Source organism: Pseudophryne corroboree, chromosome 1, assembly GCF_028390025.1.
Source record: "Pseudophryne corroboree isolate aPseCor3 chromosome 1, aPseCor3.hap2, whole genome shotgun sequence".
Taxonomy (NCBI): domain Eukaryota; kingdom Metazoa; phylum Chordata; class Amphibia; order Anura; family Myobatrachidae; genus Pseudophryne; species Pseudophryne corroboree.
Window position 1 is genome coordinate 373580032 of NC_086444.1, and position 144179 is coordinate 373724210.

At 47.1% G+C, this 144179-nt stretch overlaps 2 protein-coding genes and 1 non-coding gene across 3 annotated transcripts; 1 reads left to right on the top strand and 2 right to left on the bottom strand.

The window, feature by feature from the left end:
- The first annotated feature begins 4396 nt into the window (after positions 1-4396).
- PIK3IP1 (phosphoinositide-3-kinase interacting protein 1) lies at positions 4397-10234 on the top strand. The gene is made up of 4 exons (XM_063913093.1): positions 4397-4604; positions 7234-7425; positions 9181-9259; positions 9371-10234. The coding sequence occupies exons 1-4, from the start codon at positions 4427-4429 to the stop codon at positions 9573-9575; spliced, it is 654 nt and encodes a 217-aa protein (XP_063769163.1). The 5' UTR covers positions 4397-4426; the 3' UTR covers positions 9576-10234.
- On the bottom strand, positions 10163-110482 carry LIMK2 (LIM domain kinase 2). Its single transcript, XM_063913092.1, has 16 exons — positions 109971-110482; positions 89701-89770; positions 86839-86935; positions 85891-86000; positions 77034-77198; positions 76641-76731; positions 76334-76497; positions 64512-64686; positions 64346-64432; positions 52081-52209; positions 51893-51949; positions 51735-51800; positions 51403-51577; positions 34996-35051; positions 12137-12294; positions 10163-11718 (listed from the first exon to the last, which is right to left on the bottom strand). Exons 1-16 carry the CDS (start codon positions 110026-110028, stop codon positions 11556-11558), a joined length of 1821 nt encoding a protein of 606 aa, XP_063769162.1. The 5' UTR covers positions 110029-110482; the 3' UTR covers positions 10163-11555.
- LOC134961687 (U5 spliceosomal RNA) lies at positions 74398-74510 on the bottom strand. The gene has a single exon (XR_010187950.1). It is a non-coding gene; the product is annotated as a U5 spliceosomal RNA (small nuclear RNA).
- Positions 110483-144179: the final 33697 nt, after the last annotated feature.

A 144179-nucleotide genomic window follows, 5' to 3' on the forward strand; every position in this document is an offset into this window, starting at 1 on the left:
TATGACCCAGTGTCAAAAGCACGCTATCCCTGTCCAGGGAATCTATCTCAGATGACACGTTATCTGCCCACTTTTCAATAGCGCTACTCACCCATGCCGATGCAACGGCAGGTCTGAGTAGCGTACCTGTAGTGACATAAATGGATTTTACTGTATTTTCCTGCTTACGATCCGCAGGATCCTTTAGGGCTGCCGTTGTCAGGAGACGGAAGCGCCACCTTTTTGGACAGCCGTGACAGAGCTTTGTCCACCGTGGGGGTTGACTGCCACCTTTCCCTGTCCCCAGAGGGGAACGGATATGCCACTGGAATTCTCTTGGGAACCTGTACCTTCTTGTCAGGATTTTCCCAAGTTTTTCAAAAAGCGCATTCAGTTCATGAGAGGGAGGAAACGTTACCTCAGGTTTCTTTCCCTTAAACATGCAGACCCTAGTATCAGGAACAGCAGGGTCTTCCGTAATATGTAATACGTCTTTTATCGCCACAATCATGTACTGAATGCTCTTAGCCAGTTTAGGATTCAATCTGGCATCACTATAGTCGACACTGGAATCAGAGTCCGTGTCGGTATCTGTATCCGCTATCTGGGTAAATGAACGCTTCTGTGACCCCAAGAGGGTCTGTACTTGTGACAATGCATCCTCCATGGATTTTCTCCATGTTTGGTTCTGAGACTCAGATTTATTTAATCTCTTATTCAACCGAGTCACATTTGCATTCAAAACACTCAACATATTTACCCAATCAGCCATCGGCGGTACCGACACGGTCACTCCCACAGTCTTTTCTGTCCCCCCTCCAGCTTCCTCCTGGGAAGAGCACTCAGCCTCAGACATGTCGACACACGCGTACCGACACCCACAACCACACTGGGGCTATAGGGGACAGACCCACAGCAAAGCCTGTTAGAGAAACACAGAGGGAGTTTTGCCAGCTCACAACCCAGCGCCTATCCCGGTACTGAAACTATTAAACAATGCCTGACCTGTTAGCGCTTTTATATTAATAAACCAGCACCAAAATACTGTGCCCCACCACCCAGTTTTGCACCCTGTTACTTGTACAGCAGTGTAGGAGGTCAGGACCAGCATCTCTGCAGCTCTGTGAAGAGAAAATGGCGCTGATTAGAGCTGTGAGGGCTAAGCCACGCCCCCTCGATGGCGCGCTTCAGCCCTGCTATTTTTCAAATTTTTCATAGTGGCGGGGGTCCGGTTTTTAGTGCCCAGGCACTGTAAGCCTCTTTTGCCAGATTATTTACTGAGGATTCATGCTGCCCAGGGCGCCCCCCCCTGCGCCCTGTAGTGCCGCTGTGTGTGTGGGAGCATGGCGCGCAACGCAGCCGCTGTGCGGTACCTCAAAACCGTCACTGAAGTCTTCTGATCTTCTTCTACTCACCCGTCTTCTGACTTCTGGCTCTGCAAGGGGGGTGGCGGCGCGGCTCCGGGAACGAGCATCTAGGCGTACCTAGCGATCAGACCCTCTGGAGCTAATGGTGTCCAGTAGCCTAAGAAGCAGAGCCTTGAAACTCACAGAAGTAGGTCTGCTTCTCTCCCCTCAGTCCCACAATGCAGGGAGCCTGTTGCCAGCAGGTCTCCCTGAAAATACTAAACCTAACATAAGTCTTTTTCTGAGAAACTCTGGAGAGCCTCTCAGTGTGCATCCAGTATCACTGGGCACAGAATCTAACTGGAGTCTGGGGGAGGGGCAAGTCTTAAAGTGTGCCCATGTCTCCTGCGGATCCCGTCTATACCCCCCATGGTTCTTGAAGCATCCCTAGCATCCTCTAGGACATATGAGAAACATACATACATGCATGGGTCATAGGTGTGCGCAGGGGGGGGTGCCTGGTGCGCACAGGCACCCCCTAATGTCTGGCACCCCAATCTCACATGCCTGATACAACAATCGCCGTGCAGGCTGATTACTTTCCCCTCTGCGTTGCACCCTGTCAGGACTGCATTACTGACCGGACGCCTGGGTTAATCAAGGGTGCCACTGTCACCGGCTTTCAAACTCCCGGCTCCACCTCCATGTACAAAAACAGCGTGATGTGATGTGATTACATCATGCTGCTCGCACGCCCACCCGTCACCTCTCTCCTTCTATGCTATGCCAACGCCAGCCACTGATGAGGACGCCAGCATTCCTCTTAGGAAGACAAATTCAATACTGGCAGGTGGTCGGCAGCAGCATTGACATGTCACTCATTTTTCCACCAGCAGCAGCAGTACTAGTCTGCGACTGTCAGTGTCAGTGAGTGAGTGACTGACTTGTAAGTAAGCTGCTGCAGCTTACAGGGGAAAGAGGGGGGAGCCAGACCAGGCTGAGGAGGAGCAGTGTAATTGCAGTGAGTGCCATCAGGGGTGTTTGTTTGGTGCACACCACAACATCTGACAATGTATCTGCTTTATTAGCATTGGTACAAGAATGGATATTTTATATTGCGTTGACTGTCAATAGATGATGCTAGACACACCCCTCCGACGGTGCACCCCCTAATAAAATGTGCTGCGCACGCCTATGGCGTGGGTGTGATTCCCGGGTGTGGTTCATCAAATCGACAGTATCTAGGTCGACAATGTTTAGGTCGACCACTATAGGTCGACAGTCCCTAGGTCGACATGGATGGAAGGTCGACAGGGTTTCTAGGTCGACATGTGCTAGGTCGACAGGTCTAAAGGTCGACATGAGGATTATTTTTTTTTGGGTGTCGTTTTCTTCGTAGAGTGACCGGGATCCCAAATTAGTGCACCGCGTCCCCTCGCATGGCTTGCTTCGCTCGCCATGCTTCGGGCATGGTGCCTTCGCTCCACTACCGCTTCGCTCGGCACAGATTACCGTTCCAATCGTAGTCCACGTGGATCGTTAAGTATGAAAAAATTCAAAAAAAAAGATTTAAAAAACAAAACAAAACTCATGTCGACCTTTAGACCTGTCGACCTAGCACATGTCGACCTAGAAACCCTGTCGACCTTCCATCCATGTCGACCTAGTGACTGTCGACCTATAGTGGTCGACCTAAACATTGTCGACCTAGATACTGTCGATCTTCAGACCAGATCCCGTGATTCCCACCATGGCCCTAACTGTATTTGTATATTGTATATTCTCCCCGTGCTTGCGTGTGTTTCCTCCAGATACTCTGGTTTCCTCCCACACTCCAAAAATATACTGGTAGATTGTCTCCCAACGAAAAAATTAACCTTAGAGTGAATGTGTGTGCGTTTACATGTGATAGATTGTAAGCATTGTAAGCTTCACTGGAGCAGAGACTGATGTGAATGGGCGAATATTCTCTGTAACGTGCACAAATTATGTGTGCGCTATATAAATAACAATAAATATGCAGCAGAAACACATCTATGGGGCAGTACACACTTACATTTGTTTATCAGCAGTAATCTGTATGCATTTTATTTGTTTTAAGTAGAATGTAAATGCTAAGCAAACACCAGCAATAACTAAACATCTGGCAGACCCAAACTTCGTATCATGTTTAATAAGCAGAATCAGCTACTGAACGGAGAGCTGTATGTGTAGGTATGAGGGCAGGATGCTATACAGCCCCGCAGAGTAATAGCGGATGTGGATGATGAGTCTGAGCTGCTGGAGGAACATGCACTGACTACACAGCACACAGATCCTGTCCAAACCGGCTCCTGCCGCCTGTTCCTGAGCTAGCTGTGCCAGAGAGCTGCCCCCTCCCTCACTCCGGCTCCCACTGCCTGAGCTGTGCCAGAGAGCTGCCCCCTCCCTCACTCCGGCTCCCACTGCCTGAGCTGTGCCAGAGAGCTGCCCCCTCCCTCACCCCGGCTCCCACTGCCTGAGCTGTGCCAGAGAGCTGCCCCCTCCCTCACTCCGGCTCCCACTGCCTGAGCTGTGCCAGAGAGCTGCCCCCTCACCCCGGTTCCCAGAACAGCAGCACTGGTTGTGCTCACCAACAAGGTCACCACCGACAGGCGCCCAGTATAGGCGGTAACAGGGGAACTGTTACCACACTCATTATCTAACACTGATGGGCACAACAATATACCTGCAATGGCAATATGTAGAGCGTTATATATACGTGCCATGGCAATATGTAGTGCGTTATATATACGTGCCATGGCAATATGTAGAGCGTTATATATACGTGCAATCAATGGCAATATGTAGAGCGTTATATATACGTGCAATGGCAATATGTAGTGCGTTATACATACGTGCAATGGTATTGGCAATATCAATATGTATAGCATTATTGCACTCAGCTGTGTCTGCACATAGAAGACAGCCAGCACAGTCTGATGTGTGTTCTAAGATAGCTTACATACATGACGGTGCCTATATACCCACACACGTGTGAAGAACCTTCCCCCATCCCCAATGCAATCCCTGCAGTGCAGACGTTTCCGGCTGTCAGAGCGCTGAGGCTCCTGTCCTGTGTGATGTCAGCAGCAGCAGGAGGAGGAGCAGCTGAAGTGAAAAACAACCCTGTGCATACATACAGCAGCAGCACTGATACAAGCAGGGTACACAGAGCAGCGAGACACTGCGCAGCAAAGATGATGGCCCTGCAGCTCCTAACCCTGCTCCTGGGGTACCAGCTGGTCTGCGGGACACCAGGTACCTACACATTGGGGGTATCTGTGCAGAGGGATGATCACTGTCTGCAGTTAGTTATTAGAGATTACAGACTACCGTGCTGCAGGGCGCTGGGATATGTTCAGTGCAGTACCGTGATTCTGCATGTGCAATGTTGCATAGAGCTAGAATTTCCCCAGTCATATAACTACTATAATGCACTAGGATGCAACTGTTGCTGGTGACTGTGTCCATGTGATCTGAGTGCATGCTCATGTAGACCTGGCCATAGCGAGCCTGTTTGTTCCATTACTTGCACATACGTCCGAGTTATTTGCACACCGCACCTGTAGCAGCCCTATCTATGTTCTCTTCAGCATGGTACCTTGGTCACATGACCTTGTTTTTCTCCAAGAGTCTGAGGGTGGAGAAGAAATTTAGTCCTCCACCCATAAGTAGGCTTGAGAAGTGATTGGCAGCGCCTGTCGCTGAGCTCCCTTTTCACTTTCTATTGGATAGGAAGTTGAACGTTCGTCTCTACCTCTTTAAACAAAGGGGATTTAAATGACATATGACACCTCCGAACAAACACATATTTCCTGTACCTATGTAAGCACTTAAGTGTTAATGTAAACCGGTTTACAGGCGTATGTCCTCCCAATGTGTTCCATTAGTTAAAAGTATTATTACATGGAGTGTGTAAATGCCGATTCGCCAAAAATGTTTACAGTGTAATTAGTAAATGAACATATGCTTGTTAATAAACTTCTGTTTCCTACTGTAAAACGTATACATGATTAGGGGGGTATTTATCAAAGTCTGGAGAGAGCTAAAATACCAACCAGTCAGCATCTGTCATTTTTCAAACACAACCTGTAAAATGAGATTGAAGCTGAATTGTTAGTACGTTATCTCTCTCCATGCTTTGATAAATACACCCCTAATAAGTCTCTACATTAAAGAGTTAACCAGATGTGGAGACCCTAAAACAGCAGCACAGATAACAACACCATCATAGCAGGAATACCTAACTCCCTATCACAATAACAAACTGTAATTGTGCGAGACCCTTCAGGTGGGGGGAGGGGGGGAATCTACATAGGAATAGGAAAAACAGACTAAAAGGTCTTTACTATTCTTTTTGCACACAAAAAAACACCTGTTATGTAAAGCTAGAGCAGCAGCGAGCTGAGGGAGTGTTCTGTTTTTCTCTTTTCTAGTTTAGCTAACCACTCCCTTTTTACCACCTGATGTGACCTTATAAATTGATTGCAGTGCCAAAAAAAAATGTAACTTGCTCAATGTGAGTTGAGGAGTGTGTGGTTTTATTTGCTGGCTTCCCAGCAGTTATATGGGAGTAAGATTATTGTAAGCTTGCTGTTCTAGCTTTTGGATAATATGTACCTGAGAAACATATCCAAAATACAATCATATCTTACACAAGACACAGCAAAATCTTTAATCCATGCAGTCATTATCTGCCGCATTGATTATTGCAGTAAGGCCTGTACACACTATGCAATATGCTCACTGATACCCTTTTCAGACAGAAAAGTCTGAAAGTCCTGGCAAATACCCGGCATTTCAGTGCCGAGTCGTTTTGGCGGGACCTGCCTGACCCCCCCTTCACACAGACATGCAAGTTACTGGGTCGAAAATTTCGACCCGGTAATTTGCAGATCAACACAGGTATTTTGTCTGTGTGAAAAGGTCAACCCGTGTCTCCGACCTGGGTAAATTCCTGGGTCGAAGTCCCTGGAATTATAACACGGGTTGACTCTTTCACACAGAAAAAGGACCCGCGTGTTTCATAAAATTACCGGGTGGAACTGCTTCACCCGATAATTTTATTTTCTGTCGGAAAGGGGTATTAGTGATATCGCATAGTGTTTTTCTCTTCCCTCCCATCGACAGTGTGCGTACGCACTGTACAATATCGCAGGCGATATCTAAGGGGCCCTACACACTCGGCGATGCGCCGCCGAGGTGCCCGACGGCCGACGAGCAACCCGGCTGCGGGGGGGCAGTGACGGGGGGAGTGAAGTTTCTTCACTCCCCCCGTCACCCGGCTGCATTGAAGTGCAGGCAAATATGGACGAGATCGTCCATATTGGCCTGCATGCACAGCCGACGGGAGATCAGCGATGAACGAGCGCGGGGCCGCGCATCGTTCATCGCTGGAGTCTCCACACTGAAAGATATGAACGAGATCGTTCATATCTTTCAGAATATCGGCCAGTGTGTAGGGCCTATTACACTGACCTCATGCTGTTGCCGGCCCGTGCATGCGGTATCTGACAACGTCAGATTGAGCTTTGTGTACAGCCAACAGAGGAGGGGCGATGGATCGCGCATCGTCCAGAACATACACACTGCACGATATCACTCAGAAGGATGGTTTTGCCCATTAGCTAACAAATTTGCTTCTGCAATCAGGTCTGAATTAGGCCCTTTATCCAGACTGCACCCACTCTGTGGAATGCCCTCCCACGAACAATAAGACTCACCTCTAGTCTCCAAACGATGATGTAGCAGATTACTTGAAAGTTTTGGAATGTAGAAGCGACTTATGTGACCTCACTTACCGTTCTACAGGTTGACAAATCTTAAATTTGTGCCTTTTGAAAGGACACAATTAGTTAGCTCTAAACACTCTCCATTCTGCTTCCAGTTCCTACAAATGATCATTCTACACCAGAGCAAATTACAACTACACAGCCTTCCCAGATCCCAGAGGAATCAACAACACTGAACAAAGTGCCGGTTCTGCTTCCAGAGAAGATCAATGTGGCACAGCCTGTGATCAGCATCAGCGAGAGGGTGCAAGCCAACCCCCGTGACAAGAAGGATTTGGGAACACTAGGTAAGATGTCAACACTGTACCCTGTTTATTATAATTACTTTCCATCTTACAGACCTGATAATGACATCCTTACTCTAAACAAAAGCAACTGCATAGGGAACATTGACTAGGTGCAGTGTAACAGGATCCGATAAGGGTTTGGGAATTTTACAAGGTTTTTTTCTGGTCTAGTTTTGCCAAACTTTCAAAACCTAATGCACTGTGAGCAATGCTCTTTGAAGACTGGGCCACAATTAAGGATTATTCACAACAGGGATATGTAAATTTTCATTATTTAGGTCAAAAAGTCAAGTTATATTTAATGTTGGTTAATTAAAAAAAAAAAAAATTTTTTTTTTTTTTTTTTTTTTTAGACAGGCTCATTTCCTACTGATTAAATATGGAAATGCATTTAAATTATTCTATAATAGTCAATTGTTACTGTAGTGTTAATACAGGTTGAGTATCCCATATCCAAATATTCCGAAATACAGACTTTTTTGAGTGAGATAGTGAAATCTTTGTTTTTTGATGGCTCAATGTACACAAACTTTGTTTAATGCACAAAGTTATAAAAAATATTGGCTAAAATGACCTTCAGGCTGTGTGTATAAGGTGTATATGAAACATAAATGCTTTCTGTGCTTAGACTTAGGTCCCATCGCCATGATATCTCATTATGGTATGCAAATATTCCAAAATACGGAAAAATCCCATATCCAAAATACCTCTGGTCCCAAGCATTTTGGATAAGGGATACTCAACCTGTACCATGCCCCCTTTTTGCTTGTTTTATTTTCCCACCAACTCCTATAAAAATATGAAGTGTATTGGCACATTCCTGTTGAGGCATCAATTCAATTCCTCCATTAATAGGATATTACTAACTGGCTCTTTGTACTGGATTATTAATTGTGTGGAGGGGAGTTAATTGAATTTGAAGTCAATACACTGCTGCCTGTATCTTACTTGTTTTTTATTAACTTTTACATTACAACCTAATTGGTAGCACTGAAAGATTAGAAAAAGAGGTCACTTGTGCCCCTTAAGGTGCATACACACAATGCGATTTAACCTTACGATTTTGACTATATAGTCAAAATCGTAAAGGAAAGTTAGTGCAAATCGCTGTGTGTGTACACAGCTTGCGATACCGATGCATGCTACCATCGGGTCGGTATTGCAAAAAAGGAGACTGTGCAGGCAAGTCAATCTTGACTATATTGTGTGCAATCTAGTACATAGTATAGTCAAAATTGCCAGTTAGTCAAAATCTCAAGTAAAGACAGTCCGTATCGATGGTTCAGGGGAAATCGCTAAGTCAAAATTGGAGATGGTCAATATCTCACCGTGTGTATGCACCTTTACACAGATGAACTCACTGAATTGCCCAGGTTTATCAAGCCTTGGAGAGTGATACATAGCACGGTGATAAAGTACCAACCAATCAGCTCCTAACTCATTTTTTCAAACACATCCTGTAACATGGTAGTTAGCAGCTGATTGGCTGGTAGTTTATTACAGTGCTATTTATCACTCTCCAAGGCTTGATAAATGGGGGCCTTAATGACTAAGCTGTCATCGGGAACCATGGCCCGGGTGTAATTCCACCCTCAAATCCCTACTGTTTGCTAGAAGCTGCTATGACAGTCAGTTATGAAGTTAGGCCTTGGCAAGGTATAGCATCCCTGGAGGACCATTACATGTACTATAGCTGTAGTTGGTTCTGTGCCTATGTTGTTGAATTACAATAATTGTTCTCAATTAATGCCACAGGTTATGTCCTGGGAATTCTAATGGTGGTGGTAATCATAGCCATTGGAAGTGGCATAGTGGTTGGATACATATACAAAAGGTCAGTATTTTGTTCTAACTTTTGACCCAATTAATGTATTGGTCTTGTGTCCAGTTTTTTGGAAACCATGGTGCTAACTTTCATGGGTATTTTGTTTTTTCCCCCATTTAGGGGCAGAGATTTAAAGCAACAGCATGAGCAGGAAGTAGAGGACAGGCGGCTTCAGAGGATAAATTTACCGCTGTCTGCCTTCTCAAACCCTACATGTGATGTTATAGATGAGAATACAATTGAAGTATCCTCTAATCACACCCCAAACACTATGCAGGAGGGTGTTGTTCCTCTAATAAGCAGTGCAGGCACTCCAGGAGCATGAAGAGGCGTACGTTCCCATGTGGACATATGACATACCTTTTGGAAATTATGGCAACGTCATACATTTCATCGTGCTGTGGCAGTGGCCGAGTGAACTGTGGCAGGAGGGTCTCTACTCCTAAACCAGACTTTTCTCTTTTGGGAGGAAAAGGGACATGGATTTTTACAAATCTCGTAAAGATTTAAATCGGGTGTAAGATTATATGGTCGGTGTTTGTTTCCAAGACCTAGAATTGCTAATGCTGATCAAGCCCTCAACATCTTTTTCATGAGTTTGTGGAGGTTGTTATTAACTTTTACAGCGTGCCTGGCTGTGGCAGCTTCTGTTTTGTGTTTTATTTTCATGTGTCATGGACTCTAGCAACAGGAAAACAAATCTGTTCCGTTCAATGAAAGCAGGTGAGAAATCTGCATGTGGAAAGAACTGAGGTTCTCGCTGTGACTAGCCAAGCTCGGGGTGGTAACTCTCACAACACAATTTTCTTCCAATAGAGTTACCAGTTAATGCATAAATGTTGTCTGAGACAGGTATCCTTCTGACTTAAGCGTGCTGCTGAGATTTTTAATGAGCAAAGACTGACGCACAAATTGTAAGAAAACGGTTTATTGACCTTTTTGTTTTGTACATAAAACATTATCAGGCGGTGCCTGGCAATCAAACCAGACTTCTGTAGTTCCAGTGGTGTGTGTCTCAGAAAATCAGCAAGGTAGAGTACAGTACTGCCACTCTGCAGCTGGATCATAAAAAAATATACATATAGCTCAGCTGTTGACTTAATGATGGGTTGAATAAAAAAAAAAAAAAAAAGTATTTCTTCCCAAAACTAGCAGAATGGCAATGGCAAAGGTCTGATGACAGATTCCCCTTCCGTATATCATCATCTCCATCAGTAGCAAAAGAATGGAGTGTTAAGGGGGAAGAAGACTTCAAATATACCATGTTACTAGTTGGTGATGCGAAGGGTTACTTTAAAAATATTAAAGTGAATGGAGCTCTTGCCCAAGGAAACCGGGATTGAGCAGGGACTACTGTTGAACTACAACTCCCAGCATTAAATAGCAGCCTAATGTAGTTGCAGCTCAGGAACAGGCGGACAAGCTGAGTTTAAGGTACAGGCTCAAGGAGAAAGTTGCATCTGTAACACTGCGTCTTCAGTAACAAATACACATTTTTCTAGTTCAAGATGGCAGCATATTCCATCTTTTAGTGTTTAAGCCAATATTTTAAGTGAATCTGACCCTACTGTAGAAAAATTCTCTCCATGCCCAGCTGCCAGCAGAACCTGGTAATAGGTTGGAGCGAAGCCAAACAAATATTGGCACAAATCAAGCAAATTCCTATGGCTCTGGAGGAAGCACCATACATTACCTAGCCACAAAAGTAAACATATTTGAAGGAAAAGTGCAATCTAAAATACACAAAAGGAGACTTTAAATTCCAGTTTTTATGTAAAAATGTAGAAATTACTCCAAGTGGAAGACACGTGTTAAACATAAAAGTGGTCATTAATTACCCCGGTTCCCACGAAATGTTTTAAAAGCTTTTGACTGAATAAATATGTAACTCACTTTTCCCTTCTGCTGCCTTACACGCTGGAAGGAGGAGAGTGATTCAAGTTTTATACCCCCGGTAACTGTGTAGTAAGAAACTAGGAAAGTTAGTATATAAGTGTAAATGCCACTAAATTCCAAGATAGTTTTAAATACAGTTGGTCGCATCATGGAAAACACCCTGAGGTATCCTTTTCCCTTTTCAGGATTGTAGAAATGTATGCAGCTAGTTTCTAAACAGTTTTGGTCCCTTTTTCACTTTTGACCAAGCTTCAGTCATGAAACATTAATAGTCTACTATCACAAGAGCAAAGGCAGAAGATGTAACATGTTCACATGTGAGCATAACGTGTGCTTTGCAGAGATGAATGTGTTTTCAGTAAGTGGACATGTGGTCATCTTGCCACACCTAATTTTCCCTGATAAGGGATCAAAGGTTTGTTCCATGTTCTGAATGGTTTTCTCGTGTCAGACCATATTGTAACTTCAGGTTATGTTCCATTAACTCTAGTTCAGAAGGCAGAGGGATCGACAGCTCCCCCAGAAACAGAGACAAGGCTGTAAGGGTATCCTGTAGATATAGGAAATGTGGCCTACGGATTCAAGAAGAAACAATGTTTTAGAAAAAGTATTACAGTAGCTTCAATGTCTAAAGGTGGGTACACACTAGAAAGATATCTGCAGATATATCTCTGGACGGATCGGGCAGTGTGCTGTGCATACACACTGCCCGATCCGTCGGGGACCACCGCCGGCCGCCGCAGCATGGGTACGGGCGGTCAGCCGACCGCCCCGTACACACACAGCGACGTGCCAATATATCGGTAGATATATTGTCCGTCGGCTGTGCTGCGGGGCCGACACGATCGTCTGTGAATGACGGAGTTCACAGACGTATCTGCCGTACACACTGGCCGATGGACCCGCGATATATCGGCCAGTGTGTACGGGCCTTTAGGAACAAAAGAGGATTACACTATTATGACTTGAGAGGTTAATACATGAGATTACCTCTCGTCAGGTTCCAGTTGGCAGCAGGATGTTGCAAGGGGGAAAAATCCTGAAGGACAATCTTTTGGAACAAACTTCTCCCAAAACAGACGAACATTCAGGCCATAGTCGAAAGTGCGTGGCAGGCAATCTGGATCAGCATACACTTGCCCAATAATCTGCAAAGGATACAGACTTCTCACACACATGATAAAAATAGTCTTGGCTTTAGTAGACCTTAATTACAAACTGCACTAACAATACTAAACACCATAGGGGTCCTATTTACTAAGCCTTGAACGGAGATAAAGTACCAGCCAATCAGCTCCTAACTGCCATGTTACAGGCTGTGTTTGAAAAATAACAGGAACTGGTTGGTTGGGACTTTGGGCCTAGTTCAGAACTGATTGCTGTGCTGCAAATTTGCAGAGGTCTGCGATCAGATAGTTGCCACCCAGGGAGAGTGAAAACCAGCACCGTGCAAGTGTGCGAATGCATATGTACGCCGTGCAAAAATTCCGCCAGATAGTGGACATCTGCAAATCCGTTAGTAACTTACCATCGAATGATGTTTCCAGTCTGTGCGTAGACCAAGACTTTGACGTTACACACCCGCCCTAAAACGCTTGGGAAAGTGTGCGTTTTCCCTGACACTCCCTGAAAATGGGCAGTTACCACCCACAAACGTCCTCTTCCTGTCAATCATCTTGCGAACGCCCGTGCGATCGAAATTTTCGCACCATCCTGTCTCTGTTTAGCAACGCGCCTGCGCATTGCAGTGCATACACAGTCAGTCGATAATCGGCCAATGTGCAAATTCACACAATAGCGATCAGGTCTGACTCAGACCCTTTATTATTTTTTCATCCACTAGGGGTCACTGGAGTACTCTTGGGGATATGGACGGCTTCCGTAGGAAACAGGGCACTGAATATTTAAATTTAGAACACTCCACCCCTCCATATCCCAGAGTACCTCAGTGTTTTTTCTGTGCTCGAAGTAGCAACAGGTCTGTGGCTTGGTCCACAATTCTTTTGAATATTTTTCTTTTTTCATACACATCCCTTTCCCCCTTCCAAAAGGCAGGGTCAGGGACAGTGCAAGCTGCTATTAGCAGCTGTGGCGTGTCGGTCCTCACTGAATGAGCACCCTCACAGCCATACAGATCTCCTGCACAGGCTGGCCGGCGCTTGCAGAGAAGCCCCGTCGGAGCCTCACTACAGCAGCAGGAGTCACGGTATGTTGAACGGGGCGGTCAGCTTCCGCCTTGCTGTGTGGGGACATTGTTTGCTTTACCGCTGACGCCGGGATCCCTCTACAGACCGCCTGCAATCAGCGGCATGAGGGGGGATAACCTGCAGCAACAGCAGTATGCTAGGCTGCAGGGTTAATTACACAGGATTTTCATATAGATGTCAGTTTAAAGGCTGGTAACCTGCACTATGATTATATGTGTAAGCATGGCAGCCATTTTAACCATGCTCCCTGTGTCTTCCTGCTGTGATTCCAGAACGTTCCAGTACTACATCTCTACTCCACCGGAGGCGCAGGGGTGTTAGTGGGAATTTGGGATCACATTTCATAGTACTGGCCAGTCGGGCAAGTGTCTGTTTTTTGTGTATTGTCTGTCGCCATAATGAGTAATGCACCAGCGAAAATTAAAAAGCATCATTGCAAAGTCTGTAGCAGTGTGTTACCGGATGGATCTACCACATGTACAGTATGTTTTGTGGATTCGGTTCCGAATACAATTTCTGCTCCGGTTTTAAAGCCAATTTCCTCCCCGGACCCTCCATGGGAAATGCTAGCCAATGTACTGGCTGGGTTGCAATCAGAATTGACCGCCGCTCGACAAGAGCGGGAAACGGCAAGATCTGAGTCTAGGGTGAGACCGCCAGAACTACCGGAGGCATCTCAGCCTTGCGAAAGGTTCAAATCCATTTTGGGTAGACGGGATAAATTTCATATGTCTTATGATTTACCAGTTTCTGCTATGTTGCATTCTGACGATTCCATGCCAGACCTCACGGCACAAGATGAGGGTGAAGTGGAGTCAGATAGTGAGGATTTTAACAGCTCAGGTATTGATAATCTCATCAGAGCAGTGCGTCAGTCTCTCAAGTTTACAGAAACTGAGGAGCCTCTCACAAATGATCAGGTCGTATTTACTAAACGACAGAGAACTCCAACGTGTTTTCCTGTTTCGGAGTCTCTTAATAAGATGTTAGTAGAAACACGACAGACTCCAGATAAACGGTTTTCTATACCTCGCAGATTTAAGTCTAGTTACCCGTTTCCAGACTCGGTGACATGTACATGGGAGAATCCACCAATAGTTGATTCGTCAGTGTCGAAGCTTACAAAGAAATTAACCATACCAGTGCCAGCGGCTACTACGCTTAAAGACCCTTCAGATCGCAAAATAGAAACTATGCTAAAGTCCATGTATTTAGCAGCAGGAGTGCTGCTGAGACCTGGCCTTGTTGGTATCTGGGTCACTAAGGCGCTCATAGTATGGATAACAGAACTCAAGTCTGCCCTACATGACGAACACCTTATACTTCTTGCTGATCAAATGTGTGAGGCTGCGGAGTATCTCTGTACAGCTTCTACTGACGTCTGTCAGCTCACTTCTCGTATTTCATCGTCGCTAGTTACGGCACGATGAGCACTCTGGCTGCGTTCTTGGCAAGCGGAGGTAGAGGTCAAACGAGGTATAGAGGCGTTACCTTACGATGGCAAGAAGTTGTTTGGTCCTGAATTGGACACATGGATTTCTGAGGCTACGGGAGGAAAGTCGTTTTCTTACCATTGCCTCCACCAGTACCAAGAAGGAGGTACTCTGGACCTTCGTTCAAATCCTTTAGACCTCAGTCCTTTCGCGGACGTGGCAGAGGAACAGCCACGCCTGGTAGACGTGGACGTGGTTTCCAACAAACCAACACAAGTCGTCAGGACGCTAAGGTTACCGACAAGCCAGTGGCATGACGGGCTACTAGCCCATCTCGGTTCTCCGATTGTGGGAGCACGCCTTCAGACGTTCCATTTGGCGTGGTTCCAGACATCTGCGGATGGGTGGATCCGCAATTTAGTGTTAAGAGGTTACAAAATAGAGTTCGACTGTCTTCCGCCACTGCGGTTTTTCAAGACAGGACTGCCTCTGTCGGACGACAAGAGGGCGGTTCTGCAAATTGCCATTCAGTCCCTACTGGATTCAGCAGTTTTGATTCCGGTCCCTGTACACCAACAGGGTCAGGGTTATTATTCCAGTCTGTTTGTGGTACCGAAGCCGGATGGCTCAGTCAGGCCAATATTGAACTTAAAGGGTCTCAATCGGTACGTAACTTAGGATCTGCTCATCAAAGCCCTGTCTCAACAGATGCTTCTCCAACATGCGCTGCTAACGTACAATGTACTAGTTCACCACGGTTGGATTGTCAACTTCAAAAAATCACATCTCATTCTGTCTCAACGCCTTCAATTCCTAGGTATGATTCTCGATACGGTAAATCAAAGAATTTACCTACCACAACAAAGTACAGATTATTCGCCATCTAGTACAACTAGTGCTCAAGCCACGCACTGTCTCGGTACATTTGTGCATTCGCCTCTTAGGAACAATGGTGGCAGCTTTCGAAGCGCTTCAGTTCGGAAGATTTCACTCACGTCCTTTCCAACTGGATGTGCTCGCACAGTGGTCGGGCTCGCATCTGCAGATTCACCACAGGGTGAGGTTGTCGCCAAGGGCAAGGGTGTCTCTACTCTGGTGGCTCAAGGAACACAATTTAACCGCAGGGAAACTATTCGGCGGCTGGAATTGGATAATTCTAACGACGGACGCGAGTCTCAGAGGTTGGGGAGCTGTAGTTCAAAATTGTCAACTCCAGGGTCTCTGGGCGGATCACGAAAGATTGCTGTCTATAAATGTCCTGGAACTCCGCGCAATTTACAATGCGCTACGACAAGCAGTACACATGCTTCGCTCTCAGACTGTCCAGGTGCAGTCAGACAACGCGACGGCAGTCGCATACATCAACAAACAAGGAGGAACAAGAAGCCGCATGGCAATGCGGGAAGTAGCTCGAATCCTCAATTGGGCAGAATATCACCAGGTGAAATTGTCGGCAGTGTTCATTTCGGGAGTGGACAACTGGGAGGCGGATTATCTCAGCCGTCGGGATTTTCATCCAGGAGAATGGGCATTAAATCCAGAGGTGTTTCACATGTTGGTTCACAGGTGGGGTTACCCTCAGGTGGAGCTGATGGCGTCTCGCCACAATCACCAAACACTCCAGTATGTGTCCAGAACGAGAGATCCAAAGGCAGTGGCGGTGGATGCTCTCACAATCGCGTGGCCATGCAGCCTAGTGTATCTGTTTCCACCGTTTCCGCTGCTCCCTCTAGTGCTAAAACGGATCAAAAGAGAGTCCGTCACAGTCATTCTAGTGGCGCCTCATTGGCCTCGAAGAACTTGGTTCTCGGATCTCCAAGGACTACTCGCAGACAATCCTTGGCCGCTCCCTCTACGTCCGGACTTGTTACAACAGGGTCCGTTCCTTTACCCCGATTTAGCGCGGCTGCGTTTGACGGGGTGGCTGTTGAGACCGCCCTCTTGAGAAGAGAGGGCATTCCGGAACCTGTTATACCAACCATGTTACGTGCTAGGAAGCCAGTTACGGCAGCTCATTATTACAGAATTTGGCATGCCTATATAGGTTGGTGTGAAGCTCGGAAGTTTCCGACATCAGCTTTCAAGTTATCCCGTCTTTTGTTATTTCTCCAGACGGGGTTAGATGGAGGACTGCGTTTATCTACACTAAAGGTGCAGGTATCTGCGTTGTCAATTTATTTTCAAAGAAGATTGGCTCTATTGCCGTCGGTACACACTTTTCTGCAAGGTGTCCTCAGAGTACAGCCTCCATTCATTCCACCTACAGCACCATGGGACTTGAATCTGGTTTTAGATTTCTTACAGTCTTCATATTTTGAACCCTTACAGCAAGTGGATATAAAGTTTCTCACTTGGAAAACAATTTTTCTTCTAGCCTTAGCTTCAGCAAGGCATGTTTCAGATTTAGGTGCCTTGTCATGCAAGCCACCATATTTGGCGTTTCATGATGACAGAGCGGAACTTCGGACGAATCCCGCTTTCTTACCAAAGGTAGTGTCATCTTTTCACATCAATCAACCAATAGTAGTTCCTGTGTTAACAGCACATTCTGGAACTCTGGATGTGGTACGCGCTTTACGCGTTTATGTATCCCGGACGTCTACAGTTCGTAAGACAGATACGTTGTTTGTTCTCTATGATGCTGCCAAGATGGGTTGGCCAGCGTCTAAGCAGACCTTATCCAGATGGATGAAACTGACCATACGTCAGGCTTACCTTAATGCTAGGTTACAGCCGCCTACATCAGTAACAGCTTATTCCACACGTTCTGTGGGAACTTCATGGGCAGCTGGTCGTGGAGCTTCTACGACGCAGCTTTGCCGTGCGGCTACATGGTCTTCAGTGCACACGTTTGTGCGCTTTTACAAGTTTGATACGTTTGCGGCATCAGCATCTAGCTTTGGCCGCCTAGTGTTACAGGTGCCAAACAGCTCTCCCGCCCACGGGGGAAGCTTTGGTACGTCCCAAGAGTACTCCAGTGACCCCTAGTGGATGAAAAAGAAAATAGGATTTTGGTACTTACCAGGTAAATCCTTTTCTTTGAATCCATAGGGGGCACTGGACGCCCACCCAGAGCCGTTTTACCTGGTTTGTGGTAAGTTCAGGGGATCTTATGGTAACACACTCTCACCGACTGGTTCAAATTATCAAGTGCTGGTTATGGTGTCAACTGTTTAGTGGTCAGTAACGTTATGTGTCAACTTCGTTGTTGTCAGTTATGTTATATGTAATACTCCATTGTCAACCTCTCTGTAGCTCCTGTTCGGCTCAGTAAAAAACACTGAGGTACTCTGGGATATGGAGGGGTGGAGTGTTCTAAATTTAAATATTCAGTGCCCTGTTTCCTACGGAAGCCGTCCATATCCCCAAGAGTACTCCAGTGCCCCCTATGGATTCAAAGAAAAGGATTTACGTATTAGTACCAAAATCCTATTATCTATCCACTTTATCTCCATTCAAGGCTTAGTAAATAGACACCAATAGCTTTTATAGCCATAGAGCTCTACCAGGTGCCTGCCTACTCTCCCCCCAATAGAAAACACCTCTGTAAACTAGAATAGGGGTTCTCAGACTGTGTACCTAGGCACCCTGGGGTGCCCTGCGGCACTTGCAGGGGTGCTTTACGTTGGTGGTCTAGGACCAATTGAAATTATTTATGGTCAATGTAATGGGCAAAACCAGTGCTGGTGGCTGGCAAGCATAAAATATGTGTACAAACAGAAGCAAATCTTGTCCCTCACCATACAGTTAAAACTAAGTATGACGTATAAACACTTTAAAATAGGATTTTAATACCTACCGGTAAATCCTTTTCTCTTAGTCCATAGAGGATGCTGGGGACACTTCAAGAACCATGGGGTATAGATGGGATTCGCAGGAGACATGGGCACTTTAAGACTTTGAATGGGTGTGAATTGGCTCCTCCCTCTATGCCCCTCCTCCAGACTCTAGTTACAGGAACTGTGCCCAGGGAGACGGACATTTCGATGAAAGGATTTATTGTTAAACTAAGGTGGGATACATACCAGCTCACACCACAAACACGCCGTACAACATGGCATTTAACAGAAATCCAGTCAACGGCATAAACAATGTAAGCAACAGGCTGACTACAACAGAAACGCAACCTGTGTTTAACATAACCAAAACTTACCAAGTAAGAGCTGCAGATAGAGTCCGCACTAGGACGGGCGCACAGCATCCTCTACGGACTAAGAGAAAAGGATTTACCGGTAGGTATTAAAATCCTATTTTCTCATACGTCCTAGAGGATGCTGGGGACACTTCAAGAACCATGGGGTTTATACCAAAGCTCTAGAATGGGCGGGAGAGTGCGGATGACTCTGCAGCACTGATTGACCAAACATGAGGTCCTCCTCAGCCAGGGTATCAAACTTGTAAAATTTCACAAAAGTGTTTGAACCCGACCACATAGCTGCTCGACAGAGTTGTAATGCCGAGACCCCTCGGGCAGCCGCCGAGGATGAGCCCACCTTTCTGGTAGAATAGGCCTTCACTGATTTCTGTAACAGCAATCCAGCCGTAGAATGAGCATGCTGAATCGTATTACAGATCCAGAGCGCAATAGTCTGCTTAGAAGCAGGATTTCCAATCTTGTTGGAAGCATACAGGACAAACAAAGCTTCAGTTTTCCTAAGTGGAGCCGTTCTGGCAACATAAATCTTTAAAGCCCTGACCACATCGAGAGATTTTGATTCAGTAAAAACGTCAGTAGCCACTGGCACCACAATAGGCTGGTTCATGTGGAACGATGAAACCACCTTCGGCAGAAATTGTTGACGAGTTCTCAACTCTGCTCTATTTTCACGGAAGATTAAATACGGACTCTTGTGAGACAAAGCCGCCAACTCAGACACCCGTCTTGCTGATGCTAAGACCAATAACATGACCACTTCCCAAGTGAGAAATTTCAACTCTACCTTCTGTAAAGGTTCAAACCAATGAGATTGAAGGAACTGCAACACCACATTAAGATCCCATGGTGCCACTGAGCGCACAAAGGGAGGTTGGATGTGCAAAACGCCCTTCACGAAAGTCTGAACTTCTGGAAGGGAGGCAAATTATTTTTGAAAGAAAATTGATAAGGCCGAAATTTGTACTTTTATGGAGCCTAACTTCAGGCCCGCATCCACACCTGCTTTCAGAAAATGGAGAAAACGCCCCAGCTGAAATTCTTCCGTAGGAGCCCTCTTGGATTCACACCAAGACACATATTTTCTCCAAATACGGTGATAATGTTTTGCCGTTACATCTTTCCTAGCCTGAAGAAGTGTGGGAATGACTTCACTGGGAATACCCTTTCGGGCTAAGATCCGGCGTTCAACCGCCAAGCCGTCAAACGTAGCCGCGGTAAGCCGTGATATACGCATGGCCCCTGCTGTAACAGATCCTCTCGTAGAGGAAGAGGCCTGGGATCTCCTATGAGTAATTTCTGAAGATCTGGATACCAAGCCCTCCTCGTCCAGTCCGGAACAATGAGGATCGCCTGAACCCTTGTTCTTCTTATGATCTTTAGCACCCTTGGTATGAGTGGAAGCGGAGGGAACACATACACCGACTGAAACACCCATGGAGTCACTAGCGCGTCCACAGCTATTGCTTGAGGGTCCCTCGACCTGGAACAATATCTCAGAAGTTTCTTGTTGAGGCGAGACGCCATCAGGTCTATTTGAGGAATTCCCCAAAGACTTGTCACTTCTGCGAAGACCTCTTGATGAAGACCCCACTCTCCTGGATGGAGATCGTGTCTGCTGAGGAAGTCTGCTTCCCAGTTGTCCACTACTGAAGTGAAGATTGCTGACAGAGCGCTTGTATATCTTTCCGCCCAGCAGAGAACTTTTGTGGCCTCTGCCATTGCCGCTCTGCTCTTTGTTCCGCCCTGGCAGTTTAGGTGCGCTACTGCCGTTATATTGTCCGACTGGATTAGTACGGGCAGGTTTTGAAGGAGACGTTCCGCTTGAGGAAGACCGTTGTAAATGGCTCTTAACTCTAGAACGTTTATGTGTAGACCAACTTCCTGGCTTGTCCATCTTCCTGGAAGTTTTCTCCCTGTGTGACTGCTCCCCAGCCCTGGAGGCTCGCATCCGTGGTTACTAGGATCCAGTCCTGGATCCCGAACCTGCGTCCCTCTAGGAGGTGAGAGCTGTGCAGCCACCACAGGAGAGAGATTCTGGTCCTGGAGGACAGGATTATTTTGCGGTGCATGTGTAGATGGGATCCGGACCACTTGTCCAACAGGTCCCACTGAAACACTCTGGCATGGAACCTGCCAAATTGAATGGCCTCGTAGGCCGCCACCATCTTTCCCAGCAAACAAGTGCATTGATGGATCGACACTCTCGCCGGTTTCAGAATCTGACCAAAGTCTGGATTTCCAGAGTTCTTCTGGAAGAAACACTCTCTGTAATTCTGTGTCCAGAATCATTCCCAAAAACGACAGCCGTTTTGTCGGATTCAACTGTGACTTTGGCAAGTTTAGGATCCAACCATGTTGTAGAACTGTCAGGGATAGCGTAATGTCCTGGACCAGTTTGTCCTTGGATCTTGCCTTTATCAGGAGATCGTCCAAGTAAGGGATAATTGTGACTCCTTGCCTGCGAAGGAGAATCATCATTTCCGCCATTACCTTGGTGAAAATCCTTTGAGCTGTGGACAGACCAAACGGCAACGTTTGAAATTGGTAATGACAATCCTGAATAGCAAACCTTAGGTAAGCCTGATGCGGAGGATATATGGGGATGTGTAAGTAGGCATCCTTTATGTCGACCGACACCATGAAATCCCCTTCCTCCAGACTGGAGATCACTGCTCGGAGAGATTCCATCTTGAATTTGAATTTTCTTAGGTAAAGATTGAGGGACTTTAGGTTCAGAATTGGTCTGACCGAACCGTCCGGCTTCGGGACCACAAACAGGCTGGAATAAAAGCCTTCTCCCTGTTGAGACGGAGGAACCCTGATAATGACCTGATTTAGGCATAACTTTTGTATTGCATCGCATACAACCTGCCTGTCCGGAAGAGAAGCTGGTAAGGCAGATTTGAAAAATCGGTGAGGGGGAACGTCTTGAAACTCCAGTTTGTACCCCTGGGACACTATTTCTAAAACCCATGGGTCCAGGGCCGAACGAGCCCAGAATTGACTGAAGAATTTGAGACGTGCCCCCACCGGTGCGGACTCCCTCAGTGGAGCCCCAGCGTCATGCGGTGGATTTGGCAGAAGCCGGGGAGGACTTCTGCTCCTGGGAAGCTGCAACGGCTGGAGATCTTTTACCTTTTCCTCTTCCCCTATTAGCGAGGAAGGAATAACCTCAGCCTTTTTTGTATTTATTTGGCCGAAAGGACTGCATCTGAAAATGGCCTCTCTTTTGTTGTGGAGGAATATAAGGCAACACAAATGACTTACCCGCGGTAGCCGTAGATACCAATTCAGTGAGACCGTCCCCAAACAAGACACCACCTTTATACGGGAGCGACTTCATAGCTTTCTTAGAGTCAGCATCAGCATTCCATTGATGAATCCAGAATGCCCTCCTAGCTGAAATTGCCATGGCATTGGCTTTTGCTCCCAAAATGCCAATATCCCTCACCGCCTCCTTTAGGTAGGCCGCAGCGTCCCTGATATAACCCAGAGTTAACAGGATACTATCCCTATCTAGGGTATCTATATCAGATGACAAGTTATCTGCCCACTTTGCAATAGCACTACTCACCCACGCCGATGCAATGGTTGGTCTGAGCAGTGAACCTGTGGTGACGTAAATGGATTTTAACGTATTTTCCTGTCTACGATCCTCAGGATCCTTAAGGGCTGCCGTGTCAGGAGATGGTAAAGCCACCTTTTTAGACAACCGTGACAGAGCCTTGTCCACAATGGGGGAATACTCCCACTTTTCTCTATCCCTAGAGGGGAATGGATACGTCACCTGAATCCTCTTGGGATTCAGAAACTTTTTGTCAGGATTTTCCCACATTTTCTCAAAAAAGTATTCAGTTTATGAGAGGGAGGAAATGTTACCTCAGGTTTCTTTCCCTTATACATACAGACCCTAGTATCAGGAACAGCAGGGTCCTCAGTGATATGTAATACTTCTTTTATTGCCACAATCATGTACTGAATATTCTTTGCCAACTTTGGGTCTAATTTGGCATCACTATAGTCGACACTGGAGTCAGTGTCCGTGTCGGTATCTGTGTCTGCTAACTGAGCAAATGAACGTTTGTGACCCCGAGGGGGTCTGGACCTGTGATAACACATCCTCTACAGATTTCTTCCATGCCTGGTTCTGAGATTCAGATTTATCCAATCTCTTATTAATAAGAGCCACATTAGCATTCAAGGCATTCAACACATTTACCCAATCAGGAGTCGGCGGTGCCGACATGGTCACTCCCACAGCCATTTCTGTCCCTAACACAGTCTCCTCCTGGGAAGAACACTCAGCCTCAGACATGCCGACACACGTGTACCGACACCTACTGACACACTGGGCAGATAGGGGACAGACCCACAGTAAAGCCTGTCAGAGAAACACAGAGGGAGTTTGCCAGCTCACAACCCAGCGCTCAAACCCAGTACTGAAACCTTAATCTAAAGCCCAGACCTGTTTCTAGCGCTTTTATAACTTATATAAGCCAAATTAACTGTGGACCCCCCCCCCGTTTTGCACCCTGTCACGTGATACAGCAGTGTGGAGGCAAGGACCAGCGTCTCTACAGCTTTCTTGTGAAGAGAAAATGGCGCTGAGAGCTGTGAGGGTAAGCCCCGCCCCCTCAACAGCACGCTTCAGCCCGCTATTTCATAATACAAAAACGCTGGCGGGGGTCAGGATTTTGTGCCTTGGCACATCTTATCCACTTTGCCAGCTTGTATGAGGATTTTTTCATGCTGCCCAGGGCGCCCTGCACCCTGTAGTGCTGCTGTGTATGGGAGCATGGCGCGCAGCGCAATCGCTGTGCGGTACCTCAGAAGCAGTCTCTGAAGTCTTCTATCTTCTTCTACTCACCTGTCTTCTGACTTCCGTCTCTGCAAGGGGGGTGACGGCGGGCTCTGGGAGTGAACCCCTAGGCGTACCTAGTGTTACAAACCCTCAGGAGCTAATGGTGTCCTGTAGCCAAGAAGCAGAGCCTTTGAACTCATTAGAAGTAGGTCTGACTTCTCTCCCTTAAGTCCCACAATGCAGGGAGACTGTTGCCAGCAGTTCTCCCTGAAAATAAAAAACCTAACACAAAGGGGTATATGCAATTGCGGTCGAATTCCCGAAATTGTCGAATTTCGGGTCATTTTTTCGACCAAAAAAAAAATTTGCCTATGCAATTCAGTGCTTTCCGACCAAAAAACGGACTTTCAAAATTCGACTTTTTGAAATTCGAATTTTTGCAAATTCGACTTTTCTGCAATGATACAAGTGCTGCAATTCGACCAAAGCATATTCAATTCAAGTTTGGAAATTCGACAGCAGTGCTTTTAGACAGCAAATTCGTCATTTTCAATCCGCCACACTTTGGAGGGTGAAAACAAATAAAAAAATTTTAAACATGTTTTTTTTTTGTGTTTTTTTTTGGGGGAATAGCAGATCTATTTATATTAGAAGGGATTAGGTACTTTTTTTTTTTTTTTTGGAGGCACAAATATTATTTATATATTTTTTAAAATATTTTTATTTTTTATTTTTATTGCTGGAACGGTAAAATCCTAAAAAAAAATGGCGTGGGGTCCCCCCTCCAAAGCATAACCAGCCTCGGGCTCTTCGAGCTGGTCCTGGTTCTAAAAATGCGGGGAAAAAATTGACAGGGGATCCCCCGTATTTTTAAAACCAGCACCGGGCTCTGCGCCTGGTGCTGGTGCCAAAAATACGGGGGACAAAAAGCGTAGGGGTCCCCCGTATTTTTAACACCAGCATCGGGCTCCACTAGCTGGACAGATAATGCCACAGCCGGGGGTCACTTTTATGCCGTGCCCTGCGGCCGTGGCATTAAATATCCAACTAGTCACCTCTGGCCGGGGTACCCTGGGGGAGTGGGGACCCCTTCAATCAAGGGGTCCCCCCCCCCCAGCCACCCAAGGGCCAGGGGTGAAGCCCGAGGCTGTCCCCCCCCATCCAATGGGCTGCGGATGGGGGGGCTGATAGCCTTTTGTGATCCTGAAAAGAATAATAAGAATTTACTTACCGATAATTCTATTTCTCGGAGTCTGTAGTGGATGCTGGGGTTCCTGAAAGGACCATGGGGAATAGCGGCTCCGCAGGAGACAGGGCACAAAAGTAAAGCTTTCCGATCAGGTGGTGTGCACTGGCTCCTCCCCCTATGACCCTCCTCCAAGCCAGTTAGGTACTGTGCCCGGACGAGCGTACACAATAAGGGAGGAATTTTGAATCCCGGGTAAGACTCATACCAGCCACACCAATCACACCGTACAACTTGTGATCTAAACCCAGTTAACAGTATGATAACAGCGGAGCCTCTGAAAAGATGGCTCACAACAATAATAACCCGATTTTTGTAACTATGTACAAGTATTGCAGATAATCCGCACTTGGGATGGGCGCCCAGCATCCACTACGGACTCCGAGAAATAGAATTATCGGTAAGTAAATTCTTATTTTCTCTATCGTCCTAGTGGATGCTGGGGTTCCTGAAAGGACCATGGGGATTATACCAAAGCTCCCAAACGGGCGGGAGAGTGCGGATGACTCTGCAGCACCGAATGAGAGAACTCCAGGTCCTCTTTTGCCAGGGTATCAAATTTGTAGAATTTTACAAACGTGTTCTCCCCTGACCACGTAGCTGCTCGGCAGAGTTGTAATGCCGAGACCCCTCGGGCAGCCGCCCAAGATGAGCCCACCTTCCTTGTGGAATGGGCCTTAACAGATTTAGGCTGTGGCAGGCCTGCCACAGAATGTGCAAGTTGAATTGTGTTACAAATCCAACGAGCAATCGACTGCTTAGAAGCAGGCGCACCCAATTTGTTGGGTGCATACAGTATAAACAGCGAGTCAGATTTTCTGACTCCAGCCGTCCTGGAACATATTTTCAGGGCCCTGACAACCTCTAGCAACTTGGAGTCCTCCAAGTCCCTAGTAGGTGCAAGGCACCACAATAAGCTGGTTCAGGTGAAACACTGACACCACCTTAGGGAGAGAACTGGGGACGAGTCCGCAGCTCTGCCCTGTCCGAATGGACAACAGATATGGGCTTTTTTGAGAAAAAACCACCAATTTGACACTCGCCTGGTCCAGGCCAGGGCCAAGAGCATGGTCACTTTTCATGTGAGATGCTTCAAATCCACATATTTGACTGGTTTTAAACCAATGTGATTTGAGGAATCCCAGAACTACGTTGAGATCCCACAGTGCCACTGGAGGCACAAAAAGGGGGTTGTATATGCAATACTCCCTTGACAAACTTCTGGACTTCAGGAACTGAAGCCAATTCTTTCTGGAAGAAAATTGACAGGGCCGAAATTTGAACCTTAATGGACCCCAATTTGAGGCCCATAGACACTCCTGTTTGCAGGAAATGCAGGAAACGACCGAGTTGAAATTTCTTTGTGGGGCCTTCCTGGCCTCACACCACGCAACATATTTTCGCCACATGTGGTGATAATGTTGTGCGGTCACCTCCTTTCTGGCTTTGACCAGGGTAGGAATGACCTCTTCCGGAATGCCTTTTTCCCTTAGGATCCGGCTTTCCATCGCCATGCCGACAAACGCAGCTGCGGTAAGTCTTGGAACAGACATGGTACTTGCTGAAGCAAGTCCCTTCTTAGCGGCAGAGGCCATAAGACCTCTGTAAGCATCTCTTGAAGTTCCGGGTACCAAGTCCTTCTTGGCCAATCCGGAGCCATGAGTATAGTTCTTACTCCTCTACGTCTTATAATTCTCAGCACCTTAGGTATGAGAAGCAGAGGAGGGAACACATACACCGACTGGTACACCCACGGTGTTACCAGAACGTCCACATCTATTGCCTGAGGGTCTCTTGACCTGGCGCAATACCTGTCCCGTTTTTTGTTCAGACGGGACGCCATCATGTCCACCTTTGGTATTTCCCAACGGTTTACAATCATGTGGAAAAAACTTCCCGATGAAGTTTCCACTCTCCCGGGTGGAGGTCGTGCTGAGGAAGTCTGCTTCCCAGTTTCCATTCCCGGGATGAAACACTGCTGACAGTGTTATCACATGATTTTCCGCCCAGCGAAAAATCCTTGCAGTTTTTTCCTGCTTCTTGTGTCGCCCTGTCTGTTTACGTGGGCGACTGCCGTGATGTTTTTCCCACTGGATCAATATCGGCTGACCTTGAAGCAGAGGTCTTGCTAAGCTTAGAGCATTATAAATTTACCCTTAGCTCCAGTATATTTATGTGGAGAAAAGTCTCCAGACTTGATCACACTCCCTGGAAATTTTTCCCTTGTGTGACTGCTCCCCAGCCTCTCGGGCTGGGCTCCGTGGTCACCAGCATCCAATCCTGAATGCCGAATCTGCGGCCCTCTAGACGATGAGCACTCTATAACCACCACAGGAGAGACACCCTTGTCCTTGGATATAGGGTTATCCGCTGATGCATCTGAAGATGCGATCCGGACCATTTGTCCAGCAGATCCCACTGAAAAGTTCTTGCGTGAAATCTGCCGAACGGAATTGCTTCGTAGGAAGCCACCATTTTTACCAGGACCCTTGTGCAATGATGCACTGTTTTTAGGAGGTTCCTGACTAGCTCGGATAACTCCCTGGCCTTCTCTTCCGGGAGAAACACCTTTTTCTGGACTGTGTCCAGAATCATCCCTAGGCACTGCAGACGTGTCGTCGGGATCAGCTGCGATTTTGGAATTTATTTAGAATCCACCCGTGCTGATTGTAGCAGTATCCGAGATAGTGCTACTCCGACCTCCAACTGTTCCCTGGAGTATGCCCCTATCAGGAGATCGTCCAAGTAAGGGATAATTAAGACGCCTTTTCTTCGAAGAAGAATCATCATTTCGGCCATTACCTTGGTAAAGACCCGGGGTGCCGTGGACAATCCAAACGGCAGCGTCTGAAACTGATAGTGACAGTTCTGCACCACGAACCTGAGGTACCCTTAGTGAGAAGGGCAAATTTGGGACATAGAGGTAAGCATCCCTGATGTCCCGGGACACTATATAGTCCCCTTCTTCCTGGTTCGTTATCACTGCTCTGAGTGACTTCATCTTGATTTGAACCTTTGTAAGTGTTCAAAAAAAATTTTTTTTTTTTTTAGAATAAGTCTCACCTAACCTTCTGGCTTCAGTACTACAATATAGTGTGGAATAATACCCCTTTTCTTGTAGTAGGAGGGGTAATTTAATTATCACCTGCTGGGAATACAGCCTTGTGAATTTTTTCCCATACTACCTCCTTGTCGGAGGGAGACCTTGGTAAAGCAGACTTCAGGAGCCTGCGAAGGGGAAACTTCTCGACATTCCAATCTGTACCCCCGGGATACTACTTGTAGGATCCAGGGGTCCTGTACGGTCTCAGCGCCATGCTGAGAACTTGTCAGAAGCGGTGGAACGCTTCTGTTCCTGGAATGGGCTGCCTGCTGCAGTCTTCTTCCCTTTCCTCTATCCCTGGGCAGATATGATCTTATAGGGACGAGAGGACTGAGGCTGAAAAGACGGTGTCTTTTTCTGCAGAGATGTGACTTAGGGTAAAAAACGGTGGATTTTCCAGCAGTTGCCGTGGCCACCAGGTCCGATGGACCGACCCCAAATAACTCCTCTTCCTTTATACGGCCATACACCTTTGTGCCGTTTGGAATCTGCATCACCTGACCACTGTCGTGTCCATAACATCTTCTGGCAGTTATGGACATCGCATTTATTCATGATGCCAGAGTGCAAATATCCCTCTGTGCATCTCGCATATATAGAAATGCATCCTTTAAATGCTCTATAGTCAATAAAATACTGTCCCTGTCAAGGGTATCAATATTTTTAGTCAGGGAATCCGACCAAGCCACCCTAGCTCTGCACATCCAGGCTGAGGCGATCGCTGGTCGCAGTATAACACCAGTATGTGTGTATATACTTTTTATTATATTTTCCAGCCTCCTGTCAGCTGGTCCTTGAGGACGGCCCTATCTATAGACGGTACAGCCACTTGTTTTGATAAGCGTGTGAGCGCCTTATCCACCTTAAGGGGTGTTTCCCAACGCGCCCTAACTTCTGGCGGGAAAGGGTATACCGCCCATAATTTTCTATCGGGGGGAACCCACGCATCATCACACACTTCATTTAATTTATCTGATTCAGGAAAAACTATGGTAGTTTTTTCACATTCCACATAATACCCTCTTTTGTGGTACTTGTAGTATCAGAAATATGTAACACCTCCTTTATTGCCTTTAATGTGTGGCCCTAATAAGGAATACGTTTGTTTATTCACCGTCGACACTGGATTCAGTGTCCCTGTCTGTGTCTGTGTCGACCGACTAAAGTAAACGGGCGTTTTAAAACCCCTGACGGTGTTTTTGAGACGTCTGGACCGGTATTAATTGTTTGTCGGCCGTCTCATGTCGTCAACCGACCTTGCAGCGTGTTGACATTATCACGTAATTTCCTAAATAAGCCATCCATTCCGGTGTCGACTCCCTAGAGAGTGACATCACCATTACAGGCAATTGCTCCGCCTCCTCACCAACATCGTCCTCCTATCTGTCGACACACACGTACCGACACACAGCACACACACAGGGAATGCTCTGATAGAGGACAGGACCCACTAGCCCTTTGGAGAGACAGAGGGAGAGTTTGCCAGCACACACCAAAAACGCCATAATTATATAGGGACAACCTTATATAAGTGTTTTCCCTTATAGCATCTTAATATATAAGCATATCGCCAAATTAGTGCCCCCCCTCTCTGTTTTAACCCTGTTTCTGTAGTGCAGTGCAGGGGAGAGCCTGGGAGCCTTCCCTCCAGCCTTTCTGTGAGGGAAAATGGCGCTGTGTGCTGAGGAGATAGGCCCCGCCCCTTTTTCGGCGGCCTCGTCTCCCGCTCTTAACGGATTCTGGCAGGGGTTAAATATCTCCATATAGCCTCCGGAGGCTATATGTGAGGTATTTTTAGCCAAAATAGGTATTCATTTGCCTCCCAGGGCGCCCCCCTCCCAGCGCCCTGCACCCTCAGTGACTGCCGTGTGAAGTGTGCTGAGAGGAAAATGGCGCACAGCTGCAGTGCTGTGCGCTACCTTAAGAAGACTGAGGAGTCTTCTGCCGCCGATTCTGGACCTCTTCTTACTTCAGCATCTGCAAGGGGGCCGGCGGCAAGGCTCCGGTGACCATCCAGGCTGTACCTGTGATCGTCCCTCTGGAGCGGATGTCCAGTAGCCAAGAAGCCAATCCATCCTGCACGCAGGTGAGTTCACTTCTTCTCCCCTAAGTCCCTCGTTGCAGTGATCCTGTTGCCAGCAGGACTCACTGTAAAATAAAAAAACCTAAGCTAAACTTTCCTAAGCAGCTCTTTAGGAGAGCCACCTAGATTGCACCCTTCTCGGCCGGGCACAAAAATCTAACTGGCTTGGAGGAGGGTCATAGGGGGAGGAGCCAGTGCACACCACCTGATCGGAAAGCTTTACTTTTGTGCCCTGTCTCCTGCGGAGCCGCTATTCCCCATGGTCCTTTCAGGAACCCCAGCATCCACTAGGACGATAGAGAAATTGTTTTTTCCAGCAGTACTACAAGTCCCAGCAAGCCTCCCCCGCAAGCTGGTACTTGGAGAACCACAAGTACCAGCATGCGGGAGAAAAGCGGGCCCGCTGGTACCTGTAGTACTACTGGAAAAAAAATACCCAAATAAAAACAGGACACACACACCGTGAAAGTAAAACTTTATTTCATACGTCGACACACACATACTTACCTATGTTCACACGCCGACATCGGTCCTCTTCTCCATGTAGAATCCAGGGGTACCTGAAAATAAAAGATCAATATACTCACCTCAGCCATGGTCCAGAGATAAATCCACGTACTTGTAGAAAAAAACAAAACGCAAATACCCGCTCCATGCCGGACTGAAAGGGGTCCCATGCTGACACATGAGACCCCTATCCCCGAATGCAGAGAGACCTGTCAGTGACAGCTGTCACAGAAAGGTCTCTATAGCCAATCAGGAAGCGCAACTTCGTTGCGCTCACCTGATTGGCTCTGCGCGTCTGAGCAGACAGCGCATCGCACAGCCCAGTCCATTATATTCAATGGTGGGAACTTAGCGGCTAGCGGTGAGGTCACCCGCCGGTCAGCGGCTGACCGCGGGTTAACCCCACCGCTACCCGCAAAGTTCCCACCATTGAAAGTAATGGAGCGGCTTTGCGATGCGCTGTCTGACAGCTCAGACAGCGCACAGCCAATCAGGTGAGCGCCACGGAAGTAGCGCTTCCTGATTGGCTGAAGGGACTTCAGTGACAGGAGTCACGTGATGTCCCGGGATTCGGGAGAAAGGGGTCTGATGTGAAAGCATGGGACCCCTTTCCAGTCCGGTATGGATCGGTGTTCGTTTTTTTGTTTTGCCAAGTACGTGGATTATCTCTGGACCTGGATGTACCTCTGGACGCTGGAAGGTGAGTATAATTTTTTCACAGGTACCCTCGGATCGTCGGAGACCGTGGCAGTCGGCGTGTCAACATAGGTAAGTATGTGTGTGTCGGTAGTGTGTAATAAAGTTTTACTATCAAGGTGTCTGTGTACTGTTTTTATTTGGGTATTTTTTTTCCAGTAGTACTACAGGTACCAGCGGGCCCGTTTTTCTCCCGCATGCTGGTACTTGTGGTTCTCCAAGTACCAGCTTGCGGGGAGGCTTGCTGGGACTTGTAGTACTACTGGAAAAAACAATATCTTTTTATTATCACAAAAGGCTATCAGCCTCCCCATCCGCAGCCCATTGGATGGGGGGGGGGGGGGGAGACAGCCTCGGGCTTCACCCCTGGCCCTTGGGTGGCTGGGGGGGGGGGGACCCCTTGATTGAAGGGGTCCCCACTCCCCCAGGGTACCCCGGCCAGGGGTGACTAGTTGGATATTTAATGCCACGGCCGCAGGGCACGGCATAAAAGTGACCCCCGGCTGTGGCATTATCTGTCCAGCTAGTGGAGCCCGATGCTGGTGTTAAAAATACGGGGGACCCCTACTCTTTTTGTCCCCCGTATTTTTGGCACCAGCACCAGGCGCAGAGCCCGGTGCTGGTTTTAAAAATACGGGGGATCCCTGCCCAATTTTTCCCCTGCATTTTTAGAACCAGGACCAGCTTGAAGAGCCCGAGGCTGGTTATGCTTTGGAGGGGGGACCCCACGCCATTTTTTTTTTCCGGGTTTTTCCCGTTTTTCCCCGTTTTTTAAAATCGCGGCAAAATCCGCCAAATCGGCCGATTATCGCCCGCGATTCTGGCGAATCCGTTTTTTATTGAATATGGTGAATTTTGGAAGCCACCTTCCGGAATTCACCTGTCGAATTAAGTCGAATTAAAAAACGGCGAAAAATTGCCGCGATTCGCCGTGAATTGCATATACCCCATAGTCTTTTCAGAGAAACTCAGTAGAGCTCCCCTGTGTGTGACCAGTCTCCCTGGACACAATTCTAAACTGGAGTCTGGAGGAGGGGCATAGAGGGAGGAGCCAGTTCACACCCATTCCAAGTCTTAAAGTGCCCATGTCTCCTGCAGATCCCGTCTATACCCCATGGTTCTTGAAGTGTCCCCAGCATCCTCTAGGACGTATGAGAAATTAATTTAATATTTATTTTTACATTTCTCAAGAAACTTTTGGCCTAGGGGTGCCGTGAAATCAATTCTGACAGTCCAGGGCGCCGTGATTCAGAAAAGTTTGTGAACCACTGAACTAGTCGGATTGCGGGGAAGTAGAATTATCTAGAGAGCAGCATATTACTAAAGTTTAATTAGTAATACAGGTTGTGTATCCCTTATCCAAAATGCTTGGGAGCGGAAGTATTTTGGACATCGGATTTTTCCGTATTTTGGTATAATTGCATACTATAATGAGATATCATGGCGATGGAACCTAAGTCTAAGCACAGAATGCATTTATGTTTCATATACACACAGGATGAAGGTCATTTAATACAATATTTTTAATAACTTGGTGTGTTAAACAAAAGTTTGTGTACATTGAGCCATTAGAAAACAAAGGTTTCATTATCTCACTCTCACTCAAAATATTCCGCATTTCGGAATATTCCGTATTCTGGAATATTTGGATATGGGATACTCAACCTGTATAAAAAGCCCAATCATTTTTAATAAAACATTTAACTTTTCCTCCTACAATAAATGATTGGTTTAACTTCATTCATAGGAGTCATTAAAACTCTCAAAGCTGAAAGTGGACAAATCTATGGGGCCAGATGGGATACATCCAAGGATACTAAAAGAACTTAAAGAGGTGCTGGTAGCACCATTGACAGAATTATTCAACCAGTCATTAGCTACAGGAGAAATTCCAGGGGACTGGAAAAGAGCAAACGTAGTCCCACTGCACAAAAGTGGAAGCAAGGAAGAGGCAAACAACTACAGACCAGTGAGTCTTACATCAGTAGTAGGGAAATTGATGGAAACACTCTTAAAAGAAAGAGTTGTAGATCATCTCAAATCCAGCAATTTACTGGATCCCAAACAGCATGGATTCACTGGGGGAAGATCATGTCAAACAAATCTTATTGACTTTTTTGATTGTGTGACTAAAGTGATGGATAAAGGTGGAGCCATGGATATAGCTTATCTTGACTTTAGTAAGGCTTTTGACACAGTTCCACATCGCAGACTGCTAAATAAACTTGAAAGTTTGGGATTGGATATTAGGATTATTGAATGGATAAGATCTTGGTTGAAGGATAGAAAACAGAGAGTTGTGGTAAATGGAGTGCATTCACAGGAGGGAAATGTTACCAGTGGAGTACCCCAGGGATCTGTACTTGGACCAGTGCTTTTCAATATCTTTATTGGTGACATTGCAAATGGGATTAAAGGGAAAGTATGCCTTTTTGCAGATGACACAAAGGTATGCAACAGGGTAGACACACCAGGTGGGGTAAAACAAATGATTGAGGATCTAGGTAGACTAGAGGAATGGTCAAGAGTCTGGCAATTACAGTTTAATGCCAAAAAATGCAAAATCATGCACTTGGGTCTCAAAAATCCTAAAGCTAAATACAGTATTAATGGCACTATACTGGAAACTACTGAGGAGGAAAGGGATCTAGGAGTCACTATTTCAGATGACTTAAAGGCAGGTAAGCAATGTAACAAGGCAATGAGGAAGGCTAGTCAGATGCTTGGCTGCATTGGGAGAGGAATCAGCAGCAGAAAGAAAGAAGTAATAATGCCACTGTATAGGTCATTGGTACGGCCTCATCTAGAATACTGTATTCAGTTCTGGAGGCCATATCTTCAAAAGGATATTAATACATTAGAAACTGTACAAAGGAGGGCAACTAAAATGGTGCATGGCCTACATCACAAAACATACCCAGAAAGACTAAGAAATCTCAATATGTATAGTTTGGAGCAGAGAAGAGAAAGGGGGGACATGATAGAAACTTTCAAATATATGAAGGGTTTTAACAAAGTCCAGGAGGGAAACATTCTCCAAATGAAGAGAAGCAATAGGACACGAGGACATGCACTGAGACTGGAGGGGGGGAGGTTCAGGGGAAATTTGCGGAAAAATTATTTCACAGAAAGGGTAGTGGACAAGTGGAATAGCCTCCCATCAGAGGTGGTAGAGGCTAAGACAGTAGAGCAATTTAAACATGCATGGGATAGACATAAGGATATCCTTACAAAGAAATAAGGATCAAATAAGGTTAGTGATAAAAAAAAATAATATATAAAAAAAAAAAAGGGGCAGACTAGATGGGCCAAGTGGTTCTTATCTGCCGACAAATTCTATGTTTCTATGTTTCTATTAAATGTATCATTTTAACGTGTTTTTTTGTTTTTTTAATTTCTGTTCACATTGTATTCTTTCCTAAGTACAGAGGCACTTTAGCCAATCTCCCCCATAGGCCTTGTCGATTCCCTCCCCTCGCTTCCCCACTTCCTTCTGCAGGTGAGACCGTTCCAAAACACATTGCAAACTTTACTGTGTACATGTAAAATAAATGCTCATTCTGTTTGGGTTGTTACAGGCCTGAAATCGTTGCAAGCTCCATCAGTAGTGATCTTACCTCACATAGAACAATCCCAAATGAAAATACATCCACCTTCTCATCGTACTGTTTACCTGTGTAAAAAAATAGTATTTTGGTTACCTACCGGTAAATCCTTTTCTCGTACTCCGTAGAGGATGCTGGGGTCCACATTAGTACCATGGGGTATAGAGGGGTCCACCAGGAGCCATTGGCACTTTAAGAGTTTGAGAGTGTGGGCTGGCTTCTCCCTCTATGCCCCTTCTACCAGACTCAGTCTAGAAACTGTGCCCGAGGAGACGGACATCTTCGAGAGAAGGATTATACACAGATAGTGGTGAGATTCATACCAGCTCACACATACAAGGCACGTCAAGCCAACTAAGCTTGAACACTCAGCAACTGCTGAAACATTACTTACCAAGTAACAATGCAGTACTCAACTAAAACGAAGTTGTACTGAACCAAATAACATTTGCAAGAAAACGAAGCGCTGGGCGGGCGCCCAGCATCCTCTACAGACTACGAGAAAAGGATTTACCGGTAGATAACCAAAATCCTATTTTCTCTAACGTCCTAGAGGATGCTGGGACTCCGTAAGGACCATGGGGAATAGACGGGCTCCGCAGGAGACATGGGCACTTTAAGAAAGACTTTAGACTCTGGGTGTGTACTGGCTCCTCCCTCTATGCCCCTCCTCCAGACCTCAGTTTTAGACTGTGCCCAGAGGAAGATGGGTGCACTGCAGGGAGCTCTCCTGAGTTCCCTGCTAAGAAAGCATTTTGTTAGGTTTTTTTCTTATTTTCAGGGAGCTCTGCTGGCAACAGGCTCCCTGCATCGAGGGACTGAGGAGAGAGGAGCAGACCTACTTAAATGATAGGCTCTGCTTCTCGGCTACTGGACACCATTAGCTCCAGAGGGAGTGGAACACAGGTTCGTCCTGGGCGTTCATCCCAGAGCCGCGCCGCCGTTCTCCTCACAGAGCCTGAAGAAATGAAGAAAGAAGACTACTGAGGCGGCAGAAGCCCTCGGGTGCTTCACTGAGGTAACGCACAGCACTGCAGCTGTGCGTCATTGCTCCCATACACCTCACACACTCCGGTCACTGTAAGCGTGCAGGGCGCAGGTGGGGCGCCCTGGGCAGCATTAGAATACCTCTCCTATGGCAAATGACTATATACATGTACAGGTGGGCACTGTACATGTATATAAAAGAGCCCCCGCCATATTTTATTAAGTTTGAGCGGGACAGAAGCCCGCTGCCGAGGGGGCGGGGCATCTCCCTCAGCACTCACCAGCGCCATTTTCTCTCCACAGCACAGCTGAGAGGAAGCTCCCCGGACTCTCCCCTGCTTGACACATGGTGAAAGAGGGTTTTAAAGTAGAGGGGGGGGGAGGGGAGGGGGGGCAGGCACATAATTGGCGATTATACATTACAGCAGCGCTACTGGGTAAACATTCTGTGTTTTTCTCCGGGGTCATATAGCGCTGGGGTGTGTGCTGGCATACTTTCTCTCTGTCTCTCCACAGGGCCTAAAGGGGAACCTGTCTTCAGAAAAGAGTTTCCCTGTGTGTGTGGAGTGTCGGTACGCGTGTGTCGACATGTTTGACGATAAACTCGCCTAAGGAGGAGGGGGAGTGCATGACTGTCAGGTCGTCGTCGGCAACGCAGACACCGGACTGGATGGATATGTGGAATGTCTTGAATGCTAATGTAAAGGGAATCTTCGCCTAAAGTAGACAAGGCGTTGACACGCTTATCCAAGAAGGTGGCACTGCCTTCCCAGGATACTGCTACCCTCAAGGATCCTGCGGATCGTAAGCAGGAAGTTATCATGAAGTACATTTACACACATTCTGGTACTATTGTTAGGCCGGCTATGGCATCGGCCTGGGTTTGTAGTGCTGTCGCAGCATGGACAGATTCCTTGTCTACGGAGATTGAGACCCTAGATAAGGATACCATTCTAATGACCCTAGAGCAGGCATGTCCAAACTGCGGCCCTCCAGCTGTTGTGAAACTACATATCCCAGCATGCCCTAACACAGTTTTGCGGTCAGTGAATGCTAAAGCTGTGTCAGGGCATGCTGGGATGTGTAGTTTCTCAACAGCTGGAGGGCCGCAGTTTGGACATGCCTGCCCTAGAGCATATCAAGGATGCTGCGTTATATATGAGGGATGCTCAAAGAGACATTTGTTTACTAAGCTCCAACATACTAAGAAGGCACCTCATTACCAAATGCAGTCATTTCGTTCAAATAAAAGCAAAAAGGTACGGGGATCGACCTTTCTTGCCAGAGGTAAAGGCAAGGGAAAAAAGCTGCACACAGCTAGTTCCCAGGAGCGGAAGTCCCCCCCCTACGTCTGCAAAATCCACCGCATGACGCTGGGGCTTCCCTGGGGGGGCCAGATCAAGTGGGGGCACGTCTTCGATTTTTCAGCCACGTCTGGGTTCACTCACAGGTGGATCCCTGGGCAATAGAGATTGTTTCTCAGGGATACAGGCTGGAATTCGAAGAGATGCCTCCTCGCCGGTTTTTCAAATCGGCTCTGCCAGCTTCTCCGTCAGAAAGGGAGTTCGTGTTAACTGCAATTCAAAAATTGTACCTGCAACAGGTGATAGTCAAGGTTCCTCTTCTCCAGCGAGGAAAGGGGTATTACTCAACCCTGTTTGTGGTTCCGAAACCGGACGGTTCGGTCAGACCCATTTTGAATCTGAAATCCCTGAACCTGTACTTGAAAAAGTTCAAGTTCAAGATGGAATCGCTCAGAGCGGTCATCGCCAGCCTGGAGAGGGGGGGGGGGGGGGGATTGGATGGTTTCCCTGGACATAAAGGATGCTTGCCTTCATGTTCCGATTTTTCTTCCTCACCAGGCGTTCCTGAGATTTGCTGTACAGGACTGTCATTACCAATTTCAGACGTTGCCGTTTGGGCTTTCCACGGCCCCGAGAATTTTCACCAAGGTAATGGCGGAAATGATGGTGCTCCTGCGCAAGCAGGGTGTCACAATTATCCCATACTTGGACGATCTCCTCATAAAGGCGAGATCTCGGGAGAAGTTACTGGACAGCGTGTCACTGTCAGGGAGGACGTTGCAACAGCACGGCTGGATTCTCAATATTCCGAAGTCCCAGCTGGTTCCTACAATGCGTCTGACCTTTTTGGGCCTGATTCTGGACACAGAACAGAAAAAGGTTTTTCTTCCGATGGAAAAGGCTCAGGAGCTCATAGCTCTGGTCAGGAACCTATTAAAGCCAAAAAAGGTTTCAGTGCTTCACTGCACCCATGTCCTGGGGAAGATGGTGGCATCGTACGAGGCCATCCCCTTCGGCAGGTTCCATGCGGGGACTTTTCAATGGGACCTACTGGACAAATGGTCCGGGTCTCATTTACAAATGCATCAAAGGATCACCCTGTCTCCCAGAGCCAGGGTATCTCTCCTGTGGTGGCTGTACAGTGCTCACCTCCTGGAAGGCCGCAGGTTCGGCATTCAGGACTGGATCCTGGTGACCACGGACGCGAGCCTCCGAGGTTGGGGAGCAGTCACACAGGGAAGAAATTTCCAAGGACTTTGGTCAAGTCAAGAGACTTCTCTTCACATCAACATCCTGGAATTAAGGGCCATATACAACGCCCTACGTCAAGCGGAGATCTTACTTCGCAATCGACCAGTTCTGATCCAGTCAGACAACATCACCGCAGTAGCTCATGTAAACCGCCATGGCGGCACAAGGAGCAGAGTGGCAATGGCGGAAGCCCCCATAATTCTTCGCTGGGCAGAGAATCATGTAAGCGCTCTGTCAGCAGTGTTCATTCCGGGAGTGGACAACTGGGAAGCAGACTTCCTCAGCAGACAGGATCTGCATCCGGGAGAGTGGGGACTTAATCAGGAAGTCTTCGCGCAGATTGCAAGTCGGTGGGAACTACCCCAAATAGACATGATGGCATCCAGTCTCAACAAAAAGCTACAAAGGTATTGCGCCAGCTCAAGAGACCCTCAGGCGGTAGCTGTGGACGCCCTAGTGACACCGTGGGTGTTCCAGTCGGTATATGTGTTTCCTCCTCTTCCTCTTCCTCTCATACCCAAGGTGTTGAGGATAATAAGAAGAGGAGGAGTGAGAACAATTCTCATTGTTCCAGATTGGCCACGAAGGACCTGGTATCCGGATCTGCAAAAAATGCTCACAGAAGATCCGTGACCTCTTCCTCTAGTCAGGACCTGTTACAACAAGGTCCCTGTCTGTTCCAAGACTTACAGCGGCTGCGTTTGACGGCATGGCGGTTGAACGCCGGATCCTAGTGGAAAAAGGTATTCCGGATGAGGTCATTCCTACGCTAATAAAGGCTAGGAAGGACGTGACGTCTAAACATTATCACCGAAAATAAGAAAATAAGAATTTACTCACCGGTAATTCTATTTCTCGTAGTCCGTAGTGGATGCTGGGGACTCCGTAAGGACCATGGGGAATAGACGGCTCCGCAGGAGACTGGGCACATCTAAGAAAGATTTAGGACTATCTGGTGTGCACTGGCTCCTCCCCCTATGACCCTCCTCCAAGCCTCAGTTAGGAACTGTGCCCGGAAGAGCTGACACAATAAGGAAGGATTTTTGAATCCTGGGTAAGACTCATACCAGCCACACCAAATAACACGTGATAGGAACCCCGGTTAACAGTATGATAACAAAATGGAGCCTCTGAAGAGATGGCTCACAACAAAACCCGATTTTTTTAACAATAACTATGTACAGGTATTGCAGACAATCCACACTTGGGATGGGCGCCCAGCATCCACTACGGACTACGAGAAATAGAATTACCGGTGAGTAAATTCTTATTTTCTCTGACGTCCTAGTGGATGCTGGGGACTCCGTAAGGACCATGGGGATTATACCAAAGCTCCCAAACGGGCGGGAGAGTGCGGATGACTCTGCAGCACCGAATGAGAGAACTCCAGGTCCTCCTCAGCCAGGGTATCAAATTTGTAGAATTTTGCTAACGTGTTTGCCCCTGACCAAATAGCAGCTCGGCAAAGTTGTAAAGCCGAGACCCAGAATGCGCCAGCTGAATAGTGCTACAAATCCAGCGCGCAATAGACTGCTTAGAAGCAGGAGCACCCAGCTTGGTGGGTGCATACAGGATAAACAGCGAGTCAGTCTTTCTGACTCCAGCCGTCCTGGAAATATAAATTTTCAGGGCCCTGACTACGTCCAGCAACTTGGAATCCTCCAAGTCCCTAGTAGCCGCAGGCACCACAATAGGTTGGTTCAAGTGAAAAGCTGAGACCACCTTTGGGAGAAACGGAGGACGAGTCCTCAATTCTGCCCTATCCATATGGAAAATCAGATAAGGGCTTTTACAAGACAAAGCCGCCAATTCTGAAACCCGCCTGGCCGACGCGAAGGCCAACAGCATGACCACTTTCCACGTGAGATATTTTAAATCCACAGTCTTAAGTGGTTCGAACCAATGTGATTTCAAGAATGTCAGAACCACATTGAGATCCCAAGGTGCCACTGGGGGCACAAAAGGAGGCTGAATATGCAGTACTCCTTTGACAAAAGTATGAACTTCGGGCAGTGAAGCCAGTTCTTTTTGGAAGAAAATCGACAGAGCCGAAATCTGGACCTTTATGGACCCCAATTTGAGGCCCAACGTCACCCCTGCTTGCAGGAAGTGCAGGAATCGACCCAGTTGAAATTCCTCCGTCGGGGCCTTCATGGCCTCACACCAAGCAACATATTTTCGCCAAATGCGGTGATAATGTCTTGCGGTGACATCCTTCCTGGCTTTGATCAGGGTAGGGATGACTTCCTCCGGGATACCCTTTTCCTTCAGGATCCGGTGTTCAACCGCCATGCCGTCAAACGCAGCCGCGGTAAGTCTTGGAACAGACAGGGTCCCTGCTGCAGCAGGTCTTGTCTGAGCGGCAGAGGCCAAGGGTCCTCTGTAAGCATCTCTTGAAGTTCCGGGTACCAAGCTCTTCTTGGCCAATCCGGAACCACGAGTATGGTTTTCACTCCTCGCCTTCTTATTATTCTCAGTACCTTGGGTATGAGAGGTAGAGGAGGAAACACATAAACCGACTGGTACACCCATGGTGTCACTAGAGCGTCCACCGCTATCGCCTGAGGGTCTCTTGACCGGGCGCAATATCTTTTCAACTTCTTGTTGAGGCGGGACGCCATCATGTCTACCTGTGGTTTTTCCCACCGGTTGACCAGCATTTGAAAGACTTCTGGATGAAGTCCCCATTCTCCCGGGTGGAGGTCGTGCCTGCTGAGGAAGTCTGCTTCCCAGTTGTCCACTCCCGGAATGAACACTGCCGTCAGTGCTAACACATGATTCTCTGCCCATCTGAGAATCCTTGTGGCTTCTGCCATCGCCATCCTGCTTCTCGTGCCGCCCTGTCTGTTTACATGGGCGACCGCCGTGATGTTGTCTGACTGGATCAGTACCGTCTGGTTTTGAAGCAGGGGTCTTGCCTGGCTTAGGGCATTGTAAATGGCCCTTAGCTCCAGGATATTTATGTGAAGAGAAATCTCCTGATTTGACCACAGTCCTTGGAAATTTCTTCCCTTTGTGACTGCCCCCCAGCCCCGAAGGCTGGCATCCGTGGTCACCAGGACCCAGTCCTGTATTCCGAATCTGCGGCCCTCTAGTAGATGAGACCTCTGCAGCCACCACAGCAGCGACACCCTGGTTCTGGCCGATAGGGTTATCCGCTGTTGCATCTGGAGATGGGACCCGGACCATTTGTCCAACAGGTCCCACTGGAACGTCCTTGCGTGGAACCTTCCGAATGGAATTGCTTCGTATGAAGCTACCATTTTTCCCAGGACTCGTGTGCATTGATGTACCGACACTTTTCCTGGTTTTAGAATGTCTCTGACCAGAGATGACAATTCCTCGGCTTTTTCCAGTGGAAGAAACACTCTTTTCTGGTCTGTGTCCAGAATCATTCCCAGGAACAGAAGACGTGTCGTCGGGACCAGCTGTGACTTTGGAATGTTTAGAATCCAGCCGTGCTGTTGTAGCACTTCCTGAGAAAGTGCCACCCCCACTATCAACTGTTCTTTGGACCTCGCCTTTATCAGGAGATCGTCCAAGTACGGGATAATTAAAACTCCCTTCTTGCGAAGGAGTATCATCATTTCGGCCATTACCTTGGTAAAGACCCTCGGTGCCGTGGATAACCCGAACGGCAGCATCTGGAACTGATAGTGACAGTCCTGTACCACAAATCTGAGGTACTCCTGGTGCGGAGGGTAAATAGGGACATGCAGGTACGCATCCTTGATGTCCAGGGATACCATGTAATCCCCCTCCTCCAGGCTCGCAATAACCGCCCTGAGCGATTCCATCTTGAACTTGAACCTTTTGATATAAGTGTTCAAGGCTTTTAAATTTAAGATGGGTCTCACTGAACCGTCCGGTTTCGGTACCACAAACATTGTGGAATAGTAACCCTTTCCTTGCTGAAGGAGGGGTACCTTGACGACCACTTTCTGTGAATACAGTTTTTGAATAGCCACCAACACTGCCTCCCTGGCAGAGGGAGTTGCCGGCAAGGCAGATTTTAGGAAACGGCGGGGGGGGAGACGTCTCGAATTCCAGCCTGTACCCCGGAGATACTACTTGAAGGACCCAGGGATCCACTTGTGAGAGAGCCCACTGTGTGCTGAAAAACCTGAGACGTGCCCCCACCGTTCCCGATTCCGCCTGAGCAGCCCCAGCGTCATGCTGTGGACTTACCGGACGCAGGGGAGGACTTCTGCTCCTGGGAACCAGCTGTGTGCTGCAGCTTTTTCCCCCTTCCTCTGCCCCTCGGCAGAAAGGATGAGCCTCTAGCCCGCTTATTTTTCTGGGGCCGAAAGGACTGTACCTGATAATACGGTGCTTTCTTTTGTTGTGGGGTAGCCTGAGGCAAAAAAGTCGATTTCCCAGCAGTAGCTGTGGAAACGAGGTCTGAAAGACCTTCCCCAAAAAGTTCCGCCCCTTTATAGGGTAAAACCTCCATGTGCCGCTTGGAGTCGGCATCACCTGACCATTGCCTAGTCCATAACCCCCGTCTGGCGGCAATGGACATAGCGCTTATTTTTGATGCCAGCCGGCAAATATCCCTCTGTGCATCACGCATGTATAAGACCGCGTCTTTTATATGGTCAATCGTTAGCAAAATATTGTCCCTATCCATGGTATCAATGTTTTCTGACGGAGTCGGACCACGCAGCAGCAGCACTGCACATCCAAGCTGATGCAATAGCGGGTCTCAATATAATGCCAGTGTGTGTGTATATAGCTTTTAGGGTACTTTCCAGCTTTCTACCAGCAGGTTCTTTTAGGGCGGCCGTATCCGGAGACGGTAGTGCCACCTTCTTTGATAAGCGTGTCAATGCTTTATCTACCCTAGGGGGTGTTTCCCAGCGTGACCTATCCTCTGGCGGGAAAGGGTACGCAGCCATTAACCGTTTAGAAATGATCAATTTCTTATCTGGGGAAGTCCACGCTTCCTCACACACCTCATTTAGTTCGTCAGATGCAGGAAAAACTACTGGTAGCTTTTTCTCACCAAACATAATACCCTTTTTTGTGGTACCTGGGGTATCATCAGAAATGTGTAAAACATTTTTCATAGCCTCAATCATATAACGGGTGGATCTATTGGAGGGTACACTCGTCTCATCATCGTCGACACTGGAGTCGGTATCCGTGTCGACATCTGTATCTGTCATCTGAGGTAGCAGGCGTTTTACAGCCCCTGATGACATTTAAAACGCTTGGACAGGCACAAGCTGAGTAGCCGGCTGTCCTATGTCGTCAAACCTTTTATGTAAGGAGCTGACACTGTCACGTAATTCCTTCCATAAGTCCATCCACACTGGTGTCGACCCCGCAGGGGGTGACATCACATTCACAGGCATTTGCTCCGCCTCCACATCATTATCCTCCTCATACATGTCGACACAGCAGTACCGACACACAGCAGACACACAGGGAATGCTCTTACAGAGGACAGGACCCCACAAAGCCCTTTGGGGAGACAGAGGGAGAGTATGCCAGCACACACCAGGGCGCTATATAACACAGGGATATCACTATACAGAGTGTTTTCCCTTATAGCTGCCTATAATATATATATACTGCGCCTAAATTGTGCCCCCCCTCTCTTTTTTACCCTTTCTGTAGTGCAGGACTGCAGGGAAGAGCCAGGGAGCTTCCTTCCAGCGAAGCTGTGAGGGAATAATGGCGCCAGTGTGCTGAGGGAGTTGGCTCCGCCCCTTTTTCGGCGGGCTTTCTCCCGCTATTTTATCGATTCTGGCAGGGGTTAATATACACCTATATAGCCTCTGGGGCTATATATGGTGTTAGTTTTGCCAGCCAAGGTGTTATTATTGCTGCTCAGGGCGCCCCCCCCCCCAGCGCCCTGCACCCATCAGTGACCGCAGTGTGTGGTGTGCATGAGGAGCAATGGCGCACAGCTGCAGTGCTGTGCGCTACCTTGGAGAAGACAGAAGTCTTCAGCCGCCGATTTTCCGGACCACCTTCTTGTTTCTGGCTCTGTAAGGGGGACGGCGGCGCGGCTCCGGGAAAGGACGACGAGGTCGGGTCCTGTGTTCGATCCCTCTGGAGCTAATGGTGTCCAGTAGCCTAAGAAGCCCAAGCTACCACCACTTAGGTAGGTTCGCTTCTTCTCCTCTTAGTCCCTCGTTGCAGTGAGCCTGTTGCCAGCAGGTCTCACTGAAAATAAAAAACCTAAACTATACTTTCTTTTAGGAGCTCAGGAGAGCCCCTAGTGTGCATCCAGCTCAGCCGGGCACAGAAATCTAACTGAGGCTTGGAGGAGGGTCATAGGGGGAGGAGCCAGTGCACACCAGATAGTCCTAAATCTTTCTTAGATGTGCCCAGTCTCCTGCGGAGCCGTCTATTCCCCATGGTCCTTACGGAGTCCCCAGCATCCACTAGGACGTCAGAGAAAATATGTTTCTTGGTGTGAGGCCAGGAATGCTCCTACGGAAGAATTCCATCTAGGCCGTTTTCTTCACTTCCTACAAACTGGAGTGAATTTGGGCCTAAAATTAGGCTCCATTAAAGTTCAGATTTTGGCCTTATCCATTTTCTTTCAAAAGCAATTGGCCTCTTTACCTGAAGTACAAACTTTTGTGAGGGGAGTACTGCATATTCAGCCTCCTTTTGTACCTCCGGTGGCACCTTGGGACCTTAATGTGGTGTTAAGTTTCCTTAAGTCACATTGGTTTGAACCACTTAATACAGTGGAGTTGAAATATCTCACTTGGAAGGTGGTCATGTTGTTAGCCTTGGCTTCGGCTAGGCGAGTTTTGGAATTGGCGGCTTTATCACATAAAAGCCCCTATCTGGTTTTCCATATGGATAGAGCGGAGTTGCGGACCCGTCCTCAATTCCTACCTAAGGTGGTCTCATCCTTTCATATGAACCAACCTATTGTCGTGCCTGTGGCTACACGTGACTTGGAGGATTCCGAGTCCCTTGATGTGGTCAGGGCTTTGAAAATTTATGTGGCCAGAACGACTAGGATCAGAAAAACAGAAGCACTGTTTGTCCTGTATGCAGTCAACAAGGTTGGCGGTCCTGCTTCAAAGCAGACTATTGCTCGCTGGATCTGTAACACGATTCAGCAGGCGCATTCTACGGCAGGATTGCCGTTACCGAAATCGGTTAAGGCCCATTCCACTAGGAAGGTGGGCTTGTCTTGGGCGGCTGCCCGAGGGGTCTCGGCACTACAGCTGTGCCGAGCTGCTACTTGGTCGGGGTAAAACACTTTTGCAAAGTTCTATAAGTTTGATACCATGGCTGAGGAGGACCTCCTGTTTGCTCAATCGGTGCTGCAGAGTCATCCGCACTCTCCCGCCCGTTTGGGAGCTTTGGTATAATCCCCATGGTCCTTACGGAGTCCCCAGCATCCTCTAGGACGTTAGAGAAAATAGGATTTTACACTTACCGGTAAATCTATTTCTCGTAGTCCGTAGAGGATGCTGGGCGCCCGTCCCAAGTGCGGACTTCTTCTGCAAGACTTGTATATAGTTATTGCTTACATAAGGGTTATATTATAGTTCATTGGTTTGGACCGAGACTATGTTGTTTGTTCATACTGTTAACTGGGTAGTTTATCACAAGTTATACGGTGTGATTGGTGTGGCTGGTATGAATCTTGCCCTTGGATTAACAAAAATCCTTTCCTCGTACTGTCCATCTCCTCTGGGCACAGTTTCTCTAACTGAGGTCTGGAGGAGGGGCATAGAGGGAGGAGCCAGTGCACACCCAGAGTCTAAAGTATTTCTTAAAGTGCCCATGTCTCCTGCGGAGCCCGTCTATTCCCCATGGTCCTTACGGAGTCCCAGCATCCTCTACGGACTACGAGAAATAGATTTACCGGTAAGTGTAAAATCCTATTTTCTCTTACGTCCTAGGGGATGCTGGGGTCCACATTAGTACCATGGGGATGTACCACAGCTCCCAAAATGGGAGGGAGAGCGCGGCGGCTCCTGCAAAACTGATTGACTGAACTTCAGATCATCAGAGGCCAAAGTATCGAACTTGTAAAACTTTGCAAACGTGTTCGACCCAGACCAAGTTGCAGCTCGGCAAAGTTGCACTGCGAGACAACCCCAGGCAGCCGCCCAGGAAGACCCCACCTTACAAGTAGACTGGGCCTTAAAAGATTTTGGACACAGCCTTCCTGCCGTAGATAAGCGTGCTGGATAGTGAACCTAATCCAGCGAGAAATAGTCTGCCTAGAAGCAGGACACCCAATTATCTTGGGATCATATGACAACAGAGAGTCCGACTTTCTGTGACGAGAAGTTCTCTTCACATCTACCTTCAGAGCCCTCACGACATCCAAGGACTTTGATGCGACTGAGGAGTCCGTAGCCACTGGCACAATAGGTTGGTTGATAGGAAATGCCGACACAACCTTCGGAAGAAACTGCTGACGTGTCCGGAGCACAGCTCTATCTTCGTGGAAGATCAAGTAAGGGCTTTTACAGGATAAAGCCCCCAGCTTGGACACACGTCTAGCAGAAGCTAAGGCTAACAACGTGACCGCCTTCCATGTAAGAAATTTGACCTCAACCTCCTGTAGAGGGCAGCCAATTGTTTCTGAAAGAAAGTGGACAGGGCCGAAATCTGAACCTTCACAGATCCTAACCTCAGGCCCATATCCACACCTGCTTGCAAACTCCTACGGAAACTCCACCGTAGGAAACTTCTTGGATTCACACCAAGAGACATATTTCTTCCAAATACGATGGTAATGTTTAGACGTTACCCTTTTCCTAGCCTGTATCAGGGTAGGAATGATCGGAATGCCCTTCCGAGCAAGTATCAGGCGCTCAACTTCCATGCTGTCAAACGTAGCCGCGGTAAGTCTTGATAGGCGAACGGCCCCTGTTGCAGCAGGTCCTCCCGAAGAGGAAGAGGCCTCGGATCTTCTTGCAGTAGATTCAGAAGGTCCGTGTACCAAGCCCTTCTTGGCCAGTCTGGGGCAATGAGGATTGCTTGAACCCTTGTTCTCCTTATGAGCTTTTAGAATTCTTGAGTGGGAGTGGTGGAAACACGTACACTGACTGGAACACCCGCGGAGACACCAGGGCATCCACTGCCACTACCTGTGGGTCTCTAGACCTGGAAGCCGAAGCTTCTTGTTGAGGCGAAAGGCCATCAGGTCTATTTGGGGTAATCCCCAAAGGTCTGTTATTTCCTTGAATACCTCCGGATGGAGACCCCACTCCCCTGGATGGAGATCGTGTCTGCTGAGAAAGTCTGCATCCCAGTTGTCTACTCCCAGAATGAAGATGGCTGACAGCGCCAGCGCGTGTTTGTCTGTCCAGAGGAGTATTCTAGTCACCTCTGACATTGCCGCTCTGCTCTTCGTTCCGCCTTGTCGGTTTATGTAAGCTACTGTTGTTACGTTGTCCGACTGCACTTGAATGGCCCGATTTCTTAGAAGAGGGGTCGCCTGAAGAAAACCATTGTAGACGGCTCTTAAATCCAGGATGTTGATGGGCAGGCCGGCTTCCAGGCTTGACCACCGTCCTTGGAAGTTTACTCCTTGAGTGACTGCTCCCCAGCTCCGAAGGCTCGTGTCCTGCGGCCCTCTAGAAGGTGAGGCAATTGGAGCCACCAGAGGAGTGAAATGCTGACCACTTGTCCAAGAGATCCAGTTGGAAGGTCCGAGCGTGGAACCTCCCGTACGGGAGAGCCTCGTAAGAGGCCACCATCTTCCCAATAGGCGAATGCATTGAGCACTGATGAACCTGGCTTCAGCACATCCCGGACCAACGCCTTTTCCTGCGGAAGAAACACCCTTTCGCACTTCCGTATCCAGGATCATTCCCAGAAAGGACAACCTCTGGGTTGGTTCCAAATGTGACTTTGGAAGGTTCAGAATCCAACCATGACTCCTGAGGAGGCGTGTTGTGAGAACAATGTACTGCAGCAGCTTCTCCGTGGACGATGCCTTTATCAGCAGATCATCCAGATATGGAATGATGTTCACACCCTGTTTGCGGAGGAGAACCATCATTCTGCCATCACTTTGGTAAACAGCCTTGGTGCTGTGGAAAGGCAGAGTGGCAGGGCCTGGAACTGTAAATGACAGTCCAGCAATGCGAAACGGAGATAAGCCTGATGCGGCAGCCATATCGGATAGTGGAGGTATGCATTCTTGATATCCAGTGATACCAGGTATTTCCCCCTCTTCCAGACCTGATATCACCGCCCTGAGAGACTCCATCTTGAACTTGAACTCCTTTAAAAAGGTTCAATGATCTTAGGTTCAGAATGGGCCACGAAAAGGTTCGAATAGTAACCTTTGTACTGCATGTGAGGTGGTACTGGTACAAAGACCTGTGCCTCCACCAGTTTTTGGACAGCGTCTTGTAGTACAGTGCTGTCTCTTAACAGAGTTGGTAAGCCTGATTTGAAAAAGCGATGAGGAGGGAAAGTTTGAAATTCCAGCCTGTATCCCTGGGATACAATATCTATCACGCAGTGATCCAGGCCGGACGATACCCAGACCTGACTGAAGTGTCTGAATCTCGCTCCCACTGGCCCAACCTCCAGGCCGCGCAGTCCACCGTCATGCGGAGGACTTTGGTGTACCTGAAGCAGGCCTTTGTTCCAGGGAACCTGCAGCGGCAGGTTTCTTTGACTTAACTCGACCTCCCCTAAAGAAGGTATTGGATGGTCTGGCCTTTCTAGGCTTGTTAGGCCGAAAGGACTGTGTTGCAGGTGAAGAGAAGGATTTCTTTGGAGCAGGTGCTGGTGAGGGAAGAAATGGAGACTTACCCGCTGTAGCCGTGGATATCCACGCGTCTAGAGCTTCCCCAAAGAAAGCCTTACCTGTATAGGGTAGGGACTCCTCACTCTTTCTGGATTCCGCGTCGGCCGACCACTGGCGCAGCCACAGTCCCCGACGAGCTGAAACAGACATAGAAGAGATTCCCGCAGCCATGGAACCCAGGTCTTTCATGGATTCTACCATAAAACCTGCTGAATCATGTATATTGCGTAAATATAATGCAACATCATCCCTCTCCATCGTAACCAAATTCTTAAGCAAGGTAGCCGACCACTTTACTATTGCCTTCGCAATCCATGCGGTAGCAATAGTGGCCCCTGAAGCAGCGTACATTGATTTAAGCGTGTTATCAATTTTTCTATCAGCCGGCTCCTTTAAGGCGGTAGATCCTGGAACAGGCAAAACTACCTTCTTTGAGAGTCTGGAGACAGATGCGTCAACAATCGGCGGGTTTTCCCATTTATTTCCTATCCTCCTCCGGGAAAGGAAACGCCACCTGTACCCTTTTAGGGACCTGGAATTTTTTCTCAGGGTTTACCCATGCTTTTTCAAATATAGCATTCAATTCCTTTGACGCAGGGAAGGTTAGCAGGGCTTTTTATTTTCAGTGAAAAAAGCCTCCTCAACCTGCTCAGGTATGGTATCATTAACATTCAACACATCTCTGATAGCCTCGATCAACAATTGCACCCCCTTTACAACACATCCCCATCACCTTCTGTGGTGTCAGAATCGGTATCAGTGTTGTCTTGTGTGACCAGCACAAGCGCACGTTTGTGGGGGTATACAGTCGGCGTCCTGAGGTACCAGAAACCGGCCATACCGCCATAGAGCTCTTTAATACCTGGGTTGCAGATTAATTACTTGCAACCCTGTCAGAAATCTGAGAAATCCAAGATTTCATAGAGGAAAACCACTCCGGTTCCCTTGCTAGTATCTATGCTAAACCAGTGCTATCCTGATTACATGGAATGGGATCATCCTGGGAGGATAAATCCTCTGCAGCATATGACACAGTGTCCCTGGACATAGCTAAAGGAGACCACCAAAAACTCTATACACACACACACACACACACACACACACACACACACACACACACACACACAGGTGAGGGCAGACAAAGTTTTCCCCCCAAGAATGGCAAGAGAGACACAGAGATTGGAGCCAATCCACACACAGCGCTTTTACCAAAGGGAGACCCCTGTCAGCGCTGACTGTGCACCTTAATAGGACACACAGTCTTATTACAGCCTATAGGACACACAGTCTTATTACAGCCTCCCCTCCCTTCTACAACCCCCTGGTACCGTGTACAGATAGCTGGAGTTGCTGTGGAGGGACCTGTTCTTCCTCTGAGCGCTGTGCAGGCAGGAAAATGGCGCTGGAACGCTGCTGGGTCCGCTCCTTAATGGCACTGTCTTTCCGCTCTTCATGGATTATACTGGCCTGAGGAAATTGTGCTGGCTAAGATCCGAGGACCCTGACAGGCTTGTGGACCAGTGTAGGGGGTAAGCGCTGGCCCAGGGCGCCCCACCATGTGCCGCTGAGCCTTCCCAGAAGCGCAGTTAATACTGCGCTCCCTCCCAGCTGCCGCCATCTTCACACCAGCCCCCCGCTGCTAGGGGGGGAGGGGGTCGGTGTCTCACTCACCACTTCTTCAGCTCTGTAAGGGGTTGGCAGCATGCTGCTGGGGCGAGCGGTCCCCTGTGGCGGAGAACGATCAGACCCCTCTGGAGCTCAATGTCCAGTCAGCGGAGACAGTGGCTCAGACCCCGCAGGGCAGACACTGCTCCCCCCCTTAGTCCCTCGCTGCAGGGAGGCTGTTGCCAGCAGCATCCCTGTAAAATAATAAACTCTAAAAATAAACTTTTCTAGAAAAGCTCTGTAGAGCTCACCTAGCTGTGACCGGCTCCTCCGGGCACATTTTCTAAACTGAGTCTGGTAGGAGGGGCATAAAGGGAGGAGCCAGCCCACACCCTCAAACTCTTAAAGTGCCATTGGCTCCTGGTGGACCCGTCTATACCCCAGGATACTAATGTGGACCCCAGCATCCTCTAGGATGCAAGAGAAATTATATAATTGAATTTGCCCCATTACCATTTAACATTTCAGGTGCCATCCAGTAGGGATTGCCCACCACTGTGTAACGTTTTCGGCGGTTAGTTTTGCGTAGTGTTCGCTTCTTTGTGGGTGGACGTTCTGGTGGGGGTCTTGGTTTCTCTTCCACAATGAGTCTGGAAAGCCCAAAGTCTGCAACCACCACTGTGCCATCCTATAAGAGAAGAACATCAGATAGCTGAGAAAGACATATAAATGAGGACAGGTGAAGGCATCAACAAATACGTCTGCAAAACGTCACAGAGAAGAGGTGTAAGAGCAGATACTGAACAGAGCGATGGAAGAACAACCAGGTGAAATGAGGATATTACCAGCTTAATGAGACAGTTGTGCGAGTTGAGATCCCTATGGATAATGCTCATTGAGTGAAGATATGCCTAAAGGGGGAAAAAACAAACAAAAAACAAAACAAAATGGTTTTTACTAGCTACAGCACCTTATAGTGCTTAAGTAAAAGAGTTAAGCTTACCATTCCACATGAAATGTCTTTAGCAAATGAGACCTTCTGTTGCCAAGGGCAATGGTCCTGAGGGTGGGATGAGGAAACAAAGGGAACAAAATGTAATATTAGTATTAGCCTTTACAATTTTAAGTTAAAATGATTATACCTAATAGTTACACCATACAGCTTAAACACCAAGTCTCACTTTGCCTCACCCCTCTTAGGAAGTCCTTTAACGTTCCACATTCTATATACTCAGTCAGCAAGTTTAGTCTACGATCCTTGTAAAGGACCCCAATAAAACGCAGCACATTGGGATGATCCAGACAACGCATGACCTTTACCTGCAAGAAGCCAAATATAAAATAATATTTATAACAAGCAATACAATGTTATCTTGTACACCAAGAAGCAAGTTAACTGGTCGAAGAGGGAATTTTGACGTTGGGGTATAGAAAATGTAAAGGGATTTAGTGTTCACATCAGAGTGTACTGTTGTGCGCACGAAAGGTGCATGCGCTGGAAAATAAGATTTTAAACCTACCGGTAAATCTTTTTCTCCTAGTCCGTAGAGGATGCTGGGGACTCCGTAAGGACCAGGGGTATAGACGGGCTCCGCAGGAGACATGGGCACTATAAAGAATGGGTGTGCACTGGCTCCTCCCTCTATGCCCCTCCTCCAGACCACAGTTAGAGAAACTGTGCCAAGAGGAGATGGACAATACGAGGAAAGGATTTTGTTAATCTAAGTGCAAGATTCATACCAGCCCACACCATCCACACCGTATAACCTGGAATATACGCAACCAGTTAACAGTATGAACAAAAACAGTATCAGCTAAAGACTGATCTTAACTAACATAACCCTTATGCAAGCAACAACTATATACAAGCCTTGCAGATTTTGTCCGCACTGGGACGGGCGCCCAGCATCCTCTACGGACTAGGAGAAAAAGATTTACCGGTAGGTTTAAAATCTTATTTTCTCTTACGTCCTAGAGGATGCTGGGGACTCCGTAAGGACCATGGGGTTTATACCAAAGCTCCAGACCGGGCAGGAAAGTGCGGACGACTCTGCAGCACCGACTGAGCAAACGCAAGGTCCTCATCAGCCAGGGTATCAAACTTATAGAACTTTGCAAAAAAGTGTTTGAACCTGACCAGGTAGTTGCTCGGCAAAACTGTAAAGCAGAGACGCCTCGGGCAGCCGCCCAAGAAGAGGCCGCCTTCCTAGTGGAATGGGCCTTTACCGAATTTGTTAACGGCAATCCTGCCGTAGAATGAGCCTGCTGAATCGTGTTACAGATCCAGCGAGCAATAGTCTGCTTCGAAGCAGGAACGCCAACTTTGTTGGCTGCATACAGGACAAACAGTGCCTCTGTTTTCCTAACTCGAGCCGTCCTGGCTACATAGATTTTTAAGGTCCTGACTACATCCAGGGACTTGGAATCCTCCAAGTCACTCGTAGCCAAAGGCACCACAATAGGTTGGTTCATATGAAATGAAGAAACCACCTTAGGCAAAAATTGAGGACGAGTCCTCAACTCCGCTCTATCCACATGGAAGGTCAAATAGGGGCTCTTGTGAGACAAGGCCGCCAATTCGGACACCCGCCTTGCAGATGCCAAGGCCAACAACATGACCACCTTCCAAGTGAGAAATTTTAATTCCACCGTTTGAAGAGGTTCAAACCAGTGAGATTTTAAGAACTGTAACACCACGTTAAGGTCCCATGGTGCCACTGGAGGCACAAAAGGAGGCTGTATGTGCAGCACTCCCTTTACAAAAGTCTGGACTTCCGGGAGAGAAGCCAATTCTTTCTGAAAGAAAATTGATAGGGCCGAAATCTGTACCTTAATGGAGCCTAATTTCAGGCCCATATCCACTCCTGTCTGCAGAAAGTGGAGAAAACGGCCCAGATGGAAATCTTCCGCAGGAGCATTCTTGGCCTCATACCAAGATACATACTTTCTCCAGATACGGTGATAATGCTTCGCCGTCACCTCCTTCCTAGCCCTTATCAGAGTAGGGATGACTTCTTCCGGAATGCATTTCCCAGCTATGATCCAGTGTTCAACCGCCATGCCGTCAAACGTAACCGCGGTAAGTCTTGGAACACGCAGGGCCCCTGTTGCAACAGGTCCTCTCTGAGAGGAAGAGGCCACGGATCTTCTGTGAGCATTTCCTGAAGATCTGAATACCAGGCCCTTCGAGGCCAATCGGGAACAATGAGTATTGTCCGCACTCTTTTTCGTCTTATGATTCTCAATATCTTTGATATAAGTGGAAGAGGAGGAAACACAAAGACCGACCGAAACACCCACGGTGTCACTAGGGCATCCACCGCCACTGCCTGAGGGTCTCTTGACCTGGCACAATACCTCCGAAGCTTCTTGTTGAGGCGTGACGCCATCATGTCTATTTGAGGAAGTCCCCAACGACTTGTTATCTCTTCAAAAACTTCTTGATGAAGTCCCCACTCTGCTGGATGGAGATCGTCTGCGCTGAGGAAGTCTGCTTCCCAGTTGTCCACTCCCGGAATGAAGACTGCTGTCAAAGCGCTCACATGATTTTCCGCCCAGCGAAGAATCCTGGTGGCTTCCGCCATTGCCACCCTGCTCCTTGTTCCGCCTTGTCGGTTTACATGAGCCATGGCTGTGACGTTGTCTGACTGAATCAGAACCGGTAGGCCGCGAAGAAGATTCTCTGCTTGATGCAGGCCGTTATATATGGCCCTCAATTCCAGTACGTTGATGTGTAGACAAGCCTCCTGGCTTGACCATAGTCCCTGAAATTTTTTTTCCTTGCGTGACTGCTCCCCATCCTCGGAGGCTCGCGTCCGTGGTCACCAGAACCCAGTCCTGAATGCCGAACCTGCGACCCTCTAGAAAGTGAGCACTCTGCAGCCACCACAGGAGAGACACCCTGGCCCTTGGGGACAGGCTGATTTTCTGATGAATGTGAAGATGGGACCCGGACCATTTGTCCAGAAGATCCCACTGAAAAGTCCTCGCATGAAACCTGCTGAAGGGGATGGCCTCGTAGGACGCCACCATTTTCCCCAGTACTCGAGTGCATTGATGAACTGACACCCTTTTCGGTTTCAACAGGTCTCTGACCATGTTCTGGAGTTCCTGGGATTTTTCCATCGGGAGAAAAACCCTCTTTTGTTCTGTGTCCAGAATCATGCCCAAGAAAGATAGAGTCGTTGGAAGCAACTGTGACTTCGGCAGATTGAGAATCCAGCCATGTTGCTGCAGCACTCTCAGGGAGAGCGACACGCTTTTCAGCAACTGATCTCTCGATCTCGCTTTTATCAGGAGATCGTCCAAGTACGGGATAATTGGGACTCCCTGCCTGCGCAGGAGCACCATCATTTCCGCCATTACCTTGGCGAAAATCCTCGGGGCCGTGGAAAGCCCAAACAGCAATGTCTGAAACTGGTAATGACATTCCTGTACAGCGAATCTCAGGTACGCCTGATTAAGGGGATATCAATCTGTCTCAAGATCATGTTACATGCATCTAAAAAACATATCCAAAATACGACCATACCTTACACAAGACACTGCTAAAACTCTAATCCACGCTCTCATTATCTCCCGCATTGATTATTGCAATAGTCTCCTAACTGGTTTTTGCAAAACGAGACTCTCACCACTACAATCCATTCTGAATGCAGCGGCGAGGCTTATCTTCCTCGCTAGACGTTCATCGTCTGCAGATCCACTCTGTCAGTCCCTCCATTGGTTACCTGTACTCTACCGCATTCAATATAAAATACTTTTACTCACACACAAGGCCATTAACCAAACTACACCAACGTACATCACTTCGCTTATCTCAAAATATCTCCCAACCCGACCTCTTCGCTCTTCACAAGACCTGCGTCTCTCATCCACACTCATTACTCGCTCCCACTCACGATTGCAGGACTTTCATCGGGCTGCACCCACTCTGTGGAATGCCCTACCACGCACAATAAGACTCTCCTCTAGTCTCCAAACCTTCAAGCGTTCCCTGAAAACTCACCTCTTCAGGCAAGCATACCAAATTCCAGAACCGCCCACATAACTTTCATAAACCTTCCTATCAAATTGCATCCACTCTGTACAGTCCACACATATCCTCACATGTCTTCTCATTCTATGCAATAGATAGCACCGTTCCTTATGTACACATGCCTATTTCCCTATAGATTGTAAGCTTGCGAGCAGGGCCTTCCTACCTCTATGACTGTTTGTTATCACCCATTTTTTATTGTTATTTCAAATTGTAAAGCGCAACGGAATTTGCTGCGCTATATAAGAAACTGTTAATAAATAAATAATAAATATAAATATATGGGGACATGAAGGTATGCATCCTTTATGTCTAGTGACACCATAAAATCCCCCCCTTCCAGGCTGGAGATAACTGCCCGGAGCGATTCCATCTTGAATTTGAACTTTTCCAAGTACAGGTTTAGGGATTTTAAATTTAAAATGGGTCTGACCGAGCCATCCGGTTTTGGGACCACAAACAGGGTTGAATAGTACCCCTGCCCCTGTTGAAGTAGGGGAACTTTGACAACCACTTGTTGTTGACACAGTTTTTAAATAGCAGTTAAAAATATCTCCCTTTCTTGGGAAGAAGCTGGTATGGCCGATTTGAAAAACCGGCAAGAAGGCACGTCTTCGAATTCCAGTTTGTAACCTTGGGACACAATTTCTATTGCCCAAGGATCCACCTCTGACCGAACCCAGACGTGGCTGAAGAGTCGAAGACGTGCCCCCACCGGCGCAGACTCCCTCAGTGGAGCCCCAGCGTCATGCGGTGGATTTAGTAGAAGCCGGGGAGGACTTCTGCTCCTGGGAACTAGCCGTAGCAGGTTGCTTTTTCCCTTTACCCTTACCTCTGGCGAGGAAGGAAGAACCCTGACCTCTTCTGGACTTAGGCGACCGAAAGTACTGCATCTGATATTGCTGCGTTTTCTTTTGCTGTGGGGAAACATAAGGTAAAACAGTAGATTTGCCCGCGGTAGCTGTGGAAACCAGGTCCGCGAGACCTTCCCCAAATAAATCCTCACCTTTCTAAGGCAAAACTTCCATATGCTTCTTTGAGTCGGCATCACCCGACCATTGGCGGGTCCACAGGGCTTGCCTAGCAGAAATCGCCATGGCGTTGGCTCTCAAACCTAGCAGACCAACGTCTCTCTGAGCGTATCTCATATATAAGACTGCGTCTTTAATGTGACCTAAGGTCAATAAAATGGTATCCCTATCCAGGGTATCAATGTCAGCTGACAAGGTATCCGTCCAAGCCGCAACAGCGCTACAAACCCAAGCCGACGCTATTGCCGGTCTGAGCAAGGCCCCCGTATGTGTATAAATTGATTTTAAGGTAGTTTCCTGTCTGCGATCAGCAGGATCCTTGAGGGCGGCCGTGTCTGGAGACGGCAGCGCCACCTTTTTCGACAAGCGCGTTAACGCCTTGTCCACCCTGGGTGAGGATTTCCGTAATCTGTCTTGCGCAGGGAAAGGATACGCCATAAGAATTCTTTTGGGAATCTGCAGTTTCTTGTCTGGAGTTTCCCAAGCCTTTTCAAATAACTCGTTTAGCTCATGAGATGGGGGAAAGGTTACCTCAGGTTTCTTTTCCTTAAACATGTGTACCCTCTTGTCAGGGACAGAGGGGTCATCAGTGATATGTAAAACATCCTTTATTGCAATAATAATATAATGAATACTTTTGGCCACTCTTGGGTGTAACCTCGCATCATCGTAGTCGACACTGGAATCAGAATCCGTGTCGGTATCAGTGTCTGCTACTTGGGACAGGGGACGTTTCTGAGACCCTGAAGGGCCCTGTGACACAGCCAAAGCCATGGATTGACTCCCTGTTCCATCCCTGGACTCTACTTTGTCCAACCTCTGATGTAATAAAGACACATTTGCATTTAAAACATTCAGCATATCCATCCAATCATGTGTCGGCGTTGCCGACGGAGACACCAGTCATCTGCTCCACCTCCTCCTTAGATGAGCCTTCCGCTTCAGACATGCCGACACACGCGTACCGACACCCCCACACACTCAGGGATATATCTATATGGAGACAGTTCCCAAATAAGGCCCTTTGGAGAGACAGAGAGACACTGGAAACAAGATTCCCAGATAAACAGCGCTTTTACATAAATATATGTATATCTATACACTCACTGCGCCTTACAAGTGCCCCCCCCCCCCACTCTTTTTTGCCCTGTGTCACCGTGTTCAGCAGGGGAGAGTCCGGGGAGCCAGCTTCTCTGCAGTGTGCTGTGGAGAAAATGGCGCTGGTTAGTGCTGTGGGATCAAGCTCCGCCCCCTCAGCGGCAGGCTTCGGTCCCGCTCAATTTTTCAATACTGGCGGGGGATTTTAATATATATTGCCTCCGCAGCCTATATATGCCTGTTAGCCAGTCCTAGAGGTTTATTATTGCTGCCCAGGGCGCCCCCCCTGCGCCCTGCACCCATCAGTGCCTGCAGTGTGTGTGTGGGAGAACAATGGCGCGCAGCGTTACCTCAGAGAAGATCTGAAGTCTTCTGCCGCCTGGGAAGTCTTCTTTGTTCTTATACTCACCCGGCTTCCATCTTCCGGCTCTGTGAGGAGGACGGCGGTGCGGCTCCGGGACGAACGGCGAGGGTGAGTAGCCTAAGAAGCAGAGCCTATCATTTAAGTAGGTCTGCTTCTCTCCCCTCAGTCCCACGATGCAGGGAGCCTGTTGCCAGCAGTGCTCCCTGAAAATAAAAAACCTAACAAAATTCTTTTTCAGAGAAACTCAGGAGAGCTCCCCTGTAATTCACCCAGTCTCCTCTGGGCACAGGATCTAACGGAGGTCTGGAAGAGGGGCAGAGAGGGAGGAGCCAGTGCACACCCATCTAAAAGTTCTTTATAGTGCCCATGTCTCCTGCGGAGCCCGTCTATACCCCATGGTCCTTACGGAGTCCCCAGCATCCTCTAGGACGTAAGAGAAAACCTGATTCAGTGAGCAGCAGCCCTGCCCAGCTACTAGTGTGCATGTGACCTGTGCACAACCTATGCAAGTATGGAAATTTTTAGCAGGTCTTCTGAGTACAATCAATAAACAACAAAGCTGCCAGTGGACAATACACTGGGTATCCCAAGACCCAGAATGATACTTTTGTAAAAAAAGAAATTTTGTATAGTCTTCTGGCACGGAGTAAACCTAGTGGGGCTACCAGTTTAGAGGTTCCATTTAAGAAGCTTTTTGAGTAGCAAGACTCTCTTTCAGTTTGTTACCAATAAGATATCATAAGCTCACAATGGAGCAGATGCACTAATCAAAACACCTTTTTGTTGTACCCAAATGGTGAGGTTTTCCTTTCAAGGGCTGTAACGTAGTGCCACCACTATGTTTAGCAACTGGTGTTTTTTTGCAAATTTGCGCATAAGACCAAACATATCCATTTTGGTCTCTTAGGGTGCATACACACGGTGAGATTCGGACTTATCCGATTCTCACCGTGCGACAGGGGGCCGGGTCGGCACTTAGCCAGTATCGCAAGCACATAACAACTGTGCTTGCGATGCTGGCTATGTGCGATTTCAATCCTGACTATCTCTTCTATAGAGATAGTCAGGATTGACTTGCCTGCACAGCCTATTTTTTCTTCCGATGCCGACCGCGCGGGGCCGCGCATCGGCATCGGATCGGGATCGCAAGGTGACTGTCACCTTGCGATCTGCACTATATTTTCTTCCGATTCTGACTATATAGTCAGAATCGGAAGAAAATATCTTACCGTGTGTACACACCTTTATTTTCAGTGGACATTGTTCTAGAGAGCTCTTGTATTTTGTTCAGATACAATCTTGAAAACATAAGCCAGACTGCAATATACCTGTATACTGGGTTTTGCTTCGACAATGGAGACTTTCTCCTGGCTACGCTTCTATGAAACGTTAACATTTCTAGTTCTAGAGATAACTAGATGTAGCTTTAGGGCTCCTTGCTATTTATTTGCACATCATATGGTTTTATCTTGGGATGAATTGGCTGGGAAAACTGACAACTGTATTCACTCTTCTCCATTTGTAGATAATCATATCTACTTTAGAATGAGGATTTCAATATTGATTGAAAACTGTCTTTTCCGACAGTAACAATGGTCTTGCTGAAATTATTGCAGATGTCTTTTTCTCCTTGGCATGGTACAAACACAAACCTAAATGGTCCAGGGCTCTGCTTCATATAGTGCTCCTAATGATCAAATAACAAAGTGTACTTGGTTAACAGCACTTGACTAAAATGACCTTCTTTACTGATGTGCTGTTCATCCGCTGAGACATACGACGTGGTGCAGTTACATTAAGCATGTAACAATTAACTGCGTTGTCATGAGGTGAATCGTGTAGTGTGTACAAGGACGTGATCTATTGATGCACTGCATTGTCGCATCGTGGAGGTGTGTACCCGGCTTTAGGGCAGGAGATACCAGGAAAACAAGGAGTTCTTTCCTAGCTAAAGTCTCTGGAAGGTCAGAATCTGAGTGATGGGTGTGTTTGGAGTTGTGTCTAGAGGTGGGGTGAGTGTTAGTATGTGCTCAATTTTTAAGGCATTCATTTTTCTGTAATATAATTCTGCATTCAAAGATCTAGAACTAATTTTTCATGTTTAATGACCAGTCAACAACGGTATCCGGGTCTACACTAAAAAGGTCTTTAGTCAACAGGTCTACCACTAATAGTAGACATGAATTAGGCCGACAGGGTCAAAAGGTTGACATGTAAAAGGCAGACAGTTCGAAAGGCCAACGTGGTCAGAAGGTCAACAATACAATGGTTGACACAAGTTGTTTTTTTTACTTTTGTTGACCATTTACATGTCGACCTTTTGACCCTGTCGACCTATTCTATGTCGACCTTTAGACCCTGTTGACCTAATGCATGTCTACCAATAGTGGTAGACCTATTGACTGTAAACCTTTTTAGTGTAGATCTTATAATCCACACCAGTCAACAACTTACGATTACTGGAAGTGTTATGGTCCCTACTCTCCAGGGTCATGCCTCCATAGTGAAGGTCAACCAACCAGGTCTTTCCTTCAGTTACAATCCTCACTCTGACACATTATACATTTATTTTGCTGTCTTCAGGCCTCCAGGTCACTGAAGAACTCTAAACTGTAGCAGATCTATCAAAACACATTTGCAGATTTTGTTTGAAAAGAGGATTTTGGTACTTACCGATAAATCCATTTCTCTGAATTCTCTAGGGGACACTGGAGCGTTCCTTAGACATTAGGGGTGTGAAGCTTGCAACCGGAGGTGTGGCACAATCTAAAATTAGCATTGCCTGCACAGCCGGCTCCTCCCCCTTCACATCCCTACTCCCTCAGTTTGGAAAATTTGACTGAGAGAATAGGACATGATACTAGAGCACCTGGCGAGGAACCGAACCGTACAACATAGCAAACAGCATCCAAGAAACTCTTAACCGAAAAACTAACGCTGTTTGTACGAACTGTTTAAACAAGAACTTTTAACACAGCAGGCCGACAGCACCGAGGCGGGCGTCCAGTGTCCCCTAGAGGATTCAGAGAAATGGATTTATCGGTAAGTACCAAAATCCTCTTTTCTCTTTCATCCACTAGGGGACACTGGAGCGTTCCTTAGACATTAGGGGACATCCCAAAGTTATCCCCCAGGGAGGGAGTGCTGTCGGTGGTCTGCAAAACTAAACGTCCGAACTTAGAGTCACCGGACGCAAAGGTATCAAACTTGTAAAATTTCGCGAACGTGTGGGCTGAAGACCACGTCGCCGCCCTGCAAAGTTGAGCAGTGGAAGCACCTCTGGCAGCCACCCATGAGGCACCCACTGATCGGGTGGTATGAGCACCCGTCTGAACCGGAACCTGTTTGCCACAGGAAATATAAGCTTGCCGAATGGCAAGTCGAATCCATCTGGACAAAAACTGCTTAGATGCTGGCCAACCCTTCTTAGGCCCATCATAAAGAAAAAACAAATGGTCCGACTTTCTGAAGGACGACGTAACTTGTACGTATACCCGTAAAGCTCGGACAACATCCAAGGACACGTCCCCATCTGCGAGACCCTGGAAAGATGGAACCACAAATGGCTGGTTTACGTGAAACCCCGAAACAACTCTAGGCAGGAAATCCGCTCTTGTACGGAGTTCAGCCCTATCCTCATGAAAAGTTAAAAAGGGGCTCATACACGATAAGGCTCCCAACTCAGAAACCCGCCTGGCCGAAGCCAAGGCAAGCAATAACGTGACCTTCCAAGAGAGATATCACAGGTCTGTTCTTGCTAACTGCTCAAAAGTAGGTGATTTCAAAAATTCCAACACCAAATTTAAGTCCCATGGTGCAATAGGAGGACGAAAAGGGGGCTGCATTCTCAGAACCCCCTGTAAAAAGGTTTGAACCTCTGGCAAGGACGCTTACTGCTGTTGAAATAGGATAGAGAGAGACAAAATTTGAACCTTCAGAGAGCCCAGCCTCAGTTCTAAAACTAGACCGGCCTGCAGGAAGAGTAGAAGTCTGGATAAATGGAAGTTTGTCGAATTCCACCCCCATTCTTGACACCAGTCCATGTACCTCTTCCAAATCCTGTAGTAGTGCATGGCTGTGACCGGCTTCCTAGCGGCAATCATCGTAGCAATGGCCGTTTGTGATATTCCTCTGTTCCTTAAGATCCGGGTTTCAATAGCCACGCCGTTAAACGTAGCCTGTTCAGGTCTGGGTGGTGGAACGGTCCCTAAGACAGCAGGTCCTCTCTCTGAGATAACCGCCAAGGATCTTCCGCGAGTAACCTTCGCAGGTCTGAATACCAACTCCTGCGGGACCAATCTGGTGCGATTAGAATCGCCCACACTCGCTCTTGTTTCAACCTTATCAGAACCCTGGGTATGAGGGGGAAGGGTGGAAAAATGTAAACTCTCCTGTAACATCAAGGAAGTGTTAATGCGTCCACTCCTTCTGCTGCTGGATCTCTTGTCCTGGACACATATCTGGGCAGCTGATGGTTTTGCCGAGACACCATGAGGTCCACTTGAGGTAGGCCCCATCTCCTCATCACCATGTCGAAAATCTGTTGATGTAGGCACCACTCTCCCAGATGCCTGTCCTTGCGACTGAGATAATCCGCTTCCCATTTCTCCACACCTGGAATGAACACAGCTGAGAAGATGACGTTTCACCTTTCTGCCCACAACCACCAAGACCACAAAGAAGCAATAATGGCAAGGAGGTGAGCGATTTATGTTTAGGAATGGACGCTCAACCTGGGAGTAGTGGTCAGTCGGCATCAAGTTGGAGGAATACCGCAAGCACATTTAGAATGGGCAGCAGGGTTTACCAAAATTATGGACTAATTTTTCAGTAGAATGACTCCGCCCGCACATGCAGAAAAGACTGTGTTGGGCAGCAAAGAGACCACTCCCAACCCTACATGAAGAGGAAGGGGGTCTTGTAATTGATGATGAAGAAGGTGAGGCAGTAGAGGCGATGCTGAACACCAGTCCGTAAGAGGAGGACTCTGAGGTTAAGGGATTAGATTCTCTTATTGAGCTGTAAAAGGTCCTTAACCTCAATGAGGAAGAAGTTAAGAAACTGGAAGGTTTTGATTTATTTCAGTCAAGAACCACGAGGAGCAGATTTTTCAATTCTTCAGTCCCTCCGTGTTCAAATGGAGAAGCTTGGAAGCTGTGCGCTACCTTGGTGAAGACTGATGTCTTCTGCCGCCGATTTTCCGGACTTCTTCTTGCTTCTGGCTCTGTAAGGGGGCCGGCGGCGCGGCTCTGGGACCGGACTCCGAGGCTGGGCCTGTGTTCGGTCCCTCTGGAGCTAATGGTGTCCAGTAGCCTAAGAAGCCCAAGCTGGCTGCAAGCAGGCAGGTTCGCTTCTTCTCCCCTTAGTCCCTCGATGCAGTGAGCCTGTTGCCAGCAGGTCTCACTGAAAAGAAAAAACCTAAAACTAACTTTTCCTAAGAAGCTCAGGAGAGCCCCCTAGATTGCACCCAGCTCGGTCGGGCACAAAAATCTAACTGAGGCTTGGAGGAGGGTCATAGGGGGAGGAGCCAGTGCACACCAGGTAGTCCTAAAGCTTTACTTTTGTGCCCAGTCTCCTGCGGAGCCGCTATTCCCCATGGTCCTTACGGAGTTCCCAGCATCCACTAGGACGTCAGAGAAAAAAGAAAAATCTTCAAGGAGCAGGAGCTCCCTTCTGTGCTTGTACCTCCTAGGCACAATTTTCCAAACTGAGGGAGGAGGGATGTGAAGGGGGAGGAGCCGGCTGTGCAGACAATGCTAATTTTAGATTGTGCCACACCTCCGGTTGCAAGCTTCACACCCCTAATGTCTAAAGAAACGCTCCAGTGTCCCCTAGTGGATGAAAGAGTAACAAGAAAAAACAAAACACAATGATGAAGCTGCAACATAAACCAAATAATGTCATCCTTGTCAAGGAGCTACTTACCTCTGTCAGGAATGTTTTCTGTGTCTGCTCATCAAACTGTATTAACTCTTTCATGACCATTACTTTCCCCGTGGCTCTGTGTGTGACCTGTAAGCACAAAGGTTGTAGTATATGGCAGAGATGGTAGAAGGCTGTAAGCAGGAGTAACTTATCTAGAAACACACACCATGATGGCTCTTCCAAAAAAGCCCTTCCCCAGCTCTTCACCATGAAGTAGCTCACATGGGCGGAAGATCTGCTGGGCACCACCAGCTGCACAGCGGAGAGACTCTGAACGAGACACTGAGTGAGGGTCTTTGGGAGAACAGGGTCCAGGGGAATGGCTGTTACTGTTACTGCGTCTGAAAGAGGAGTTTAACATATAAGAATAAGACATGATAAAGTAGGTGAGGTAAACTAGTAGCAAGGGACACAGTAAAAAAGTTGGCTGTAAGAGACACAGAAAATAGGATTTTGGTGCTTACCAGGTAAATCCTTTTCTTTGAATCCATAGGGGTCACTGGAGTACTCTTGGGATATGGGCGGCGTAGCAGAACAAAGGCACTGAATATTTAAATTTAGAACTCTCCACCCCTCCATATCCCTAGAGTACCTCAGTGTACGAACCCAGTGTTTTTACTGAGCGAACTACTATAGAGAGGTTGACAATGGAGAATTTCTATAACATAACGGACAACAACAAAGTTGACCCATAACGTTAGTGTCAACTAAACAGTTGACAGCATAACCGATAGACCTTTATAGTTTGAACCAATCGGTGAAAATGTGTTACCATAAGCTCCTTTGAGCTTAATACAAACCAGGTAAAACGTGTTACCCTAAGCTCCTCTGAGCTTAAAACAACCCAGGTAAAACTGCTCTGGGTGGGCGTCCAGTGCCCCCTATGGATTCAAAGAAAATAAGAATTTACTTACCGATAATTCTATTTCTCGGAGTCCGTAGTGGATGCTGGGGTTCCTGAAAGGACCATGGGGAATAGCGGCTCCGCAGGAGACAGGGCACAAAAGTAAAGCTTTTACAGGTCAGGTGGTGTGTACTGGCTCCTCCCCCTATGACCCTCCTCCAGACTCCAGTTAGGTACTGTGCCCGGACGAGCGTACACAATAAGGGAGGATTTTGAATCCCGGGTAAGACTCATACCAGCCACACCAATCACACCGTACAACTTGTGATCTAAACCCAGTTAACAGTATGATAACAGCGGAGCCTCTGAAAGATGGCTTCCTAAACAATAACCCGAATTAGTTAACAATAACTATGTACAAGTATTGCAGATAATCCGCACTTGGGATGGGCGCCCAGCATCCACTACGGACTCCGAGAAATAGAATTATCGGTAAGTAAATTCTTATTTTCTCTATCGTCCTAAGTGGATGCTGGGGTTCCTGAAAGGACCATGGGGATTATACCAAAGCTCCCAAACGGGCGGGAGAGTGCGGATGACTCTGCAGCACCGAATGAGAGAACTCCAGGTCCTCCTTTGCCAGGGTATCAAATTTGTAAAAATTTACAAACGTGTTCTCCCCTGACCACGTAGCTGCTCGGCAGAGTTGTAATGCCGAGACCCCTCGGGCAGCCGCCCAAGATGAGCCCACCTTCCTTGCGGAATGGGCCTTAACAGATTTAGGCTGTGGCAGGCCTGCCACAGAATGTACAAGTTGAATTTTGTTACAAATCCAACGAGCAATCGACTGCTTAGAAGCAGGTGCACCCAACTTGTTGGGTGCATACAGTATAAACAGCGAGTCAGATTTTCTGACTCCAGCCGTCCTTTAAATGTATATTTTTAAGGCTCTGACAACATCCAACAACTTGGAGTCCTTCAAGTCGTCTGTAGCCGCAGGCACTACAATAGGCTGGTTCAGGTGAAACGCTGATACCACCTTAGGGAGAAAATGCGGACGCGTCCGCAGCTCTGCCCTATGTCGAATGGAAAATTAAATAAGGGCTTTTATAAGACAAAGCCGCCAGTTCAGATACTCTCCCGGCCGAAGCCAGGGCCAGTAACATAATCACTTTCCATGTGAGATATTTCAAATCCACATTCTTTAGTGGTTCAAACCAATTGGATTTGAGGAAATCTAAAACTACATTTAGATCCCACGGTGCCACCTTAGGCACCACAGGAGGCTGTATATGCAGTACTCCTTTGATAAAAATCTGGACCTCAGGGACTGAGGCCAATTCTTTTTGGAAGAATATTGATAGGGCCGCAATTTGAACCTTAATAGATCCCAATTTGAGACCCATAGACAATCCTGATTGCAGGAAATGTAGGAAAACGACCCAGTTGAAATTCCTCCATCGGAGCACTCCGCTGCTCGCACCACGCAACATATTTTCGCCAAATACGGCGATAATGCTTCGCGGTGACTTCCTTCCTTGCCTTTATCAAGGTAGGAATGACTTCTTCTGGAATGCCTTTTCCTTTTAGGATCTGGCATTCAAACGCCATGCCGTCAAACGCAGCCGCGGTAAGTCTTGAAAAAGACAAGGACCCTGCTGAAGCAGGTCCCTTCTCAGAAGTAGAGGCCACGGATCGTCCGTGACCATCTCTTGAAGTTCCGGGTACCAAGTCCTTCTTGGCCAATCCGGAGCCACTAGTCTTACTCCTCTTTGCCGTATAATCCTCAATACCTTTGGTATGAGAGGCAGAGGAGGAAACACATATACCGACTGGTACACCCAAGGTGTTACCAGCGCGTCCACAGCTATTGCCTGCGGATCTCTTGACCTGGCGCAATACCTGTCCAGTGTTTTGTTGAGGCGAGACGCCATCATGTCCACCATTGGTTTTACCCAACGGTTTAATAGCATGTGGAAAACTTCTGGATGAAGTCCCCACTCTCCCGGGTGAAGGTCGTGTCTGCTGAGGAAGTCTGCTTCCCAGTTGTCCACGCCCGGGATGAATACTGCTGACAGTGCTATCACGTGATTCTCCGCCCAGCGAAGGATCCTGGCAGCTTCTGCCATTGCCCTCCTGCTTCTTGTGCCGCCCTGTCTGTTTACATGGGCGACTGCCGTGATGTTGTCCGACTGGATCAACACCGGTCTTCCTTGAAGCAGAGGTTCCGACTGGCTTAGAGCATTGTAGATTGCTCTTAGTTCCAGAATGCTTATGTGAAGAGACTTTTTCAGGCTCGACCACACTCCCTGGAAATTTCTTCCCTGTGTGACTGCTCCCCAGCCTCTCAGGCTGGCATCCGTGGTCACCAGGATCCAATCCTGCAGGCCGAATCTGCGGCCCTCCAATAGATGAGCCTCCTGCAACCACCACAGAAGGGATACCCTTGTCCTCGGCGACAGGGTTATCCGCAGGTGCATCTGAAGATGCGACCCTGACCATTTGTCCAACAGATCCCTTTGCATGGAATCTGCCGAAAGGGATTGCTTCGTAAGAAGCTACCATTTTTTCCCAGGACTCTTGTGCATTGATGTACAGACACCTTTCCTGGTTTTAGGAGGTTCCTGACCAGGTCAGATAACTCCTTGGCTTTTTCTTCGGGAAGAAAAACCTTTTTCTGAACTGTGTCCAGAATCATCCCCAGGAACAGCAGACGAGTTGTCGGCATTAATTGGGATTTTGGAATATTCAGAATCCATCCGTGCTGCTTTAGCACCTCTTGAGATAGTGCTAAACCCATCTCTAGCTGTTCTCTGGACCTTGCCCTTATTAGGAGATCGTCCAAGTATGGGATAATTAATACGCCTTTTCTTCGAAGAAGAAATATTATCTCGGCCATTACCTTTGTAAAGACCCGAGGTGCCGTGGACAAACCAAACGGCAGCGTCTGAAACTGATAGTGACAGTTTTGTACAATGAACCTGAGGTACCCCTGGTGTGAGGGGTAATTGGAACGTGGAGATACGCATCCTTGATGTCCAAGGATACCATAAAGTCCCCTTCTTCCAGGTTCGCTATCACTGCTCTGAGTGACTCCATCTTGAACTTGAACTTCTTTATGTACAGGTTCAAGGACTTCAGATTTAGAATAGGCCTTACCGAGCCATCCGGCTTCGGTACCACAAAAAGAGTGGAATAATACCCCTTCCCTTGTTGTAGAAGAGGTACCTTGACTATCACCTGCTGAGAATACAGCTTGTGAATGGCTTCCAAAACCGTCTCCCTTTCTGAGGGGGACGTTGGTAAAGCAGACTTCAGGAAACGGCGAGGTGGCTCTGTCTCCAATTTCAACCTGTACCCCTGAGATATTATCTGCAGGATCCAGGGATTTACCTGCGAGTGAGCCCACTGCGCGCTGTAATTCTTGAGACGACCACCTACCGCCCCCGAGTCCGCTTGCGAAGCCCCAGCGTCATGCTGAGGCTTTTGTAGAAGCCGGGGAGGGCTTCTGTTCCTGGGAAGGAGCTGCCTGTTGCTGTCTCTTCCCTCGTCCTCTGCCTCGTGGCAGATATGAATAGCCCTTTGCTCTCTTATTTTTAAAGGAACGAAAGGGCTGCGGTTGAAAGGTCGGTGCCTTTTTCTGTTGGGGAGTGACTTGAGGTAGAAAGGTGGATTTCCCGGCCGTAGCCGTGGCCACCAAATCCGATAGACCGACCCCAAATAACTCCTCTACGCATCGCCTGTCCACTGTCGTGTCCATAAAGCTCTTCTGGCCGAAATGGACATAGCACTTACCCGTGATGCCAGTGTGCAGATATCTCTCTGTGCATCACGCATATAAAGAAATGCATCCTTTATTTGTTCTAACGACAGTAAAATATTGTCCCTGTCCAGGGTATCAATATTTTCGATCAGGGACTCTGACCAAACTACCCCAGCACTGCACATCCAGGCAGTCGCAATAGCTGGTCGTAGTATAACACCTGCATGTGTGTATATACCTTTTTGGATATTTTCCATCCTCCTATCTGATGGATCTTTAAGTGCGGCCGTCTCAGGAGAGGGTAACGCCACTTGTTTTGATAAGCGTGTTAGCGCTTTGTCCACCCTAGGAGGTGTTTCCCAGCGCTCCCTAACCTCTGGCGGGAAAGGGTATAAAGCCAATAACTTCTTTGAAATTAGCAGTTTTTTATCGGGGCACCCCACGCTTCATCACACACGTCATTTAATTCTTCTGATTCGGTAAAAACTACTGGTAGTTTTTTCACACCCCACATAATACCCTGTTTAGTGGTACCTGTAGTATCAGCTAAATGTAACATCTCCTTTATTGCCAAATTCATATAACGTGTGGCCCTACTGGAAAATACGGTTGATTCGTCACCTTCACCACCGGAATCAGTGCCTGTGTCTGGGTCTGTGTCGACCGACTGAGGCAAGGGGCGTTTTACAGCCCCTGACGGTGTTTGAGGCGCCTGGACAGGCACTAATTGAGTGTCCGGCCGCCTCATGTCGGCAAACGACTGCTTAAGCGAGTTGACGCTATCCCGTAATTCCACAAATAAAGGCATCCATTCTGGTGTCGACCCCCTAGGAGGTGACATCCTCATATTTGGCAATTGCTCCGCCTCCACACCAATAACGTCCTCATACATGTCGACACACACGTACCGACACACAGCAGACACACAGGGAATGCTCTATACGAAGACAGGACCCACTAGCCCTTTGGGGAGACAGAGGGAGAGTCTGCCAGCACACACCAAAAAGCGCTATATATGACAGGGATAGCCTTATGATTAAGTGCTCCCTTATAGCTGCTTTTATATTAATATATTGCCATTTATTTTGCCCCCCCTCTCTGTTATACCCTGTTTCTGTAGTGCAGTGCAGGGGAGAGACCTGGGAGCCTTCCTGACCAGCGGAGCTGTGACAGAAAATGGCGCCGTGTGCTGAGGAGATAGGCCCCGCCCCTTTTTCGGCGGGCTCGTCTCCCGCTATTTAGTACATTTAGGCAGGGGTAAATATCTCCATATAGCCTCTGGGGCTATATGTGAGGTATTTTTAGCCTTTTTAAAGGTTTTCATTTGCCTCCCAGGGCGCCCCCCCCCAGCGCCCTGCACCCTCAGTGACTGCCGTGTGAAGTGTGCTGAGAGGAAAATGGCGCACAGCTGCAGTGCTGTGCGCTACCTTAAGAAGACTGCAGGAGTCTTCAGCCGCCGATTCTGGACCTCTTCTTGCTTCAGCATCTGTGAGGGGGCCGGCGGCGTGGCTCCGGTGACCATCCAGGCTGTACCTGTGATCGTCCCTCTGGAGCTTCATGTCCAGTAGCCAAGAAGCCAATCCATCCTGCACGCAGGTGAGTTCACTTCTTCTCCCCTCTGTCCCTCGTTGCAGTGATCCTGTTGCCAGCAGGAATCACTGTAAAATAAAAAACCTAAGCTAAACTCTCTAAGCAGCTCTTTATGAGAGCCACCTAGAATTGCACCCTTCTCGGCCGGGCACAAAAATCTAACTGGAGTCTGGAGGAGGGTCATAGGGGGAGGAGCCAGTACACACCACCTGACCTGTAAAAGCTTTACTTTTGTGCCCTGTCTCCTGCGGAGCCGCTATTCCCCATGGTCCTTTCAGGAACCCCAGCATCCACTTAGGACGATAGAGAAAAGGATTTACCTGGTAAGTACCAAAATCCTATTTTCTTTTTCATCCACTAGGGGTCACTGGAGTACTCTTGGGACGTACCAAAGCTTCCCTCGTGGGCGGGAGAGCTGTTTGACACTTGTAACAGTAGGCAGCCAAAGCTAGATGCTGATGCCGCAACCATTCATAACGTGTAAACGTGCACAAACGTGGTGCACTGAAGGCTATGTAGCCGCGTCGTAGACGCTCCACGACCCGCTGGGTCTGACATTCCCACAGAACCTGTGGGATGAGCTATTACTGACGTAGGCGATTGTAACTTAGCCTTAAAGTAAGCCTGACTTGTAGTCATTATTGTAACTTAGCCTTAAAGTAAGCCTGACTTGTAGTCATTATTATTATCCCACTGGATAATATCTGCTGAGAAACTGGCTAACCCCAGTTGGCAGCATTATAGAGAACAAACAACGTATCCGTATCACGTACTGTAGACGTTCGGGACATATATAAACGCGTAATGCGTGTACCACATTCAGAATTCTAGAATGTGCTGTCAACACAGGAACCACTATTGGTTTATTGATGTGAAGAATAATAAAGCGGAATTCGTCCGAAGATCTGCTTTGTCATGAGAAAACTCAAATACGGTGGCTTGGAATACAAGGCACCCAAATATGAAAACAAAACCCTTGCCGAAGCTAAGGCTAGAAGAAAAATGTTTTCCCAAGTGAGAAACTTAATCCCCATTTATTGTAAGGGTTCAAAATATGAAAACTGTAAGAAATCTGAACCCAACCTCAAGTCACCTGGCGCTGTAGGTGGGATAAATGGAGGCTGCACTTTGATGACACCTTGTAGAAAGGTGTGTAAAGACGCAATAGAGTCAAACGTCTTTGAAAATAAGTTGACCACACAGATACCTGCACCCTCAGTGCAGATAAACGCAGTTTTCCATCCCACCCCGTTTAACAGAATACGGGTAACTTGAAGGATGATGTCGGAAACTTCCGAGCTTTACCACCTATGTAAGCACACCAAATTTTGTAATAATAAGCTGCCTTAAGCGGCTTACTAGCTCGTAACATGGTTGGTATAATACTGTAATGCCCTATTTCTTTTCTTAAGAGGGCGGTCTGAACCCTCACCCCGTCAACCGCAGCTGCGGTACATAGGTAATAGGTACATAGGTAACTATGGGTAAAAGAACGTTCCCTGTTGTAACAGGCTGGACGTATTATGAGCGGGCCAAGATCGTGTGCAAGTATTCCTTGGAGATTCGAGAAGCAAGCTCTCCGAAACCCATGAGATATCACTAGTATGACTGTGACGAACTGTCTTATGATCCGTTTTGGCAACGGAGAGAGCAGCGGAAAATGGTGGAGCCAGATACACGATGCTGAATGACCACACGAATGTGAGAGACTCCACCGCCACTGCCCTTGTGATCTGTTGTTTTGTACACATACTGAGCTGTAATTGTGGCGAGATGCCATCATGTATACCTGAGGCTAACCCCCTTCTGTGGACTCACATATGAAACACCTCTGGATGTAATGTCCAGTTTTCAGGATCTAAATCCTGACGGGTGAGATCATCTGTCTAACAGATGTCCACTCACGGAATGAACCCCGTTGACATTATCACATAATGGTGTTCTGGGCAATTGAGGATTCGAGTTACCTGCCGCATTGCCATGCGGCTTCTTGGTTCTCTCTGGTTGTTGTGTATGCAACTCCCGTTGCGTTGTCTGACTGTTGGTCAGACTGAAAGCGAAGCATGTAGTGCATTGTAAAATGCACGGAGTTCCAGGACATTTATCGACAGCAATCTGTCGTGATCCGTTTCAGAACCTCTGTCGCTGATCTTTTTTTAACTACAACTCCTGAACCTCTGAGACTCTCGTCCAGATTATATACACCCTCGCCCCTCTGTGGGAAACGCGAGTGAAGGCCGGCGAACTAAATCGCTTTGAAACACATAATTATTCTTAACAGGCGAATCCAGCAATGTACCGCTAGTGTGCGTGTTTTGCACTAATTACTAGATGTACATTTGTTCTTGCTGGTGTAGTAGGTAAATGTCTTCGATTTACCGTATTTATAATCTTACCTAGGAATTGACGTCGTTTAGACAGAATTAGATGCGATTGTTTTTGAACTTGATCTGCCACCGCAGTATACATTAGTAGCGCAAGTTAGAGGAACTTTGTTGAGACAGAGTTCTTATGAGCAGATCGTCTAAGATAGAGGAACTCTGTTGAGACAGAGTTCTTATGAGCAGATCGTCTATCAGGACTCTGAGATGAGCTATCATCACCAACATCACTTTGGTAAATACCCGAGGCGACAAGAAACGGTAGACCTGAAATGGTTAATGGTTGTGGCGTTTTGCAAACGCTAGAACCTGTGATGAACAAACCGGAATGGGTAAATACGCATTGTGAAGATCAAATGCAATTATGCAATTTTGTGGCTCTAATAAGCAAAATACTAACCGCAGAAATTCCATTTTCAAACTGCAGTAAGTGACTTGCTGATTGAGATTGCGACGGAGCTGTCTGGTTTTGCTCAAACAGAGGGGAATAAGTAACCCTGACTCTGTTGGTGTACTACTGCCTGGATTATAAAGACAGCTGAAAACCAGCAGAGACTAAATGGCAACCTGCCAAACCGTTCGACAGAGGCAGTCTTGTCCTTTAATCTGTAAATAGCTGAGACATCCATGAGTTGAAGTCTGGAACCCCCGCAAATGTAACATGTAAAGACGCGCTTCCACAATTGGAAAAGAGGTCATCAAACCACTGGCTTGCTGACTGTAGCGTCCTGTCGTTACAAGGCGTGACCGCCTGGAAAAAACTGAAGTCTAAAAGGACTAAACGCCGGCACAAGTATTTCCGTTTTGATACTGAATGCGGTAATGGCTGAATATCAAATTTAGGACCAAACAAGCTCTGGCCTTGTCGTGCTGAAACTAGCGACGATGAAAAGTGAGAATCGAAGTAACCGGCGTTAGTAGAAGCTTTACAGATATACTCTACAGCTTCTTTTAACAGTTATCTCATTGTTTGCATACATAGAGTCTAGTGACCCAAATGTATCTTGGGTCTTTATAATGTTTGACACAGACGCATTTACCAATGGCGGATCGCGTCATTTTGGAAAGGATTAAATAGTGGTCAAAGTCTACTCAGTCTTTGTAAAAATGGAGACATTGACTGGGATTTAGCAATGTACGTCAACAACCCCGCACTATCTGAGTGCTGGTCTAATGTACCCTTCTCACTCGTAGTTATCGGTGTGAGATCTGACATAGAATCGTGCATTAAATTATAAGACCAGTTAAATAAACACCCTGGTACCCAAAGGGAAATTGGCCCTTTGGAAAGACTGTCTTTTGTTAGAGCAGGCGGAGTACTTCCGAGACTCCGATGTTACCGCTCTTTTAATTTGAATTGCCCATGCTTATAGGATTTTTAAAATTATTTTTAGTCTGCGCTAGAGCCTCACTCGCTATTCAGACAGACACCACAATAGGCAACGGACAGACACTTGCCCGACTTATTGAAGTTATTATGTGTCATATATATATTTTATTGTATATGAAACTCATGGTTGTTCCTCTCTACGGAAATCTTTAGTAAAAGGCGAAAGATTTATTCGCTCTGAAGAGAAACAAGAGTATTCTTATGTGAAAAGCAGTTCACATGGGCATGTGAAATCCGAACCAAATTCCCACTAACACCCCTGCGCCTCTGGTGGCTTAGAGATGTAAGGCAGGAATGTTCCAGAATTACAAACTGGAAAACAACAGGAAGCATGGTTAAAATGGCCCCTTTGCCATGCTGACCCTGATAATCACAGAACAAATTACAATTGTTTCCGTGTTAATATATTATACAGTATAATCACAGGCCGGGTACAACACATGCTCTATGAATAAATATATCTAAGCTCATAGCCTATGATAATTACATACATTAATATATTTATACAGCATTAATATAGGCTCAATAGCCTATTATACAGTGATACCACCGACCTTAATATAGGCTCCCTAGCCTATTTACAGTGTTAATAACAGCCATTAATATATAGGCTCAATAGCCTATTCACAGACAGTAATATAGATTCAATAGCCTATTACTGCCAGGACAGGTACAATACCTTATAAATACCTGTGATATCTGCTGTTGATATATTTGATCCGCCAGCTTCCACCGTGCCTCTTCCCCCCTGTAACGCTGTGTCTGCGGGAAGCCTGCACTGGCATGTCACCGTCTCTGTACTGAGACTGAGGGAGCTGCGGCTGTATGGCGCTGGGCGGCCGGACGTAGCTGGGCGGCCGACTCTCTGCGGGAGGCCTGCACTAGCACTTTGTGGATGGAAGGTGCCGGAGCGGCGGTCATACTGAGACTGAGTATGGCTTCCCCCCTGCTGTGCGGCCGAACGGAGCGCTGGGACGGGCGGCTTGATGTCACCGTCTCTGTTTCTCTGTTAGACGTAGCGGCTGGGCTTGGCGGCGTATGAGCGGCGAGGCAGCATATTAACCCCAACATAGCGGGGCGGCAGCCTGCGCTGACCGCCCCGTTCCCCAGCCTACCTTGCTTGCTCCTGATCATGGCTGCGACGGGGCTTCTTATGTGTAAGCTCCGTCCAGCTTCAGTGATGTGACTCATGGCTGTGACGGGGCTTCTTCTGTGTAAGCTCCGTCCAGCTGTGTAGTCCTGGCTGCGACGGGGCTTCTATGTGTAAGCTCCGTCCAGCTTTCAGTCAGCTTCCAGTGATCTATGGCTGCGACGGGGCTTCTTCTGTGCAAGCTCCGTCCAGCTCTCTAGTCCTGGCTGCTCTTTGCAGGAGCAGTGGGCTGTCTGTGGCTGTGAGGGTGCTCTTTGTGAGGACCGACACGCCATGCGCTGCCCGTGCAGCGGCACTATCCCGGACCCATGTCTTTCTTGAAACTGGGAAGGGATGTGCTCTTAAAAAAAAATTAAAAATAAAAATGAAAAATTAATAAAATCTTCCAACAAGTGTGGGAATCCCACAAGCCGATGTTAGTGCTTTGAGCACAGAAAAAACACTGGGTTCGTACACTGAGGTACTCTAGGGATATGGAGGGGTGGAGAGTTCTAAATTTAAATATTCAGTGCCTTTGTTCTGCTACGCCGCCCATATCCCAAGAGTACTCCAGTGACCCCTAGTGGATGAAAAAGAAATACATTTAACTACTGTGAAAGACAGCTGGATGCTGGTGTCCAAAAAGCACAATGAAAACAAATAATATTCAGCAGTGAGAAAATTTAATATGGAGCATGGTAAGTAATCGGACAGAATGAGTGCACGATAGCAAGCAGAAGTATTTGGAACATGGCTTAGAGGTAATGGTATTCTGCACCAAGGAGGAAAAGAAGGTTAAAAGGTTTTCCATAACACGGACAGCAAAAGTTGGTAGTATGAGCAGAGCTGAAGTAAAGAAATTAAATAATTAAAGAGTAAGTAAAATCTGACCGAATGGAGCTACGCCTGGTACTGCTGTCGGAGGTGCCCTTTCCAACACGAGGGTGCAGGGAAGGAGATTTCAGCGGGGCTCTAATTGTAGGGGGGGTCAGAGGGGGGTTGTGTTCTACCAGAAGCTGCAGGGTCCGGTCTGTGCAGCAAAGCAAATTATCAGCCTGGGGGAAGGGTGAAGGAAGGGGATAATGAGAAACAGCACATTACCAAAAACATAAGTACAAATGAGATACCAATTGCCAAGCCACCATCTATAACACATTCATCTCCTCCCCACTCTTAACAGGACAAGGTGACATTTGACCTCGTTAGGAGGCAATGAAATGACAGGAGAGCCATTAATTTCCAAAATACGATCTCCTGGGTACAGCAAATTCTGAGCCTCAGGTGTCACCCTGTAAAGACAACAAACAAAAGCTTGTTAGATAAAAAAAATTTTTTATAGTTATGCACCATTTTGTTTTAAAAAACTGTATTTTTGTCATCCCAAACAAAGATCTTAATTTATGTGGACCTTGTAAGAGGGACAATTACTCTATGTATGATAGCTAAAGGAGTACCAGCAGACAGATGAGCTGTGCAATGGATTAAATACACCTATCGCCATCAATAGTGCGACCATTTTATGTCTGGTGGGACAGTGGAAAACATCTTTCTGCTAAAAAACAAAAAATGCATATCAGAAACACAAACTCACTCTATGACCTTCATATCTTCCACAGACACAGAGAAGCCCCTATTAACTCCTGCTTGAGCAGGCAGGCGTAGAAGGGTAAGCATGTGGCTAGGTTGTTCTTTAGCCGACTCGTTGCAAAGATCCTCAAACTGCGGCCGCAGAAGAAGCAGCTTGTAACATGGACCACTATGAAGGAGAGTATTAAGAAGAGCATGTATAAGTATGTCATGGGTGATCAGTCAGAGCATAGTTCTACATCTCAGTCACTATGCTGACTTAAGGTCTGATTCAGAGAAGTACACTAATACAGCTGCAACACAACTGCAGATATCAGCAAGTGAAGCTACCGCCCAGAAATGAAAAGAGACGTCCACCGAAGCTACCGCAACGCATTTCAATTGCGTACACATACGCAGCCTATATATAAGAACAAGGAACATGAGACTGAAGGGTAAACCTGTAGCTATGCAGAATGGACTCGGCAGTAGTCATGGAGGCACCATGTTTTGACGTCAGATATATGCCCCAAAAACGGTCATGACAACCTGCGTTTTAACAACCACTCCCCACTAACACAATGTTAACCACCCCAAACCGTCACTTCCTGTAAATCACTTTGCGAAAGATTCCACATTGGCACCATGACACATGCGCAATGCCAACGCAGCACAGTCTGCCGATGACCATTCTGTTTCATGGTACATCGACTTTGCGGACTTCTGTGAATCAGGCCCTTAGTCTGCAAAGCCTTGCACAGACGTTGCTTACAGATTTTAGTTGTTACATAATTAGCATTGTATTTAATATATTTAGCTTTTTATTTTCATCAGAGTTTTCTAAGCTCGCAATAGTTTTAGGCATTTCTAATGGCAGTAACAAAAAGAAAATACACTATCAGCCAAATGTTTTGGAGCTAGCACTGTATACTAGAGATGAGCGGGTTCGGTTTCTCTGAAACCGAACCCGCACGAACTTCATGTTTTTTTCACGGGTCCGAGCAGACTCGGATCCTCCCGCCTTGCTCGGTTAACCCGAGCGCGCCCGAACGTCATCATGACGCTGTCGGATTCTCGCGAGACTCGGATTCTATATAAGGAGCCGCGCGTCGCCGCCATTTTCACACGTGCATTGAGATTGATAGGGAGAGGACGTGGCTGGCGTCCTCTCCATTAGAAATTAGATTAGAAGAGAGAGAGAGATTGTGCAGAGTCAGACAGAGTTTACCACAGTGACCAGTGCAGTTGTTGTTAGTTAACTTTTATTTATTTTAATATATCCGTTCTCTGCTATATCCGTTCTCTGCCTGAAAAAAAACGATACACAGCAGCAGCCAGTCACACAGTGTGACTCAGTCTGTGTGCACTCAGCTCAGCCCAGTGTGCTGCACATCAATGTATAAAAGGCAAAGCTTATAATAATTGTGGGGGAGACTGGGGAGCACTGCAGGTTGTTATAGCAGGAGCCCCCAGGAGTACATAATATTATATTAATTTAAAATTAAACAGTGCACACTTTTGCTGCAGGAGTGCCACTGCCAGTGTGACTAGTGGTGACCAGTGCCTGACCACCAGTATAGTAGTATATTGTTGTATGTATTGTATACTATCTCTTTATCAACCAGTCTATATTAGCAGCAGACACAGTACAGTGCGGTAGTTCACGGCTGTGGCTACCTCTGTGTCGGCAGTCGGAACTCGGCAGGCAGTCCGTCCATCCATAATTGTATTACAATATATACCACCTAACCGTGGTATTTTTTTTTCTTTCTTTATACCGTCGTCATAGTGTCATACTAGTTGTTACGAGTATACTACTATCTCTTTATCAACCAGTGTACAGTGCGGTAGTTCACGGCTGTGGCTACCTCTGTGTCGGCAGTCGGCAGGCAGTCCGTCCATCCATAATTGTATTATTATTATAATATATACCACCTAACCGTGGTTTTTTTTTCATTCTTTATACCGTCATAGTGTCATACTAGTTGTTACGAGTATACTACTATCTCTTTATCAACCAGTGTACAGTGCGGTAGTTCACGGCTGTGGCTACCTCTGTGTCGGCAGTCGGCAGGCAGTCCGTCCATCCATAATTGTATTATTATTATAATATATACCACCTAACCGTGGTTTTTTTTTCATTCTTTATACCGTCATAGTGTCATACTAGTTGTTACGAGTATACTACTATCTCTTTATCAACCAGTGTACAGTGCGGTAGTTCACGGCTGTGGCTACCTCTGTGTCGGCAGTCGGCAGGCAGTCCGTCCATCCATAATTGTATTATTATTATAATATATACCACCTAACCGTGGTTTTTTTTTCATTCTTTATACCGTCATAGTGTCATACTAGTTGTTACGAGTATACTACTATCTCTTTATCAACCAGTGTACAGTGCGGTAGTTCACGGCTGTGGCTACCTCTGTGTCGGCAGTCGGCAGGCAGTCCGTCCATCCATAATTGTATTATTATTATAATATATACCACCTAACCGTGGTTTTTTTTTCATTCTTTATACCGTCGTCATAGTGTCATACTAGTTGTTACGAGTATACTACTATCTCTTTATCAACCAGTGTACAGTGCGGTAGTTCACGGCTGTGGCTACCTCTGTGTCGGCAGTCGGCAGGCAGTCCGTCCATCCATAATTGTATTATTATTATAATATATACCACCTAACCGTGGTTTTTTTTCCATTCTTTATACCGTCGTCATAGTGCCATACTAGTTGTTACGAGTATACTACTATCTCTTTATCAACCAGTGTACAGTGCGGTAGTTCACGGCTGTGGCTACCTCTGTGTCGGCAGTCGGCAGGCAGTCCGTCCATCCATAATTGTATTATTATTATAATATATACCACCTAACCGTGGTTTTTTTTTCATTCTTTATACCGTCGTCATAGTGTCATACTAGTTGTTACGAGTATACTACTATCTCTTTATCAACCAGTGTACAGTGCGGTAGTTCACGGCTGTGGCTACCTCTGTGTCGGCAGTCGGCAGGCAGTCCGTCCATCCATAATTGTATTATTATTATAATATATACCACCTAACCGTGGTTTTTTTTTCATTCTTTATACCGTCGTCATAGTGTCATACTAGTTGTTACGAGTATACTACTATCTCTTTATCAACCAGTGTACAGTGCGGTAGTTCACGGCTGTGGCTACCTCTGTGTCGGCAGTCGGCAGGCAGTCCGTCCATCCATAATTGTATTATTATTATAATATATACCACCTAACCGTGGTTTTTTTTCCATTCTTTATACCGTCGTCATAGTGTCATACTAGTTGTTACGAGTATACTACTATCTCTTTATCAACCAGTGTACAGTGCGGTAGTTCACGGCTGTGGCTACCTCTGTGTCGGCAGTCGGCAGGCAGTCCGTCCATCCATAATTGTATTATTATTATAATATATACCACCTAACCGTGGTTTTTTTTTCATTCTTTATACCGTCGTCATAGTGTCATACTAGTTGTTACGAGTATACTACTATCTCTTTATCAACCAGTGTACAGTGCGGTAGTTCACGGCTGTGGCTACCTCTGTGTCGGCAGTCGGCAGGCAGTCCGTACATCCATAATTGTATTATTATTATAATATATACCACCTAACCGTGGTTTTTTTATACCACCTAACCGTGGCAGTCCGTCCATAATTGTATACTAGTATCCAATCCATCCATCTCCATTGTTTACCTGAGGTGCCTTTTAGTTCTGCCTATAAAATATGGAGAACAAAAAAGTTGAGGTTCCAAAATTAGGGAAAGATCAAGATCCACTTCCACCTCGTGCTGAAGCTGCTGCCACTAGTCATGGCCGAGACGATGAAATGCCAGCAACGTCGTCTGCCAAGGCCGATGCCCAATGTCATAGTACAGAGCATGTCAAATCCAAAACACCAAATATCAGAAAAAAAAGGACTCCAAAACCTAAAATAAAATTGTCGGAGGAGAAGCGTAAACTTGCCAATATGCCATTTACCACACGGAGTGGCAAGGAACGGCTGAGGCCCTGGCCTATGTTCATGGCTAGTGGTTCAGCTTCACATGAGGATGGAAGCACTCAGCCTCTCGCTAGAAAACTGAAAAGACTCAAGCTGGCAAAAGCACCGCAAAGAACTGTGCGTTCTTTGAAATCCCAAATCCACAAGGAGAGTCCAATTGTGTCGTTTGCGATGCCTGACCTTCCCAACACTGGACGTGAAGAGCATGCGCCTTCCACCATTTGCACGCCCCCTGCAAGTGCTGGAAGGAGCACCCGCAGTCCAGTTCCTGATAGTCAGATTGAAGATGTCAGTGTTGAAGTACACCAGGATGAGGAGGATATGGGTGTTGCTGGCGCTGGGGAGGAAATTGACCAGGAGGATTCTGATGGTGAGGTGGTTTGTTTAAGTCAGGCACCCGGGGAGACACCTGTTGTCCGTGGGAGGAATATGGCCGTTGACATGCCAGGTGAAAATACCAAAAAAATCAGCTCTTCGGTGTGGAGGTATTTCACCAGAAATGCGGACAACAGGTGTCAAGCCGTGTGTTCCCTTTGTCAAGCTGTAATAAGTAGGGGTAAGGACGTTAACCACCTCGGAACATCCTCCCTTATACGTCACCTGCAGCGCATTCATAATAAGTCAGTGACAAGTTCAAAAACTTTGGGTGACAGCGGAAGCAGTCCACTGACCAGTAAATCCCTTCCTCTTGTAACCAAGCTCACGCAAACCACCCCACCAACTCCCTCAGTGTCAATTTCCTCCTTCCCCAGGAATGCCAATAGTCCTGCAGGCCATGTCACTGGCAAGTCTGACGAGTCCTTTCCTGCCTGGGATTCCTCCGATGCATCCTTGCGTGTAACACCTACTGCTGCTGGCGCTGCTGTTGTTGCCGCTGGGAGTCGATGGTCATCCCAGAGGGGAAGTCGTAAGCCCACTTGTACTACTTCCAGTAAGCAATTGACTGTTCAACAGTCCTTTGCGAGGAAGATGAAATATCACAGCAGTCATCCTACTGCAAAGCGGATAACTGAGGCCTTGGCATCCTGGGTGGTGAGAAACGTGGTTCCGGTATCCATCATTACTGCAGAGCCAACTAGAGACTTGTTGGAGGTACTGTGTCCCCGGTACCAAATACCATCTAGGTTCCATTTCTCTAGGCAGGCGATACCGAAAATGTACACAGACCTCAGAAAAAGAGTCACCAGTGTCCTAAAAAATGCAGCTGTACCCAATGTCCACTTAACCACGGACATGTGGACAAGTGGAGCAGGGCAGGGTCAGGACTATATGACTGTGACAGCCCACTGGGTAGATGTATGGACTCCCGCCGCAAGAACAGCAGCGGCGGCACCAGTAGCAGCATCTCGCAAACGCCAACTCTTTCCTAGGCAGGCTACGCTTTGTATCACCGCTTTCCAGAATACGCACACAGCTGAAAACCTCTTACGGCAACTGAGGAAGATCATCGCGGAATGGCTTACCCCAATTGGACTCTCCTGTGGATTTGTGGCATCGGACAACGCCAGCAATATTGTGTGTGCATTAAATCTGGGCCAATTCCAGCACGTCCCATGTTTTGCACATACCTTGAATTTGGTGGTGCAGAATTTTTTAAAAAACGACAGGGGCGTGCAAGAGATGCTGTCGGTGGCCAGAAGAATTGCGGGACACTTTCGGCGTACAGGCACCACGTACAGAAAACTGGAGCACCACCAAAAACTACTGAACCTGCCCTGCCATCATCTGAAGCAAGAAGTGGTAACGAGGTGGAATTCAACCCTCTATATGCTTCAGAGGTTGGAGGAGCAGCAAAAGGCCATTCAAGCCTATACAATTGAGCACGATATAGTAGGTGGAATGCACCTGTCTCAAGTGCAGTGGAGAATGATTTCAACGTTGTGCAAGGTTCTGATGCCCTTTGAACTTGCCACACGTGAAGTCAGTTCAGACACTGCCAGCCTGAGTCAGGTCATTCCCCTCATCAGGCTTTTGCAGAAGAAGCTGGAGGCATTGAAGAAGGAGCTAACACGGAGCGATTCCGCTAGGCATGTGGGACTTGTGGATGCAGCCCTTAATTCGCTTAACAAGGATTCACGGGTGGTCAATCTGTTGAAATCAGAGCACTACATTTTGGCCACCGTGCTCGATCCTAGATTTAAAGCCTACCTTGGATCTCTCTTTCCGGCAGACACAGGTCTGCTGGGGTTGAAAGACCTGCTGGTGACAAAATTGTCAAGTCAAGCGGAACGCGACCTGTCAACATCTCCTCCTTCACATTCTCCCGCAACTGGGGGTGCGAGGAAAAGGCTCAGAATTCCGAGCCCACCCGCTGGCGGTGATGCAGGGCAGTCTGGAGCGACTGCTGATGCTGACATCTGGTCCGGACTGAAGGACCTGACAACGATTACGGACATGTCGTCTACTGTCACTGCATATGATTCTCTCAACATTGATAGAATGGTGGAGGATTATATGAGTGACCGCATCCAAGTAGGCACGTCACACAGTCCGTACTTATACTGGCAGGAAAAAGAGGCAATTTGGAGGCCCTTGCACAAACTGGCTTTATTCTACCTAAGTTGCCCTCCCACAAGTGTGTACTCCGAAAGAGTGTTTAGTGCCGCCGCTCACCTTGTCAGCAATCGGCGTACGAGGTTACATCCAGAAAATGTGGAGAAGATGATGTTCATTAAAATGAATTATAATCAATTCCTCCGCGGAGACATTGACCAGCAGCAATTGCCTCCACAAAGTACACAGGGAGCTGAGATGGTGGATTCCAGTGGGGACGAATTGATAATCTGTGAGGAGGGGGATGTACACGGTGATATATCGGAGGGTGAAGATGAGGTGGACATCTTGCCTCTGTAGAGCCAGTTTGTGCAAGGAGAGATTAATTGCTTCTTTTTTGGGGGGGGTCCAAACCAACCCGTCATATCAGTCACAGTCGTGTGGCAGACCCTGTCACTGAAATGATGGGTTGGTTAAAGTGTGCATGTCCTGTTTTGTTTATACAACATAAGGGTGGGTGGGAGGGCCCAAGGATAATTCCATCTTGCACCTCTTTTTTCTTTTCTTTTTCTTTGCATCATGTGCTGATTGGGGAGGGTTTTTTGGAAGGGACATCCTGCGTGACACTGCAGTGCCACTCCTAGATGGGCCCGGTGTTTGTGTCGGCCACTAGGGTCGCTAATCTTACTCACACAGCTACCTCATTGCGCCTCTTTTTTTCTTTGCGTCATGTGCTGTTTGGGGAGGGTTTTTTGGAAGGGACATCCTGCGTGACACTGCAGTGCCACTCCTAGATGTGCCCGGTGTTTGTGTCGGCCACTAGGGTCGCTAATCTTACTCACACAGTCAGCTACCTCATTGCGCCTCTTTTTTTCTTTGCGTCATGTGCTGTTTGGGGAGGGTTTTTTGGAAGGGCCATCCTGCGTGACACTGCAGTGCCACTCCTAGATGGGCCCGGTGTTTGTGTCGGCCACTAGGGTCGCTAATCTTACTCACACAGCTACCTCATTGCGCCTCTTTTTTTCTTTGCGTCATGTGCTGTTTGGGGAGGGTTTTTTGGAAGGGACATCCTGCGTGACACTGCAGTGCCACTCCTAGATGGGCCCGGTGTTTGTGTCGGCCACTAGGGTCGCTAATCTTACTCACACAGCTACCTCATTGCGCCTCTTTTTTTCTTTGCGTCATGTGCTGTTTGGGGAGGGTTTTTTGGAAGGGACATCCTGCGTGACACTGCAGTGCCACTCCTAGATGGGCCCGGTGTTTGTGTCGGCCACTAGGGTCGCTTATCTTACTCACACAGCGACCTCGGTGCAAATTTTAGGACTAAAAATAATATTGTGAGGTGTGATGTGTTCAGAATAGGCTGAAAATGAGTGTAAATTATGTTTTTTGAGGTTAATAATACTTTGGGATCAAAATTACCCCCAAATTCTATGATTTAAGCTGTTTTTTAGGGTTTTTTGAAAAAAACACCCGAATCCAAAACACACCCGAATCCGACAAAAAAAATTCGGTGAGGTTTTGCCAAAACGCGGTCGAACCCAAAACACGGCCGCGGAACCGAACCCAAAACCAAAACCCGAAAAATTTCCGGCGCTCATCTCTACTGTATACCACTTACCTTTGTGCCATAATAGGATTATTTACTGGACTTGAAATTCTTAAATTCAATACAAGATACAAATTGGGGTGTTCTAAAATGTTTATAGTATATGGGCCCTCATTCCGAGTTGTTCGCTCGCTAGCTGCTTTTAGCAGCTTTACACACGCTAAGCCGCCGCCCTCTGGGAGTGTATCTTAGCTTTGCAGAATTGCGAACAAAAGATTAGCAGAATTGCGAATAGAAATTTCTTAGCAGTTTCTGAGTAGCTCGAGACTTACTCCTACACTGCGATCAGTTCAGTCAGTTTCGTTCCTGGTTTGACGTCACAAACACACCGAGCGTTCGCCCAGCCACTCCCCCGTTTCTCCAGACACTCCCGCGTTCTTCCCTGACACGCCTGCGTTTTTACGCACACACCCAGAAAACGGTCAGTTTCCGCCCAGAAACACCCACTTCCTGTCAATCACACTCCGATCACCAGAACGATGAAAAATCTTCGTTAAGCCGTGAGTAAAATACCAAACTTTTGTGCTAATTTACTTGGCGCAGACGCACTGCGAACATTGCGCATGCGCAGTTTACGACTTATCGCACCGATGCAAAGAAAAAGAACGAGCGAACAACTGGAATGAGGGCCATGGTTTCCACTATAGAGATGTAATTAGCATTTTAAAGACTGTTGGATACATTTTTGCAGCTATTAACAAAACTCTACTTTAGGCAAAGACAATTCCTTAGGAAGGTCCATGTACACATCAGTACAGATTTCTCACCAGAATAGTGTTGTGCTCTTCACTAAACTGAATGACTCTCCTTCCTCGATTAAAGCTCTGCAGACAGAGCACGCAAAACACTCTGGGTGGAACTTGTACCGGGAGACCACCTGAAAGACAGTGCAGCTATTATTAATTCCAGGAGTGAGTTACTGAGATATAGAATAGCCTGTATCCCAGTTCCATAGAGTAGTAATAACAATAACACAGGCACCTGTGCACTTATACATGAATCAGGGGGTGGTATTCAGTATACCGGTTGTTGGGATCCCGGCGCACAGTATATCGGCGCCGGAATCCCGACAACCGGCATACAGACACCTTTTCTCCCTCTTGGGGGTCCACAACCCCCCTGGATGGAGAATAGACAGCGTGGCGCGCATAGTGCGCCACCGTGCCCACAGCTTGGCGAACGCAGCGAGCCCACAAGGAGCTCATTTGTGCTTGCCCCGCTGTCGGCAAGCCGGCGGTCGGGATCCTGGCGCCGGTATGCTGGCCACTGGGGAACCTGCCGCCGGCAACTCATACCACACACGAATCAGGCACTTATGCCCTGTTGCGCCTGGAGAGAAATTGCGAACAGATAAAATGCAACACACTGATGCACATTCTCCTGGGAAGCTGCACTATTTGTATGTTGTCCGGAGCAGGCGCAAATACCTGCAGCTTTTATGAGCGTAAGTTGCACCCAATTTGCAACTAACTCTTCAGTTAGTTTAGCCGTCACCCTGGGGAGGGGCACGGGAGATATTAGGGTTAGGCTACAAAGAAAGGGGGGTTAGGGTTAGGCACCCCAGGGAAGGGTTAGGATTAGGCTGCAGGGTTGGGGATTAGGTTCAGCTCAACAGTAAGTGACAGTTTAACACACAAACTACTGTTGGGGTTATTGGTATAATAAAACTACAAAGAATGGTTAATTCATGTGTCAGTGTGGGCTACAGGATTTACCATAGCTGGTCCCGTCAGATGCAATTTGCAGCTCACACATTGTTCAGGTTCCAAAGTCCAAGGCTCCACAGGGGACAGCTCAGTTGGGTCACACTCTCTACAACACAAAATTATTATTATTATTATTTTTTTTTTTAAAGCATATATAGTACAGGTGAAGCTCCGAAAAATAGAATATTGTGCAAAAGTTCATTTATTTCAGTAATTCAACTTAAAAGGTGAAACTAATATATTATATAAACTCATTACATGCAACGTGAGATATTTCAAGCCTTTATTTGTTATAATTTTGATGATTGTGGCTTACAGTTTAAGAAAACTCCAAATCCAAAATCTCAGAAAATTAGATTACATAAAAACACTAAAAAAGGATTTTAAATACAGAAATGTCGGCCCTCTGAAAAGTATAATCATGCATATGTACTCAGTACTTGGTTTAGACCCCTTTTGCATGAATTACTACCTCGATGCAGCAATTCTATCAGCTTGTGGCACTGATGAGGTGTTATGGAAGACCAGGATGCTTCAATAGCAGCCTTCAGCTCTTCTGCATTGTTTGGTCTCATGTCTTACCTTTTTCTTGACAATGCCCCATAGAGTCAACAGGACTCCTTTTGAAGTCACTTTACAACATCACAGAATTTATTTTTAAACAAACCAATCCCTGAACACTCGGATATACACAGTGCTCACTTTGAATACAATGTGCAATGACCTTGTGGCCAGATCTGAAATGTACAGTTCCTTTTCTGATCATTGGAACTTGAGGCGGTCGTTGGCACAAAAGATCTATGTATGGTCTGCAATGACCTCCATGCTGCTAAATTTAAGGGCCACTACTCTCTACTTATTCTTCTTGATCTCTCTGCTGCTTTTGACACTGTGGACCACCCTCTCCTACTGCAAATCCTTCACTCCAATGGTCTGCGCGATACTGCCCTCTTTTGGCTTTCTTCCTACCTCTCTGACCGTTCATTCTCTATCTCCTCTCATGACTCCACCTCCCCCTCACTTCCACTAACTGTAGGTGTACCCCAAGGTTCTGTCCTTGGTCCTCTTCTCTCTCTATACGTCCTCACTAGGTAAGCTCATTAGTTCTTTTGATTTCCAATATCATCTCTATGCTGATGACACTCAAATCTATCTTTCCTCTCCAGATCTCTCCCCGGCTCTCCTCACTCATATCTCCAACTGTCTCTCTGCTCTCTTTGGATGTCCCAGCGCTTTCTTAAACTTAACATGTTTAAAGGGCTGTATTCACGGCCCGATTTGGGGAGAGATGTGTGCCGAGGCCAATCTAGCACCAGCGATAGCGATGCACGGGGTCGCGCATCACTATCCCTGTGGGGGAACACACGGAGAGATCACTGCTTAAAATCTAAGCAATCTAGTCAGATTGCTTAGATTTAAAGCAGCGATCGCTCCGTGAGTACCCCCTTTAAGACCGAGCTGATCATCTTCCCTCCCTCCTGCATAACCTCACCTCCTACAATCTGATTATCTATTGATGGCACTACTATCTCCTCTAGCCCCCAAGTGCGCCGTCTTGGAGTAATCATTGACTCCTCCCTCTCCTTCAAAAACACATTCAGCACCTCTCACAAACCTACCGTGTTCATCTAAAAAATATTTCCAGGATCAGACCCTTTCTGACCCAGGATGCTACTGAGACCCTTATCTACTCACTGGTCATCTCCAGACTGGACTACTGTAATCTCCTCCTGACTGGCATTCCTGACAAATACCTCTCTCCACTCCAATCTATACTCAATGCTGCTGCCCGGCTCATCTTCCTCACCAAACGCACTATGTCCACCTCTCATCTCTTACAAGACCTTCACTGGCTCCCCTTCACTTTCAGGATCCATTTCAAGCTTCTCACACTCACTTACAAAGCTGTTTTCCTGTTTTGATTATTTGTTTATGTACTCTGTAAATGGGCGCTGCGGAACCCTTGTGGCACCATATAAATAAAGGATAATAATAATAATAATAATAATAATAGTGATTGATTGGGTCAAAATAGTAATTCAACGGATGGCCATCTTCTTTCTGTGTAAACTTTTAAGGGGGGGGGGATTCCTTATAAGGCAGACCACAGGCCACAGTTAATGGGGATTTATTTTCTGAGCAGATCTGCAAAGAAATACCCTATAAATGGTCTGTTTTCGGGTGCCGCCACCATGTTTACACATAGAACTGGAAACTTATCCCAGACGACCGCCCGCACACTTGCTGCGGACACAAGCAGTGACTGACAGCTGAACTGGGCGGGTGTATGTAAACGGCCGCTCAGTTAGTAACGTCAGTCTCACGGACCGGGCAGTGTATATGCACAACACACTGGCCGGTCCGTCTGTAGATATATCTGCAGATCAATTGGGAAGCTATGGATATGGAGTATTAATGACAGTGTCAACAGGCCATGTACTGGCAGGAGTATATTCACACTAGTCCTGAGAAACAGACTGTGATGCCAACAGGCTGCCAGCATTCAGTACACTGGCGCTCTATGATCACATAAGGTCTGCCACAGGAACTTGTGCAAACGCCAACAGCTAATGCAAATATTGTATAATGTTTTAAATATGCCACAGAAAAGGAAAAAAATATTATGGGGGGTTTAGTAAACCTTTGCACATTTGTTTTCATTATTCAAGGAAACGATTCAATTACATTCTACATGTTGTTTGGTATTACACTATGCAGGCGCACAGCCTCACGTCCACTGTTTTACATACACATAGCCACGGCTCTCACTGGTGCCATCTTATTAGCATTATTGTTTAGCTGCCTGTGCCTAATTAAGCACAGATTAATCTGAAACATTTAGAGGGAACATTGCTGATAAATCACACTTACCGTGAGTCACTCTCCTCCATCTGGGCATTCTGAGGGACTGCAGCGATATCAACAAGAGTCTTATCCGAAACTGGAAGCACAAATATTTGCAATTAGCAAGCTGCTAGGAATTAAAGGGACACTAACCCCCCCCCCCCCACACACACCACTTCATGTTATGTGCAGGGAAGTACATCAAACGTTCTAACTCTAGATAAAGGCATTTGGTCTGAGACAGTCTGTTTTATTGGTTTATTTTTTTCATCACCATCCTTTATTTTTATGGCGCCACAAGGGATCTGCAGCACCTTACAGAGTACACAAATAGTATGAGCAAAACAAGTATAAAAGAGATTTACAGTACACATTTGCTGCAGCAAGCTGTTAGGAGCTGTAGTTTATTTTGAATTTGATCAGTGCCAGGTAGGCTGCCATCACCAGTACTAGCACGGCCTACACACAGCCGCACACAGCGCCCTCGGGGCAGCCAGTGTAGTATGGTATGCCGGTGTCGGCATACCGACAGCTGGTGCGAGCGCAAATGAGCCCCTTGCGGGTTCGCTGCTCTCGCCACGCTGCGGGCACGGTGGCGCGCCACGCTATCTATTCTCCCTTCAGGGGGGAGAAAAGATGTCGGTATGCCGGCGGTCGGGATTCTGGCGCCGGTATGGTGGTCGCTGGGAGCCCGGCCGCCGGCAACCTGAAGACCACCCCTTCAGACAATAGGTCCTTCACAAAGTGCTGTGTGAAGGACACCTGGGTATATTATCTAAAATTGAGTGCCAGTCAAGTTGGTTTTCATATTATATATACACATATACACACACACACAAGCGAGGGAATGTAAGCATACAGGTCAGAGTGTTCGACAAAACCTGCCAAACTGCCCCCTAGCTGAAATAATTGCCCACCCCTGACCTAGGCCATATCTGACAGGAATGTCTACCTACAGCTTGCAGGGAAAGTGTTGTATTGGAAATTGTTATTACAAGATTCATCTTAACAGCACATTGCAACCTGAGAATGGTAGATAAGAAATCATTTCATAGGCCTCAGAATAAATACTATGAACTGAAGGCAATAGCCACACCCTGTATTGTGTTATTCGTGTACATTCTCTATAAAGAGTTATGTGCCTTTTACTAGCCTAAAGCATCGTAGTCTAAGGTTCTCGCTTATTTATTCTGTTGTAGATGTGATGGAATATGAGACTCTCATTCATGTCTTCCACTGTATATCATTACAACAGCTTACAAATAAACATATTATTACTAATCAAAAACTTCAGAAAGTATAAAATAAGCAGAAAAGGGTTGAAAATGTTTAAGTCAAAATACTAATATTATTATATATGTGTAGCTTCTTCTATATTCACCATTTTACATGCCTGCATGAATTTAGTCACCTGGGAAGCTATGGATATTGCTCATTAATGACCGTGTCAACAGACCATGTACTGGCAGGAATATGTTCAGACGGAATGTAGTTATGTGGCCGGCGGTCACTACTCCTGAGAAACAGACTGTGATGCCATTAGGCTGCCAGCATTCAGTACACTGGCGCTCTATGATCACATGAGGTCTGCCACAGGAACTTGTGCACACGCCGACAGCTAATGTAAATATTATATAATGTTTTCTAATATGCCACAGAAGACGAGGATGACTTATCTCAAGCTTCATACCTCTAAAACATTGCAAACATCTCCGTGCCTGCAGAAATATTAAGATTTTTTTTTACTGAATACAGTAACAGGTTTCTATTTACAGACAATAGGTGTCACTTCAATCTCGCAGACACACATTATGAAACCCAAATTATGTAGGAGTGCTTTCTGTAGAATATATATATTACCTGCAGCTGCTGCATGATCACCTGCGAGATGAATATTACATGAGGCTGCTTTTGCAATTACAATCTTATTGTTCTACAACAGGAACATTATTGATATATTTTTTTTTTTTTTAAGTATGTGTTTGGGTGGCTAAAGGGTGGATGGGAAGCCAACTGTTCCAATAAGAAAAAAAAAAATATTCTCATTTGTATTACATACTGCATAATGTTGGGCCTAATTCAGACCTGATCACTAGGCTGCGTTTTTGTACAGCCTGCGATCAGGTCTGAACTGCGCATGCACCGCAATGCGCAGGTGTGTCGGTCTGCAGAGACGGGGATCGCCGGGCAGCGACGGGATGGTGCGAGAAAAGCAATCGCACGTCGATCGCAAGGTGACTGACAGGAAGAGGCCGTTTGTGGGTGGCAACTGACCGTTTTTAAGGAGTGCCCAGAAAAACGCAGGAGGGACCAGGCATTTGAAAGGAGGGTTTCTGATGTCAGCACAGCGATTTCCCCCTCCCCATGTAGGTGGCGAATACCTGATCGCAGGGATGCAAAAAACGCACCCTAGCGATCAGCGCTGAATTAGGCCCAATGTTCTTACTAGCACCTTGCACCTACGTAGTGAGGGGGGCATATTTTTATTTTGAACAAAATCAGCTACTTTAGTAATACATCACATCTAAAACTGTACCCTTCAAAATTAAAATGTGCCATCCTAACCATTACTGCATACATGTTACTTAGCATTCCTCTTGTAAAACCTGTCTTAAGTAGTTTATAGTAAATGCACAGCACCAAATGCTAAATTGTGGAATCACTTCTTCCAAGAGGAAGCCAAACATTGGACATACATCATCCATTATGGCCAAAAGCGTAGCTACCGTAGGTAGGGCCACTACATGGTCAGTTGCCCTGCCCAAGCTCTGTTCCCAAGCCCATCTCCCCTTGGAGAATATGTAATCTCTAAGCGCTGGCAGAGTGAAGACCCGCCGCTACTAACCCGTCCAGCCTGTGGTGTAAAAAATGTTTCAGCCGCTTTGCTATGGCTCGATACAGTGTTCAATTACCCGGATTGGACCCGACTTCTGTCCACTAAGGGAGGGGGGAGTGCTAAGCCTGCCAGTCAAGGGGTGGTGTTAGGTGTGCCCAGTAAGTGGGGAAGTGCCAAGTGTACTCGGTAAAGGATGAGTGTATGGAGTGCCAAGTATGCCCAGATAGTGTGAGAGAGATCCTTTAAAATTTTGCAATGGGGCCCATAAGCTATGCCCCCGATTAGATCAATGCTATTAACTGCAGGTCAGAGAAGGGCTTGACAAATTAGAGGTACCAGGTCACCATGGCAATTATTTTCCAGTTGTGGGAGGAATTTTCAAAAGCTCCGGAGGTCCTGGCAACAAGTTCAGCAATCTTTAGCAGTCCCAACAATGCCTGGTAGTTCTAGACTCTGGCAGCCCTGGTGAAGAATCAGCCATAAAACCAGTGCAGTTGAAATCCCAGGGTTCAGAAGACTGGCGCCAGAAATCCCAATAGCTGCCATACCAAAACCCGCCCCTAATTCCCATTCGGTTGGTAGGGCCACGCCACCAGCCGAGTGGGAATAGGACCTGTGGCGAGCGAAGGGATTCACTGCCGATATTCCGGAAGACGGGATGCCTCTGTCGGTATACAGACAGCAGGTATCCCATCTGTCAGTATATCATACCGGATCCCATTAAACACATTGTTTCTGGCTGAATATTTACATTGCACCACCATCCTTAAACACCTCCTTACTAAGCCTCCACTTGTGCCTCATTTGGTGCCCGATGTTAAAGATAGTCTGCTGCACTGTTTGACCTCCCCTGGACCACAAGTTTATTTAGTCACATCGTCCACTGCAGACATTTGTAAAAAGGGGGACGCTGCCTGCCGTAATGTGTAAAAAGGGGGACGCTGCCTGCCGTAATGTGTAAAAAGGGGGACGCTGCCTGCCGTAATGTGTAAAAAAGGGGGACGCTGCCTGCCGTAATGTGTAAAAAAGGGGGACGCTGCCTGCCGTAATGTGTAAAAAAGGGGGGCGCTGCCTGCCGTAATGTGTAAAAAAGGGGGCGCTGCCTGCCGTAATGTGTAAAAAAGGGGGCGCTGCCTGCTGTAATGTGTAAAAAAGGGGGGCGCTGCCTGCCGTAATGTGTAAAAAGGGGACGCTGCCTGCCGTAATGTGTAAAAGGGGCTCTACCTGGTGTAATGGCGCTACTGTGCAGCGTAATTTGACTAATGGAGACCACTGTGCACCGTAGTATGAATTGGTATTATTTTGTGGCCACGCCCCTTACCCAGGAAGCCATGCCCCTATATATTTTTTGTGCTCCTACGGCACGCACTGCCCCTGTCTTGCATGGGTGATGGGGGGGGGGGGGGGGGGCAATGCAGTTTCTTGCACACAGCGCTAAAATCCCTAGTTACAGCACTGTCACTACTGGTCCCTTTATAATAGCCAGCGTCCAGCCACAGCGCTGGAAACATTAATTTACTTAAAAAATAAGCCTGCATTGCTGCTGCAGAGAAGCAGCATGAGTAAGATGTCAGGCCAGCGGTACCTAGCTGTAGTGATTCGGGGGAATCTGTGCTGAAGAGCCGACTGCAGGAAAAAGCACCTATTAGTACGAATGAGGCCAGCACAAAAGAGCAAGGAAGGCGCCTCTCCAGACCGTCTCTTCCTGTAAAGCATACCCCTGTGCACTGCACAAATTGGAAGCCGCCAGCGGCTGTATGAACAGGTACGAGGGTGGGCAATGACGTTGCCGGAGAAGTTGAAGTTCACTGTCTCTGTCAATGAAGTTGACGGAGACAGCCGGCTCATTCCATGCACACCAAAACAGGTACACGTCGGGTACATTATTAGGCACTGCAGCTCCATTTTTGTGACTCTGACGCTTGGGGCCTGGTACGGATGTCCCCTTCGCCCCTCCCCTGTCGTCGGGCCTGCAAACTGAGGGCAACATGGTGTGGCATGTTGTGAACTGGTGGCCCTACCACAGTGGTTTCCAAACTTTTTTGAATCACGGGGCCCTAGAATATCAGAATTTTTTTCACGGCACCCCTAGGCCAAAAATTTCTTATTGAGAAATTTAGAAAGAAATATTACATTAAGTAGATTGCGTTTATATGTCATCCTTAGGGTCAGTTGTGTGGTGAGGGACAAGATTTGCTTCTGTTTGGCCACATATTTTTGACTGGCAGCCACCAGCACTGGTTTTGCCTATTATATTGACCATGAATCATTTGAATTGGTCCTGGACCACCAACCCAGGGCACCCCTGCAAGTGTCCCGAGGCACCCCAGGGAGCCACGGCACACAGTTTGGGAACCTCTGCCCTACCATGTTACATGCTATGAATTAAGGGCCCTGCTGCTTGGCACGTTATGAATAGGGGACAGTACTGTGTGGTACACTGTACTGGGCAAAAGAGATAGGTATGGCTGGGCATGATGGCCATTGAAGAGGCACTTGTGGTGGTATAATGGCATGTGGGGAGACCTGGGTTAGAGTCCTTTAGGCACAGAAGACCACACATTTTAATAAAACTTCACAAGTCGGAGATGTGTATGAGTGAAGACAGCATCTGACTGTATAGACTCCAAGCTTAGAGTTAAGACCTTTTAACAAGTCCCCCACAACAGTGCTGAGCTGAAAATTTCTATTCGGTTCATTTGCATAGGGCTGGACAGTCTCAGTCATGGTGTAATAGAACAGACAGCACAAATCTGTGACACTGGAGAGGAAAGGTCAGAAAGATAAGTAAGGAATGTCCAAAATCTGTTACAGAGTAACTATTATACCACTGCCATGTTACTGTTTTTTTCAACTCTTTCAGATGATAACAAATAATTTGCAAGTCATTGCTATTTGTTTGACTTATGCTATCACAAGAACAATTTAATTTATCAGATTCTTGGAAACCCTAAGGAATAACGGTTTCCGGAGGGCCTTAATTCTATGGGGCCAATTTATCAAAGTATATTTGCGGCTATAACGGTTTTTTTCGGGAGGAGGGGGGGGGGGGGGGGCTTGGTGGTGGTGGTGTTGTTATCTCCAATACCTGCTGCCATCCCTCCATGCTGCCTGTTTTACCAATATTCAGAATGGAAAGCGGTAGCCCACTGTAGGTTAAAAGCTACACATCGCATTGCCAACCAAGCAGAGGGTTAGCCCCGACAGTGGCCTCTGTGCTTTGTGGTCAGAGCTGAGTGCTCATGCACAGACCACGCACATCGCAGGGAGCCTCTGTCCCAGCATGTGCTGCATCATACATTCAGGGGATAGGATCTCATATTGCAATGTGATCTCGCCCAGATCACATTCAATATGCAATCCATGATAAATGGGCCCCTGTTTCTTTACATGATGTCTCAGATGTGGAAGATTTCCAGCTGCTCATATGTATACAGCTAAATCACTACTGCATATTAGGCCTAATGCAGATGTGGTTGGAGTGAGTATCGCTGCTGCTTCCTTGGAAGCGGCAGCAATGCTCCGATATGGAAATGCAGCAGGTGGTATCTGGTATAAGTAGAAGCATCCTGCATGCATTAGTGTTTCATGCTGCATCGGATCACCTGCAACACCATCGGCCGACTGAGTGTGACACATGAGGTCATGCAAGCCGGCAACCACAGTTCCTTCAAAGAGGCCAGGAGATCTCAGTCAGACAGTCAACTAGGACAGAGATCCTAGCCTTGGCAGTCCCCCCCCCCAAAAAAGGGCGGCAACAGACCTCAATACATTGGTCCTTTGCAACATGAGCCTCAGATCCGAAGGGATCTGAATAAGGTCAAGGTTTTTACAGGATAGGTGGAATATATTTTTTTTCAAATAAATGTTCACATACCTGCCATCATTTAATGAATAGTGCAGTGAAAAATAACATGAAGGAGAGCTTGATTCAGAAGTGGGCACTACTGAGCCTGCCCTAGTGCCCAATGGCTGAGTCGCGTGAGCTATAACATGCAACTGATACAGTAGTTTAATTCTTCCCCTGGTGTGCTAGTGTGCGCCAGAGAGTGTATTCTCTGTGCCCCTCTACACAATCATCAATGCATTCACCATCAACACTTGCACCTGCCTATGGCAGACACAGCCTTTGTGGAAGTGGCTATGCTTCCGAGAATACAGCCGAAACACTCCCACTACAGGCACACAAGATGGCCTTTATGTGCTCGCTTCAGGCCACCTCCCAGCTACGCCTGCTTTACCTCACCATCTCTATTGCATACACCCAGGGTGACGCATGCAGGGGTTTTCAGAATAAAATGTGCACGCACAGTAGCAAACTACTGTAGTGCGCAAACATCAAAATTGCGCTCACTTAGCGTCCACTTCTGAATCAAGCCCCAAGTGTCATTTTCAATTATCTGTAATGTATGCCTGCAAATATCATGGACAATTACATGACAACTGATTCAGCCACTAAAAATAAAAACCATTATATAGCTTTTCTGCTGATAAGGCTGATCACATCAGATACGCTATGCACAAAGATTACTGCTATATAGAGCCAGGCCTGCATTCCTTCAGTCTGCACGGTAAACTGGTCACTGAGTCTACAGGTCCCGGCCAGGCTGGAAACCGCAGTCCTAGCAAGTATCACACCAAACAACATATACACACACATAAGATCAAAACCAGACCAGTCTTTTAGGTGCTTGTGTATTATAAATGGAAACAGCACACTGAAATAACGCTGCTACGGTGTAACATGAGGAAGTATTTCAAGCATGCTGAGAACTCAACTTACTTCTAATATGGTATTTTATCAGACAGGGTCGGCTTTAAAGGCCACAGAAATTCCCACCACTGCTGTGGAACAAATGCCAGAGGGGCTAGTTCAAGCTTGCTAGAGATAATATTTTACCTGTGCAGAGTATAAGGTATGCGATATGGATGTACCTACTCAGTAAAATAAAAATGCAAACAAATAGGGTTTCTGCTGCAACAAACCCTGGAGCACAGTTTTACCACAACAGATAGAAGACTAGAGGGGAAAAAATGTTATGTTAAATATGGTATGTAGTCAAAAAGTCAACAATGACCGTGTCCACAGTTATGATGATAAAGGCTATATGTTGACAGTCCCGGTAGATATTAGGGCTAGGGGAGAAATACTTTCAGGAACGCCAGAGGATCAGAGGTCTGAGCCAGAAGAGATGGTCATGTGACCGCTGGAAGCCATCCTGCAGCCGTCAGGAATATGTAAGTCATCACTGGCCACCAGGGAGGATGTCAACATTCTAACAGGTCATCACTGTCTACACGATAAATGTCGACATTATGACCATATCCACATGATGAATATTGGCACTTATTAATTGCAGAAAAATATTGTTGTCAATTTTAGATTTATATACATACAACAATAAGCTTTGATGAAAAGTATGCTTCTACTTAGCATTGCTTTCCTAATAGTTACAGATAGTGATTAGTAAGCGATATGTTCTCTTCATAGGAAGCATGATGTCACCTAATGCTCATTATTAGCCATACATTAAAAGTCAAGCTGTACGGTCGGGGCCGGATTAAGGGCCACATGGGCCTAGAGCTGAAAATATTCAAGGTCCTATTGTGAGAAATGGGGGAGGTGTGATTAGTGCTATATGGGTGTGGCCAGCGCAATGTGGGCGTGTACAACCCTACACTATCAGCTCCAAGGTCTCCCTAAATATGTAAAAATATAAAAAAAAATTGCATCTTTTTTTTTGGAGTAAAATAGGGGTCGATTCTATTCGGCAACTAATGAATAGCGCCGGGAATTAGCTCCCGACGCTATTCAATTCAGCAACTAATTACCTGCAATTGTCGGGAATTCTTCTCTCATCCCCGGGGGATGAGAAGAGAAACCCGACAAAAGTGCTGCCTCGCGGCCGGCGCGAGGCTGATTCTGTCGGGAATCAGCCTCGCGCCGGGGAGTTAAGTCGGAGAATGCCCGTTCTCCCGACAATTCAACCTGTTTTGTCGGCGAGAACGGGCCATCGCCGACGTAACTAGTTGCTGAATTGAATAGCGTCGGGAGCTAATTCCCGGCGCTATTCATTAGTTGCCGAATAGAATCGACCCCATAGAAATTCAATCTTAATTGTAATGATTTATGACTGACCATGTGACCAGCAGATGGCTAGCGGCTAGCGATCATGCTGCCATGATGATGGGCCTGTTTTTATGTGGAGGCCTAGAGCTGAACCTCCATCCGCCCCATTGTTAATCTGGCCCTGTGTAAGGTTAATCAGTAAACGTGTCAATAATAACACGTACAACTGGACTAAAAGTATAACGAAGTGTTATAAGCAGTGGCGGATTCTACCCCAATAAAATACACCATCCAATGAATCCATTCACCGGCAGCGGGGGGGAGGGGGTTTCAGCCAGTCCCAGCTGATATTAACAGAGTGAACAATACAAGTAAGAAGCTACTCCTCTGCCTTTCCAAAAGCCCTATTCAGCTTCTAGAGGCTGCAGCTAAAGCAGTCCCTAGAAACTGGCGTTTGTGCACATGCAGGTCCCCCTACTGTTTACGCAGGACCCGGTACTGTCTTTGGACTGCAGTCCAGCACGAGTGCCCATCTTACCCCAAAAGGATAGGAGTTGCTACTGGTAATAAGATGTTTTTAATTAGCAGTGCCAAAATATCCCTTTAATCTGGAACAGCTATGATTGATACCCCTTTTCCACCTAAAACGCGGGTCGCAGCCGGAGCCTGACACGGGTGCTACCCGGCTGCGATCCGTATCAGCCCCCTTTCCATCTGCAGTCACCAATCTGGGTTGGTGACGCTACTGGCGCTGGGAGATCACATTTTCTCCCAGAACTGCCCTTCCATACAGTCTAAACGTGAAACGGGTCGCATCAACTCGGCTTCTTGTTTACACTGCACAGCGAGCCAGGTTGAACCCGTGTTCAACCCTGCAAGCTACCCGAGTTGGAATACCGGGTCACTCGACCCAGATTATTCCAACTCGGCCCTTTTACACCAGCTAGCAACACGGGTTATGCGCGTTCATATGCAATAACCCGTGTTATATACTGGTCGGTGTAAAAGGAGTATCACACAGGTTCTGTGGCTCGCTAAATTCAAGTGCATTTCACCTGGTTTTATATGCTGGACTATATGGATACCTGGGTGAATACATCCTTAACCAACTTTATTTACAGTACTTGAGAACACATTCACTTTAATGTTCTGCCTCTCTGGTGATAAGTGCAGATGCAATCAGAGTATGTATTATAGGCCCTACACACTGGCCGATCCGCCGCCGAGCTGCCCGATGGCGGATACGGCCGACGGGCGACACGGCGGCGGGGGGGCAGTGACGGGGGGAGTGAAGTTTCTTCACTCCCCCCGTCACCCGGCTGCATTGAAGTGCAGGCAAATATGGACGAGATCGTCCATATTGGCCTGCATGTACAGCCGACGGGGGACCAGCGATGAACGAGCGCGGGGCCGCGCATCGTTCATCGCTGGAGCCTCCACACTGCACGATATGAACGGTATCTCGTTCATTAATGAACGAGATCGTTCATATCGTGCAGTCATGTCGGCCAGTGTAAAGGCCCATTACTCTGCATTATCATGCTTGCCTGCACTGAGCATGCAGTGTCAATGCACACGAGAAACGCTACACGCGGGAGCATGTTCAACTCTACATCAGCCCCTATATATTTGTACTAAACTGAGGTGTAGCACCCTGATGTCTATCATTAAATATGTATTTTACCGACGCTATGCTTTTTGTTCTTTACCATTGATTATGTTTTATCTACCTTTTTGTATAATATTATTACTCATGACTAAATGCATCTGCTTTCTTCAAACTTCCATTTTGACCAAACAGATGTTACCATCTCCTGGGTATATATGAAAGCATTGTGGCTGAGGTTAAGAATGCTTATTTGACTTTTTGGAGTGTGCAGAGTTGGGACAGTGACAGCCGTCATCAGCTGTGCAGCAGCTTTAGGAAGGGGATAGTAGTGAAATACAGTAGTGACTGCATGTTGTGCATCACAGGGAACAAGGAAGAAGAAAACAGAGCGAATGTTTGCCAGCACATATGTCTCTGTTTCTCTACTGTATGTGTAAATGGATACATATTACACAATTCTTTGGCAATAAAAGGTTTTTGATATTCCAGTAGAGGCCAACCGAAAAAAAATAAGAATTTACTTACCGATAATTCTATTTCTCGTAGTCCGTAGTGGATGCTGGGGACTCCGTAAGGACCATGGGGAATAGCGGCTCCGCAGGAGACAGGGCACAAAAGTAAAAGCTTTAGGATCAGGTGGTGTGCACTGGCTCCTCCCCCTATGACCCTCCTCCAAGCCTCAGTTAGGATACTGTGCCCGGACGAGCGTACACAATAAGGAAGGATTTTGAATCCCGGGTAAGACTCATACCAGCCACACCAATCACACTGTACAACCTGTGATCTGAACCCAGTTAACAGCATGATAACAGCGGAGCCTCTGAAAAGATGGCTCACAACAATAATAACCCGATTTTTGTAACAATAACTATGTACAAGTATTGCAGACAATCCGCACTTGGGATGGGCGCCCAGCATCCACTACGGACTACGAGAAATAGAATTATCGGTAAGTAAATTCTTATTTTCTCTGACGTCCTAAGTGGATGCTGGGGACTCCGTAAGGACCATGGGGATTATACCAAAGCTCCCAAACGGGCGGGAGAGTGCGGATGACTCTGCAGCACCGAATGAGAGAACTCCAGGTCCTCCTCAGCCAGGGTATCAAATTTGTAGAATTTTGCAAACGTGTCTGCCCCTGACCAAGTAGCAGCTCGGCAAAGTTGTAAAGCCGAGACCCCTCGGGCAGCCGCCCAAGATGAGCCCACCTTCCATGTGGAATGGGCATTTACATATTTTGGCTGTGGCAGGCCTGCCACAGAATGTGCAAGCTGAATTGTACTACACCTCCAACTAGCAATCGTCTGCTTAGAAGCAAGAGCACCCAGTTTGTTGGGTGCATACAGGATAACAGCAAGTCAGTTTTCCTGACTCCAGCCGTCCTGGAAACCTATATTTTCAGGGCCCTGACAACATCTAGCAACTTGGAGTCCTCCAAGTCCCTAGTAGCCGCAGGTACCACAATAAGCTGGTTCAGGTGAAACGCTGACACCACCTTAGGGAGAAACTGGGGACGAGTCCGCACCTCTGCCCTGTCCGAATGGACAATCAGATATGGGCTTTTGTGAGACAAAGCCGCCAATTCTGACACTCGCCTGGCCGAGGCCAGGGCCAACAGCATGGTCACTTTCCATGTGAGATATTTCAAATCCACAGATTTGAGCGGTTTAAACCAATGTGATTTGAGGAATCCCAGAACTACGTTGAGATCCCACAGTGCCACTGGAGGCACAAAAGGGGGTTGTATATGCAGTACTCCCTTGACAAACTTCTGGACTTCAGGAACTGAAACCAATTCTTTCTGGAAGAAAATCGACAGGGCCGAAATTTGAACCTTAATGGACCCCAATTTGAGGCCCATAGACACTCCTGTTTGCAGGAAATGCAGGAATCGACCGAGTTGAAATTCCTCCGTGGGGGCCTTCCTGGCCTCACACCATGCAACATATTTTCGCCAAATGCGGTGATAATGTTGTGCGGTCACCTCCTTCCTGGCTCTGACCAGGGTAGGGATGACCTCTTCCGGAATGCCTTTTTCCCTTAGGATCCGGCGTTCAACCGCCATGCCGTCAAACGCAGCCGCGGTAAGTCTTGGAACAGACATGATCCTTGCTGAAGCAAGTCCCTTCTTAGTATCTCTTGAAGTTCCGGGTACCAAGTCCTTCTTGGCCAATCCGGAGCCACGAGTATAGTTCTTACTCCTCTCCGTCTTATAATTCTCAGTACCTTGGGTATGAGAGGCAGAGGAGGGAACACATACACCGACTGGTACACCCACGGTGTTACCAGAGCGTCCCAGCTATTGCCTGAGGGTCTCTTGACCTGGCGCAATACCTGTCCAGTTTTTTGTTCAGACGGGACGCCATCATGTCCACCTTTGGTCTTTCCCAACGGTTCACAATCATGTGGAAGACTTCCAGATGAAGTCCCCACTCTCCCGGGTGGAGGTCGTGCCTGCTGTGGAAGTCTGCTTCCCAGTTGTCCACTCCCGGAATGAACACCGCTGACAGTGTTATCACATGATTTTTCGCCCAGCGAAGAATCCTTGCTGCCATTGCCCTCCTGCTTCTTGTGCCGCCCTGTCTGTTTACGTGGGCGACTGCCGTGATGTTGTCCGACTGGATCAGCACCGGTTGACTTTGAAGCAGAGGTCTTCCTAGGCTCAGAGCATTGTAAATTGCCCTTAGCTCCAGTATATTTATGTGGAGAGAAGTCTCCAGACTTGACCACACTCCTTGGAAATTTCTTCCCTGTGTGACTGCTCCCCAGCCTCTCAGGCTGGCATCCGTGGTCACCAGGACCCAGTCCTGAATGCCGAATCTGCTGCCCTCTAGTAGATGAGCACTCTGCAGCCACCACAGAAGAGACACCCTTGTCCTTGGAGACAGGATTATCCGCTGATGCATCTGAAGATGCGATCCGGACCATTCGTCCAGCAGATCCCACTGAAAAATTCTTGCGTGAAATCTGCCGAATGGAATCGCTTCGTAAGAAGCCACCATTTTTCCCAGGACTCTTGTGCATTGATGCACTGACACTTGGCCTGGTTTTAGGAGGTTTCTGACTAGCTCGGATAACTCCCTGGCTTTCTCCTCCGGGAGAAACACCTTTTTCTGGACTGTGTCCAGAATCATCCCTAGGAACAGCAGACGTGTCGTCGGAATCAGCTGCGATTTTGGAATATTTAGAATCCACCCGTGCTGTCGTAGAACTACTTGAGATAGTGCTACTCCGACCTCCAACTGTTCTCTGGACCTTGCCCTTATCAGGAGATCGTCCAAGTAAGGGATAATTAAGACGCCTTTTCTTTGAAGAAGAATCATCATTTCGGCCATTACCTTGGTAAAGACCCGGGGTGCCGTGGACAATCCAAACGGCAGCGTCTGAAACTGATAGTGACAGTTCTGTACCACAAACCTGAGGTACCCTTGGTGAGAAGGGCAAATTGGGACATGGAGGTAAGCATCCTTGATGTCCAGGGACACCATATAGTCCCCTTCTTCCTGGTTCGCTATCACTGCTCTGAGTGACTCCATCTTGATTTGAACCTTTTTATGTAAGTGTTCAAAGATTTCAGATTTAGAATAGGTCTCACCGAGCCGTCTGGCTTCAGTACCACAATATAGTGTGGAATAATACCCCTTTCCTTGTTGTAGGAGGGGTACTTTGATTATCACCTGCTGGGAATACAGCTTGTGAATTGTTTCCAATACTGCCTCCCTGTCGGAGGGAGACGTTGGTAAAGCAGACTTCAGGAACCTGCGAGGGGGAGACGTCTCGAATTTCCAATCTGTACCCCTGGGATACTACTTGTAGGATCCAGGGGTCCACTTGCGAGTGAGCCCACTGCGCGCTGAAACTCTTGAGACGACCCCCCACCGCACCTGAGTCCGCTTGTACGGCCCCAGCGTCATGCTGAGGACTTGGCAGAAGCGGTGGAGGGCTTCTGTTCCTGGGAAGGGGCTGCCTGCTGCAGTCTTCTTCCCTTTCCTCTACCCCTGGGCAGATATGACTGGCCTTTTGCCCGCTTGCCCTTATGGGGACGAAAGGACTGAGGCTGAAAAGACGGTGTCTTTTTGTGCTGAGATGTGACTTGGGGTAAAAAAGGTGGATTTTCCAGCTGTTGCCGTGGCCACCAGGTCCGATGGACCGACCCCAAATAACTCCTCCCCTTTATACGGCAATACTTCCATGTGCCGTTTGGAATCTGCATCACCTGACCACTGTCGTGTCCATAAACATCTTCTGGCAGACATGGACATCGCACTTACTCTTGATGCCAGAGTGCAAATATCCCTCTGTGCATCTCGCATATATAGAAATGCATCCTTTAAATGCTCTATAGTCAATAAAATACTGTCCCTGTCAAGGGTATCAATATTTTCAGTCAGGGAATCCGACCAAGCGACCCCAGCGCTGCACATCCAGGCTGAGGCGATCGCTGGTCGCAGTATAACACCAGTATGTGTGTATATATTTTTTAGGATATTTTCCAGCCTCCTATCAGCTGGCTCCTTGAGGGCGGCCGTATCTGGAGACGGTAACGCCACTTGTTTTGATAAGCGTGTGAGCGCCTTATCCACCCTAGGGGGTGTTTCCCAACGCGCCCTAACTTCTGGCGGGAAAGGGTATAACGCCAATAATTTTCTATCGGGGGAAACCCACGCATCATCACACACTTCATTTAATTTATCTGATTCAGGAAAAACTACAGGTAGTTTTTTCACACCCCACATAATACCCTTTTTTGTGGTACTTGTAGTATCAGAAATATGTAACACCTCCTTCATTGCCCTTAACATGTAACGTGTGGCCCTAATGGAAAATACGTTTGTTTCTTCACCGTCGACACTGGAGTCAGTGTCCGTGTCTGTGTCGACCGACTGAGGTAATGGGCGTTTTAAAGCCCCTGATGGTGTTTGAGACGCCTGGACAGGTACTAATTGGTTTGCCGGCCGTCTCATGTCGTCAACCGACCTTGCAGCGTGTTGACATTATCACGTAATTCCCTAAATAAGCCATCCATTCCGGTGTCGACTCCCTAGAGAGTGACATCACCATTACAGGCAATTGCTCCGCCTCCTCACCAACATCGTCCTCATACATGTCGACACACACGTACCGACACACAGCACACACACAGGGAATGCTCTGATAGAGGACAGGACCCCACTAGCCCTTTGGGGAGACAGAGGGAGAGCTTGCCAGCACACACCAAAACGCTATAATTATACAGGGACAACCTTATATAAGTGTTTTCCCTTATAGCATCTTAATATATTATAATATCGCCACATAAAATGCCCCCCCTCTCTGTTTTAACCCTGTTTCTGTAGTGCAGTGCAGGGGAGAGCCTGGGAGCCTTCCTAGCAGCGGAGCTGTGTAGGAAAATGGCGCTGTGTGCTGAGGAGAATAGGCCCCGCCCCCTTTTCGGCGGGCTTCTTCTCCCGTTTTTCTGACAACCTGGCAGGGGTTAAATACATCCATATAGCCCCAGAGGCTATATGTGATGTATTTTTAGCCAGCATAGGTACTTTCATTGCTGCCCAGGGCGCCCCCCCCAGCGCCCTGCACCCTCAGTGACCGTTGGTGTGAAGTGTGCTGAGAGCAATGGCGCACAGCTGCCGTGCTGTGCGCTACCTTAAGAAGACTGGGAAGTCTTCAGCCGCCGATTTCTGGACCTCTTCTCTCTTCAGCATCTGCAAGGGGGTCGGCGGCGCGGCTCCGGTGACCCATCCAGGCTGTACCTGTGACCGTCCCTCTGGAGCTAGTGTCCAGTAGCCTAAGAAGCCAATCCATCCTGCACGCAGGTGAGTTCACTTCTTCTCCCCTAAGTCCCTCGTTGCAGTGAGCCTGTTGCCAGCAGGACTCACTGAAAATAAAAAACCTAACAAAACTTTTACTCTAAGCAGCTCTTTAGGAGAGCCACCTAGATTGCACCCTTCTCGGCCGGGCACAAAAACCTAACTGAGGCTTGGAGGAGGGTCTTAGGGGGAGGAGCCAGTGCACACCACCTGATCCTAAAGCTTTTACTTTTGTGCCCTGTCTCCTGCGGAGCCGCTATTCCCCATGGTCCTTACGGAGTCCCCAGCATCCACTTAGGACGTCAGAGAAATAGAGGAATTGCTAGTTCTGTTTATAGCATTATATACATTAATTGTAAGTATTTAAAGTGAATTCTTAAAACCTATGATATATGCTTTGGCACAGATAGTCTAAAATGAATTTAAGTAAATTGACATGTACACAATGGTGTAACTATTACAGATGCAGCTGCTATGGGGCCAACATCTGATGGGGGATGTCTTCTCATGTTTACATGTGTGTCATTTTTGACCATTGGGCAGTGTACGAGGTTCTTACAAGTGTGGCTGCATGGGGCCTACAAATGACTAGTTGTAGCCCTGCCCAGGGCCGTCTTTCGTATGGGCTCAATGGGCTCTTGCCCAAGGGCCCCAGGAGTTTAAGGGCCCTAGGCTGATAGCTGAGGGTCCCCCTCTTTCCAGGGGTACCAGATTTTTGAAAATCGGCCCTTGGGAACCGGAGATATCTGACTTGAAACCAGTGGTCCCCATCCAAGCCTGTTAATTGCTCTTCCTTGCCAGATATCTTGGGTTCTGTCTGACTTAGAGTTTTTCTGAGGGCATAATCCAAAAGCTGTGACTCTCCCCTTTCAGTTGACACTGGCAGCTTGTCTCTACTGTGCCCAGAACCAGAGATATCAGCCTTCAAGCATATGTTCCCTGCTCCAGCTCCACACGCCTAACATGCAGTTTTAGATTTTTGTTGGTGAATTGCTCTGGCTCCTGAACTCTGATCCCCAAGTCCCCAGAACCTTCTGAAAGCTGGGACTCTCTAGATTTTATCCCATTCAAAGCTAAGAAATATATTTTCAGAAAGTTGAGATATCTGCAGTCAAGCAAGCTGCCCTCCCACCGGAAAATGATAACTATTAAGCCCACTCCACTATCCACCACTCCCCTACGTATTAAACACCCCCTACCACCCTGGAAGTCATGTACCAGGGCTTCTTCATTCAGCCCAATGCCCCCTTATACAGTTTAGCCCCATCTGTGTAGTGAAGGCGAAATTAGCAGAAATTACTGCTTCAGGTCCAACATGCTGAGCGGAAGATAGAACACCCCCTACCGCCAGCGGAGCATCAAAGCTGCCAATGATAGCACCCCCCCCACCCCTACCTCTGAAGGATGGGTAGGGGGCCAGGCGCATTTCTGTGCCCAGGGGCCTACACTTCTGATAAGACGGCCCTGGCCCTGCCTGGACCCATTTTTTAACAACCATTCACTTTGCATCAATTCTGAAACCACATAAAAAGTTCAGAGGGGTTAATGCTAGGTAAAATACAATGAAGTTTATTATAGGGGTACATTTTTGCAGGGAATATTTCGTGAAAGTCTACCTATTGCTGTTCACTGTCCTAGCAGCGAGACTGCTTCTAGGTTTCTTCATCCTGCTGACCCCAACAAACTGCACTGGGCTGAGGTGACTGCCTGCCTGCAGGAGGCTGTGCTGTGTAAGCAGGCGCGTGTGTCATGCTTTCTTTAAATGACATTTTCCAGAAGGCATTTATTTGGGCTGAGATTATTAAATTTCACTATTGTTATTCTGTGTCAGAATAAAACCTAATTCTACACTAGCACAATAGCTGCTACAGGTTAGCCATACATAGGAGGGTTGTTGCATGACGCAGGCTAGCCGTACATAGTGGGGCTGCGTAACACAGGCCAGCAGTACATAGAGGGTTGCATGGCACAGGCCAATAGTACATAGAGGGTTGCATGGCACAGGCCAATAGTACATAGAGGGTTGCATGGCACAGGCCAATAGTACATAGAGGGTTGCATGGCACAGGCCAGCAGTACATGGGGATGCATGACACAGGCCAGCAGTACATGGGGATGCATGGCACAGGCCAATAGTACATAGAGGGTTGCATGGCACAGGCCAATAGTACATAGAGGGTTGCATGGCACAGGCCAATAGTACATAGAGGGTTGCATGGCACAGGCCAATAGTACATAGAGGGTTGCATGGCACAGGCCAGCAGTACATGGGGATGCATGGCACAGGCCAATAGTACATAGAGGGTTGCATGGCACAGGCCAATAGTACATAGAGGGTTGCATGCACAGGCCAATAGTACATAGAGGGTTGCATGGCACAGGCCAACAGCACATGGGGATGCATGACACAGGCCAGCAGTACATGGGGATGCATGACACAGGCCAGCAGTACATGGGGATGCATGACACAGGCCAGCAGTACATGGGGATGCATGACACAGGCCAGCAGTACATGGGGATGCATGACACAGGCCAGCAGTACATGGGGATGCATGACACAGGCCAGCAGTACATGGGGATGCATGACACAGGCCAGCAGTACACGGGGATGCATGACACAGGCCAGCAGTACATGGGGATGCATGACACAGGCCAGCAGTACATGGGGATGCATGACACAGGCCAGCAGTACATGGGGATGCATGACACAGGCCAGCAGTACATGGGGATGCATGACACAGGCTAGCAACACATAAGGATGCATGACACAGGCCAGCAGTACACGGGGATGCATGACACAGGCCAGCAGTACACGGGGATGCATGACACAGGCCAGCAGTACATGGGGATGCATGACACAGGCCAGCAGTACACGGGGATGCATGACACAGGCCAGCAGTACACGGGGATGCATGACACAGGCCAGCAGTACACGGGGATGCATGACACAGGCCAGCAGTACATGGGGATGCATGACACAGGCCAGCAGTACATGGGGATGCATGACACAGGCTAGCAACACATAAGGATGCATGACACAGGCTAGCAACACATAAGGATGCATGACACAGGCTAGCAACACATAAGGATGCATGACACAGGCTAGCAACACATAAGGATGCATGACACAGGCTAGCAACACATAAGGATGCATGACACAGGCTAGCAACACATAAGGATGCATGACACAGGCTACATAGGGATGCATGACACAGGTTAGCAACACATAAGGATGCATGACACAGGCTACATAGGGATGCATGACACAGGCTAGCAGTACATGGGGATGTATGACACAGGCTAGCAGTACATGGGGATGCATGACACAGGCTAGCACGGATGGTGTAATGGTTAGCATTACTGCCTCACAGCACCGAGGTCATGGGTTTGATTCTCACCATGGCCCTAACTGTGCAGAGTTTGTATATTCTCCCCGTACTTGCATGGGTTTTCTCCGGGTACTCCGGTTTCCTCCCACAATCCAAAATATACTGGTAGGTTAATTGGCTCCCAACAAAATTAATCCTAGCGTGAATGTGTGTGTGTGTACATGTGATAGGGAATAGATTGTAAGCTCAACTGGGGCAGGGACTGATGTGAATGGGCAAGTATTTTCTGTAAAGCGCTGCAGAAAATGTGTGCTGTATAAATAACTAGTAATAAATAATAACAAAACAGCAGTATACGGGATGCATGACACAGGCCAGCAGTACATAGAGGGTTGCATGGCACAGGCTAGCAGTATATAGGCAGCCTCCTCTCATGTGAGACTTTCCCCTTCCACTGACGGACCCCTAGCAGCTGGCTTACTGACAGAGGAACTAACCAACAGCCTGGATGTGTACATGCTAGGCAGGCACAGGGCTGACAGTAATGAGACCTATATCATGTGAATACTACAGAGAAGGAAGACGGATGACACATTCCCATACAGAGCACACAGCGCGTATACACCCCGCCTCGCCCGCACATCCCTACCTGGCACTCCGGTCTCCTCCGGCCGCTCCCGTCTCGTACATACAGTCACTGATATCATCCGGTGACATCAGCCTACTATGGAGACCGGTGAGGATCAATCCATACCTGCAGCACGGACCCTCCCTTCCCCCCAGCCTCGTCTCTACGCCCCTCCCAATTTCCAAACTGTTCTGTACTAGTTTCTGCCATGTATTGTGTACTATATAGGGCGGCACGGGCACTCACTGCTGCTGCTATTGTGTCGCTGTCGCGGTGTACACACGCTGTACCTGTGCAATCACTCTACCCAAACAAAGCCCAACTCTGCAATTTCTTGTAGTATAATTAGACATTATTTAGACTTGTACTACTGCTGCTGTGCCAGCTCATAGTGTAGCCCCTTCCCGTGTGTGCTGCGGGGGCTTCCTCCGGTGCGGTTCACGTTTCCTCCCACAGGTCACTGGTCAAAAAAACATTTGGGTTGGTTGAGTCTGAACAGTCGGTGTGTGTTTCTGCGCGCCAAGGGCCCTACACACTAGGAGATTTGGACGATGAACGATATGAACAATGGGGGTAATTCCAAGTTGATCGCAGCAAGAATTATGTTAGCAACTGGGCAAAACCATGTGCACTGCAGGGGAGGCAGATATAACATGTGCAGAGAGAGTTAGATTTGGGTGTGGTGTGTTCAATCTGCAATCTAATTTGCAGTGTAAAAATAAAGCAGCCAGTATTTACCTTGCACAGAAATAAAATAACCCACCCAAATCTAACTCTCTCTGCAAATTTTATATCTGCCACACCTGCAGTGCACATGGTTTTGCCCAACTGCTAAAAAAATTCCTGCTGCGATCAACTTGGAATTACCCTCAATGAACGATTTTTCAGGAGCGAAGAACGATTTGTAAGAACAATTTCACATTGCAAACATCTATCAGTGATGGGGAACCTTTGGCACGCCAGCTGTTGTTAAACTACACATCCCAGCATGCCCTACTACAGTTTTAACATAGCTAAATAGCAAAACTGTAGCAGGGCATGCTGGGATGTGTAGTTCAACAACAGCTGGCGTGCCAAAGGTTCCCCATCACTGATTCTGTATCATCCAAATTGGCTTGCAATGATAAACGATGATAGACCAACGGGCGAACGACTGCGGGGACGCATATCATTCATCGTCGGTGCCGATATAGTGTTAATTTTTGAACGATATCTTTCTAAAATGTTGTCCAGTGTGTAGGGTAGTGAGGCCGTCACTGATGTCAGTGATTAGAAAATGTAAAGAAAAAAAATCTCTGTACAGTACTCTAATGCAGTGGGGCTCAAGTTCAGGACATGGGACCCCCTGGGCTAAAATAACTAGACTGACTCAACACTAGCCACGTGGACATCACTTTGGGAATAGTAACCTGTGGCGAGCAAAGTGAGACTCCATGCCCGAAGTGTGGCGGGCTAACATTTTTTAATGTTCTGAACAAGTTTAATGATGTTCTGAAGCAGTTTAGTTATGCTTACCCAGGGGGTCCAATGTTCTGAACTTGAACCTATGGTGGCACTACAGAAGTAAATTACAATAGCAGGGGTTCTCAAACTCGGGGGGTAATTCCAAGTTGATCGCAGCAAGATTTTTTTTAGCAGTTAGGCAAAACCATGTGCACTGCAGGGGAGGCAGATATAACATGTGCAGAGAGAGTTAGATTTGGGTGTGGTGAGTTCAATCTGCAATCTAATTTGCAGTGTAAAAATAAAGCAGCCAGTATTTACCCTGCACAGAAATAAAATAACCCACCCAAATCTAACTCTCTCTGCACATGTTATATCTGCCTCCCCTGCAGTACACATGGTTTTGCCCAACTGCTAAAAAATTTCCTTCTGCGATCAACTTGGAATTACCCCCTCGGTCCTCAGGGTCCCACACAGCTCACGTTTCCCATGTCACCCGGCAGGTGCACTGTGTATGACCAACAGTCACAATTTAAAAATCCACAGGTGACCTGGAAAACATGCACTGTGTGTGGGGTTCTGAGGACTGAGTTTGAGAATCTGTGGAATAGTGCATTGAAGTATTGGATAACCTGTGCTGTGCCCTGTGAGAAAGAACTGATCATGCTGCTGCTGGTTTATGGAAACTGCTAGAATAAGCAGGGTTCATCCAAGAGGGGTTATTATTATTATTATCCTTTATTTATATGGCGCCACAAGGGTTCCGCAGCGCACAATTACAGAGTACATATGCACATAATCAAGACAGGAAAACAGTGACTTATAGTTGAAGACAATATAGGACAAGTACAGGGTAACTAAGCATAACTACACCAGTAAACAACATTAAGTTCCAGGTGACCAAAAACTGCGGGATTTGGGCAACTGAGGATTATTAAAGAAAGAAATGTATAAGCACATGAGGGAAGAGGGCCCTACTTGTGAGAGCTTACATTCTAAGGGGAGGGGTAGACAGACAGGGGTGACACAGATGGAGTACATAGAGAGCGTGGAACAGAGGGTTAGGATGACATTTGGCTGGGTTTGGTAAAGACGTGGGTCTTAAGAGCCCGTTTGAAGTTTTGTAGAGAAGTGGAGAGTCTGAGGGGGAGAGGTAAAGAATTCCAGAGAAAGGGAGCAGCACGTGAAAAATCTTGGAGATAGGAGTGGGAGGAAGTAATCAGAAGACAGGAGAGTCGGCGTGCATTAGCAGAGCGAAGAGGACGAGTGGGAGAGTAAAGGGAGATAAGGTCAGAGATGTAAATGGGAGAGGAGTGGGTGAGGGCTTTGTAAGTGAGTGTGAGAAGTTTGAATTGGATTCTGAAAGGGAAGGGGAGCCAGTGAAGGGCTTGTAGGAGAGGGGAGGTGGACGTAGTGCGTTTGGTGAGGAAGATGAGCCAGGCAGCAGCATTGAGGATAGATTGGAGTGGAGAGAGGTAATTGTCAGGGAGGCAGTCAATTTGCCGGCGGTTGGGATCCCGGCGTTCACGATACCATACCGACACGGAAATCCCAGCAGCCAACAATGCTGCCAGCCGGAATCCCGGTGCACCAGGGCTATTCCCACTCGTGGATACCCACAGAGAGGGAATAGATCCAGTTGCGAGTCACCGAGCCCACAAGGGGACTCTTATCGCTCGCCCCACTGCCGGCATTGTGGCGGGCAGTATGCCGCTGTCAGGATATGGACAGCCGGCATCACGTCCACCGGTAAAACATACCGAACCCCTCCAAGAGATTAATCGCAAATTGTTTTTTTATAGTTACATTCTGTGTACAGCAGGCCCTCATAATGTAATGCTTAATATTATAAAACAATGCTTTACACAATGTATATTAGAACAGCTGCAAGTCATCCTGTGACACTTAGTGGGGATTGGAACTAACCTCTTCCACCAATGGAACACTGTGACTAAAGCTAGGCACACTCCTGAACCATGGTGTGTCACGGCACATGTGATGTAAGAATATATCACATCCCTATACACACTACACAATCTGCCATACAACGCAAAATATCTTTACATAGTTAGCGTAATGGGATATAGTCAATATACCGGTTATTGGGATCCTGGCATTCAGGAGACTCAGAATCACGACAGCCGGCATTTTACAGATGCCAGGAATCCTGCCACTCCCACTCCGTTGGTGGGTCCACGCCACCGAGTGGGAATAGAACCTGTTGCTCGCCGCCACCGGGCCTGATGTATGGTGAGCGCACTCGCTGCCGGGATTTCAGTAGACGGGATGCCGCTAACAGTATAGTGACAGCCGAGCATTCCGTCTGCCGGGATTTCATATGTATCCCAGCATAATAACACTGTCATCTGTGGCATAGTCCTATCTGCTATGCAGCACATAAGATGGGACAATGCAACCAGCAAGTTCATAAAATGACTAATCGGGTGGATTTGGGAGTACACACTACTTAGGGGTTCCGATCAGGAATCCCCACACTGTTCGGAATGCCGAAGTTGGCATCCCGACATGTATCAAAATGCCGGCACCGGGATCCTGAATGCCAGAATCCTGAACGAGGTCTCCCGGGACTCCACACTGGTAAACTGCAGGGAAGGGGGTGTAGCTTTAGGCTGTGGGGGGAGAGTCAGGGCTGTAACACACACTCCGGTTTTTCCCGGATGGCAAAAAGCCGGACAAAGTTTGTCCGGCTTTTTGCCATCCGGGAGAAACCGGCAGTGTCTGTCACACAGGACGGCTTTGAGCCGTGTGTGATGCTGTGCGCATGCGCAGCATCAGACACGGCTTCAGAAAAAACCATTGTGTGTGAAAGCTCCCCTTCACACACATGGTTTACTGGCTCCAAGGACGGCCCGGCGGCCGCCCGGCCGCCGGACCTTCCAGTGGTGAGACCCGGCTGCAACCCGGCAGCCGGGCCGGGGCCGTGCAGTGTGAAGGGACCCTACCCCTCACACTGTTAACTACAATGCCGGCACGGGAAAAAGCCGTCCGGCTTTTTCCCGGCCGGCAACAACCGTGTAGTGTGTTTTAGCCCTTAGGGTTAGGACGTGGGGGGGGAGGGGGTTTAGGATCTGGTTGCGGAAAGTGAGGGCTAGGGTTGGGCACCCGGTGGTGGTGGTGGGGGGAGGCTTAATACATCTGTCCCAAGATATGGTCGTTGAGATCTGCCGCAGATCGCACCATCGTACAATATAATGTATTGTGTGTAATCAGGTTAAGAATAATGGAGTAGCTTTCAGAAGACTGCTGGATTTGGTGCAGTTGAAGATTATTAAAGTAAGAAAGGATAAGCACATGAGGGAAGAGGGCCTAGTGTGATTGAGACTATTTAACTAGTTAAAAGCTTGATGTTATGTTGCAAGTGTGTCATGCATAATATATTGTTAATAAAAAAATATTTTTTAGTCATCGAATTATAACCAGTTGTTAATTAACAAATAGATTTTATGACGCTATTATCCTGTATGACTAATTATTACTGCATTTACAGTATAGTGTCGCCTTTACTTAATACCAAATTGTTAGTGTTATTAAAATATATCAGAACAGGTCATTAAGTTACTTGCAGTTTGATTGTAAACATGGACTAGAAAAGTCAAAATGACTGATAGCAATCATAGTGTATCAATAGCATTATTAATACAAAGTAACACATTTACTACAGCAAGGCAGTAATGCTTGATGATACCCCTTTCAGACCGCCACCTACGAACACGGGTTATTGGCACATGAGCGCACATAACCCATGTTCAGGTGCGGTCTGAAAGGTCCCCGGTCTGAAAGGTCCCCGGTAACCATACTGTACTGTATTATAATAAGAATAGTTACTGTAGGGAATTACATTATTTCGCTTGGAGCAAGGGAAATTATTGTAGAATGCTGAAACTATTGCCAGATTCCTGATCTTTGACAAGTGAATTATGAGAATATACTCAATTAATACTATACAGTGCTCAGTATTTCAATACTAGATTAACTGATACATTCAATTTGGACCAATAAAATACGACACAGGTAGCGTACCTTGATATTAACAGATTTATTTCCATTTACTATACATGGTAATTATATTTCATAAGTACAACATATATTTTATTTCGTGTTTAGACAATTTTAATGAATTTATTAAAGGTTAATTTTTAAATCATCAATTGTGCGCCAGCAAAGAGACATTCTTTTCTCTTTTCCTTTTCCTGTATAACACAATTTGTCTCTGGTAGCACCACCGAACGTCCTATAATTAATATATAATGTAACTGATGGACATTTGTTGGGGCCTCTTTTCATAAATACCCAGGATTCAATAGCTTGTGCAGAACATATCCCCTTTCCCCCCTTTCCCTGGATATCTAGTACGAGTTGCAGCAAAGGAGGCAGGATCTAGGATGAATTGTCTGTCCAGAAGATCTGTGGACTCATAACTCAATGAACGAGAAAGCGCATCTGCTTTCCGATTAAGAGACCCTGGACGATAACTGAGCTTGAAAGAAAAACATGAGAAGAACAGTGCCCACCTAGCTTGCCGTGGGTTTAAACATCAGGCGGTCTGAAGATATAAAAGATTTTTGTGATCTGTGGTTACTGAAATTGGGTGCTGAGCTCCTTCCAGTAAGGACCTCCAGTATTCAAAAGCAAGTTTTATGGCAAGCAATTCTTGTTCTCTAATGGCGTAGTTTTGTTCTGCCTGAGAGAATTTTCGGGAAAAATAAGTACAAGGATGAGCTTTCTGATCCTCGAAGTACTGGGATAAGACGGCCCCCACTACTGAAGAAACATCCACCTCCACCTGAAAAGGACGACTGAGATCAGGTTGCCGAAGGATAGGAGCAAACATGAAGGCCTTGATAATGCTGATTTGATTACCTTATAACCTTCATTATATGGGTAAGAGACTCAGTACGCAATTGGCGTATGGGGTACCGTAAGGGTACGCACTTAGCGTAGCATACGCTCGGCCGTGATCGAGACGCACATGCGGCACGCTCGCTCACAGCTTAATGCGTGGTGTCGAGCACGCTATAGGCGGGCGACTACCGTAATGCTACGCTACCAGCGTAGCGGACGCTCGAGACCACGAGGAGATCACGAGCGGCGCAGACACTCACAAGATGACAATCAGTAAACCTTGAATATAACACACAGAAAGGATACTCTTATACTGTAAACCTTGTACTGAAACACTGTAGCGATATAACGCTGCTTAACCTTGTTAATACTAAAGCTGTTTGAGCGATCGAGATGCTCCTATTACCCACTGCAATGTAATGAACACACGATACTGTGCTAAGGTTCCAACACCTTTACTAACAAGCTTTTAAGTTATATCGAAAAAGGTAAAACAGTTCACAAGTCATACACTACATACTAACATATAATTCTAACAGAATATCTGGACAGAAATATACAATAGCGTCACAATCCTATACTATAACAGAGAGAGGGAATGGCCAATACAAACAGAGAATAAGTTGGTTTGCAGAGAATTACTTACACACACTGGGAATGATCGCTGCGCAGCTTTCTGGTACCAGCTCCGAGTTAGTCAAGATGAAAACCGTTTGTGGAGAGTAAGAGAGCTGCCCAAGCTGGCTGATCTTATATACACTGAGTACAGTATACTACAAAGGGACCTATAATCTCATTGTTCATTGGACACAGGAATGTCTCTTCGCATCATAACAAAAGGTCATAGGTTAGTTTGAACAGGTGGGCTGTGACTATATCAAACTGCTCAGGTGGGAGGGAATCTGAAGATTCCTGCCGCATGGGTAATGAATCGCAAATATAGGAAATGTCCAGAATCTACTAATGGCCATAACTATACGCAGGAGCGATTAATCTTTACCTAACCAACACCGGATTGTTGCTATTAAAATGTTCTTTAGTTAGGTACCAGACACAGCTGTTCAAACCCTGTCTGACCCTTCATACCATACAAAGAGGAATTCCTCTGTCCAGCGACCATTTACATTAAACAAACTTACAGTCATTATTAAGGGGAACATTATCTATAGAACATACTATTTGGTGTTATTATTTAACGATTGAGTCGCCCGCTAGACGCACACAAACTCTACCGTAAATGCACATACCACGCGCTCGAGCGCATGGCCGAGGCGCCATCACACGGCTGCGAGTATCCGCACGCACGGGAGAGAATGTGCACGTGCAGCAGGCACACGCATGAGGTGAATATATGGCAACGTGTAGCATGATATTTTTCTGACTTTGACAGTCCAGCCTTTGGCAGTCATCATTAACTGCCACTTCCTAAAACAGTTCAAAAAGAGAAAAATATATGTCATGTATAAATACATTTCTATGATTGGGTAAGGGAGAAGAGAGGAAGGTGGGAAAAAAAGTATGACCTAGTGAGATAGTAGAAGCATGTGTGTATGAATCCATGTTTGAGGGGTCATGTATCATCGTGCCGTACGTGTTTTAAATTAAGCTTCGAGGTATTGCGAAGTATACATTTGAATTCCTTCTTATCCCGTATTACGGGTCTGTGGATGGGCTGTCAAACTTTACCGAGCTCTTTTCGGCTTTTTGTTGTAACAAAATGGGGGAGCACATTTTAGTTGATGATACATGAATGGGGGGAATATGCGAGTGCTGATATCTGTGCCTATATTCCCTATCGACTATGTGTGTCATTACCTGAAGGTTGTAGAAATGAAGATAAGAAGCAATTATGGTAAATGCAGTCATAAACTATGTGAGTTTAATATACATTTGTTGATTGAGGTCTTGTCTTGCGTCTTGTCTCGATGTACATGTTGACTGTAGTCTCCCGATGCTTTTGCTATAATTGCTTGAGCAAAAAGCTTTCTCAATGTCCATAGACTTACAATCTTTAAAGTTTTGGGCTATCGTGAAAGTTAAAGTCACTAGGGAAAATGGGGGTCTATGGCATTGTCCATCAATGGTCTGTATAAAAGAGTTTGTCAAATTCTTCTTCCAAGCGGATGTCTTTGTACCTTGGAGGAAAACAAAGGAGAAACGGGTGAAAGAAACGGACCGTGGAATCACATTTTCATCACAACATTGTCTCTATCGTTGGGTCATACATCAAATTAGTTGTTGTTAGTACAGTGTCCTCGCTCCTTAGACTCATCACCCTGGTATTACTTTTACGCTTCGCTAAAACCCGAACGCATCTAAATATCAGGCCAACCAATATGGCGACTCCCAGAATACACAAAAGAAATTTCCCTACATCCATAATAATACCTTGGGCCCATTCTCCTAAGCCCGAGAACCAATTTCGTGGGTTCAACCATGACACCCAACTGGTCAGCTCATTACCCACAGCAGCGAGTGTGAGATTGTGTTTCCTTCGAAACTCCCACTTTAATTGTAAAATGTCATCCATCTTTTGGTCTATGACCTCGGCTGGGTCCTCCGTGCTGTTTGTAATGTACGTGCAGCACTTGATTCCATATTGAGTTGCCAGGGTAACACAATACCCGCCTGTCACAGCTGTGAGGTAATTGAGAATCATCCTATGCTGAACCAGTTCTGTTTTGTAGGCTTGTAACTCTTTCCCAGTGTACCTGAATGTGTCGTCATACATTTCGGTGATATTGTCTAATAAATTTGCAAGCGCAGATATATATTTGTAATTTATCACCCCTCTGGCGGTGCGAGTGATATCTAACGCGATTAGGAATTGAATCCCGGTGGATTCATGGATCAGGTCAGAGGCCGGATGCTCTGTTCTCTCCATCAGGTGCCGTTTAACGATGTGCTCGTAATGAGTGTGAGTATAAGGAGCTTGGGCACTGCGGTGAATATCCTTCATTTTGTTATGGGTTACAGTCATTACTTCAGGCAGTACTTTTCCAATATAGCACAATCCCTCTGAGTTTGGGGCAAGCCACTTATACGCCTTCCTCCCGCATATGAAATATGCATCATCGGGGAGAACATATGGGACGGAGTATGACATTATCATGTTACAAATTTTCCATGTGAAATCTCCTAACCCTAATTCTCCCATCTGTTTAGTACACGTATCAGTTTGTACGATCTGTGCACAGTATCCTGGTGATACCTCTCCAACTCGCATGGTCCTACTCCCTAAGGTGTACCTATACCGGAAAAATTTCCTATGGTCGGCTATCTGGCGTATAAGTTCTGTGTCTATGGGCATTCTGTCAGGTCTGTATGAAAAGGTCATGGTTTGATTACTCCATGACACTTCCCAATTTCCCGGCTTTCGGGGATTGGAAATGTTAAAGCATACTAAGGACCTATCCACATGATATTGGTGGAGCTTCAAACTAGGAGGGCTAGAGATATTAAACCTCTTGTCCACCGGCCTCCCACCACTTAGCTCAAGTACCTCTCCTACAGTTAAAGGGAATGGTACTAGTCCTGATTTGCTATGGCCTTGAGGTACTTGAGAGCATACCCAACAGTCTGTCTGATTTAACACTTTACCCACTAAGGAGTGATAGTCACTCAATGGATGCCGGTCCATGTGGACATTAAAACTGGACTGACATTTCTTTATGCACCCATCCTCAACTATATTGTCACAATGCCTACAGATGCAGTTCTCTTCAGCTAACAATCCTTCACAATTCCTTCTATTGTCAATGCTACTGTTAGGGTCTCCTGCCCTGTGCTGCCACGTCGTCATGGCAACCAGGAGACAAGTGCTAGTGGAGTAACCTGAGCGCAGCTGATACTCCGGTTCGGGTCTTTTGCTGTGCAGTGGTTATAGGCTCTGTGCACGGCAGGGGATCCGGTGCTGGTTTTTGTGCTCACAGTCTGTGAGGTCTGAGTGGGGCGTGGACAGCACCTGCTTTATAAGGCCTCTTTTCAGGGTAAGCAGATGCTGCTGAATCTTTGTTGGTTAGTCAGTTCATGAAAGTTAGCCAGTACTGTGTAGCTTTGTATTTGTTTGTTGCTTACTGCAAATAGGCCTGGGGATTTGGTATTACACTCTGCCAATCCAGACCTAGCAGTAAGACTGGAGTCAGTCGTTTAGCTTGCTGGGGTTCTGTTACTACTCTGTGAACCTAGCAAGTTTGCGGCTGTATTCTAAGACTTGCCTGTCTAATCCTGTCTCACTGTGCTAGGTGTCAGGGGTCAGTTTAGTGGCAGTAAGCTAAAACCTGTGAACTGCAAGTGAGAAATAGGATTGTGGAGACTCTCCTTGTGTCTATCATTCCATCTCTGACCAAGGAGTTTACTGCCACACCCGTTGGTAACCCTTTAGGGTTTTGCTGTTGCCCTTAGCAACAGCATTTCAGGTTCTCTACGTATTAAAACACAACATCTTGCTTTTTACATCTGAGCAGTTCTAATACAGGGGAGATACCCAGTTCCTTAGCCTCTGGGCTTCTCTGTTCACTTTGTGTGTATTTTGTTACCCTATCACCTTCTGTGTACGTTATGTCATATTCCCCAGTTTGTCTGTGAGTCCATTTGTTTTGCATAACAGTTCAAACACCAGTACATTCCAGCAGACACTGGAGTGCATAACAGTTCTGACACCAGTACTTTCCTGCAGGCACTGGTGTGCATAACATATTCAGCAGCCTAATACTCCTGTTGAAATTTTGTGGGAATATGGAGCATACCCCTCAAAATACGTTGCAACAGGTGGTCGATCAGGTGCAGGTCCTGACTCGACAATTTAATGATTTGTCCATTAAAATGCACACCTCCCAGGCTGCTGGCGGATCTCCCGCAGCAGCAGCACCTGCAGGGGTTAAGGAGCCGAAAGTAAATCTCCCGGATCGTTTTTCTGGAGATCGCTCGCAGTTCTTTTGTTTCAAGGAGAGCTGCAAGCTATACTTCCGGCTTAGGCCTCAGTCTTCTGGGTCGGAGATTCAGCGGGTGGGCATAGTGATTTCCTTGCTACAAGGAGACCCACAGGTCTGGGCATATGGGTTGCAGCCTGACTGTCCGTCGCTTAAAAGTGTTGATGCTTTTTTTACGGCACTGGGCATGTTGTATGATGACCCTGACAAGACGGCCTCAGCCGAGGCTCAGATTTCGATCCTTAAGCAAGGGCGAAGGCCAGTTGAGGTTTACTGTACGGAGTTTCGGAGGTTGGCCCATGATACCCAGTGGAATGACCCAGCCCTGAGACACCAGTACCGAAGAGGTCTTTCTAACCAGATAAAGGACCAACTGGTACAATATCCCTTGCCTGATAGCTTGGATCAGCTCATGCAGTTATCCATCCGGGTGGATAGACGGCTGAGAGAGCGTAGGCTTGAAAGGGAGACTGAGATTTCCTTCCTTCCCAAGGGAACCTCAGACTCTGAGGAATTTTCTGAGGAGCCTATGCAGATTGGGGCTACCCACCTCTCCTCGCGTGAGAAGACGCGGAGGAGACAGCAGGGGTTGTGTTTGTACTGTGGGAATAAAGGTCATGTGGTAGTATCATGCCCAGAAAAGCCGGAAAACTTCAGGGCCTGAGGGTGATGGGAAATATCCTGTCAGGCCAGAAGTCAGAATTTCCCAAGAAGACTTTTATCATTCCGGTGACCTTGAAGATCCTCGGTCAAACTGTCAAGACTGAGGCCTTTGTGGACAGTGGGGCCGACGGGGTTTTTATGGACCGCCAATTCGCCCTGAAACACTCTGTTCCCTTAGTACCCTTGGCATCGGAAATTGAGATTTGTGGGTTAAACGGGGAACCATTATCCCAAGGTAAAATTACCTCTTGCACTAGCCAGATTTCTTTGTTTATTGGAGCCACACACTCTGAAAAATTGTCCTTTTATGTGACTGTCTGTACTTTTGCCCCATTGGTGTTGGGGTTACCCTGGTTAAGGGCCCACAATCCTCAATTTGACTGGGTCTCTGGGGAGATTCTTAGTTGGGGTACTGATTGTTTCAGGAGTTGCTTGAGCCTTCCAGTCAGGCTCTCGCAGCTAAGTTTGCCAGGATTGCCAGGGTGTTATGCAGATTTTGCGGACGTGTTCTCCAAAAAAGTTGCAGAGGTACTACCTCCCCATCGCCCCTATGACTGTGCCATTGATTTGTTGCCAAATGCTAAGCTTCCCAAGAGCAGGTTGTACTCCCTGTCACGTCCTGAGACTCAGGCTATGGCAGAGTACATTCAGGAGAACTTGGCTAAGGGATTTATCAGACCTTCACAGTCTCCAGTTGGGTCGGGGTTCTTCTTCGTGGGTAAAAAGGACGGTTCGTTGCGACCCTGCATCGACTTCAGGGAATTGAACCGTATCACGATTAAAAACTCATACCCACTGCCTCTCATTTCGGTCTTGTTTGACCAGCTTCGTACTGCCACCATTTTTTCTAAGATTGACCTACGCGGTGCGTACAATCTAATCCGAATAAGAGAGGGGGATGAATGGAAGACTGCCTTTAATACCCACTCAGGGCATTATGAATATTTGGTGATGCCTTTTGGGCTCTGTAATGCCCCGGCAGTCTTCCAGGATTTCATGAATGATGTGCTCAGGGAATATTTGGATAGATTCTTAGTTGTATACTTAGATGACATCCTAATCTTCTCCCATTCCCTGGAGGAACATCGGAAGCATGTACGCTTAGTCCTCCAGAAACTCAGAGACCACCGGCTTGGGGCGAAGCTGGAGAAGTGCGAATTTGAAGTTCAGCAAATCGCATTTCTAGGATATATTATCTCCCCAGAAGGTTTCCAAATGGAGGGTTCCAAGGTACAGGCAGTCCTAGATTGGGTGCAGCCCACTAGTTTGAAGGCGCTTCAGCGTTTCCTGGGCTTTGCGAATTTTTATAGACGATTTATCGCTGGATTTTCGTCTATAGTGGCGCCCTTGGTGGCACTCACTAAGAAAGGGGCGGATGTTGCTCACTGGTCTTGTGAGGCTAAAGCGGCTTTTGCCCGTCTCAAAAGGGCATTTGTTTCGGCCAAGGTGCTGCGACACCCAGATCCAGAGCGTCCTTTTGTGGTGGAGGTGGATGCCTCTGAGATGGGTATTGGGGCAGTGCTTTCTCAGATGGGAGTGTCTGATAATCGCCTTCATCCCTGTGCTTACTTTTCCCGTAAATTTTCACCTGCCGAGATGAATTATGACGTGGGTAAACGGGAATTGTTGGCTATTAAGGATGCACTGGAGGAGTGGAGACACTGGCTTGAGGGGGCTAAGTTTGTGGTCTCAATTCTCACTGACCATAAGAATCTGGCATATTTAGAGTCAGCGAAGCGTCTCAATGCCAGGCAGGCACGATGGGCTTTGTTTTTTGCTCGCTTTAATTTTTTGATAACATATCGCCCTGGGTCAAAAAACATCAAGGCTGATGCGCTCTCGCGGAGTTTTGCTCCAATCCAGGAGACCACCGAGGAGCCGTTGCCCATTGTTTCCCCATCATGTATTAAAGTGGGCATTACCCAGGACCTCTTATCATTAGTCCTCAGAGCACAGGAGCAGGCTCCTCCAGACCTTCCGGTAGGTCTTTTGTTTGTGCCTCCTAGGTTAAGACAGCGAGTGTTCCTGGAATTCCATGCCAAGAAGTCGGCAGGTCACCCGGGTATTGCCAGAACTCGGGAGTTGCTATCTAGGGCGGTGTGGTGGCCCTCGGTGGCTAAGGATGTGGATCAGTGGGTTCGGGCATGTGACATCTGTGCCCGAAATAAGACTCCTAGAGGGGTTCCTGTTGGCCCATTACATCCACTCTCTATCCCATCTAAGCCATGGACCCACATTTCAATGGATTTTGTGGTGGACTTGCCCAAATCCTCGGGGATGACAGCCATCTGGGTTGTCGTTGACAGGTTTTCGAAGATGGCGCACTTCGTTCCACTGGTTGGGCTGCCATCAGCCAGACGCCTGTCTGAATTATTTATGCTGCATGTTGTGCGTCTCCACGGGTTGCCACTTGATGTGGTCTCTGACCGCGGATCCCAGTTTGTGGCCAAATTCTGGAGGGCATTTTGTTCCGATCTCCAGATTTCTGTCAGCTTGTCGTCAGGCTACCATCCGCAGTCTAATGGGCAGACTGAAAGGGTGAACCAGTCCTTGGAGCAGTTCCTCAGGTGTTATGTCTCCAAGTGTCAGACTGACTGGGTTGCTCATCTGTCCATGGCGGAGTTTGCCTATAACAACGCGGCTCACTCTGCTACAGGGATCTCTCCCTTCCTTTGTGTGTATGGGCATCATCCTAAGGCCAATTCTTTTGACCCCCTGGACTCCACGCCTGGTGGTTCCTCTGTGGTTTCGGTCCTTAGAGGTATTTGGCGGAAAGTGAAGAAAGCCCTTGTGTCTGTGTCATTAGTGACCAAAAGGGTTTTTGATAAGCGGAAAAGACCCTGCAGCTTCAAATTAGGAGACTTCGTCTGGTTGTCTACCAAGAATTTGAAGTTGAGACAGCCATCTCATAAGTTAGGGCCCCGGTTCATCGGCCCTTATAAGATCACCAGGGTTATCAATCCGGTGGCATTTCAGTTAGATCTGCCCCGTTCTTTGGGTATCAATAAAACATTTCATTGTTCCCTTTTAAAACGGGCGATTAGTAATCCTTCTTCCAGTGGAAGACCTTCCCCTCTTCTGATACGTGGCCAGAGGGAGTTTGTTGTTGAAAGGATTCTTGACTCCAAGGTGGTTCGGGGTCGGCTGTCATTTTTGGTGCACTGGAAGGGGTATGGCCCGGAGGAGCGGTCGTGGGTGCGCAGTTGTGATCTTCATGCCCCCAGACTGATACGCTCTTTCTTCTCGCAGTTCCCCGATAAACCCGGTGGTAGGGGTTCTTTGACCCATCGTCAGAGGGGGGGTACTGTTAGGGTCTCCTGCCCTGTGCTGCCACGTCGTCATGGCAACCAGGAGACAAGTGCTAGTGGAGTAACCTGAGCGCAGCTGATACTCCGGTTCGGGTCTTTTGCTGTGCAGTGGTTATAGGCTCTGTGCACGGCAGGGGATCCGGTGCTGGTTTTTGTGCTCACAGTCTGTGAGGTCTGAGTGGGGCGTGGACAGCACCTGCTTTATAAGGCCTCTTTTCAGGGTAAGCAGATGCTGCTGAATCTTTGTTGGTTAGTCAGTTCATGAAAGTTAGCCAGTACTGTGTAGCTTTGTATTTGTTTGTTGCTTACTGCAAATAGGCCTGGGGATTTGGTATTACACTCTGCCAATCCAGACCTAGCAGTAAGACTGGAGTCAGTCGTTTAGCTTGCTGGGGTTCTGTTACTACTCTGTGAACCTAGCAAGTTTGCGGCTGTATTCTAAGACTTGCCTGTCTAATCCTGTCTCACTGTGCTAGGTGTCAGGGGTCAGTTTAGTGGCAGTAAGCTAAAACCTGTGAACTGCAAGTGAGAAATAGGATTGTGGAGACTCTCCTTGTGTCTATCATTCCATCTCTGACCAAGGAGTTTACTGCCACACCCGTTGGTAACCCTTTAGGGTTTTGCTGTTGCCCTTAGCAACAGCATTTCAGGTTCTCTACGTATTAAAACACAACATCTTGCTTTTTACATCTGAGCAGTTCTAATACAGGGGAGATACCCAGTTCCTTAGCCTCTGGGCTTCTCTGTTCACTTTGTGTGTATTTTGTTACCCTATCACCTTCTGTGTACGTTATGTCATATTCCCCAGTTTGTCTGTGAGTCCATTTGTTTTGCATAACAGTTCAAACACCAGTACATTCCTGCAGACACTGGAGTGCATAACAGTTCTGACACCAGTACTTTCCTGCAGGCACTGGTGTGCATAACAGCTACCAGATCGTTTTCTGATACTCGCCTTTACTCGGAGATTATGTTGTTCTTGGAAATCTACGCCTGCATCCTGGTCATCAGAACCCATTCCCGATCCTTTCTCGACCTCCATGGTACTCTCACCGAAACAGACTGCTCTGGTCAACATCATGGTCAACAGGAAAATCCGGATCACAGTCTCTTGGGGCAAGTCCATCTTAGAGTAAAAGGAGAAAACTAAGAAGGGGGAAAGGAAATAGGAGGGAGGTGGGAGCTGGAGAAAATAACAAATGGGAAAAAGAAATCTGGCTCGACAAGCTTCCGGTCTTGTTATTCTCAGCGCTCAGGTGTCGTCTCAATCCTCCCTGAACAGACACTCTAGTGATACAACCTCTACCGTCTGTTCTTTATCACGGGACCTCTCTGGGTCAGTGACCTTTTTACAATGAGACGAATGGACCCAAGTCTCTCTCTCGGCAACCTTCAAAGCAGTTGTGCTGGTCAATAAGACTTGATATGGTCCTTTCCATCTGTCAATAAGGCAACCTGAGCGTAGAAAATTCCGTATCATTACATAATCCCCAGGTTCAATGTCATGACAATTACTGTCTGGCAAATCAGGAATCACCAACTTTAGATTATCATTCTGATTCCTCAATTGCTTACTCATCTTAACCAAGTACTTTACGGTTACTTCATTGTTACATTTCAAATCATCCTGGGGGTTAATCATAACATGGGGTTGTCGACCAAACAGAATTTCAAAAGGAGACAGATTAAGAGGGGACCTGGGGGTTGTTTCTATTGCTGTATAGTACGATTGGCAAAGCTTCAGGCCATAACAGTCCTGTTTCAGTAATTACCTTGCTCAATTTATTTTTAATAGTGCTGTTTACTCTTTCCACCTTCGCGCTCGCCTGGGGGCGGTACGGAGTATGCAGCTTACTATTAATTCCCATCAACTTACACATTGTTTGAAAGACTTCTCCTGTGAAATGGGTACCCCTATCACTTTCAATTATTCTAGGGATACCGTACCTACACACAAATTCCTGCACAATTTTCTTTGCAGTAAATACAGCGGTATTTGTGGCCGTGGGAAATGCTTCAACCCAATTTTTAGAACACATCAATACAGACCAAGACATACTTTAAATTTCTACAAGGTGGCAATTGTATGAAATCAATCTGTATTACCTGGAAAGGACCATCTGTCGGAGGGATATGGGATGGCTCTGTCGGTATTGCCTTTCCGATATTCTTCCTCAAGCAGGTGAGACATGTCATCGCTCTTTTACCCGCGTGGGAAGAAAATCCTGGGGCGCACCAATAAGCTCTTACTAGCTTACTCATTCCTTCTTTGCCTAGATGAGTCAGCCCGTGTGCTGCTTCCGCTAGACTTGGAAGGTATGCTCTGGGTGCCACTGGTTTACCATGTCCATCTGTCCAGAGTCCTGAGGACTCCTGGCCATATCCTTTTGACCTCCAGACTGCCTTTTCCTGTGGGGAACACAAATTTTGCATTTCACACAATTTCTGTGTGTTTACAGTATTAAATACCATCAGTCGTGTATTATCTGTTTGTATGGGGTTACTAGCTGCTGATTTAGCAGCTTCGTCTGCTCGGCTGTTACCAAGTGATACCGGGTCTTGGCTATATGTGTGAGCTTTACACTTGATAACAGCCACTCTGTCGGGTTCCTGTATCGCTGTTAGAAGTCTTTTGATGTGGGCTGCATGCGCTACGGGTGTGCCAGCTGCCGTCATGAAATTTCTGAGGCGCCATAGGGCTCCGAAATCATGGACTACTCCGAAGGCGTACCTAGAATCTGTGTAAATATTGGCTGACTTGCCCTTAGCCAATTCACATGCTCTGGTTAGGGCAACCAGTTCAGCAACTTGTGCTGAGTGAGGTGGGCCTAGCGGTTCTGCTTCTATGGTACCTTGGTTATCTACGACTGCGTATCCAGTACACAAGTCTCCCGAGTCCGTCTGTCTGTGACAACTACCGTCAGTGTAGAAAGTAAAATCTACATCTTCCAGTGGGTTGTCACTGATGTCAGGCCTTGCCGTGAAATTTTGGGTCAAATATTCCATACAATCATGCGTGTCATCCCCTGTATTAAATCCTCCTTCGCCATCACTCTCATCCTCCACCCTTTGTGCCTGTCCAGGCACACCTGGGAGATACGTTGCAGGATTTAATGCGCTGCATCTCCTTATGGTGATGTTTACGGGGGCCATCAATGCCAATTCCCATCTTGTAAACCGCGCTGATGAGACGTGTCTGGTTTGGGCAGAATTCAGTAAGGCTGACACTGCATGTGGTGTATGAATTGTGAGGTTGTGTCCTAGCACTACATCTTCGCTTTTTGTGACTAGCAATGCTATTGCTGCAACACTTCGCAAGCATGTGGGGAGGGATCGCGCTACCGTATCTAGCTGAGCGCTATAGTAGGCTACCGGCCTGCTGGCATCACCATGCTTCTGGGTTAAGACACCTGCTGCGCACCCAGCACTCTCTGTTCCGTACAGCTCAAAGGGTTTCCCATAGTCTGGCATACCTAATGCTGGTGCCTGCGTTAGGCACTGTTTAAGTCTCTCAAATGCCATCTCAGATTCGTCTGTGTGCGAAATCCGATCAGGTTTACTTGATGAGACCATCTCCTGCAAAGGTAAGGCCAGTATGGAAAAACCTGGGATCCAGTTACGGCAATACCCACACATTCCTAAAAACGTTCTAATCTGTTGCTGGGTTTGTGGCAGGGTCATGTCACGAATTGCTTGAATTCTATCAGCGGTAAGGTGTCTCAGTCCTTGTGTTAGACAGTGTCCCAAATACTTCACACGGGTCTGGCATAATTGTAACTTGTCTTTGGAAACCTTGTGTCCTGTGTCTGAAAGATGAAACAGGAGCTGTTTCGTATCTCTCAGGGATGCTTCCAGTGAATCTGAACACAGTAGTAAATCGTCCACGTACTGTATCAATATTGATCCACTCTCTGGTTGGAAAGACTGTAAACAATCATGCAGAGCTTGTGAGAAAATACTTGGACTGTCTATGAAACCTTGTGGTAATCGAGTCCAAGTGTGCTGAACTCCTCTGTATGTGAATGCGAATAAGTATTGACTGTCAGGGTGCAGAGGTACCGAGAAGAAGGCGGAGCAGAGGTCAATCACAGTGAAAAATTTGGCAGTGGGAGGGATTTGCATAAGGATGACAGCTGGATTTGGTACTAAGGGGAATTGACTCTCAACTATTTTGTTGATCCCTCTTAGATCCTGCACTAATCAGTAACCCCTCCCCCCACTCTTTTTAACAGGGAAGATGGGACTATTTGCAGTGCTGGACGTCCTTACCAGAATGCCCTGTTGCAGCAAGCGCTCTATTACAGGGAAGACTCCTAACTCCACCTCTGGCTTCAGAGGATATTGTGGGATTTTTGGAGCTATCCTACCCTCTTTTACTTGCACAACTACTGGGGCTACGTTTGCCATCAATCCAGTGTCTTGTCCATCCTTGGTCCAAAGTGATTCCGGTATCTGGGAAATTATTTCCTCTACCTTGGACGGACACCTATTTACAACAACAGTGTGTGACATTAATCTTGTTGGGGAGTCTAGCATATCCTGCGCTTCCTGAGCGTGGTTTTTGGGTATATCCAAGAACACACCTTCAGGAGTACAGTATATGACGCATCCCATTTTGCACAGTAAATCTCTCCCTAGGAGATTAGTCGGAGCCGATGCAGCCAGCAGGAAAGAATGCTTGGTATGCAAAGGCCCTATCGTAATCTCTGCAGGTTTGCTTAAAGGGTAGTGCTGTACTACTCCTGTTACTCCCATGGCTGGAATTGTTTTACCAGTGGTTCTCATGCCCACAGTCGAATTTATCACTGACTTGGCCGCCCCCGTATCTACAAGGAAATTTAGAGATTTACCAGCTACATCAATTGTGACCTCGGGTTCACTTCCAAGGTTCGCAATTAATTTTACTGGTTGCAGATTACAGGTGTGGCCTCGCCCCTATGGTGCGTGGTGGCCTCCCTGCATTGTGCTGGCAGCTATTACCTGTGAGGGGGGTAAATGGGATCTATCAGTGACTTGCCAGTCTCTTTTTGGGGGATACCTTTTTGTTTCCCCTGCGTGTGGCTCATAACTCCGTCTCTGCGGTCCTTGATCCCAATTTCGTGTGTCATGTCGTTGTCTAGGGGGTTGATATGATTTTTGTGCATTCTTTGATCTACAGTCTCGTGCATAGTGTCCCTCTTTATGACAGTAATAACAAGTTACCACATTTGACTTACCCACAGGGGTCGGAGACTTATACTGAGGTGGCCTTGTGGTCAGGGCCTGTATACTTACGGCCATTAACTTATCACTCTGCGACTCCCTGTGTCTGGTGATATTTCGATCATGATCAATAGCGGCCTCTCTCAAAGTAGCCACCGACAGACCTCGCCAACATGGTTGGGTGGTCTGTACCCTCGTCCTCAATCCTTCCTTTAAACCATCCATTAACACAGATACTGCTACTTCTCTATGATTCACATTTGTCTTAATGTCTTCTATGCCTGTATACTTAGCCATATCCTGTAGTGCCCGATGAAAATAATCAGCTGCTGTTTCTCCCTCTTTCTGTTTGATGGAGAAAATTTTGTTCCATTTGACAACAGCTGGAAAATACTCTTTTAACTGTAAATTTATTCTCTTTACATTATCTTGGTTGTACACATCCGTAAGGGGTACATCCTCATCTAATTTACAGTCAGCTAAAAATTTCGCTGAGTCGACATTGGAGGGTAAACATGCCCTCAGCAATATCTGCCAGTCTTTGTTATTGGGCTCCACAGTATTTCCTAGCTCTCTAATGTATTCCTGGCTTGCAACTAGATCTTTCCTAGGATCAGGGAATTCAGACACCATTGATCTTAATTCCATTCGGGAAAAGGGGCAGTGCATGGCAATGTGTCTGAGAGGAGTGACTCCTGAAGTGTCAGTTTTCCCATTTGGCACTGCAATTACCCTAACGGGATTAAGTCCAATAACATCATTCTGAGTAGATTCTACAGCATGTGGTGAAATGGTTTCAGTATATTGTATGGTGCCGTACTTACCAGTTGATACGATCTCACCTGTCCCTCCACTAGGGGCCTTTGATACTAATCTTACGGGTTGGGCCGTGCCCACTGTTGTTTCTGCTATGGTGGCTGCTAGAGAGAGTGCCGATATTGTTGTTGGTTCATCCTCTTGGTCACAATCCTGGGGAAAGTTTAAAACAGGGTACAGCTTGCACGGGTTAACATTAGCATCAACAATCTTGGTTACATTAGTCTTAACATTTATACAGTTACTAAGTGCATGTTTATCATTCACCAGTGTGCCATTCTCTGCAACCACCTTCTCTCCCGTTATGTATGGTGGTGGTGGCGCGGTGGCTATCAGTTTTCTGATAGGGTTAGATCCACCCGCTTGAGCCAATCCTCTTTGTATTTCACCTTCCTGTTGCCATAACTGTAAATAATCATAATGTTTGATCCGTCTCTTTGCAGATTTAATGAGACATATCCTTCTCCTTAGATTCTGTAACACCACGGGACTAAAACTGCCTACCCGTGGGAACTTTTCCCCATCGTGCACAGTCATTCTTTCCCATTCATCGCACAAAACTTCTGTGTGTGAACCGTATTTCTCACACATTACATACCTTGCCGACCCGATTGGTCGGTTTACTAAATCAACCCGAACCGAGGTTGATCGCCCCCTACCTGAACAACTGGCCCCCATCTTTGCAGGTGTTGCTTTCACTACCTCTGACCTTCAAATCAGGGTCTTCAGCGAACCCTTACAAAAACCAAGATGTCCGGGGTAGGCCGGCGGTGGCAGTTTACCGAGTACTCCACTCACTCGCCCACGTCGACCAATACGCCCACACACTGCTCTAGCGCTGGCGTACTCGACCTAGGGCCCCTGCGACCTGAACCTCTATTTACTGGAACATGTGGGTGTGATCCGAAGAGCACTTAACCCTTTCCGGTAACTATTGGTTGTTGGATAGTTCCCAAGTGACTAGCGAACTTCCCTTAAAATAAAACAATTACACAAATCACGTTAGAATGTACAAATAGCGTTTATGACCCCTCTAGCGTACGCAAATGGTACTGGGTCAAGTTACTAACTAATGCACACAATTACGTGCGGTACAATCGTTCTGCACATAAGCAACTAATCTTATGTGCGGAGCGACCAGTGGAATTGAAAATTGTGGCTGCGAATTCCTTCAGCCTGAGCTTAATGGCCTATATGGGTACCGCACCAACCCTTTCTGGTGTTGTGCTCTTTTACTCTTTATCTATAGCGGACTTCTTAGTCTGCTGTACCTGGACCTCCTGGTCTGTTTGGACCTCCTGGTCTGTGCTACAGTAGACCTCCTGGTCTTCTATACTCTAATGCTCTTTTTTAAATGTTTAACAAGGGATGCCTCCCAAGCCACCATGCAGTCACTTACACGTATGTACCTTCACGAGAACTCGATGATTTCCTTGGTTCAACCCCAAAAATTAGAAACTTATATATATGTATACACACTCTTTCACCTCATGTACTCTTTACTTTCGTTTCTGCGCAGAAATCCCTTTCATTCAGTATCGCAGGCTAATCCCGAGGAGTTACAACTAGAGAAGGATCTATTAGCTTAAAATTTTGGACACTGAGATCGATTTGCGCTATTTTCGCGTTGCCTCCTTATCGCCTAATTAAAACAATACTATCGTGTGATTTGTATTATGTGGGTGTACCCAGACGCTCCGTTGCGTAATATACGCTCCGTGCGTCGGCCCTTGCATCGCGTACACTAGTCCCGCCCTTTGTTAGAGACACGTGTACGCCAGCCAGGTATATCCACAGAAATACAATTTAACACGTTTATATCAATGTAGATGATCTTTAACTGTAATCATCTACTGAACACCACACCAAACTTCCTTGTATCTTAGGCAAGCTGTGCGCGTGTATTACAAATTACTCCTTAACGTATTATTTTTACTCTTTAACTACCAATAGCAACAAATCTTTCTCAGCACGTTATCAATTGTGAAATGGCAACCAGGAAAGTGATATGTGAAAATACACAAATGAAAAGAAACAGAAATAAACAGTTTTAAAAGACACTAGCGTATTGTTCTTACCTCCGGTTCCGGATTCCACCAGCACTCCTTCAACGTAGCAAAACAGACGCTTATCTAGCCAGCACTACTGTATCCCGATACGAAGGGATACTGCCTTCCCGCCCTTGCTGACAGATAACGTTTGTTTTCGTTAGTGCGGATATGTGGAGGACGGACGAGCCCTCAATTGATAATGCTGATTTGATTACCTTATAACCTTCATTATATGGGTAAGAGACTCAGTACGCAATTGGCGTATGGGGTACCGTAAGGGTACGCACTTAGCGTAGCATACGCTCGGCCGTGATCGAGACGCACATGCGGCACGCTCGCTCACAGCTTAATGCGTGGTGTCGAGCACGCTATAGGCGGGCGACTACCGTAATGCTACGCTACCAGCGTAGCGGACGCTCGAGACCACGAGGAGATCACGAGCGGCGCAGACGCTCACAAGATGACAATCAGTAAACCATGAATGTAACACACAGAAAGGATACTCTTATACTGTAAACCTTGTACTGAAACACTGTAGCGATATAACGCTGCTTAACCTTGTTAATACTAAAGCTGTTTGAGCGATCAAGACGCTCCTATTACCCACTGCAATGTAATGAACACACGATACCGTGCTAAGGTTCCAACACCTTTACTAACAAGCTTTTAAGTTATATCGAAAAAGGTAAAACAGTTCACAAGTCATACACTACATACTAACATATAATTCTAACAGAATATCTGGACAGAAATATACAATAGCGTCACAATCCTATACTATAACAGAGAGAGGGAATGGCCAATACAAACAGAGAATAAGTTGGTTTGCAGAGAATTACTTACACACACTGGGAATGATCGCTGCGCAGCTTTCTAGTACCAGCTCCGAGTTAGTCAAGATGAAAACCGTTTGTGGAGAGTGAGAGAGCTGCCCAGGCTGGCTGATCTTATATACACTGAGTACAGTATACTACAAAGGGACCTATAATCTCATTGTTCATTGGACACAGGAATGTCTCTTCGCATCATAACAAAAGGTCATAGGTTAGTTTGAACAGGTGGGCTGTGACTATATCAAACTGCTCAGGTGGGAGGGAATCTGAAGATTCCCGCCGCATGGGTAATGAATCGCAAATATATGAAATGTCCAGAATCTACTAATGGCCATAACTATACGCAGGAGCGATTAATCTTTACCTAACCAACACCGGATTGTTGCTATTAAAATGTTCTTTAGTTAGGTACCAGACACAGCTGTTCAAACCCTGTCTGACCCTTCGTACCATACAAAGAGGAATTCCTCTGTCCAGCGACCATTTACATTAAAAAAACTTACAGTCATTATTAAGGGGAACATTATCTATAGAACATACTATTTGGTGTTATTATTTAACGATTGAGTCGCCCGCTAGACGCACACAAACTCTACCGTAAATGCACATACCGCGCGCTCGAGCGCATGGCCGAGGCGCCATCACACGGCTGCGAGTATCCACACGCACGGGAGAGAATGTGCACGTGCAGCAGGCACGCGCATGAGGTGAATATATGGCAACGTGTAGCATGATATTTTTCTGACTTTGACAGCCTCTTTTATAAACGAAAAGGCTTTTAGTGCCTCAGGTGGCCAAGCTACAGAATTAGACCCTTTTCTTGTTAGTTCTGTAATCGGGGCAATGATGGAGGAATAATCTTTAATAAACTTCCTATAGAAATTGGCGAAGCCTAAAAAATGCTGGATTCCCTTCAGGGTGGTAGGAAGGGTCCAATCTCTGATTGCTTGGAGTTTGGCAGGATCCATCTGTAATTCCCTCCCGGAAATGATGTAACCTAAAAAAGGGATGGAGGGAACCTCAAACGTGCACTTCTCTAGTTTACAAAAGAGTCAATTTTCCCTTAGACGTCTCAAAACTTCTCTGACTTGTTCCCGATGGACTTTCAGATCTTTGGAAAATATTAGAATATCGTCCAGACACACAACCAGGCACTTATAGAGGAGATCTCGGAATAACTCGTTGACATAATTCTGGACGACTGCTGGAGCATTGCATAAGCCAAAGGGCATCACCAGATATTCATAATGGCCGTCGCGAGTATTGAACGCAGTCTTCCACTCATCCCCTATGCGAATGCGTATAAGGTTATAAGCTCCCCGCAAATCCAATTTGGTGAAAATGGTAGCCCCCTTTACACGGTCAAATAGTTTGGGAATCAAGGGCAAGGGGTATCTGTTCTTAACTGTAATTTCGTTGAGGCCCCGGTAGTCGATGCTAGACCGTAGTTCCCCGTCCTTCTTCTAAACAAAAAAAAAAACGTGCCCCGGCTGGAGAAGAGGAAGGGCGAAGGAACCCTTTGGCCAAATTCTCCTGTATGTACTCAGACATCGCTTGGGTTTCTGGGAGAGATAAAGGGTATGTTCGGCCTCTGGGAGGTACCTTACCAGGCAGTAAATCGATAGGGCAGTCCCAACTTCGGTGGGGAGGCAAGGAACACGTCCAGAAAGGGCTGATAGGCATCTGGGAGATCAGTGGAGTGTAGGGTAAAGAGTGGCTTGACGGTGGATAAACAGCTTTGAGAACACGACTCCCCCCAGGCGAGTACATCCATAGTTTGCCAATCCAAGCGGGGGTTGTGCTCCTGCAACCACGGGAATCCCAGAATTATTTTTTGAGAGGCTTTGGGAATTACCAGGAAAGAGATAACTTCAGAATGGAGAATACCAACTTTCATCTGTAGAGGAACTGTACGGTGGGTGATGATCCCTTCAGGGATATAACTTCCATCAACCACAGTGATAGAGATAGCTCGCTCCAAACGAGTGGTTGGTATTTCAGACTGTCGGACTAAGGCGGAAGTAATGAAACATTCTGCAGCTCCAGAATCCAAAAGTGCTGTAACATGAAAGGAGGTAGAGGGAAGTTCCAGACATACAGCCAACAGTGATTCCTTCCTGGTAAATTGGTTGGGGAATGCTCCTAGCTTAACCTCTCCTGCGTAAGCTAGGAGCGGGAGTTTCCCGGTCACTTAATACAAGATTTAACAAAGTGGTCGGCCGCCCCACAATATATGCAGAGGTTACCCTGTCTGCGTCTTTGACGTTCCTCAGTGGTGAGACGAGAATGGTTGACCTGCATGGGTTCTTCAGTAGACGGTGAGGATGGTCTAGGAGTGGGACAAGCCCAAGATTTGGGTCGCTTGAACCTTGTTCTCTCAAGACAGCGCTCCTTGTATCTTAGATCTATCTTGTTACATAAAGAGATAAGCTGATCGAGCTTAACTGGCACATCCTGAGTGACCAGGTCATCTTTAATTTTGTCGGAGAGACCGTTCCAAAAGGTGGCAATGAGAGCCTCTTCATTCCAGCCCACTTCGGAAGACAGAGTACGGAATTGGATCACGTACTGGGCGACGGAACGGGTTCCCTGACGCAGACGCAGAATCTCCAAAGAGGCAGAGGTGGTCTGGCCTCGCTCGTCAAAGATTTTACGAAAAGTTGCCACGAATTCCGGGTAATTCGAGAGTATGGGATCAGTTCTCTCCCATAAGGGTGAAGCCCAATCCAGAGCTGGTCCGGTCAGAAGTGAAATGATGTATGCGATTTTGGTCCGATCAGAAGGAAAGTTAGCTGACTGAAGCTCAAACTGGATCTCGCATTGATTGTGGAACCCTCTGCATGGCTTTGGACTACCGTCAAATTTACTGGGTGGCGGTAGTTGTAAACAAGGAACTGGAATCAACACTAGAAGATTAGGTGCTGGCGGATTGGAAGCTAGAACTGGAGTCCGAGATGTGGAAATGGCTGTGTGAAGGGAATCCAAACGAGTGGACATATTCTGCATGAACTGTACAATCTGTGCCTGCATGACCTCCTGTTTATTTAGACGAGACAGAATATCCACAGGGGCATCGCCCCCGGTAGCCTGATCACTTGCCGGATCCATTGGGCCAGTGCTTACTGTCACGCTCGGCGTAAATTGGGGTTCCGACAACCGAGTTTTGGCTGAAGGGACAGCTACCTGTGAGGAGAGTAAACGAGGTGGCTGAATGCAATTCCTCCTCATGGGGTGGAAGCCAAACCAAGTGTCAACGTTGGCCGGAGGGCGTAAAGAATAGGAGGACTTCGTAGGAAGATAACTGTAGTTTTAATGAATAATCAGGCTGTACACAAATATCGGAGCAATTGAAGAAACTGGAAGAATTAGAGTCTATGGTTAAATGACTTGAAGAGTGAAGCTGAAGAACTCCGGTAAAGAAGAACTGAAGACTGTGTTTTATGATTAAAAGATGAGGCTGAAGAACTTGGACTTTGAAGAAATGAAGACTGTGGTTTGTAATTGAGAGACGAGGATGAAGAACCTGGACTTTGAAGAAATGAGGACTGTGGTTTGTGATTGAAAGACGAGGCTGAAGAACTTGGACTTTGAAGAAATGAGGACTCTGGTTTGTGATTGAAAGACGAGGCTGAAGAACTTGGACTTTGAAGAAATAAAGACGTCTGCGGGAACCGCCGTTAGCACCTGGAGCTCCTCTACGACCTGGGACCCCGTGAGCGCTTCCACGAGTGGCAACGTACTTAGACAGCAGGACTGCAGCAGCGTTTAGGTAACCGATGGATGAGAGCAACTAAGACCAGGGAACCAGAAGAAACCTGGGAGCACAGAGCTGGAGAACCTTTCACAAGGAGGTAACATGAAGCACTGGCACTCTCCCTCTGAGCCAGCCTCCTTTTGTAAGGGGAGAACACGCAGGATTGGCTGGACACAGATTGGGAACTTCATTGGTAATACTCTGGTCTCCAACATGGCTGCCCCCAGCACAGGAGACATACTTAGCTGTTAGCACACAGCTTTCGCCAGCTTCTGTCTCTGACACACTATCCTGTGTCACCACTAGAGGACCTTACCGCAGCGATCCCCGCCGCAGCGCCCGGCTCTCCAGACCCTCGGCCCCCGGCCCTTGGCAGCCGCACATCCGTCCAGAAGTACCAGCTGCCAGCAGCTCCCTGACGCCGCTGCCGAGCCAACCAGCGGGATGTGATCCAAGCACACAGGAATGTTGGCCTATGGTCAGCAGGATGGGAAATGAAAGAAAGATAAAATATGTAAAGTTTTGCATAGACTACATACAGAGATTGTAAGTGGGTAGCATAGCTTATGAAGATTATGTGGGTGGTTCTGGAATTTGATAAGCTTGCCTGAGGAGGTGAGTTTCGGTGACTAGGGGAATGTCTTATTGTGTGTAGGCGGGCATTCCACAGAGTTAATGCAGCCCGAAAAAGACCTGTAACCGTGAATGAGAGCATGTAGTGAGTGTGGATCAAAGACGATGTTGAGCTGATCGGAAAGGTTGAGGTGGGAGATATTTTGAGATAAGCAAAGATATATATATATATATATATATATATATATATCAGTGACGTGCTGTAGGGTGAGGCAGGTGAGGCAGAGCATTTCCTGTCATACTAACGCTTGTGCCAGAATTTTGGCTGTATAAAGTATATGAAAAATACAAAGAATGTTATGATTCCAATACTCTGGTCTGGGGAGATCTTATAGCAAGGACCTGAGTACTGGAACGTAATGCTAGGAAAGAGAGTGGGAACGGGAGTAGCCCCTGGCGCCCTATCTCCGTTGTCTCGCCCGTGCTGTCAGAACTCTCTTGCGAGACTATGGTTGCTTGAGCCCATGGCAGCCGCATTTGAAGGGCGGATTACGTCTGCCCAACTCCGATGCCCCCTCAGGTCTTAATGGGAGACAAAGAGAGATCCGAGACAGGGTGATAACAAGGGGCCCTCTAACTAAACAACAAAGCCAGGAGCTACAAACTAACCTAAAACTAGAGTATGTGCGGAAAACCGCCAGTGAAAAGGACAACCAAAATACCCACTTGTCCACTCTCCTACCCGGCACCGCCGAGTTCCGGAGAGGACTGTGGAAGCGGAAACCTCCGCAAATGCTCCAAAACAGAATACAAAATAAAGCGACCTAGGCCGCAGCACGCGGCAGAGCCGCCACTCACGAAACCACACGAGATCCTCTAGCGACTGTTGCGGGTAAATGAGGACCAGAAGACTCCTTGGGATGAGATGACAAACACCAAGATTCAGAGACTCTGAGGACAGGAATGACCGGACACAGCAGAACTGGAACAGACGTTCAGCAAACCAAAGCAGCATGCAGGAAGCTATAACCGGCGTCTGTGTGAAGCACTGAGAAGGCTTAAAACCTTGAATCCTCCAATCAGGGTTTCAGAGCCTGATTAACATAAATGTCATGCAGCTGCCTTGCTGCACGACCAGAAAACATGTGTCTTTAATTAACTGATCGACCCTGCAACGGGGAACACGGTCCGCCCGTGGCGTCCCCGTTGCTAGGGTCCTGGCGGCTCGGCGCGCCCGGCATCCTAGAGTTGCTAGGGAGCCGGCGGCTCAGCGCGCACGGCGTCCTAGCGTCGCTAGGGACCCGGCGGCTCAGCACGCTCGGCGTCCCTAGTTGCTAGGCGCCGGGCCGCGAAGAGAACTCGGACCGCGGCGCCTAACAGTACCCCCCCCCCCTTGAGGAGGGGTCAATGAACCCCTAAAGCCAGGTTTCTGAGGAAATTCCAGAAAAAAATGATCTCTTGAGTCTAGGGGCATGAAGATCCTTATCCAGGACCCAAGACCTTTCCTCCGGACCATAGCCTTTCCAGTGAACCAAAAAATAAAGCCGGCCCCGGGACATTTTAGAATCAAGAACCTTCTCTACCAAGAACTCCTGTTGTCCCTGTACATCCACTGGAGATCTACCCTGAGAGGTCCTCCGAGGAAATCTACTGGAAGAAACATATTGTTTCAACAGGGAACAGTGAAAGGTATTTCCAATTCTGAGAGATCTTGGTAAACGTAGCCGAAAGGCAACTGGGTTGACCTTCTTAATGATAAGAAACGGTCCAATAAATTTAGGTCCCAGTCTAGCCGAGGATTGTCGAAGCTTGATGTTGCGAGTTGACAACCACACCTTATCTCCCACCTTAAAAGTGCAAGGACGTCGGAGCCTATCAGAAAATGTATTTTCTCGGAAGGCCGCTTTTCTGAGAGCAAGGTGCACTTTTCTCCAAATTGCTCTGAGATGGGAGGTTAAGGTCAGCGAGGAGACTGGAGAATGATGAAAAAAAGAATTGGCTCTAGGGTGAAAACCAAAAACTGAAAAGAATGGAGACTCTTTGGTGGAGAAATGACAAGAGTTATTATAAGAAAATTCAGCCAAAGGGAGAAACTCGGACCAATAATTCTGGAGTTTGGCCGAATACAAACGTAAATACTGTTTTAATGACTGGTTGACTCGTTCGGTTTGCCCGTTAGACTGTGGGTGGTAACCAGATGTTAAAGACAGTTTCATCTTCAATGAGGCACAAAAACGTTTTCAGAATCGTGCGATGAATTGTGGACCCCGATCAGAAACGATATCAGTGGGCAAACCATGAAGCCTGAACACATGGCGGAGGAACAAAACTGCCAACCCTTGAGCAGAAGGCAATCGGGGAAGAGCAATAAAATGAGCCATTTTACTAAAACGGTCCACTACCACCCAAATGACTCGGAATCCGGCTGAAAGGGGAAGATCAACCACGAAATCCATGGAAATATGAGACCATGGCCTGAGAGGAACAGTTAAAGGCATGAGTTGCCCGATAGGCAACGAACGAGGAACCTTATGCTGTGCACAAACCTGACAGGAATGGACGAATTCCTTAACGTCTTTAGAAAGACTAGGCCACCACACTGAGCGAGAGACTAACTCCAAGGTCTTAGTGATACCCGGATGCCCTGAGACTTTGTTGTCATGAAACTCAGTTAAAACAGTGCCTCTCAAAAATTCAGGGACATAAAGACGACCAGCAGGAGTAAGTCTAGGAGCTTGGTGTTGAAGCTGGTTTAACTCAGTAAATAAATCCTGTGTGAGGCCTGCCCGGATGACCGAAGATGGAACTATGGGGGAAACAACAGGATTGCTATTGTGAACCGGAAGAAAGCTACGTGACAGGGCATCAGCTTTCGTATTCTTGGAACCAGGCCTGAAGGTGATTATAAACCTGAAACGAGTAAAAAATAATGCCCAACGTGCCTGCCGAGCATTAAGCCGTTTAGCTGATTCAATATATTGCAGGTTCTTATGGTCAGTAAAAACTGAAATAGTATGTCTAGCTCCCTCCAGCCAATGCCTCCATTCCTCGAAAGCCCATTTTACTGCCAGTAACTCCCGATTACCAACGTCATAGTTGGATTCAGCGGAGGAGAATTTCCTGGACATGAAGGCACAAGGATGTAACTCCAGAGACTCCGGATCTTCATGAGAAAGGATAGCCCCCACTCCAACCTCTGAGGCATCAACCTCCACAATAAAGGGCAGTTCCGGATTAGGATGTCTGAGAACAGGAGCCGAGACAAAGGCTTGTTTCAAGGCCCGGAAGGACAACTCAGCTTCATGCGACCAGTTGGAGGGATCCGCTCCTTTTTTAGTCAGAGCTACTATGGGAGCGACCAGGTCAGAAAAAGTATGAATGAACTGCCTATAATAATTCGCAAACCCTAAAAAGCGCTGAATTGCTTTTAAATTAGTGGGTTGCGCCCAATTAAGGATGGCCTGGAGCTTCTTCGGTTCCATAGAAAATCCCTGGGGGGAAATTATGTACCCTAAAAAAGATACCTCTGTGATGTGAAAATCACACTTCTCCAGCTTGGCATATAAATGATTCTCACGTAACTTTTGAAGAACCAGACGAACCTGGGTGACATGTTGTTCCAGCGACTCAGAATATATCAAGATGTCGTCTAAATAAACGACCACGAATTTCCCTAGGAAGTCACGGAGAACATCGTTAATGAGGTCTTGAAAAACCGCCGGAGCATTTGACAGGCCGAACGGCATCACCAGGTATTCATAGTGACCCGACTGAGTGCTAAAAGCCGTCTTCCACTCATCCCCAGATTTAATTCGGATGAGGTTGTAAGCTCCCCTAAGGTCAATTTTAGAGAAAATCACGGCGGAACGTAACTGATCAAAGAGTACAGAAATTAACGGCAAAGGATAGGTGTTTTTAACAGAGATCTTATTCAGTGCCCTAAAATCAATGCATGGTCTAAGCGAGCCATCTTTTTTCTCCACAAAGAAAAAAACAGCACTTAAGGGAGATTTTGATGGTCTAATAAATCCCTTCTTTAGGCTTTCCTGAATATAATTATTCATGGCCGTGGTTTCTGGCCCGGACAAGGCATATAATCTCCCCTTAGGCAAAGTGGCACCTGGAACTAGTTCAATTGCACAATCATAGGACTGATGAGGAGGCAGAATGTCCGCATTGCCTTTGGAAAACACATCGGCAAAATACTGGTATTCCACAGGAATGAGCTCTGGGACGACTGCTGCAACCCTGACTGGATAAGAAATACATTCTTTAGCACAAAAAGAACCCCATTGGGAAATCTCCCCGGACCGCCAATCAATGGTGGGATTATGAAAGGCAAGCCAAGGGTGACCCAAAACTACAGGAACTGCCGGGCAATGTGTAAGGTAGAATTCTATATCTTCAGAATGTAAGGCTCCTACTGTAAGTACTACTGGAGGTGTACGGTGAGTAATTACCCCGTTGGAAAGCGGACCCCCATCTAAGCCGTGCATGGTGATACATCTATCTAACAGTAAATGTGGAATGCCTAAGGCCTTAGCCCAAGTTAAATCCATAAAGTTTCCTGCAGCTCCACTGTCGACAAAGGCCGCCACTAATGAACTGAGGCTGCCAAAGGAAACCTTAACAGGGACTAATAGAGAGTTGTTTGAGGAGATAAGCTGCAGACCTAAGTGAACCCCCTCACAATTCACCTGGTCAGAGCGTTTCCCGACTTGTTCTGGCAGTTACGAGCAAAATGTCCCTTACCACCACAGTACAAACAAAGACCGGAATTTTGTCTTCTGGTTCTTTCCTCAGGAGACAGCCGGGAGAGACCCATCTGCATGGGCTCCTCGACGTCCTCTGGGAAGGTATAAACACAAGGACTAGGCCTTACAGTTGTTCCTCTTTCAGCCCTCCGCTCTCGGAGACGACGATCAATTTTTATAGCAAGCTCCATGAGTTTATCGAGAGTCTCAGGAGCGGGGTACTGGAGGAGACTCTTTAATGAAATCAGATAAACCGAGGCGAAACTGACTGCGCAGGGCCGGGTCATTCCAGCCACAGTCGTTCGACCAACGGCGAAACTCGGTACAATAAACCTCCGCTGGATTTCTACCTTGTTTGAGAGCGCGCAGATGACACTCAGCTGATGCCTCTCTATCTGGGTCATCATACAAGAGCCCTAATGACTTAAAAAAGGCATCTACAGATAACAACGCAGGATCCTCAGCTTTTAAACCAAACGCCCAGGTCTGAGGATCACCCTGGAGTAATTAAATAATAATCCCAACCCGCTGGGATTCAGTACCAGAGGATGCAGGTCTTAAACGAAAATATAGCTTACAAGCTTCTTTAAAATTAAAAAAATCCTTTCTGTCACCGGAAAAACGGTCGGGTAAATGCATCTTTGGTTCTGGGACTACCCTTGGGGAGGCTCGCAAAAGATCTTCCTGCGATCTCACCCGAAGAGAAAGATCCTGAACCATCTGAGTAAGTTCTTGCATCTGGTTGACTAAGAGCTGACCGGGATTTGGTCCTAAACCTGTTGGATTCATGAGGCCGATAAACTCTCACAAAAACAGAATGAGAAAAAAAATGAAACCCCCTTTAATTTTAAGTTTTGTGGGCCGGTTATAATGTTATGATTCCAATACTCTGGTCTGGGGAGATCTTATAGCAAGGACCTGAGTACTGGAACGTAATGCTGGGAAAGAGAGTGGGAACAGGAATAGCCCCTGGTGCCCTATCTCCGTTGTCTCGCCGTGCTGTCAGAACTCTCTTGCGAGACTATGGTTGCTTGAGCCC

Excerpts from the sequence above, each read along its gene's own strand:
- PIK3IP1 (XM_063913093.1), top strand. The coding sequence starts at position 4,427 with ATGTCAGCAGCAGCAGGAGGAGGAGCAGCTGAAGTGAAAAACAACCCT. Across the intron at positions 4,605-7,233 it reads GCTGGTCTGCGGGACACCAG|TTCCTACAAATGATCATTCT; the intron begins GTACCTACACAT and ends TTCTGCTTCCAG. Across the intron at positions 9,260-9,370 it reads GTTGGATACATATACAAAAG|GGGCAGAGATTTAAAGCAAC; the intron begins GTCAGTATTTTG and ends TCCCCCATTTAG.
- LIMK2 (XM_063913092.1), bottom strand. The coding sequence starts at position 110,028 with ATGATATCAGTGACTGTATGTACGAGACGGGAGCGGCCGGAGGAGACC. Across the intron at positions 52,210-64,345 it reads AGAAAACATTCCTGACAGAG|GTAAAGGTCATGCGTTGTCT; the intron begins GTAAGTAGCTCC and ends GGCTTCTTGCAG. Across the intron at positions 51,950-52,080 it reads TAAAGGACTTCCTAAGAGGG|GACCATTGCCCTTGGCAACA; the intron begins GTGAGGCAAAGT and ends TCCCACCCTCAG.